Consider the following 144179-nt stretch of genomic DNA (forward strand, 5'->3'; position numbering starts at 1 on the left):
ACCGTGGTGCTATCAGGAATTAATACAAAGAATCCAAAGAATTAAACACTAACACAATTTTCACTTTAATTAAAGATGTCGTTTATTAACGCATCAACGTTGTAGTCTTCCTTGTAGCATTAGTAAACTACATCTTTCATTAAAGTCTCCTTTACTACTGGAGAGTACTGTGGTCTCGGAACAACATTTGGAACCTCTGGTACATAGCTGGGAAAGTGGACCTTCTTGAGCTGGCGATGATCAGATCGCTATGTTGATCTGATCATTATGACATTTGATGACCCCTTCTCTTCCATCAGTGACAGCTGTCAGGGAAAGATTCAGGACATACATTCAAATGTTTGGAGTCACGGAGATTGCAAAAAGAGTTTTCTAATGATCAGTTGGCTTTTTTATACTTAAACTTAGATTGGCGAACACACCGTGCCATTAGAACACAGGAGCGATGGGAGTTATAAAGGGCCTCTGTATGCCTATGAAGATATTCCATTAGAAATCAACTGTTTTCAGTCATTTACAGCATTAACAACGTCTACACAACAAAATAAAACCACTTTACACTCTCATGACTTGGGGTCTCTTGTGACCATATAACACTGACATATATCTGATATCTATATTCTCAGGGGATTCATTCTTTGTTGGTTTTTTTGTCCCAGGTAGCCCGGTGTGCAGCATCCATCCCAAAACATGGGACAAATCTTGTGTCCTTTGTACACTCGTGATTTGGGGGTTTTCTCATGAATCTGCAATGTTCGTTTACTTTAATGGTATCTATCTGTTTAGATGACATGAGAGGTTCAGTTTTTGTGTTTTCTTCCTTGTTCCAGGTAGGTCAGCATGAAAAAGATTAGAGAAAAAAATCCAAAAATCCTCTGTTATTTTAAGAATCGTGGTTGCTGTGGGCCACCTAGAAAGCGAAGTGAGGTTTTTTTAACTCAATGAGTGTGATTTCAAACGTCATATAGTCTGTCAGGGGTATTTTAATGTTTAGAGGTAGTTATCCACCCAAATCACACTGTGCAAGTTTTTGGTTCAACCATAAAAAATTCTCTGCGTGAAACAGCTCCGTATACTCATGATTAGGGGCATGTGGTGACCCTGTCATTATGTAATATAACACACATGTAGTATTGTTATTCAGGAGACTTTGGAGATTTATCTGTAATATATATTTTTTGGCTAACATTTGAGTAATTTATAATTATAAATACTAATGCTGTATTTGTTGTGTAAGAAAAAATAAAAAACATGGTGTTTGTGACTCTTTGCATTACTAAAAAAAAATGATAAACTTGTGCTTGTGTTTTTGGCCTTAACGTGAGCTTTCAGGAAATACATACTTGTTTGTTCATTATAATACATCAAGTCTACGATTTACAAAAAATGTAAAAGGCAATATTGTGTTACCAATTTTCAGTACATATTCACAGCAAATATATTTAAATCTACACATTTTAAATAAAATATACTCATGGGATATTGTAGTTTTTTCTTAAACAACAATAACATATTTTTTTAAACCAATGTTATGCATTTTGATAAATATTATTATCTTTATTAAGATATTATTTTATCAAAAATTATTTTGTACTTAGGACTTCATATCTTCTCCCACTATGCAAAATTGACCACAAGTATGCCATCACTGAAAAAATGAGCTGCTGGAGGAAAAAAACCTTAAATTTAGCTTTCCATGAGTTAAGCGGAAACCTTTCCCAGGAATCATGGTTAAACGAAGGGGTGCGGAAATTGTTGAAAATGTCCCGGACTCACATGGGGAAAAATTTGACCTGACCTCTGGCAATCAGAGGCTTAAAAATTCTCACCCTCTCTCTTCTTCCCCATTTTCCTGAGATGCCTCCATCAAGGAACGAAGTAGATCCTCCAGGCAATTTAGTTTAGGACTCCTGTAATAGGATAAAGTCTTGAGTCATGTCAATCTTCATATCACCAAGCATGTTTCATGGCTTTAATAAAAGCTAGGCTAAACCTGAACATTTTGCAACTAACCTGATTTCCGTACATCCGTGATTTTCACACTAAGGATGCTTGCTTTATGCAATGTACATGTAGACGTCTTTGGTCCATATGGGGCATTGACTAAAAGGTCTGCATTAAAGCCTCTTTCTGCCTACCCATACTAAGAACTGAAAACTAAATAGGTATTTCACATGTAAAACTAAGAGTATGAAATACTCCACACTTATTTAATCTTTTATATAAACAAGAACAAGGGAGAATGACAGTGGCCTGTTTTGGCCCAGGCAGATTATCCCTAGGTAGCCAGGTTGGGGTTGGTGGATGTGGCAGCCCAACGGCAGCTTCACTAGGAGCTGGTTGTCCTATTGCTGACTGATCTCCCTATCACACTGGAGCTCTTACTTTCCTTTGGAGAAATCAAAGATCTCGTTTGAAACCTTAAAACGGTCAGATTTAAGTAATCATTTTACATGGTTTACCGTAGGAGTATTTCAAGGATTATTTCAATAGCAAATTCTAACATAAAATGATTTTATAAAAGTAGTATATAAGTAGCATGATTTAGAAGGTAGTGCTTGGGTCTAGCCACACTTCCCAGTAAACCCTGCCAGACAGCCATAGAGATTAAGAGCAAAGTGGGGCATGACATTACAGCTCAATCTCCACAACATGAAGGAACCTATTGCTGCACCCCTCTTTTTTGTGAATTCAGCCTCTGTGGACTTCTGTAAAGGGGGTGGAGCCACAAAGACAGCCTATTCCACTTTCCTCCAATCGAGGATGTGCCCAGAAGCTCCATATTTTTGCAGAAGTGTTTTGGGAGGCCAGGTTCATGGTGGGGTGGATGAAGAAAGAAGACAGAATAACAAGAAGAAGCAAGGGAAGAGCAAAGCTGTGGAAAAGGAGGCAAGAATAATTAGTCGTAGAATTAAAGAAGACATTGAGAGATAGTGTGAATGAGTAAGAGCAGGACCACCATCATAAATTTTGGGGCCCCTTATAAAACAAATGGTCTGCCACCACTCCCCAGAAGACACCCCACATCACTAGCATTTTATTAGGCAGGCTGTTTGTGGACACAGACAAGCTGCTTGGGGGCATTTATAAACTGTTTGGGGACAAAGATGTCACAGACAAGCTGTTGGGAAAATTTCCCAAAAAGGTGGCTATGGGGTCTCATCACAAATTGTATTTTCAGAATGCACTCTCTTGCAGCTCCACACATTTATAAGATCACGTCCGGTCCCAGTGTTCAGATAGCCTTGAGGCATTGCGAGAGACTAGCAACGCCTCTGCTAGTCCCAGCTAATTGATGGTCCAGTAGTATGGCTGCCAAAGAAGAGAAACTTTGTCTCCTCAAGCTAGCCCCCAGGACAGCCGGCCCACTCAGGACAGCCGGTCTCCTTAAAACTGAAATAGTTGTACACTCCTGATGTCGGCCCTGAGTAAGGTGTGAGAGAGCATGAGAGAGTGAATTTATTAAGTGTGATAATAGAGGTGAGTCTTGGGCCGGCCTTCATGACTTTTATATGCACTTTTTCATTTTGGGGGATAATTGAATGCCACTGAATTTAGCTATTATTTTGTATTCATTTAACTTGCATACATGTAATGTTTTGCCTAAATCACAGGTTTCTAAAGCCTATCCCCAGGACTTGCTATCAGCCCACCGTTTAAGGGTCACCTCTTACAATGGAAGTGTCAGTGAATGGAAACACTGATTGATCCTGACGACGTGAGGAGATTCTGCACTGTTAGTGAAGCCCGGGGGGCAACTTTGAAAACCTGTGCCCTAAACGGAGAAAACAGGTGTTTCTGAGCGTTCTAGACAGCCTTTGAAACCAATATGCAGCGGAGGAGTTTAAAAAGGTGAAATATTCCATAAAGACTGTTAATCCTGAATGTAGTTACATTCTGTTCCTAATCAGAAAGATGAATCATGAAAGAACAATCTGTTTATATGGTTTTGATCCAAAAGAATTAAGAGCACTTCTTTATTACAATACTTGTTTACTTTGCCCAATACAAACACGGATTGAAAAGGAGTTAATTCCTTGAATTATCAACATGCCACAGCAACATAATTGGGACACTTAGAACATATTCGGCATTCCGCAGCATGTATAGTGGCCTATTAGTCACATCAGTCACAAAGCCCTGGGCTGCTCTGATTTCAAGATTTCTGTGTTTTTGCGTGCAATTCCTCTATCGCCACCGGGTTGTCTTGAAGAATAAGGGGCATCGTTCAATGACCTGTCTAAACCTTAATTGGTCCTAACAGAGGTGAATATTGCATAGTTCAATTCGATGACCTGTCTAAAATTAAATCCTCAAACATAGAAGCCCGGCAACAACCACTATAATTCCACAATCATTTTTTAGATCAAAAACCATATTTAGAAATGTTTACAGGTTTTTTTCCCCATTTAATGCAATGTTAAAAGGTAAAACTATACACAATACACAAAGCCGCAGCACTACTGTGTGCTGTTAACCCCTTTATTGACATTAAGCTAGATACTGGCATTGCAAGGGTTATTAAAAAGCTACTTTATTTACTATGTGCCAGCATTTGCAAGGGCTGTCAGTAAACTCTTTTTTTCTGCCAGCATTGGAATGGTCTTTTATTACTCTATTAGCTAAGAGTGTCTTTCTAAACCGTATTCTGGAGATCAGAATTCTGTCAATCTTGTGAAAACCGCCCCCAATAGATTGTGTTACTTAACTTGCTACAATGTTGCAAAGTTAAGTGGGTGAATTAATGCTACTGACAATCTAATTGGTGAAACAATTACGTCCATTATTACTTATTGTACAGCGCTAGAAAATCTGCTGGAAGTATAAATAAAATGTACTACATAATGCCTAATGCAATTTTAACCCTTAGATTACTGGGCTACCATTCTTGATTAAGTCCATCCCACATAAATCACATGCACCTTTTATGTAAATATACAAAATCTCTTTTGAAAACTACGTTACCTGTGTGCCAACACTGGATCTGTGTAATATATATATATATATATATAATGTCAAAAAATTTGGGTGGAAAAGGGTGGATAACTCTCGAAAGCTTGTCTTTTAAATGTTATGTTAGTCCAATAAAAAAAGGTATCACCGCATCCTCTGCAATACAATGTTTTTTGACATCGTGTCTACTGGACTAATACGGCTTCACCCATTTACATTATATATATATATCTGTGTAATAGCTGTGTGTATATTTCTTCACTGGGTCTAAAGCACTTCCTTACATGAAAGGTTTATGCATATCTTTATAATATCACGTTGCATGACACTGAAACACATTATTGTCAGAGGAGACTCATAAACATATATAGAATTGTATATATTAATCTACAATTAAGTATTGTTCTTTTACTGACTATGTGACTATAGTGAAGACTATGTGTCCAGGAAATACATGTTTCTAGTTGACTTAAATGAGAAATTGCACCAGAATAAAATACGTTTTCAAGAATATTGTGGTGTTTCCTTTTGTAAGACGGTTCTTGTCTTTACATCATATAATTTTTTAAGAAAGCTGCATATTAACTATTTGTATCTATTCCAGATCTACCAATCTAACTAGATAAACACCTTGACTCCTTATACTGCCTGTGGTGCATAATAGAACGGTTCAGTCTGAATCACCCGGCCAGACTATCTGACTAATAAAAGTCTATGGAGAAACAGACGTCGTCAGCATTGCTGGCATTAACACTGCCCACTGTGGTGTTTGAGCACGGAAGGTAACCTAAATTATCACATGAATTGCAACAACGACAGCCTCCAGTTCTGCAGATAAAGGTTTTATGGAACAAAACAAGAGAAGGTTTTTGTCAATGCTAACCTACATTTCTATATGCAGAACTGTATTTTATGCTAAAAGAGAAAAAATATATATTTTTCATTGGGGTTTCCCCTTTGATGACTCTTCTCATAAAGGCTTAGTAAGGAGAAAGGCTGCTTTTTTTTGTTTTTATGGAGAAGACTCTTAGCAGTTTCGGTGATGGCTCCTCTATGCATGATATGCACTTAACAAAGGATTGTCTTACAAATTGAATTAATGTTGAAAGAGTGCAGACAATGTTCTGCCTCATGAAATGCTGAGTGCTGTAAAACTGTGCAAGTACACCGAATCATTACAGCGCACCTATACGAGATGAAACCTCTTCAGAACTATTTGATTACATCCGATGGCTGACATGAGTCATTTAGCAAGAAAGGTTTCAAAGGGGCATCCGTATTATCTAACATTACTCTGCATCAATGTTTTTCTAAGAAAGAACAGAACATGATGTGCCATCGGATGTATTTGGACATTATTAAGCTTTACATTGAGATTTTTTTTCTGCACAGATCTAGCCCGGGGCATTTAGGAAAGTCTTATTTACATACAGTGTGTAGAACTCTGTGTCTCACGCATGGCTCCTTTTCTCTGATGTCACAGATTTCACATAGGATGTATCATCTAGTTTTTACATGTGGGGAAACATTAAATAATCATGGTGGGCATCATATAACAATCAAATCGGCATGAGCCACTTATAATTTCAATTGTACTTTAAAAGAACGGTTTACTGTCCCTGACAGTCCCACTAAAGAAAAATGCATATAAAGGTATTTTGTGAGTAATTTAAAATGCATTTTTAAAAAGAAAATCACTTACCTTATGGAGAAGCTGGAGCTCCTCACCTTCAGGGCCAGACTGGGAATGAAAAGCAGCCCTGGAAACATTTGGAGACCAGCCCCATATAGTTTATCTCGCGGTCGAGCTCTTATACCCACACGCACCCCTTATACATACCCGAGTCACACGATTTGCCATACAAATAACTATAAAACATTCTTTTTATCACAATATTTGTATTAAAATGCCAGTAAGCACAAGTGTTAAAAGGCCCTAATAAATTAAATAGATTAGAAATGGAATCAAAACATTTACTACTGCAAACATTTTTAGATGAAAAAGTTCCATTTTATTCAGTGGAACAAAACACTGATCACATTATTCTTCACGATATTCTGGTAAGAAACTTGTATTTCTTTATTAATTCATGTAAACTATTTTTTCATATTTAATAAAAGCTGTGATTGAGAAATTTTTTTTTATATTTTTTATTTCCTTTTATTTGCCAACCTGCCCCCAGTTATGCACATCTAGGCTTGCCACTCTGCCCCCAGAAATGCCTTATACCCCCCTATATGCCATTCTGCCTCCCTGATATGCCTTATACCCTCCTATATGCCACTCTGCCCCTTGATATCCCTTTTAACACCCTTTATGCCACTCTACCTCCAGAAATGCATTTTAACCCCCTATATGCCACTCTGCCTCCTTGTGGCCCACTTGTGATGGCTTCAATTCCACTCGCAGCAGCTCAGCGGCTGTTTTAAATGTTGATCTGCTGGTCGACCTGCCCACTGGTAAATTTCCTGGTATCCCCCTGGGCCAGTCAGGCCCTGCTCACCTCCTCAGTGAAGTTCATATTCACAGTATAGTTATACATGTTGTCAGGTGCCAGACTAATCTGGGAAGCAGGTGGCCAGATACCCTCTGCTCGAAGAGCCGTCCGGCCACTTGGCTCTTAGGAGCATCACATGCATTGCGCTGGAGACCATAGGCTGGCAGATTGGCCACAGCAACTCTATTTTAATGCCCATGGTTTTGAAATGAGTTGTTGAACAAGCTCATATAGGTGTGGTGATCGTGTTTCTACATACTTTTGGTCATAATGTATAATTATTGTGAATTGCCTGCACCTTATATTGGATGAAGGCATTACATTTGCATCATAAGGTTTGCAAACCCTCATTTGTCAATGCAAAGCAAGAGTAGGCGCTTGGAACAAGTGTGTATGGAAATGATTTCAGTAATTTAATTTTAGAAAATCTGTAGAGAGATTACAGATCTACTTCAAATAGATCACATCTTGATATTAGCAACATTTTGATAATAGCAAATTACTCCAAATTATTTAATGTCATTAAATCATTTGTTATCATCATTTTGTTTAAACTATAAAGATTTCCAGATTGAGCTTCAACTTCGGCTAAAACAAGCATGCTAATTATACATTGAATAGCTCTTTATTGGTGAAATCCTCTTTGAAGAAGGATCTGGGATTATCTGATAAAGGACTTTCTAGTAGTTTACAATCTCATGTAACTGCTGCAAAAACAAGCATGCTATTCGATGAAACATGATATTATTGCTACTCTCTATATATCACATGTTGAATATATAGTAGAGTTTTGGGTTCCATTTATTAAAAAGACAGCAAAACAGGCAGCAATAAGGAATTGCAGTGTCATGTCCCAGAGTTTGACACATGAGCATCATGAAGCGCAAGTACTACTACTTTCAGCAAGGGGCTACTTTCTCAAAATGCAAGGGTGGAGCCGTAGAGAGAGGTAGCAAGGTTTCAGCAGGAGAAGCTAGAGATCGGAGAGATGGGTGGTAGTAGATCAGATGAGAATTAGTGCAGACTGACAGAGAGAAGGTCTCTGGTTGGTTGAGGTTGTTGGGAGGTGCTAGAATGAGTAGGAGTGAGAGAGTGGGATAAAAAAGTCAGAGATTTAGCACAAATGAGGTCCAGTGCATGCCCATCATTGTTTGTGTGTAATAGTATCCTACTCCTACATGTGCTTGCTTGCTAACTCAGAACCTAACGGCATTGATCCCTGATAGTTCAGTGCCCTAAACAGCTGCCTGCTTCATCCTGTACTTTTGAGCAAATTTGTTTTGAATGGATGTGACTCACATACGGTACTTGTAATGTCCTGTTTACCCATTATACAGCACTGCATCTGTATGATGGCCCTATATAAATCAATAAATTATATATATACATAACATGTATGTAGCTGTAAAATATATACTTTGTGTCTAGCAGAAGGAGCAGTGTTCATAACTATTGAGCAAAGCCCTAACTTCCCTAACTTTCATGGGGGAAGAGGGGCAGTTCTCCTGTGGGCCGCAAACTAGATTGTTAATCTTAGGATGAAACATCGATCTTGGCCAAGCTTCTAAACAATGGTGCCACCATTCTTTGGCAATAACACTAACCTAACACAAACCCTGCAGATTGCACACTGTACTTATGTCACAATAATCTTTACATTTCTACCGCACTATATATTGCATAGCTTCATTTTTGGAAAATACAACTTTTAGCTCTAAAGTTGTTGGTTTTGTAGTCCTAACGATCTAAGTTATGTGGAATGTTCCGTGAGGATGTCGCAGTCTTAATGACACTATGAGATATTTTCCCTGGGGCTGGCAAGTAGTAAGTCCATATAATGGGCCAAATAGAATTTTCTTTGATGATACATTTATATCACACACAGATGCACGTTGTTAGTTTATGTTTCATCATTTCTGTAATGTTTATCAGCACACATTAATGTGCTACGCCTGAAGCGCTAAAAGAATGCATAGTTAAATCATTCAAAAAGTCTTGCTTAGGGGGACCATTATTCAAGGATTCCTGGTATTTCCCTTCAGGTCTTTACCTAGTATCCCTCTTGTCAGAGAAAGACAATCTGGAATGTGACCGCATTGTTTTCACTGGGAAAAGATGACTATGCTGTGCATATTTTAAGAAACCTTTGCACCAAATCACTTAAAACAGGAACAGGACTTTGTCAAATGTTCTAAATAAATCATGTTAGTGTTTTCCCTCGGACTTGTCATTACAAATGAGCTTTGCAGCCACTCTGGAGTACTTGATGAGTGATATGAATAGGGTTCTTACTTGTGCACAGGACACGGCTGACATAATGAAATGTGTCATCCATCCGAGACGGACCTAAATGACACCACTCTTACCCGGCACTGGACAAGCCTGCAGACAAATATTTTGTTTTGGCAAGCATTTCTAAAGCAAGATATTCACATACTGATGTTCATTAAAAAAAGGAGATGGCGGCTTATTAGAAACATGGTGTTTTTAGTATCGATGTAAAAGATTGTGACTGGCATGTGAAAGGATTTACATTACTTATATGTGCACAATGTTTGATACAATTCCGCAAATGGCAGAAAGGAATTAATCACTAGGCAACCTATTGCCTGGGGGCCAGTAGCCTTCCGCTGCTATGCCTCAGTAAAAGCAATGATGACTCTTTTTGTGAGTTTGTTGGTTTGTATTTAAGGGTTTTTACTTCAGAGTTTTTACCTATGAAGGCCCACTGGGCATTCGGACACCAAGGTTTTAAGTTTTCAAGCATATCTACTAATGGGATGGGCTTTGACTTATTAATTATCCTTTGCTATCCTTGGCATATTTTCCTCTCTCAGAATGCACATTACTCCCAAAAATATATGCAATTAGAGCAACACCCTTATTACTTTTGGGTATCAAAGGTGCACCCCTCAATATACAACACTTCCTGGGCTGCCAGTAGAGTGCAAAGGCCCAACTGAGCATTTATATTACATTTCACTTCACGGAGCACTCAAAGGCGGATCATAAGAAAATGGTGGGGGTGAAAGGGTTACATTTTTCCCTAGTGGAAAGGTTATGGGTCAGGATATACTGGTCTAGGAGGGGGGATGAAGCTTGACCAGGGGCAAACTAGTAACTCAAGCACGTGGTTGAATTAATACAGAAGACTACAGACTACCGTAACAATCGTGAAATACACTGCATGCTTCTGTCGAACATATACTTTTACAGACCCAGACTGGATCCAATAATGATGGCTAAATACCGGACTGTGTGTTACTATAGGTGCCCTTGTGGCTATATTGCAAATAAGGAAAAATGAAAGTTGCTTCTTTAAAGCTAGACAACAGCTGTACCTATAACCAGCCCTTCCGTGAACTTGGGCTGAAAATGATGACCACCATTCTTGTGTTTTTGTACCGACAATGCGTCCTCTCTCCTTCAAGCATATTTTATAATTCGAGTATTACGGAAACACTGTGGACCGTTTTGTAAAGCTTTGCAAGACGGACACTGGGTAACCACGCTACAGGCATTTATTTACTCTTAACAAGCCGTCCTAAAACATTTGCTAAGCAATCGTAATAAATACAGTGTTCGGTTTCCATACAGTCCCAGTTTTCACACGAGTGAATTGTGTGTAATTAAGAGTCATTCGGGTGATCTTCTGGTGTCACCGGTACTTGTTGTTTTGTCATGTGGCATTCACAGCTACATTGTAAAGTTTAAAGAGGAAGGGCTTACTGCTTTTTCACCACCTTTAACCAGATGAGGGTCATCAGATTAGCCAGGGAGCCGCCTTGTCAAACAATTTGCCCCGCAGCAGTAAATTTGGAGGAAGTGCAATTCACAGAAGAGAGACAAAGGGATAAAGGAAGAAGGATTTTTACTGTTTTCTAAATATACTGTTTAACAAAATCATGAACTGCCCTTTTACTGACCTGACCCCTGTTTGGACTCGTGTGTATGTGTGTGATATCGCATCACCTCCAGGCCCAACTTTAAAAAAGGCTAGCTATTTAATATATGGAAACTAAGGCCATTTTCTTAGATCAATTGTAATGGTTAATCTGCACTATAGGTAAATGATCTAACCTAAGAAGTAGTAACCTGTAGAGTTCTTTTGAGCAAAATACTCATTAACACAAAACGGGGTGGAGAGGATAATCCATCTGTAGCTAAACTAAATTTATGGAAAAATATTAATTAATAAATAATATTACCATATTTTTTACAAAATAATATTGAATAATATAAATATTTTAAGCAGATCTTTAACGTTCTTCAAATATTACATTTTGCAGTTTGGCATACTTATATAAATATGTTTATAAAAAAAATAAAAAAATAAAAATACATGTAGTAGTTACCCACTTTAAGTGTATAAAAGGAGGACAACTATTTAAACTGTGTGTTCTTTTGATCTAGGTGATTATTTGTCCCCAGTAAGTTATTTCTCCCCTTTTATTAGGTCAGTGTCTGCCTTTTGGGTGTCAGCCTTTGGAAACACGTGGAAGGAAAAGTAGAGGTAACTTAAGTACTTTTAAACCAAATATCTCTCAAACAATTATTCTCTTTGGCAGACTTAATTTTGAATAAATTAATCATCATTGTCAGTTTAGTTTATGGTCAAAGATTTGATACATTTGCCTTTTAAATTACGCAATGGTAATTTTTAGAAAGCACTATGCCCTACAAACTTAAAGGTGTGTGATAATGCAGGCACTGGCATGTGAAGTTTTTCCTGGGGTCAACACACATGCATTGATACTTAACTCTACTCTACTCTGTTCTCCTCCACATTCCCTTCCCCTTATAATTTCTCTCATGTCTCTTTCCTTCATTCTTTTAGTTGTATTCACTTGTTTCATCTTAGCTCGTGTCATTTCTTATATTTCCTTCATTTTATTTAGTTCCCTTTTAAAAGTTTTGCAGTCATTTACCCTCTACATTAAAGGCCCTAAATTATGTGAGCATCACTCTTCTTAAAGTTTAAAGTAGTTAGAGCCAAGTGCAGGCCATACCTCAATGAGTACCAAAGAGTGGTATGAGCAAGAAGGGCTTGGCAACAGTTAGTTCAGCGGTTAAGCCAAGCTAATAAGTCATTTAGACATTTGGTAGATGGTCTTATAGAGTGTAAGATCATAAGAGCAGGACCATCTTTTTCTTCTATACCAGTATGTTTTCACATGTGTTTATACCAGGGCCACCTTCAATATTAATTGGACCCTACCAAATATACTAATCAACTGACAAACCACAAGTAAACTCAGCACTGAAGGTATAGACCAAAAGAATAATGCATGGAAACCCTAAATAGAACACAGGTCACACACTCCAAAGGCCAGCCCTGGCACCTAGATTGCATGCATATGACTTGTCCCAGCACCCAGATTGCATCCACAGGACCTGCCTAACACCCAGATTGTGCCATATTTGCCCCCCACACACATACATGCTATCACACACATAGTCATTCATTCACACATATTCATTCACAAATACTTATTCATTCACTCATTCACACATACTCATTCATAGTTACATTTACAGAATTGCATGTAACAAATGTTATAAATCTTGGGGCACAGACCTTCATGATATCTTAGCAAATACAGGATCAACTGTCCCTGAGTCTCCAAATCCCCCCCCCCCCGATTGAAGCTCTAAGGAAGTATCAAGAGTCCTTGGTTTTACAATAAGTTGGATAATAAATGCAAATGTTGGCATTTATAACTTTTTTAAAGACTTCAGCACTCTGGGAAATAACTGAAAAATATTTTCTAATACAAAGAATATATATTTGTGAAAAAAATCAAAACATGCAACCCCCCCCAAAAAAAACAAAAAACAGCATGACTTGTGAGAATTCAGGCTGCATACTTTTTTCAGTGCAAAATCACAAAAGAGAAAAATCCAATTTTTTTGCAATCAGCAGCGCCTCCCTCCATATCTCTCAGTGGTTTTATGTGGTTTGATCTCTCACACAAGACTTCCTTTATCGACATATGCCTTGCCTTTGAAATCAAATGATGTGGAAAATATAGAACTCAAAACAAAAAAAAAATCCAAACTCTTCCTATCTGTAGGCTGGTATATAGAACTGGCAGCTTGGATAACAGTTCTATTGTTACTTTCAAATAAATAAACAGGAGTTCTCCAACGCATTTGAAGGAAGCATGTGTCTACTTCCTTCTTCGGTGGAAGCATGGAAGGCGAGGAGGAAAGTGGGTTCTATTTTAGGGAGTGTTGTCAGGAGAGTTAGCAGGAGAGTTGTGCTTTCACATCCTTGGTTTCACTATACATGAAGATCCATCCCGGTCACTTGTGCTGCTGGAAGAGCTCGACTGGCCTTGTATGATGTATAGATAAACCAGTTAGATATTCTCACTCATTGAATTATGCATTATACAGAGCCAGCTCAGCCCTTCTTGAAAGTGTTCCAGTGTTGGCCCTTCTTGTTTAAAAGTGAAGTGAGGTAGCTGAAACCATAACAAACAGAAGTCTAATTTCTTGACTAAGCCAGCACTCACATATATTATATATCATTGTTATGAAGAGTGGTTATAGACTGTAAGGGCTGGTGAAATTATGCTATATAGAAACTCACCAGTGCCCTCTCAGTCATGGACCCTCTAAGAAATACCTTCTTTGGTGCATAAACTTGTATAATTCTTTAAACTGTTAAGACTTTTAATGAAGTATTATTATTATTATTATTACTCATCATCAGCATCATTCTTTTTAAACTAGTATAATATAGCTTTAGTTCTCTGTTTTATATGAAGCTCATCAATTGTAATTCTTTGATTCCAAAATATGAAGTCACAAATTAATTTCTAAAGCGTATGAATTAATTTTACTATCTGTTGCAATTATTCCATGTTTCCTTCCAGACTGTGGGCATTAGAAAGATAAGAGCCCAAAACAAATGTGGTTTCTAAAAGCACAACATGATTTAACCATGTAAAATAATATGCATTGATTCAATAACTAAGCATTGACGACTGTAACATTTTTATTTAACCCCCAATGCGCCTACTACATATAAAGTGTACTAAACAGACACTAAACAGAGAGTATTTGATTTGACTTCTAGAAAACATATACATTTTCTCCAGAAAATATGTTTAAATCAGTTTAAGAGTATATCTTAAGAGTCCCTGCTAGGGACAAAGAAGTACAATGAGATTTCTGAAAAACAAATTAACCCATAAAGTACTTAATAACATCTAGTGTTGTGTTGGAGGTTGGTTTACTGCTCTACTCTTATGGTCGAAAGTGTTAATGCAACTTAAAGATAACAAGTCAAAAAAATAGAGAGCACTCCTGGTCTGACAAGTGAGTTTTAGTCCTTGACTTTTATCTTAATTTGATGAGCTCAACATATCTGATGTAGTTTAAAGAAACATTTTGAGAGTGAATAGAATCTCTTAACTTTACAGATTAGGATCATTTTCCACAGTTGTGCAAAATACCCTTGACCTGTCCTGTTGGAAGTTATCACATGGACAATCACTCTGCCAGCCAGTACCGGTTTCGCACCATAGCACAATATCTTGCTACTAGGCATGAGTATAGATCAAAGAGATGGGAAACCTTTTGGATTCCTACCTTAGGGTTATGCTATCCATCACAGATCAATCAAGACTTAGTTGAACATTTTTTGTCATTTCCCTTTCTGCCTGTCTAGGACTGATATTTTGTAATGGGGAGATTTCTGCATTATTTACAGAGAGGTACAAATCTGGAGATATCACTCTAAGAAGACATATGTATCGTATTCCTTACTGCATATGCTGTCTCTAGCACATATTATCAGCAAGCAGGAACCTGAAGAGAGTTAATGTTTGGCTCTGACACTTTGATCTACATCTGCATTAGCCACAACATCTGGTGTAATAACAGCATCGCAAAGAGAAAGACCCTTAACCTTGCATGACTTGCAATAATGGTATTGGGAAAAATACTTTGGAAACTGCTTGCCAAACATTATATATATATATATATATATATATATATATATATATAAACGGTGAACATTAATTACAAGAAATAATTTTTAACCTTTTATGCCAAATAATTAGGTATGGATATCAGGGACAGGAAATAACATAGTACCAAAGTAATGAGAAGTATTTCCTGCAGTTGGGCTGTTGCAGAATATTTTATCTAAGGCAGAGGATTGTTGGAAGTTCACCCAACTGTATGTCTGAGATAACAGAGTTCTTACAAGTTCCCTTTTCATCTTGGTCAGACTGAGCTGTGTTTTTCCATTTGTAGATTTCTTTTCTATCTATGGGAGGCTGTTCTAGAGCATTTACCGAGCACCGTTTTCTATTTCCAGGGCAGCTTTTAAATCCTGTTGGGTATTTTAAGTAAACCTCCAATTAAGATCACATGAATTATTATTATTATTAATATGAGTTTCCATCAAGTGATAACCATAGTGTTTGTGCGCTCACAGTAAATTATACTGTAAACATTGTATATCCTTCCGTTATAATAAGACAATGCCTAATAAAATAGTAAAATGTTCAAGAATGTCTAGACCTCAAAATGGGATTTTTATTTTTGGATGCGTGTCCATTTTCTATGGACTCCAAAACATTTTTATATGCAAACCGGTGCATGCATTCCTCAGTTATCAGAGTTACAAAAGGAGCCACTTCCAAGACACCAATAAAGTAAACTGTTTAATGAGTAACATGGATCTGTGAGCATGCTTATTTCTCGTTGCTATGTTTATACCCTTTCAGAAAGTTCTGCAAAGCATATCACCTGATTCTAAAAGCCTTAAAAATATGTTTTAAAAACTAATAATGCAGATTAGTATTGATAAAAACCTAATTTTATCTTCTTTTGTTCCAATCAATTTCCGTTATCTGCAGAACAGGAGGCCGCCATTGTTGTCAGTCATGTGATCTGTTGGATGACTCTCCCTGCACAATCACCACACCGAGTTGACTCTTTATGGCAATACTATGAAGTTTCTTCCCACATAGAATTTTATTAGTCAGAGTGTCCTGCTGGGTGGTTAACAATGAGCCATTGTATTGTTTACCGAAGGCAGTAGGGTAAGGGTAGGATAAGGGCGGTCAGCGTGTTTGTTAAGTAGATCGGGCTGAGATAACACAGCTATAACACATACAGATGGTTAATATGCAGCTACCTAAAAACATTAATCAAAAACTAAAAAAAAAGAAAGCAGCACAAAATGTTTACAAACATAATGTAAACTAACAATAGTAATGAAGAGAATGGGTAGGTCTGATACTTGTTTAAATATTTAAAGCAGGAGGATCTGGACTGTGCCCATTATCTGTTTACTACACATCATGTGCTGTAGCTGTAACTTACTCTGTGGAGTGTGGATATAATCATTAATGCTCCAGGAAAGCTAAATCAACACAATAAACACGATCCAACTGAAACAAATAATTACAACCAGATGTTTTCTGTAAATACATAAGAATGTTTGGCTACCTGGACAAAAAAGCTTTTTCAGATGCCATTTAAAATAATCAGAGAGGTCCTTGTTGCAGAAACAAAGTAATAAAATATTATTAAAATATTATTATTATTCTTGTTATTATTATTATCTTTTATTTATATAGTGCCAGCTATTTATGCAGCGCTTCTTACAATACATAAATTCAAGGGGTATGACAACACTAGAATTAACAGACTAAGACAAACTGATGCATTAGGTGGAGAGAGATTTTCTTGCCACTAATACCTCTTTTAACATGAATGAGATTTAATTAGCACACAAATCTAAAAGATTAAAAATGTTACAGAGCTCTATTAAAACAAGTCAGTCATTGAAGCACCATACCCCAGCTCAGTTACCTGGGTTAGACTGGGAACTAAAATCACACACGGCGCTGCTATTTAGAATTTTAGGAATTTTATTTAGGAACAGAATTTAGAATTGTTGAATGCAGAGCTTTGTGGAATTTAGCCCAAACCCCAATAACACAATCTAATTACTGAAATCTGGATTAGTTGTGGTGTCTGTAAATATCAGGAATAACACGAACATTAAAAATGTAAGAACAACATGAAAAAAGTTATACGTAAAAGAGTGCAGTAAGAATGGCGATGATGCATTGTATACCATTTTGCAGGTACTTGTAGTATTTTATAGACCACATATTTTTTCCCACATCAATCCATGGTCTTTTTTTCTTCTACGTGGAATGATGTGGTCAAGATTGTATGGTTAAAGATGCCTTAGGAAAGCATTGTGTCTCTGTGGATTATTGTCTCTTCCCGTTTTCTAGAGCTTGAAGTTATAATGTAATAGGATAATAGTTGCAAGCCGACCCCAACTGAAGTCTGTTGTGAAACTCATATTTCATCTGGTCAAATAGAAAAGAATTGCTTCATGCTTGAGCTTGTATAATTACCGTATTCTGATCCGCTAAGCCATGCATTACACATGTATATTATAATTATTTCCTAGAAACCAGAACTTCCATTAAAAGTATGAGAGAATTTTTTTCTCACAATTAGAGTCTCTTCTGTATAAATTCCAGACTCATTACATTAAGCATACTGACAACTTAACCATTTGAAACCATCAGTGTTCCATTAACTTGCTTTAGCAAACTAGGTATTGGATCTCTCATTTGAAATGATTGGAAGAGATGAACCGCTGTATTATGTAACTGCATTCAGCCGTTTTAAAGCTACAAATTTTGTGTTTATAATGATAATTACTAATAAGTTGACTTATATGAACAAACATTAGAAAGAGTAGTGGAGGCTTCGACCAGAAGAAGCAGATGGAGTTTCATTCTTTCGAATTCACCAAAGTCTTTCACTGAAAACACGAAGCAATTCACTGACTCCCAGTTCCTAACTCGGACATACATGGTCATCCAGAAGCAACGGGCGAAGGTTTTCCTAACTCTAGTAAGCTACAGGGCATGGTTTGGTAAAGGAAGGTTTGACACCTGGCGGGTCAGGCAGGCTAGCTTTAAAAAGATCTACTTCTGCAGTCATGGTGGCTCCTTAGAACCCTGTGACCCCTCTTTGCTGCATTTTCCTAAGCACTGATTACATGCTTGAGATGCATGATCCATTGTCTATTATCTTGACTGCTAATTGGATTTTAGAATTTTTGTATAATGATTACTGTCCACGCTGGTTATCAAATATGTTGAGCTTTGCGCAAGTATGTAACTAGGGTGACCATGGGAAGAAACATTTTATTACATCAACATACATTATGAAGGCCCAAGCTGTTCCTCTGCAAGATTGAATCAGTTGACCCTACATAATTAATTGTTAAAATGGTGAAAGGTAAAGTCATGCATAAATACATAGCTCTTTGAGTGCAAAAAAGCCTTTCTAATCGCCTTCATAGAATGGTCAGCAGCTTTTCCCCAGTGTGTCCGTACCAAAAATATTGGAACAGTACTGCCCTCCAGGACTCTGTCAGCTAGTGTGATGGATAGTGTAATATCTCTCAGGATACTATTTAATATGTTAAATATGTACATTACACATTTATTCCAGATCACATCAGAAATAACTTTAAATTTTCGCATGCCAAGGTTTACGTTGAAATCCTTCCAAGTCGACTGTTAAATCCATTTTCAGGCAGGTGCCTCAGGAACTAATAAAACGCAGTTGCGTACAGATTTATGTCATATGGTTCTTTGCCATTTGGAAAAAAGAAATGTAAACTGGAGTTGCCAGTAATATCTGTGACCTTCATTTACCAAACGCAAACTCTTCTAAATGTGTTTATTTCCTCGTAGAGTCACTTAACATTATGGACCCCATTTCCTGAAACTGGCTATTTGTTGATGTGTTGGCAATAATTAGTATATCAATCCACTATTCAAAATTGTGTTATCATTTGGATGAGTTTTTGTTTAACTAAAACTTTGGTAGACCTTAATAGATCTCTGGCTGTCATCTAAGTCCCCAGAAAGACAGAATGCTAATAAATTATAGTTTCTCAAAAACATACACAACAAAAAAAGTATTGCGTTATCTTGAGTTTCTGAACTAAAAAGCTTAAATTATATTTACATTGGATTTTATTAGATGCCAGTTTGAATGTATGATAGTTCACCTACTGAGTTGTGATGACTATTTAGTATGTAATAAAAAGGATTTTTTTTCTTAGGTTTGTACTAGTGCCACCTCAGCACTAAACCTCCCGGATCCGCAGTCTAGGCTGGAAAATCCTTTTATGTGGTACAAAACTGTAGCAAAATAAAATTTGTATTTTTTAGTATTATACAGTATATATTTTTGCATAAATGTGTATTCATTTCTAGACTCACGTAGCCTGTAAAATAACTCCATAGCAATAAAGAGATGACATCAGAGAGTAATGGTGATATATTAAAATTAAATTGTCATTAAAAATCTGTGCTACTGGATGCATGTTGGTTTTATGGGAATATTGGATATTATTACATTTCAGATGTATTTAAAGTGCTGGTATGCGATGCGGATACCTTTTTTCAAGGAAATGGCTAAAATGGTAGTCTGCTCTGCCAGTTCCATCAAACTTGCCAAATTCCATACATGTCTGTTCTGTAGATTAGGAGAACTGGGGATATAAATCCATATTTCAATCCAATTCTACTTCTGCTTTCTACTGTGGATATGAGTATATATATATATATATATGTGTGTACTGTGTATATATATATATATATATATATATATATATATATTGTTCCCTTGAAAATTGTTTATCATGTGATTTTTAAAACAAAATGACATGCTCCCACAGTTTTTTTCTTTAATGTATACACAGTACAGTAAAAGCGTATCATATGCTATGCCCAAGCGCCATTTCATTATTCCAGAATGCCCCTGTAACTCTACTTTATCTAATCTTGTTATTTTACACTTCATGCCACATGTCATTTTCTCATTTTTTCCCCAGCTTTGATTCCGAGTTCTCTTACTGGCTTAGTTGAAGAGTATGAGGATGAGTATGAGCATATTTAACACCCCCTGTCTCCACTTATGCAAGAATAACTCCCTTTGCAACGGGGGCAGCGATGGAGTCAGTGTGAAGACTGACCATGGGTGGGGTTAGAATGTCCTAGTAGATGTACTCGTTCATTCTACAACTACACATTGTCTTTGTTAAACTTGACCACTTTAGGAAACTAAAGACATTTAAAACATAGAAATAGTTGATATTGGCCCTAACATCCCAATCATTGGCTACTCTTGCATTTTGCTTACTTATAACAAATGTATTAATAATGGAAAGGTACTATGGACACAGAAAGACAAGTTTTTCCTGTGGCCATAATAGTGTCAATCAGAATTAGCATTCCATGGGTGGCAGCTTATATGTTTGAACTGTTTGCATTCCAAATAGTATTCTATGATTATCCACAACTAATTTATCTTAAAGCAGGCCTGCCACTTAATATAAACGTGGCTATAATCAACCAAGCATAAACAAGATGCCTATATGTTGTGTTAACTAATTCAAATATACTATAGCTGTTTTGAGGTATTTGTAATGAAAGAGTTCAGATTTATCCTTCAAAATCCTCTCCTGTATCTGCATCAGTTACCAAACAAGCGAGGAGCTTTCCTTTTTAATTAAGAAAAAACTAAATTATTTTTGTGTGTTTCTTTCGAGTTAAGGGAGTTCTGAGTTCCAGTTATGTGACTGGTGGAACGGCTAACTAGAAAAATATAAGGGTGTCTCAATAGAAACCAATAGTTAACGCTTCTTCCATGTCTAACAAGAGCACAACACAAAGAGGCAGCAAAGTTAGAAATAAAACTTACATTTTAATATCGTTGTGGATTTTTAAAAACAGAGAACTGTCAGTGGCATGTGAAGTACACTTACATAGAGTCTGTATTTGCTTTATGGCATTCATTTCTCACGTCGAGCCTCTAGTGTAAAATCAACATTCCAGAAGGCGTTATAATGTAAATTATCCCAATGTCAAACATACTCACCCACTTTCTTTTTTTCCCACCAATACCCCCATGCTCCAAGTATGTCAAACTGTTTGCCCTGTCGACGTATTAATCCACACATTATAGTTGCAGTGGGTTCGCTCTGTAAGGGGATATGTTTCACCCTTACATTGTGGTAGCCAGTTGGAAATTAATTTAAAAGTTTAAGCTTTCTCCTTATCGCTCCATTTCTTAGCTGAGCTAGTCTAATTTTTTATTGTACGCAGCATAACCCTTTGGGAATCTGTAGAAAAAGCAGGGTCTGGATGTGAACCTACTAGGTCATTGTGGTCAGAACTCACCACACTGTACAGTTCTTGGGACCCCATCTCCAGAACCATATTGAGATTCTAAAGATAGTTCATAGAAGAGATACTAAAAAAGAGAAATGGGGACACGATTCAAACATTTAAATACATTAAATAATGTAAAATGCATTTAACAAAGTACAGGAGACAATAGAGCATAATCTAAAACTAAAGGGTCATAGGCTTAGCCTCCCATTAGAGGTGGTAGATATTTACATAGTAAGGTCAATTTGAACATGCATGGGATTAACATAGGGCTATCGTGAATCTAAAGACCAGACTAAGGACTGATTCAGGTTTGAGTCTTTAAAGCAGAACAAACCGCTAGAATGGCTGAATTCTGTATCCTTTGATAGAAATTGCACAATTGCATTTTAATCAGGAATCAGGATCAGTTGTGTCTACTTTAAAACTAAACTATACCATCAGTTGCCTTACGGAAAGGGTATAATAGGATCTAACCATTAAGTGTCTACCCATCACATTCTTAATTCTCAATTTTCTAGGTCCAGCTACCGATGTCCACACTGGCCATTATGCATAATAAGCAAGCTATCAGCTGTTCTTTGGGAGGAACATGAGCTGGTGTGGCTCTAGGTTTTTAACAGATCTAAAAACTTTTTGTAAGTTATATTGTGTTTACTCTATATATCAATATACCTTGTGGGAGATTTATAGGGAAATTTTGAGTATAGACTTAAGAAAAAAAGGAGTCGTGCCTTCTGCAACCTTGAGTAGTCTTATGTCTAAGGTTATTTATACAGCTCTAATTGGGCTGTGAAAAGTGTGTCTTATACTTTGTGTCCTGTGAGGTGAAAAGCCATAAAGCTTTAAGAGTGTGATGGACCATTTTATAGATTGCATTACATCCTGGCTATGCTTAAAGGAATGTGCTGTTTTGGCTAAAGCACCAGAACAAGCCCAATCATGCATTTAATATAGGTTAACCTTATGCCTAGGCATCTCTAACATATGATCTAAAGCACAAGTGTTAGCACAGTGACTATTTTTATGAGCTGAGTGTTTCCACCCAACTGAAGAAAGGACATTTGAGGTCTTGAAAACCTATGAGTTGTATTCTGAAAACATAAGTCATCTTAAAGATCCACGGCTTTATAAGTTTGCTTGATCAGGGTCCTCCTTACTTTCTGTCCAAATTGATATGTTAGCACCACTTGTTTTATCCGGTTTATGCCTCAATGGGATATGATGGCGCTATATAAATCACCAAAGTAATAATAATATCACGCGTGCAGCATATTGGAACTAGCCAAAAAGAATGTTGACTATTGTTTTATGAGTTCTATTTTTTTCTCTTCACATCATACCTCTTAAGTGTCCCTCTTTAGGAAGTACAGTCTCTCTCTTTAGAATCTAAATCCCCCTGTCCCTGTTTCTTCCTTTGATGTCTCTCTTCTAGAATCTCAGAATGTTGGCTGGGTATGAGTGTATCACAGTGTTCTACAGCCCTGGAAGTCACAATAATGTATACAGAATAAAGTGAAAATGCTTGTAAAGTAAAATGTGTACGTATACACTATTCTAAAATAACTGAAAGATTCAGTTACATAGATAGCTATCAATAAGTTACAAAGCAACATAAAAAGTCTTGGTAAAAAAAGCCAATCTTTGGTCATATAAATTGTAGGGAAATTTGCCGCATATTAAACATATATTTAAGTTTCAGGATAATATTTTACCATTTGTAATGTAGATTAGAGTTATTTAGGGGAAACAAGTATGTGCGGAAATATCTGATAAAACACAACAGAGCAGTCTGTTGTTCAAGCATTTCCTTCTTTTCATGGTTTATTGCAATACAAGCTTCTAGGAAATTAGCAGACAATTTACTGGCTCTGGGTAATTTATGAACATGTAAAATGAGATGATATTTCCGTGTTGACTCAAAAACTTCATAGCGTTCTAGAATTAGAAGTAGTTTCTGCAACTCCAGAACCCGGGTATGATTATGGCATTTGATCAGAGATTGAATGTTCGCATCAAAGGCTGGATGTTACTCTCTCTCACAATATGTAGAGCAAATCTATATCTAAATGACTTTTACCTATTTATTAAGCATTTTTTGTTTTTATGTTAGTTTATTTATATTGTGAGACACACTTAGCTTCAAAGCAAGATACTACGTTACCTCTGTGAGTTGTCTGGACTCTAAGCAACTGTGGTCTCTTTTCCTTAACAAAGCCCTTACATAGGTTACCGGAAGAGGAGACATATATTGACGGAGAGGAATAATCATTAAAATCCTGAGAAACTGATGAATACTATTATGCACATAAGGTGAGGTTCTAATATAGTTATTGTATGTTTTTCTTTTACTAAGACAATCCATTGTGTAATACCAGGTTAAGAAAATAAATTTCATATATTATTATTTTGCTCAATAACTCTTCTTCTTCTGGGGTAGCATCCTCGAATGGGGCAGGGCCAGCCTTGTGGGGGGGGGGGTAGTCATGCTAACACATACTCACGAGCACACATATACTCATTCTAACACACATGCTCTCTCTCTCACACACAAATACAACACATACACATCCATGCTAATACACAAAAACTTCCACATTCATGCTCGCATACACTTGTTCATAGACATGCATCTTCACATACACTTATACATAGACATTCATGTTCACATGTATATAAACATAAATACCCCCTCCCTTTAAATCAAACCATGAAAGTTTAGGACCACTCAGGTATAGTGTTTATGAAACAAAACAAGCACATAAGGCGTAACTTGAGAAAAAAGCATGACTGACACAATATAATTAAGAAAACACCATTGTAGGCTGTTCCAAGTTTTTGATGTAAGATAGTGATTTGTATTTGTAGTCAGCATGAAATAGTTCTTTGGATTCTCTTGTTACTTGTTTTGGCTTTAATCCAAGGTGTCACTTATGCTCCAATTTTCTGCAGATTCCCCAATTTGTTATGTTGCTTCTAAAGAATTTACACGTTTCCTGAGCTGTCATCATTGCTTCCTGATAAGTTGTAAAGTTGCACACTAACCTGTTTGGACCTGTCCTTCCATCGTGAAAAGCCATCTCATAGAGCATTTTATTTTATGTGGATATAATGAAACAGCGTGATGTAAAACTGAGTAGTCTAATGCCCCATGGACCCCTTCCATTGAAGAATGCATATTAAGTTACTTGGCAAGTACTTCAATATGTATTCTTTACTTGTAAACATAAATAAGTAGATAATGTATCTGGTAAAACCCCTGCAGCTCCATACCTGCAGTGTATCGCCCTATCCGTTGTCCTTGCAGGAGGTCAAACTCATCTCCTGCGATGCAAAAAGCTGAGGGGGGGGGGAGGAGTACTCTATAAAAAGTAGCAGTACTTATTTATAAATTTGTCTTAAAATATAATATGATTTTCATATTAACTACACAAATTACTGCATTGTTCTTGTCCATATTGAATACATCAATATGCTATTCTCAAGAAGCATCTGCTTATGTGAACCGCGCCTCACACAAAAGGATATCTCGGAAGGCCTACATTCAAGAATTGTTGACTTGCCTAAAGCTGAGAATGGTTACAAAGTAATCTCACAGAGTTTACATATTCATCAGTCCACAGTGGAGACAATTTAGTACTGTGGCAACTCTTTATTATTATTATTATACTTTATTTATAAAGCGCCGACAGATTCCGCAGCGCTGTACGAGGTAAAAATTTTACAGATAACGACAAGTACAAAATGACAAGCAATTGACATACGGATACAAGAGGAATGGAGGGCCCTGTTGCCGCAGGAACTTACATTCCTAGAAGTGGGTGCCCAGCCAAGATGAACCATCGAGTAATTTCTAAAGGCTTGAAGGAATCGTTGGAATTGGTTAACATCTCTGTTCATGAGTCTACCATACGCAAAACACTGAACAGGCCTGGAGTCCAAGGCAGGACACCACAGAGAAAGCAGCTGCTCTCCAGAGTAACATTGCTGCGTGCCTGACGTTTGCCAAAGAGCACCTTGACACTCCACAATGCTACAGAGAAAATGTTTTGTAGCCTGATGAAACTAAGGTTGAATTGTTCAGGAAGAGCATGCAGCACTACATTTGACATAAAAAGGCCACTGCATACCAACATGAAATCATCATCCGAATGGTAAATTATGGTGGACATGGTAACATTATGATTTGGGTCTGCTTTGCAGTTTCAGGGCCTGGATAGCTTGCCATCATCGAGAGAACAATTCCCAAGTTTATCAGTGTGTAATACAGGATAATGACAGGGTAGATGTCCACCAGCTGAAGCTCAGTAGAAGCAGCAGGACAATGACACTAAACATCAAAGTAAATCTATTACAGAATGGTTTCAAAAAAACAAAATCCGCCTTTTGGAGTGACCCAGTCAAAGTCCAGACCTTAACCCACTAGAATTACTGTAGAATGAGGTCAAGAGAGAACATTGTGTTTGTCTATACTTGTGTCTTAGATTACAATTAGTTAAAACAGATTGCTTTTGTTCATTATTGTAACTCAGATGAAGATCATATCATATTTTAAGACAAATGCATACATAAATACTGGTAATTCTAAAGAGTTCCCAGGTTTACTTACTTTTTCTTGCCACTATATGAATAGAGAACATAAATGGATTTAACCCTTCTATTATATTTCACAAGTAGTGATGGTGCAAGGACCTTTTCTTCCCATGTGTTCTCCTGCATCTTGTGAAAGGTATTTGTTCTGCTAATCGTGTGTATCTGTTAACCTGTTTACCTCAGCACCTCTGCATATTTTAATTAATCCTGTAACTTTACCTTGGGCATGTGGTCAATGGACCGTGAACATTGTTTTAATTCTAACCTTTTAACACCTGTGGCTTATGCCTATGTCTTCTATGATGACCGTAGGTCATGCTCTTTCACATAAGCAATAATTATTGTTCAGTATTTAATCTGAAAATTTAACCTATACAGTAATGAGGCTAAACCAAGATTAGTAAAATAATTATAGATGTCGTGTAAAATAGAGTAGGTATTTAAATACATGATGGCCAGCGATCAGCTGCTATTGTTATTTTCTTTACTTCACCATTTTTGCATCTTATGCTCTGCTAAACACATCTGCCGTGTTCAATTAAAAGGGCTGTCATCAATACAGTGGTGTATTTAGACATAGGACTGGACTAGCCCTGTGGCTCTGATCCCTGTGACTTCTCAGTCCCAACCCAGAAGCATTTCATGGCCTAGGTCAACTACATTTAGGGCAGTAGAGCTGGCAGCCACTCTGCTGCAAAACCGGTGGTTTAACTATGTTGCCATTCACTGCTCTGCACATTGTAGAGTACCTAGATGGAACCTCATAGGTTGGTGCTATGCATAGTGAAGCTATACCACAGCCCAGTCCTGTTAGTCAGGCATAGAACGTTGTCCGTTATTATAACATCATTGTCAGAGAGGACCTAAACTTGTCCTAGTGTGGATCCACCATATAACAATTTATTGCACAATTGTTAATTAGTTGTACATTTGGATTTGTAGAATTTTAACTTTAGCAACATTTTTAATATACAAAAACAAGGAGGGCACCCCTACAAAACAAACAAAGCTGAAAGCTCCAAATTTTGAATTTAATTTTCTTCAGGCTCTCTCATACTCCCTCGCACAATGTCTCCCTACCGTCTTCATCTACTCACAGCTTCACTTCTTGTTCTTAGCTTCTTCTCTTTCTTGGTGTTCTCCAAGTCTTCTTTCATCTTTCCTCTCCAGTGATCCTCTTCTCCCGGTGATCCGCCTGGTTACACCGAGAGCACTTCTGCATCAGGGCGGAGCCTTGGTGCGCACCACTGGGACAACCTCTCCTGCGATTGGAGGAATGGGAAGAGGTTGTTCCTGTGATGTGCGCCGATGCTCCGCCCTGTTGCGGAAGTGCTCCAGGAGAAAAAGAGGCTTTTCTGCTGCGGAGAGAGAGTGTGACAGAGAGTGAGTGAGAGTGGTGAGTGACAACGATTTTTTTTTTTCAAAATTGAATAGATAAAAAAAAGAAACTAAAGAAGAATAACAAAATATTTGTCCGAATAGTTTTTTGGTCCATGTGCAAAGGTTTATTGCTAAGTAGCTTGTGAGCAAATGACATGCTCTGTGTCCATAGGTGATGTATTGGTGAGTAAATGTAAGGTTAAATGGTTAACACCAAAGATGAAATTAAACAGATCTGTCAATGAACATATGTCTACACTCCTCTACTGCAGCTCTCTATCTAAAGATCCTTAAAACTGTGGGAATAAAGCTCTTGTGCTCTTCCTAAAAGCTCTGTGCAGTAGACACACTAATATCTATGTCTCCATACAGGACACTTTGGAGGCAATGGATCTTGTCTGGTTGACTAATGAGAATAATAACATCAACAAGAATAAAAAGCTAACTTGAAAATGTCCTTTAATAATAGTACAAGATACTTAAGCAAGAAAAAGGACCTAACCTGCATGGCAAATGTATTTATGGGAAATGCCCTGTTACAAATATTATGAGGTAATGGAAAATGGAATCTTTAGTAGAAGTGTATACCTTTTATTGGGTCAACATTTGATAAAATATAAAGTTGTATAAGCTTTTAGGACTTAAGAGATGTTTTCTTCATTCCATCCGACGAAACGCTTTATTTTCTCTTGGACTAATACATTTTTCTTTTGGGAAATACAGCGAAAGAAACATATAAACAATATCTGTCATGGATCACAGCTTCCACTAGATACATGTTAATATCTTTAAAACAATTACAGCGACTAATAGTAATAGAGTTGTGCATTCAGATTCGTACAAATTGCAAATTTCAAAAATTTTGGCAAATTTGGCAATTCTTATGAAGCCACAAAAATGGGGCCAGAAGAAAAGAAAGCCATAAGCTCCAAATTTTTGTTCGAAGGTTGCAGGCTCTTTCATTCACACTCTCACTAACTCTCTCACACTCTCTAAATGTTTCCCTATTTTCTTTGCCAACCACTTCCGCTTCTGGCGACCACTTTCTCTTCCGCATTGTCTTGTTCTTCGTTTTCTCTCTTCTGCCTTCTGTCTTCCATCTGTCTATCTTCTATCTACGTCCGCATCTCTGCAGACATCACTTCCGCCAAAATGACGGCGCTCCTGGGAACATCTTTTCCCCTGATTGGGGGGGGGACTGTTTTCTGTGTCCCACAGCTTGAGAAACTATACCCTACCTATAGCTATTTGCAGCCAACCATCTAAACAGTATATGAGGCAGCTCTGATGGCAACCATATGAACCCTATTTCCTGTATTTAAAAGGTAAAGGAAAACATATAATTATAAAAATATAATTTAAGCCTGTAAATACTGTAAAGCTATTCTTCCTCGTTGCTGTTATCTTCTGTAGAAACATTTTCTTATCCCACAAGGATGTCCCATGCTCCTCTCAGGATATTGTCCTCTTAGGAGATCATGCCTGACATAGAGAGGAAGCTTATTAATCAGTTTGTGCAGGTCCTGTGACAACAAGGTTTAGATTGACTCACATTTAGTTTTCTGGAATGTTTTCCTTTCCTGTGTCAATAGAGTAAAACACACAGGGAGTAGGACTGGAATCTGCTATTTATTATGCACAATACTACCATTCATTTTGAATGTGTTGAGCCTCTTGGAAACATACCTAGCGTTTCATTGAAATACAACTACGACAGCATATCGTACGATAGACCAAATCGACCAATCAACTTATATGACCAAAACCATGTATCATTTTTGGTGCTTGATTTTACAAAGATCAGTGGATTTTATTTATTAGAAATATTTCATTTTAAAACAGCTGGTATTGTGTTTTACACTTGAAAACCTTTAAGAGTACATGCGGTCAGGACAGAGTTTTCTCCTAGAAATGGTTTTGCTATAGAAATATACAAACATAGAATTTGAATAGAATAGATGGCAGATAAGAACCATTCGGCCCTGTACTATATAGTTATAGCAAGTTGACAACTGTTTGTGCAATTTACCCAGGGAAACATTTATATTATTTATAGAGGAAATGGTTCATAGACATAGGCTTATTGAGAATCCCAGCACATGATATAGTGATACAAAAAAGGCTATTTTTCAACATTGTTTCCCCATATATGCGAAACCAATTAGCAAAAGTAACAAAAACGTAATAACTTACTTCCACAAGTATGACGCTCTTTTTGCACCCAATTTGAGTGATACAAGGCCCATTACCCTCATAATTATTGTGTGTTAGGGTAATGTAGTCCACAAAATCTCATTTATATAAATATGTTTCCTATAAATGTGTTTATTTTTATTTTGTCATAATGTTTAATTTTGTTTAAACCTGTGATGTCATAGCTACTGATTCCTGCATGTTAGCTGGGATCAGATTTTTTTTCCTGCATACTGCCCAGCTGAGTGTTTTTGTGCGCTCTTTAGACAGGGCATGGGTTACTTCTAACTTTTAGGTTACTTACAGAGAAGCTGCCAGTGGGTCACTGAATGATTGGCAGTATTTTTTCCTCCCCAGAGTAAGTCTCATTGTCTCATGCAAGACTTCCACCAGACAAGGTAAGATCATCATCACTAGTACTGTTAAGTGCTCAAGGCTTTCCCAGAAATAATTATTTAATCATGTCAAATGTCACCTCATTCATAATTTTTACTAGGAACACCTGTCACGTAATACAAAAATAGACAATGTTAAGTTGTTGCCTAAAAGGTTTGTATTTTATGTGATGAAACCTTCAAATAATAAAAATAACAGCTCTAAGCTTTATTTGCTTAACATACTAAAGAGTGCAATTGTTGTCCTGGTGGAACAGCACCTTCAATTAAAGAAAAACAACATGTTCTTAGTGATCATTGAGAAATATTAAGGTGACCATTGTATAGTAAATCTTTTGTAAAGCACCTTATATAGACAATCTTCGGCATTGGAAAGAACGGTCTAAAGCAGTAGATTAAGTAGTTATGAGAGTCAGATGAAAAAAAAAGATTTTTGTAAATTTAGACATGCAGTGAGTAGAAAGGTGTGATTGAAGTTAGAATAGAAATTACACAAAGAGTTAAGACCATTTCAGTTAATTATAATTTACTTCATTTTTGATATTTCAAATGTCCAAGGTAACATGGGCCACATGTTGTACCCCCCTGATGGCACCCCTGCCTTGGTAGAAGTATTGTGCAACGGGCAGGTATATTACCTGCGGGCATCAACTTCAACTAAGTAGATTAGGAGCCAGGTATGAGTTGATTTGCATGGAGGCTCATTAACACGAGATATAAACCCTGCCATAGTTAGATACAGCCAGTGGCGGAACTACCGGGGTCGCAGGGGTCGCGACTGCGACCGGGCCCTGGAGTTCTGCCAGTCAGGGGGGGCCCAAGGGGTGCCGAGCGGTCGTTTTCAGCTCTTGGACCCCCCTGACTGACAGAAATCCAGGATGCCTCTGCTCCCCGCCGCTGCCGCTGCTGCCGCCGTCGCCGCTGCTGCCGCCGCCGCGCTGCCCAGAGTGCAGTGTTGGGAGCATGAGGCGTTTGTCTCGGGTGCCGGCGCTTCACGCTGAACGCCGGCATATGACGTCATATGCCGGCGCTCAGCAGTGAAGCGCCGGCACCCGAGACAAACGCCTCACGCTCCCAACACAGGAGTTGACGGTAAGTGACCTACAAAGGGGGGGGGGGGTAGGGAGGGAGTGGGTAGATCGTGAGAAGGGGGTGGGTAGGGAGGGAGAGGGTAGATCGTGAGAAGGGGGGGTAGGGAGGGAGAGGGTAGATCTTGAGAAGGGGGGTAGGGAGGGAGAGGGTAGATCGTGAGAAGAGGGGGGTAGGGAGGGGGAGGGTAGATCTTGAGAAGGGGGGTAGGGAGGGAGAGGGTAGATCTTGAGAAGGGGGGTAGGGAGGGAGAGGGGAGATAGTGAAAAAGGGATAGATAGGTTGGGGGTTGGGGGTTGGGGCGGGCCCTTATCAGATTCTCGCACCGGGGCCCTGAGGTTTCTAGTTACGCCCCTGGGTACAGCCTAGGACTAACCTAGCATGCGGCATTAGTCTTAGGAGCGCGTACAAACAGCCAGTAGCAGGTCCAGATGCATACTGACCCGGTGTCCCTTTTGACTTCAGATATTCATCCAATCAATTGCTAACCTGTAAATCCATCTTGGAGCTGCCAGTTGAAGTTCCTATATGATCCCGTAAAAAAAATTCCCAGTTAGGTCCCCTATAGCACTGGGCCTTCACCCATACTGTGTTGCCCTAGTGGTCTGTATTCCTTCCTGGGTCATCTATAATGTACCATCTTATTAACCTTTTGAGAGCTGGGACTCATTATGTGTAGCTATTTTCTTTTTCCTTTCCATAGTTTTGTTCAATGTGGAATGCTTGGTCCTCTCCTGTGCAATGTTTTTGTTTAAAATCTCTCCGCTGACCAAGTTCTATAAAGAAAACCTTCACTAGTCAACGTGTGGCCAGATTAATGGGTGGGATAAGTTCTAGGTGCTCTTATTATCCACATTACTCTTGTAAATACACTACTAGGTATGCCTTTTGACAGCATAATTTTGTTACAACATTTTAGGCATACCTCATGTTGTCTCATAATTAATAGATGTCATCACAAAGGGCTGTTCAATCAATCATTGTCAATTTGTGAGGAGAATTGTTATGATGTCATACACCTGATATTTTAGCCCTTTGGAATGTTTTCTTAAGCATTAGTTGTAAGGGTATTCCTAATCTCAAATGGTAGTATGAAATGTAAGATTTCATGTACTGTCATTTATGGACTAAGCAAAAGAAAACATACATATAAAAAGACTTTGGTCGGATCATATTTTCATGCGCAACAGGGTGAATGCAGCTGCACAGCAAACATTTTTCTTTTAAAAAAAATAATTTGTGTGTTAAGTCATATAAGTAACTGCTGTTCCCATGTGCAGCAGAATGTGCATCATATGTTAACATATTACTGTCAAGCAGTTCAATTTTAGATAGGTAAAGCAGACCTAGACAGTAGGGACTCATTAAACAAGAAATATTAAGCTAAGTTATAAAGGAGGGCATATTTTCCATCTGGCAACGCAGCTTGATGTATGATCAATCACTGGGGGGGTTGGGGGGGTCAATGAGACTTATACTTACACTTTTATGAGAATAATATTTATCGTATTTTGTGTGCAGCCTATCTTTAGAGTTTAATATGGTACTTATGCTGACATTGGGTGTTAGCATACCTAGGAAGACTCCCTTGAGCTCTCCCTCTTCTGGGGGATTGGCTTCACCTAGGGGTGAGCCCTGTATGGGTAGGGCTAGCCACACATAAGAGCCTAGCTAGCCTTAACAGTATTGAGTAAGAGGGCAATGGCAACACTCCTTCTTATTTAAAAGAGAAGTGACCTGGGGACTCTGTGTCAAACTCGGAGGGATCTAAGTCTAGGTTAACAAGACATGAGCAGTCAGGGGAGTGCAACAAGAGAGCTTTTATTTAATTCTGTACACCCGCTGCTGTCTTGACTCTGGCTTGGTCTGTTCTCTTCCTCTCCCTCTGGCTGGTCTCCTCTGCTTCACTCTGGCAGCTGCTCCTTCACAGGCACAGAGTCCCTGCAGAAACACAGTGTTCATGCTGGAGACACAAGATAGTTTATTTCAAACGTATCATAGCCAGGTTTAGTTAAGACTTCAGCAGTTGAGACTACATTTCCTATGACTCTCAGTCAGTCTGGTATATTAAGCATCATTACAGTGACTACACAATAACTGCAGTGCAAAAGGTTAGCTTTACTATCATTATGGAGTAGTCTTGCAGGAGCTGTGGGATGCACATCGCATGACATCCACCACAGACATCTGGGTTAACGTCTATGCAGGCTCTGGGGTCTATTCACTTAAAAAAAAAAATTAGTACATTGTCTGGAGAGTTTGCAGGTGAGTTGTGGCTTCAACTGCTTAATTTCACTATACATTACGAAGGCCGATCCCCAATAACCTTGTGCTGTAGCTTAGCTGGCCATGTATGATGCATAGTTAATTCAGTGTGTTTTGGATTATACAGGGTCAGTTCAGCCCTTATTTTTGGGGAAACTTGCCAGTGGTGGCCCTTTATAATGAATAGTGAAGTGGGGGGGTGTTAAAACCACAACTCATCGTTTAGTAAATAAACCCTGTCTCTCCTGTTCTTGATGCGTTGAACTCTAGGTTAGCAGTGACATGTTAATTTTCCTGTTTCATCAACATGGCACAGCAAGACCGCCTGTTTCAGAGTACATGAAGCAGGACTCTTCCTATAGAAGGTGAACATGTATCTGCCCCACTACCTGCCCAGTAGCACAGTGCGGCAAGGCGTGGACATCACTGCATCAGGTGACTTGCTCTAATTTTTCCTTTAGTTTTCTATGCCTAAACATAGTATAAAGCAGAATGCCAGGTCAGTAACCTGGTTAGTACCAAATTGCCCATAAAGGTGTTTAAATTCAAGTCCATAACCGGGCATTGACAAATATGCTGGTATACTGGAGACTGATTTTGATTTAAATTGTGCTTCTGCGTAAATGGCATCATCAGCATGATTATATAGCATTGGCACTGCCAACATAATTGATCGTCTTGGTTGATGCTGTTGAAGTCATATCTGTCAGTACATAGACACAATTGCCTATTTTATTATCCTAGCCCGGGCTTCTCTTGTGCACAAACCCAGCACCACTCTATGGTGATCTTCTGGAGATCTGGAGAGGTGAGCACAGCCATGCAGTGCGGTTGCGCAATGGCGCCGCATCAAGTGACATCTAGGTTCACACTACGGCTCCTCACTGATATTCAACCAATTTCTAAGATTCTGTCAGTGTAGCCACGCAGTGGCGGACCTGGTTTTTAAAGGATAGACAAGGTTGTTATCTTTTCTTTAAGTATCGACTGCATGTTTGCTGTTCTTGGATAAACATCCTAAACTACTAGAAAATAAGGAAATCGTGAAAGAGGGGCCTGGCTATTAATCATATGGACCACAAGCTGATAGAACAAGCCTTTTAATAAGTTTCCTGTGCTGACATCTTCTAATCTCCATCCCGCAGAAGCCTGAACTAGCCAGCAGAAAAAAAAAAAGTGCCGCACTAGCCCAAATGGGAGAAATAATTTAATGAGGAGAAATACAAATTATGAGACCAAAAAGCCAAGATGGCATCAGTTACCATGGTGACATCAGCCATACTGCCTGCCCCATGGACCAATCTTATTTTTTTTTTCTTCAGTTTGAATACGGGTCTGATTAGCCGCTGATTAGCCACATTCTCCATTGTTCATAGTAACCTACACATATAACTGTGAATGCAAGGCTTACGTGTACAGTTAACTCACATGCCTACTACTGCAGGTAACGAATAGCTTACAATATACATGTAAATGTATAGAAAAAATATAATTTTGGATGAAGAGACAGAAACACATATGTTTGAAACATTTAATAGTGCATTTGGCTATATTTTAAAGACATATGCATCAGGATATAAATCTATGTACTATGCTCATTTTACTTTAATGTATAGATCGAGGGAATGCATCCAGACAGAGAATGAGAATGATCTGAGATATAAATACATACATGTACATTTTAAATAATTAATTACTTTCATCATGCATTATAAGTTTACATTAATGTGGTATGTACAACAATGCATTTGTACAGTCAACAACAAAAGATTACACGGAATATACAAGGTATATATTTAGATACACATATATATATATATGTAAAACACTGATCATGAAAATGCTATTATTTTGACAGATACGAAAAGAAATTCTTCATTGAAAAGCATTTTAATTAATACTCACAACGGTAACAATAAAATACATCTTTAAGCTTCCACTCACAAATGTGTCTTTCAGCCTACATACAGTTAATTTACTTCTATAACATCCCGCGCTTCTCCTTGCAGCAATAAAGATCTGACCAGAGGTTCTGCCACTTAACGCCAAGTGTCAGTGGGGCGAGCAATTAGTTACAGGTGTCATACCAGTCAAGCTGCCCCAACGTTGTCCTTCACCCTCTTCACTATACGGAGGTTTTCCTCGAGGTTTCAGAGTCAAAAGAATTTCTTTAAATACAAAGACGAGCATTTCATTTCTACTAGCATCTTGAAAACCTGGCCTTACCTTTTAGAGATGTGCGTATTACATCCCTTCCCTTACACCACTGTCATTCAAATGGATTTCCTACGTTGAAGCAGAACGCTGTCACTAATACAATTTGCAAACTACCTAAGATAATGGTAACTATATTAAAAACAAGGGTACTTCAGATATGTATTTAAAATTAGAATGCTGCCTCAAGAGGCACCTAGTCTGCTGTAATTCCTATACTATATAATATCATGACAGTAAATATATAGCGTTGACATGGTTTGCTCCAAAATAGGGAGCATTTATAAAAAAAAAATATATAAAAAAAAATGAAGTAAGTATACATTGAGCGCTAGATGGGAGCGTCACATCAGTTGCACTCAATTTGCTTTGTCCCCGGTAAGCTTCACATGGTTGGTACCTAGGGGCAGAACTATTGAATACTGACTAGTATATGCTGAGTAGATGACTGAGGTGGCTTTGCAGCATAGTGAAAAGGGAAACATAATTACTTAAACTAAAAGTAAAAGTCTGGGACTGCCAGGTCAGCCGATAAAGATGCAATATGAAAAGGTCTACAAAAACCTGAGATTTAAAACCAGTACAATTGCATATTAGTGTACCAGACACCAAAACCGATTCCATTCATAAGGGCGACACACAATCACTCATTTTCTCTGTGCAAATATCTCTTGTCTGGGTGGGGGGGGGGATAAGGAAGAGTACCAATTATTCCAGTGGATACATTAATCCCTCAATACACTCAAAAATAAAATGGCATGGAATATAACAAAAAAACATAGGAATGTGGCATTTTCATAACGTTGCACAATATATAATTTCCAATACAGTTGTGTTGCTTCCCAGAAGCAATGTCAATTAATATGTCATAAAACATACATTAACAGGCCTATGAGTTCCAGTCCAGAGCATCAAAATAGGCACCATATGAAGAATGAAGCAGCTTTAAAATCAAGGACAGAGTCATTTGATAAAGATTTTTTTTCCAAAATCTGGAATCCGTTTCCCAAGTCCATCAGGGTGTCAAAGTTCTTTAATAACCTATTATAATCACTTTCTGTGAGCGAGCGTCAGTTGCTGGATTGTCACCTCGACTTTCCATCTTTGCCTTGCGGTTGTTGGCCGATAAAAGAGTCTCTAATCCTGACCACTTCTGCGGCACACAGGTGTCCAAAAACCTTGCTGTACCATTCTGGCATGTGGCCCCTAAAACACATAAAGAAATATAGTTGTTACAAAGTGAATATAAATAATTAAATCCATAATAAAACGTTAATATGCTCATTAGCAACATTTGAGACATATTATAAATATAATAATGCTATCTTTGTATAAAAGGTATGTTTTCCAATAAGGAAATATCTGATGGGTAGTGTGGGTGTTGCTCCGTGCCCCATCATGCAAAAGTATTTAGCAGTTTAGGTATAAACTAAGATACTAGTAAAGGATAGTATTTACATTTTAAGTAAACATTAGGCTTTTTTCCCCCCAAAAGATCTGTAAAATCTTTTGTTTTTCACAATCCTCCAAAAGAAGGCACTGTTTTGCTGTTCAATGGTCTCCTCTTCATGAATCCAATATAACCTAAGTGTTTTGAAGTCTGTCTAATTTCCACATCACAAACATTTAGAAGTTTCCTTAGTATTTGGGACAATATATGCAATACATAATAGTAAAACACAGTTTTAAATGGATTTTTGAACATGATCTTATAGCTCATGGAACAGAAATCACAAAACAAGCCTTATTTCATTAACTCCTCCACACGCTTACCTCATGTCAGCTCTGCACAGATATGTGAGCTTGGACTTTCCTGTGCCAGACGGTTCAATCAGATACTTGGATAACAGTACATTGACCCGGACTCCAAGTAGAGGAGCATCGTCATGATCCACTGATGTGCATGAAAGAACACAAGCGCCCTTTGGCAGATTACTCCTCCATGTTCTGTTCAAGGAAAATATAATGAAAGAAATGTCATAATCATAATAACATTTATACTATGACGTAAATGAGCTAAATGGTTTTCCAACATGGAAACATTGCAGGATGAGGAACCCACCTTAAAACAACAAAATCTCTAGCTGGGTGTGGTGCCATATTATTCTGCACATATTGATAAATATCAGTCTGGTCATCCAGGCGCTCAATAACTTTGGAATCCAGTAGGTCTTCATCCCATAGGTGTTGCTCTTTCAGCAAACGCTGTAAAATGTCTTCAGGCTGTGCTGGAATTTCAATGGTGGACTTCCAGAGTCGAAGAGGAGGGCCTTCACACACCTGAAATAGAAAGACCTGTTATAGTTCTGTACTTCGTGACTGCACTTGTTTTAGAACTATAAAATATAGATATAGAATGTCTTTGTGTCTTGAATTTTAACCAATCAGGGTTTAATTTTTATTTTTTTTTAGAAACCCCACTAACACAACGGTGAGTCAGAGTTAAAAAAAAATAAAAAAAATCTGTAGTATAAGCCCAAGGACTGTGACATTGTTCATAAAATAAAAATAAAAAAATAAAAAAAACAATGAAATAGCTCTAATCTCACAAGTTAGTGTGGGTCCATTTACCAACACCATTGTACTTTGACATTTATGTCATTGTTAGCACTGAATTTGAGAAGTATGTGATTTCTAGTGAATGTGTTTCTTGAAAGCAACAACTTACTTTCTTGTAGGAGAGGTCAGCTGGCTCTGAAGTGGAACAGCTAACCCAGCCTTTGAACTTGTCCTTGGCTTCCTTCAATAGGCTGTCAATTCCTTCTTGCAGATACGACTGATAGTCACAAGATTCTTCTGGTCTCCCATTTACAAGTTCCTCCAAGCACACCGGCCTCAGGTCTTGCTCCATGTACGAATTACGACATTTGCTCATTTCGTCCGGTATCTATTAAAAGAAAGTCAGAAACAAGCTAAAGTTTTAATCTAGCCAATAATACACTGTTGTGCAGGATTAACCGGGGGGGGGGGGGCAAACTGTTAAATCACTTACACTTATTATTAGCATAAATCCACATTTAAACCATTGTGTAAGAGCTGGTGCTGAGCTATGCAACACTCTTAATCCCGGAATTTGAAATCATTATATAATTGGCATGGGTGTAACCCGTGGATCAAGAATTAAACCATGAAAATTAAATCCATTTATAGGTCAGTCATATTTTGAGATTTATTAAAATGCTCAAAGCTTGGAATAAAATGGACTTGCGTTTATGTAATGTGCTGAACAAACCACGGTATACTCAGAAATGTGATGGAAATGTACCTGGAAAAGACTCTTGCATTCAGCAATCATGTGTGCCAGTCCTTGGGTGGCAGCAAGGTTTTCATTTAAGTCTTTCTGATCAGGTTTCCCCAAGCTTTGTTTTCTCTGCATTACCCTAAAATAACAGAGATGCACATAAAATGATCAGTTAAAGCAACGCTTACGTTTTAATCTTCAACCCCAAATTATTGGGCTTAATTATTAATTGCTAGATGACTTGCACCGTTCTTGGTACGATGAGTTTGCAATTTAACTACCCAGCTAAATGCTGTGTTATTTCCTATCACAAATTACCTTGAATTGTGTATTCTTAGGAGAGAGCAGCCAAAAATACTTGTCGGGGAAAGGCTGGGCTTATGGCGAATTAGTTTCTATGATCTGAAATTGCAGATGTAATCTAGAAAAAGGTGATTTCAGTAGTACAGGGAACTCACAAGTGGTTTTGTGATTGGAACGGTGCCATCACCAATATTAAACTAAAGTGTGTCTCTATTGTGGGGTAGTTTATGTCGGGGAGAAGAAGATAAGAAAAAAAGGAGCTGCTCTTTAAGGGTTAATTTTGGTAGCTAAGAGTATTATATTATGTAACCGCGGTAAAGCCCTCCAAGGACTATGATGTTACTCACTAGGTTCTACTAAAGGAAGATGAAGTACCTGGGAGAAGAGTTCTCTCTCTTTAGAGTATTGAGGTGGAAGAGAGAAGGTGCCAGGCAGACAGCAAGGTTGGTAGGAGTCATCTGGTTTTCTTCTACAGCTGCAGCAACATCACTTAGAAAGTACAGTAGTGTCTGCAGAACTTCCCGGTTTTCATCTGGCAAAAGCATGATGGCTGCCTTAATTGCCTGGAGCCGTTGGTCTTTTGGAACATCTAGAAAGAACAATGGAGGTCAGTTAATACACTGAGTGAAAATACATTTTTTATCCTCATGTTTTAGTATTTTTCCTGCCATTTTTTTCATACAGTATTGATAAAAGCGAGAATTGCCATTACCAAAGTTTACTGCTACCCGAGTAACACCTGAATTAGGAGCTGGAGATGGGCTAACTTTCTCATCCAGCTCTACCCCCTCTGCTTCTACCAACTGTAGATGTGTTTTTAATCTTAACAAGCCAAATCTTTATTCAATAATCAATCAAACTGGAGATTATTCAGTAGGAGTGGACAGTAAAAGAAGTAATCAGTGATGGTTTTCAAAAACTGTAATTACCTAAACTGCACTGTAAAACGAGTAGTGATGGCACAACATCTAATCAAGTACAAGTGGCACATCCATGTGTCAAATTTCCAAAATAAAGTCCATATTCAGAAAGATTTTCCTTATTGTGTTAGTACATGGACTTACTGAATTGCAAATTATATTGACATTATTACAGATATGCTGCAGTCACGAACCTTGGCTCAATGCAATAATGTAGCAATATAGTAATGCACTTTCCCCACTTCATTATATTTTTCAATAAAAATGGCATTATTAAAAAAAATATATACAGCAAATTATATTTTTATAAGATGGTAACTGGCCAACAGAATACATTATATTCATCTAGTACCAGAGCTGGACATGGTCTATGTATAATACAGAATAGAACAAAACCTTACATTGATAGATCTGCAAGAAGGTCTCGGAGAGTTTGCTGGTCAGAAGCGGCTCTGGCAGATCTCGGAAGTATTGCTTTAGCATGTCAGCAACATCGTAGGCGGACTGTGCTTCAAAAGTCAAGCTGTCGGAATTGCTTTCACTCATCTCCCTAAGAGCTTGAATCCTGGACTTCACCCCAGATTTCCTAAACAAGCCCACCTTTAAAAAATAATAATAAAAAAAATAATAAAAAAAAAATCCAAATCTATGAGCATAAAAAAATAAAGAAAGAATAATTCTGCGTTCAGCAGGGTGACAAAAGGTGACAAACCTGATCTAAGCATTGACTCCGCAGGTAACGCATAGCCAACTGAATGCTCTGGGGCAGCGGCTGACCGGAGCGTTGTACGTTAACAGTCAAGGGAACACCAAACACATTTCTGTCTTTGTAGTCAGGAACTTTAACCCTTTTCATAAATTTTGGCACAGCCCTTAAAAGAAAAAACATGGTTTTAGCAAAAAAATAAGAAAAAACACAAGCATATTACATTTGTCAAAATAAATTAAAATTTTTATTATATATATATATATATATATATATATATATATATATATATATATATATACACAATTTTTTTTTCTTATTTCATGTAAAATGTGTATTTATATTCCTAATTTCCAGTGTAACCACCACAGGGGTCTATTTCTAATCATCTATCATTGTAACTAGAAGATACAATTCTATTAACAAACTTACACAGTGGAATAATTACGGTCATTCGGAAACAGAATTACAAGTCAATAAATCCTACTACGTACGACCTCTAATAATGTGACTTCTTTACGCCGTCCTCTTTATCTAGAGGAAAATGGTCTCGTTAACAAAGAGGTTTTTGTTCATCTACTTTGGCTTTGAACAAATCCCCAGAGCAGGCCATGCCACCCAGCAGTTTGCAAAACAGCAGGGATGTGATGTTAGGGCATTAAAGGCTGCCAGCCAGAAACATCAGCTCTACAAATGACTAAGCTCCCCAAAGAAAAAGCGTTTGAAAGAGAAACAAGCTCAGCTCTAAAGAAGCTCAGAGAAAGTCACACAAAAAAACAATGCCCTATTTTTCACTTTTATTTAGCAAAACTATTTAAATGCATTTAGTAGCTGGGCTCTCAACCGGGCGCCCACACTTATACACAAATCACTTTTCACATACTCCATTCTGCAGATTCAGATCAGCTTTGTATGTCAAGGAGCGCAAGCAAGGCATACTTACAAAATTATATATGTAAGAAACGCATCAAATAAACCTAAGGAAGCCATACGGTTAACAGGATTAAAACAATAGCTGCTGGACACGTGAAAGCTTTGGCTAACATGAATTACACATTCTTGTGGTATGAGAGCCAGGCGCATATACTTTTATACAGATATACAGGCAAATGTAACTAGATTTCATGAGGTTTAAGGTCTGTACTCACCAGCTAAATCCATGCTTGTTAGATGGTGTGTATCTCTCTAGAAGAGCAGTTAACTTAAGAAGAGAGAACTTCTGCAGCAAGTTGATCTGAGTCACAGACTGACAGTTTATCTGCAGGGAAGCGGAGCTCAAACTGGGTCGATGTGAACTCTGGAAGCTGTGCCATCTGAATCGATGCCTAAACAAGAAGAAGGAAATTAACTGTAACCGGCATGGTTCTTAAAAGAAGCAGAAACAGTAGCAAGCCATTAAGAGTTTTGTGATGTACTAATATGAACCAAAAGGATTCTTCACCTCCTTCTTCTGATGCACTGACGATGTAGGCATAGAACACACAATTTAGCCGACACTAAAAATGATTAAGCCCAAATGTGTCAATTTACTGCATAAACATGACTAACACTGCTTTTATTCACCAGACGCTCAAAAAGAAACCCCTAAAACGTAGTATTTTTAAACATTTTTGGTTTTACAGAGTTGGCAAAAATGGAGGCTTAAGGCCTATTCACAAAATACAAATCCCATTACTATGTCCTTTAGGAACAATATGCAATATAATTGACAGTATGCATTCTACTGCACCATAACAAAATAGTTGTAAAATTAAATGTATAACGAAATAATTTAGGTACAACTGATGCATTTTTACTTTCAGCCTGCTATTAACAACCCACTTGCTTTTCTAGCAGACCACATCAGCCCACAGTTCTACCAATACATCAAAACATAAGTGATAAAAAAATAAATACAGACCTATTACTTCTAGTCAGTGATGCACCAACGCCAGAGTCTCTTCTTCCCTGAATTACAGTTTCCTCACACTCGTTCAATGAGTTCCCTGTGCTATCTAGATCACTAAGAGCATTGCAGTCATTGTCAATATCCAGATGGATTTGTTTTGGGGATGATGGGCATGGAGAGACAGAATCTAGAGCCGAATCAGAATCCCCTTCGTCGTAAAATTTCTCTGACCACTGATTTACTATTCTCTGCATTCCTTTAACATGGTACAAAATATCATCAAGTTCTGGGAAAATATCTTCATTTTCCAGGTCAACCAGGTCACTGTTACTTGAATACAGGAGTGTGCCCGGTACATTGTCATAAATACTCAAACGGCTTCCTTCAGAACAAAATGAATTTCGTCTTCTGCTACTAATGGAACTTTGGCAGCTGTTGACACTATTTTCCCTTGTAAAGTTGAGTAATTCATGTCCATTAAAGCTTCCTGTTCTCCAGTTCATGGAAACCGTGCTGTCAGTTGGAGAAAGACTGCCATTTGAAAGTGCTTTGGGAAAGGTACCGGGCTTGTGGTCTTCAGGGATAAAGAACACAGCATCATCACCGAAACTCTGCTGGTTCCTATAGTTTTGCTCTAGGACATCACCGAACGTTGACTGGTTGAATGGGTCAAAGCCTTCCAAGTACATGCCTGCTCTCTTGTGGCAGGTACTTAGGCTACGCGTTCTTGTTATAGGACTTGGTGTGCTAACTGCACTGCTTGTCTCTGACTGACTACTGCTACTACTGGTCAGTGTGGAGTTTGAGGTGCTTCTCCTGCGTACTTTGGGCACATTTATGTGGTTGCCATTGACAGAAGATATTTCCACACAGTTAAGTTGCTTTAGCTTATCGTCGTCCATATCTTCCCGTAGAATAGGCTCACTTATAATCAGACCAAGCTTGGACTTCTTTTTACTGCCTGAGCTTTTAATTTTAAGACTTTCCATTCTCTTTAGAAGACTCTTAGTTCGGGACTTGGAGGTTCTCTCGGTAGCTTTCAGGTTGAAATTGAAACTTGAAAGTTCTTTTGGCGACGGAAGGCTACCAAATGAGTCATCATTCGCAATAAAATTTCCAGACGAACAAACACTGATGACGGAATTTGTTCTTGTAGTGCTTGCCTCGCTAGTAGGATGTGCCCGGAGACTATCGCTGTTGTTACTGTGTATGGACGTTACTTCCTGCTGCTCGCTTAGATCTGTAAGAACGCTGTCTTGGCTGGCAGCACTGGCCAGCTGGTGTGCATCGGGCAATACTGGTTTTGGCCCATGGCTTAGGTGAAAAACATCAAATTCTTCCAACCTTGACCACCTTTTGCTATCTCTCTGAAATGTCCATTTACCACTAATTGCACAAGGCTCATCTTCATCAGAATCTTCACTCTATATATAAAGGTAAATTCACATTAATAATATGTAACCATATACTCCGGGGTCATAATATTTGCAAACCAAAAAATTAACACATCAATTACATTTTAAAAGTAATAGCCAACAGCTATGAAAAAAATAACATGAATTGCTTTTATATCTCTTGTAATTTGTTGGGAAATTGTTGTGGCAGGTATGTAAAGAGATTTATTTATTCCACAAATACATATAATAATGTATAATAAGAGGGGTTACAAGGAAATGAAGTCATCTAAAATGCTAATCATCAACACGGGCACTTAATCATCATGATACTCAATGTAGTAATTATGAATAACAACTTTCTCCAGTTACCAACTGGTTATAACACTGGTATGGCACTTGGAAGCGACTTAGAGCATAACAAGAGCATATTTTTTTTTTTTATTTTTTTTTTTACAACTAACAAAAGTTGAGAAATATATAACTGCAACATCCGTTTCATTGTTTTGGGGAAAGCAGTGCTTTCTAGTATGTAATACAGTATTTCCCCTAACACCCCAATTAATAATTTCACTACAGAGTGAAGGTAATGCGATCCAGGTAAGAGCTGTAGAGACAACTCCACCCTTCCCCTAGCCATGATGACGCATTATTACACGAACACTGCTAGAGGGTACAAGAGCCGCTCGATCACCATTTCAAACAGCATTGTATGAAAGGTGTGCGTTTGATTGATGATGATGACCTCTGAAAAAGACCGGTAGCTGACAGCTAAAGTCAAAATGCAGCAATATTCTAAAACATAATCACAGGCTTAAAACAACTGATTTTGAGCCTTAAGAGAAAATGCATCATATAACCAGAAATGTATTTGATACATTCAAATAAGTACTTTTTTATATAAATGTATAGACTAAAGTTTTCCAGTATATTGCTGGTCCTGTTAAAGCTGGCCATTCATATCATCCCGGTTCTAGAATGATAGCCATTACCTAATCTACATTCGGGTTCATTAAAATTCCTTTAAAACCACTAAGCAATTTAAAAGTGATATATTCTGTTACCTTTTCATTAGATTATCAGTTGCAAATGGAAAGTTCAATTACCCAGTTAGCAGAGATAAGTTAAGGCTGCATAGCTTATGGAAATTGGCGTCAAAAATGAGCAAAAGCATCACTGGAGTCACTTACCCTTTTTCGGTTTGGGCTGATCTCTAGCTTCATAACAGCGCACTTATTTAAGGTATTTAAACGCCTGTGGAAAGGAAACCAGGGGATGCGTTACATGAGATGCAGGAATTGTTAAGGTTACAATACTTTTGGCACATTGCTTCCACGCTAATCTACATACAAAAAGACACCAACAGACATTTCCAATTAGCATCTGGCTGCAAGCGAAAAGCAGACAATGCATTAACTATGCATTTGTACTTATCACTTAATCCATTACGGTTCACCCGATGTAGCATATAATGTGTGTCAGTAGAAGGTAATGAAGAAACAGAACCAAAAGCTTACATTTTAAGATCTGCCTTCTCTCATGTTGCACATGTACATAAAGCAAAACATTTGTACAAAATATATTAAAATAGAAAAAAGTCTATTCTTCATCTGTCTGAAATAGAAACTTTCTTTGGCCCAGGATCACATTGTGATTAAGAGAAGAATTCACAATTCACTGCAACATTTGTATTTCCATATAATTAGGAGTGGGTTTTTAAAGTATGGGTGAGATTATTGGGGTCAGATGTATGGTTCCTGCCAAGATGATCTGTATTCTGGTTGGCCATCCATACACTGAGCCAGTTTGCAATAAATTCTATGGTGTAGTAAAAAAAAAAAAAAAAAAAAAAACAACAACAAAATAGCAGAAATTAGGTATAAGTAAAAATAGAGGCTTAAAGGCACTATTTGAAGATTGTACCCAAACACACGTATCTCTTTACACTATACAGAAAATGTATTTTTTAATGTAAGATGCCACTGGTTTGCTCAATAATCAAGATTTCCTCAAATGTAATTCGTAAAAATTCTACATACAGAAAACTGACCGATTCCTAGATGTATGAGTATATTGTATTAAACAGCACAGACTCCCTTTCTACTACATTTACACATCCAACGAAATCTTCAACAAGCGGTTTGCTCGAGATTTTTTCCTGCCAAATATATACTTTACAAACTATGCAAGAAATGCATTTGATACGCGCAACAGCTACAAGGGCTCAAATATTAGCTTTCTGCTGCTTTAAGTAACTATTCCTGACTAAACAGTACTACTGTGTGCAGAATTAGAGGCTGGGAGGTACATTTGTGTGTGTAGTGTGTCATTCGCAGCCTCTCTTTGTATGGATCTCAGTCAATCAAGAGGAGGAACATAAAAAAAGTTTAAAAAAAAAAAAAGTTTAAAAAAGAAATAAGATCTGTTGTATTGCTGACCTGTAACCATCTGATAACCTCAGCTCAGCTGTAAAAGTTAATAAATTCCCAGCATTTAGTTGTTGCTTTCGGAGGGTCCGATTACACACAACAGTATTTAAATACTGCTTTTATTTTCTTTGACACAAAGACAAGATCAATTTACAGCGTTTGCTTAACTATGCGGATCTGTCTGGGCCTAATAAAAACATTGTGACATTGTCGGGGTCACTATAAATTTGGACTTCTGGTGACATTAAGGAGCCATCACCACTGAGTCACAACCGGGGTCAAACCATGTTTATTTTATTTGACATATCCAGCTATGTAACTAGATGGTCTTTGGTTATTCAAAATCATTGAGAGGTAGGGCTGAATCGTATTAATTTTAGGAACTGCAAGCGTACCAGGAGAGCTGATAAACATCAGAAACCTTGAGAGCCACACTTAACTTCTTCTACCTGGTATCTCCGTACCGTAAGAACCTGCATTCAAGCCTCATGCAAGGTCAACATTGTGCTAACTATATGAGGTCATGGTTTCAAAAAAATGCAATAATCTAATTATTTCAAGATGTGTCTATCTAGAATTTGCAACATTCACTTATTTGATGGACATAAAGCGAACTCTGACATTTCATCTATTCTGTAAACCGAACAGGGCCAAATACAGCCTAACTGTGGCATTTCAATAACTGGTATTATCCGCTCCCATCCAGATGCACCCAACTTTCTCCAACTTGGGTGATGACTTTGATCTGCACAAGAGAATCTCATGTTTTACTGATAAGGCCTAATCTCACAGATTTTATTTTACATAGTCTACACAAAACTGCACAGACAGCTAGGGAAAAAAAAAAGATATGGCAGAGTCTGTTTTCAGACAGATAAACCTTCACTGGGGTAATGTGAAAGAATCATTCTTCATACTCGAGGTAAAAAAAAATACAAAAAACCCCCACCAACAATAAAGTTCTAGTTTGACATTTTTATGAGTACCAAGAAATAAAATCTGTTGGGTTTCTGTGACCTTGCCCTGTGACATTGCATAGTCATCTACAGTGCAATACCATGGGTATTAAACACCTGGTCTTTAAAGCTACCAAAGCATTACTTTCCTATTCAAACAAAGGGATATAAAACTTAATATGACACCAACATTGACGCAAAGTGATTATGGGAATGTGCTAAAACAAGAAAACCGAGATGGGTAATTAAAGGGACACTGAATCTTCATGAAATCAAAGAAACTGGCTTATCGTGCACATTAAAGTTGTAATGGGGAGGAAGAAAACGTTTGGGGTCCAATCTACTTAGTTTTAAGTGGCCGGTCCCTAATAGTTGTTTGACGACTGAGGGCCACTAGCATCATGTGATAAAGCCTTCATTTTCTTTGAGCAAGCTTAAGACACTGAGACCCAAACAGATACTTGTTGTCGGTGAATGACAAAGGTCAACAGTTTTCAATACGGGACACGTAAAATCACCCCCAAGTATTCTTATAGAGTTTGCACACAAATTAGGATACATTGCTAAATGTAGCTTTGCAGCAATTGGTTAACTAACTTTGGCTAGTTTAAGAACATTCAGCTATTAAGACTTTTAACATTCCTGGTTAACAATGCATATCCGCCTAAAAGGTTTTTGCACATATATAGTTTATTATTCATTTAGCACCCATTTGGGTATACATTACCATTTTTACTTGGGAAAAAGTAAACTTTTAATGTTAATGTTACCATTTAATTCACCAATGGATCTAGGGGAAGTAAATGAGTTTAAACAGAAGTATACATTTGTCAAAAAACAACAACAAAAAAAAAGAATTATTAAGCTACCAACCGGCACAAGGCTTCGATCGCATCTCTGTCCAAGAAGTCGTGGTCTGTCTTTACCGAGGAGATGTCAATAGGAAATAGGAGATCTGTTTAAGAAGAAAACACAAGATTATTTAGTCAAAAGAAAGTTATTTGACATGAACAATGCTAAGGGTTGTTACATGGCGGGAAAAAAAAGCATCTTTATATGCATGTTCGGTAATAAAAACGCTCCACTATCTAAATATAAACAAAACCTAAAACATGTGCGTTATTTATTCACAGATACGGTTACTGATGTTTTTTCTCCTTTAAACCAGAAAAGCAGACGACAATAATTTAACCAAATCACACTTTGACTGCGCAGACCCATTCTCGTTATCCTCAGACAGCCGTCTGCGAAGGAGGCGACTACAATATAAGAATTGGTGAAGGGTTAAAAGGAACCAGATGCTTCCTAGACTGGGCTATGAAAAAAAAAAGCTGAAAAATCCTCCAAGATAAATGACTCCTGGTGCCATCTCAAATACCACAGCGATGCTCTCTTTGCTTGTTGGAGTCCTGACGTTTGGCCTTGATAAAAGTCACATGGGACAGGCACAAAAGGTCAGGGAAGCAGGAGAAAGATAAAAGCACATATGCAAAGAGTAAACCCTGTTGAATATAAACCATCTGTGCGAGATCAAAGCCGAAAATGATTTGGAATATCCGATTTGAAGATAAATATTTGCCCTTTCGGGACACATGTTTGTATAGACTTTTGGACCTAAAAATATTCGTAGTAGATTAACCATGTCATTTAGACTATTTTGAAAATCATTCTACGCTCGCGGAAGAAGCGGGGAGCTAGAATACCAACCATATCATTACGCGGACAAAAGACAGAGAATGGCAGGGCTATCATTATGGAAAAATAAGTCATAAGTCCCAAAGAGGGCATTGATCACGAGTGGCAATCGTTTACAGAGCTTCCTTTATTACAAGTCATCTGGCTTCCACAGTGAAAGCTGATATCAGGTGATCAAGCCAGTGGCTAGAAGACAATACATACAAAGAATGAGTACTGGCCAAAAGCTCATGAGTACTGGCCAAAAGCTCTCCGGGGAAAACACATGCTTCATATACGTGCCTTAAAGACATAGTGCTGCTCTAACTTAAATAGGAACTGTTGCTTGTAACCACTTTTAAAATAATATTACATTCAAATTTGTGGTGTTTAATAATAAAAACTAGCATCAATATTCATACATTTATGTTTTTTCTCCTCATTCTAGCATTGTAAAGTTGGCCCGAGCCATTCAAATCAGAAATTTAGGAGCTAGAAAGAAAACCTAAGAAACGGTGAGGAACAATGTTGCACGGAAAGTAAAGATGGCTGCTCCCATGGTATAAACAAAGTGGATTTCCTAAACCTATATATTGCTCAGTATAATATGTAAACTTTATTTCAAAGGTTTATTAGGTGGGATCTGGAAACAGGGAATCCCTACGTGAGAATTTAGCATTTTTAGTTGTGTCGTTTTTTTTTTTCTGCTCCAGGGGTGTATACCTAAAAATACCATTTTTTGAGGCATCATTAACCAATTTCATTTTAAGTTGACCGAGCACTGTGCCATTTTTTAAATTGTCTTAAAATGTTTACAAAGCATTATCCGAACTGAAGCAACATAAATATTATTAGATTTCGAACAGCTTTGCTCCCACCGCCGAGGTCCCTCTGTTATTTTATGTGTGTGTGTGTGTGTGTGTGTACGTTCTTTGTACATTTTGCACATCTGCCACGGGATGATTAGAGGGCCTCCCAACCAAACAAGTTTTAAAGAGTGTATCTTGGCAGTAACTAAACCTTTGAACAGCTGCTTTGAGCATCTGTCAAAAATATAGGTTACAAATACCAGCTTTCCTCCCCTGGAAAAACTACTCCCTATTCACACATTTTTAAGAAGTTTTTTTTTCAATTTTGTTAACACTTTGGTTTTTTTTTCAATTTTGTTAACGCTTTGGTGATTAAGTAAATTTTTTGTGTGGTAAAATAATGCATTTTACGGATTACGGAGAGTTTGTATTTTTGCAATCTACGATCAATACATATATACATTTCTAATTAGTGTAACTTTGCTTTGTATCTGTTATTTTGATAAACACAATGGGTCATTGACATATCTATAATGAAGAAATGTAGCCAGCCCAATTATCAGCAATATAATGGAAGGGATTTCATTTGAACAATGGGGGGGCGAATGAAAAGAACTCCAGCTAAGCCTCGTTCAGGAAATGGCTTTTTTTGATCTACATCCTCAAGTTCAAATCTCTTTTTTTGAGTGTTCTTGCTTAACAATTAGTTGTTAAAATCTTCCCAGCATGAAAGATCCTTCAAGTTATCATGGCCTTAAGGCCCCTTTACATAAAAATGGCTCAGTCATCACTATTAAAATAACAAAAATGATAATTGATTTGATACTATTCTTACTGAAAACTGGCATTTAGAATATGATGAAGATGTCATCCCATGACGTCATTTTCTCTTAATTGATAAACTATTTGCACATATGTATGTCTTGTTAGGGAGTACGCTAAGTTGGTTGAAGCCTTGTTGCAGTTAGATTGTTATGCGGGATAAACAGAGACAAACCAAACATAATATCGGAGCATCCACAAATCCATGGCTCACCACTCTCTGGTGCTTCCTTTACAGAAGATCATCATTAATAGGTTGGAGTCTGTTTCTTGTAACCAACAATGGATCAAACTCAGCAAATTTCCAGGTATGTTATGACTAGTAGCATGCTTAGAATACAAGTCCATGGGGGGGGGGGGGAATCGAATCCGGTTCGGAAGCACTCAGGTTTTTTTGTCATGCACATTGCGGAACTTTGTCCCTTAAAAATTATGATGTTTTTCCTTTAACCACCTAGAATAATTGTAGGAAACTTTGCACCCGCTGAGAAATCATGGGCTCGCGACCGTCGATGCACAATGAGGATACAGAGCAGACAATACATGGTAGACAAAACAGACATAAGAACGGAAATAACTACCTGCACGGCCGCTAACCTAGTTTCAGAGAAAGCAGAGTTTTCAATGTGCGTTAACTTTTTTAAAAAAATGGTTCTTTCGTACGATAACTTACGTTTTAATATTGGTTTGACTCAAACTAAAACATCTGTGTTTGATTGTTTTTCAGTGGGTTTAATGTTTAACAGAGCTTCGCTAACAAATCTACATACAGAAATGACTCCAAGCGGCAGCAAATTTGCTTTACAAAAGGTTCTTACTCACCTTCATAGAGCTGAGCATACTGAGGGAATCCTGCAGCCCGTAGCCAATCACATGCTTCCTTTGCCTCTATTTCTAGAAAAGAAAAGGCAGACAACCCACGGCTAAGTAATGTGCAGAGGAAAAAGTTCTTTGACACAACCCAACTCTTCGCTATGGAAACAGAATTAGCATCTAAATATCCTACAAGGGATATATATCCTTGTCGCTTGTCATTCAAGCAGTCTATTTTCGTTGTTCTTATGCTTTCTTGTTTTCTTAAATAGGCAATTGGATTTCTTCCATTTCCTCTTGATTAACATTTAACCCACCCACTGCCCTTTGAATGCCAAACGCATTGCACACTCCCCCCCCCGCTTAAATGCCTTACACACGTGTCTTAACAATGAGTGTGTGGGTAGAGTTGGCACGTTGCCGGTATTTTACTGGCAAGCAAAAGCATGGCCGCATACTGAAAAGGTAGAGCTTTTCAACCTCTGGAATACTTTATTTTGTCTTATAGATAGGTTTGACACACACACACACACACACACACACTTTAAAAGATGCAGAGGAAATCAAATATATACACATTTTATTTCAAGCTTCAAGTTCTATTCAGGAAGTCAAACCTTAACTTGGTTAAATTCACTCAGAACGCAGCTCTCCATACTTAATTTATTTTTTTAGCATCATTAAATATACAGGCACCCCCCACACGTATATCAAATTAGGTTAAAGGAATAAGTGATGTCAACTAAAATTGATACAAACCATATTTTTTTTGCAATATATAAAAAATATAAAAAGAGTTACGTTTGTGAACTGAGGTCTCATATTGTTATTCCTCTTGCAGTGATTACTTATACAAAGTCATCAAATATATATAAAAAACATAATTGTGTATAGCTGGTAGTATATAGTTACCTAAACTGCTGCACAATTGCATCTTTACAGAAAACATAAAAAACATTGCTTTTACGCGTCCGATAAATATGAGGGAAAACAATGTAAGTCTGAACCCATTATGATGTAACTTTAGATTAGATCCAAAATGGTAGTATGTAAGTGTCAATCCAGGTAAAATGAGTGGGTGGCTATATTCATGCTTCTTTTTTCTCATTTCAATTTGAGTCTTGAAGGAATTCTTCAAGAATAGAGTTTAGTGGCAGTTGGTGCTAAATTGCTCATCATGTCCTGGATTTATGTTCACTCCTCTATGTAAATATTGTTAAGCAGAGTCCTAACAAGCAAGGGATCTTGACAATCCAGTCACCGAATCCAGAAAAGATTTTCAAACAATTAATTTGCGTTGAAAAACTATATTCTTTTTCCTCCATAAAGTTTTAGAAGTGCACAGAAAAACATGATTTACTCCTTAGCAGCACATCAACAAGTAGGATGGAACGGATTCTGCTACAAACCTGTGGCCGCAACAACTAGAGAAACCTTCCCCGTATGTTAATGCACAAAAAATCCACGTAGCTTGTGTTTAACCAACATATAGGCGGCCGTAACCAGCTAAGGAACCATGGGAGGTGCAGTTTAGCTACCTCTATAGTGGATCCAACTTGTGTGCAGAGCTCTGTTACTCATCATGTATCTGTAACGAATCCCTGGAAATCTTTTGAAAGACTACAGCCTTCGGTGCAATGTAAAAGGCAGTCTATTAAATGAAATGTGCGCTGACTCCTTCACATTTTGCTTAATCAAGCAAACAGGTGGTGAGCAATCAAATTCTCAATGTTTATCCAGCCTTGACTGCATTCAGCCTTCTTGATGGGCCAGAACAAAAAGGCTTAATTAGACATAATCGACTAGACAATTTTACCACCTACTTAGACTGGATACCATTGCTACCCATTTTACAAGGCACAACAGACTTCTTAGAACCCTGAACAGGCATGCTGAGGCAGAAAAGAACTCTCTCTAACAATTGACCTTGTGATCGTAACACTTAAAATATTTAATAATGGTCAGGTCAAGGTCACCAAACTTGGAGATCCATAAAATCCCACAAAAGATTCGGCGGAGAACGCCGTCACCCATCGCCCCGTAGGCCTAATTAGTGAAATGGATTTTGTAAGTGTAGAAAGCACTGTAATACAATTCACATAATCCCAGCACTGGGACTAGTTATGTGGCGATAACGATTTACACATTGATCAAGTCCTTAGATGAACAAGGAAGAAAAGGAGAGGGGGAAGGGTCTCAATGACAGACAAGTATTTACAGAACTGGCCTTCTGCTGTTTTCTTCAGCCTAGGGTCACAAAAATCACATGAGGATCAGCACGTACAACTCGCACATGCACACACCGCTCAGAGAAAGCTTATTCTCGCTCGCGAACTCTCAGAAAAGCATTCTCGGGAATTTAATTAAAGTCATTTTCAGCAGGACATGAAAGAGAAAGACAAGGAATCCGGAGAAAGTTTTCATGGACATCGGCCAAATATCATACAAGCAAAACTGATAAAGAAGAAAGACTGTCTCGTTCCAACAGTCCAACAAGTGGGAAACCTTCAACCGTTTGGATTAAAACAAACCAGACGCGGTGTCTTAAACTCCCACAATTAAAGAAAAAAAAATGCAAATGCGTCCAGTTTGGGATAACGTTTACATTTTAAAATAGTAGAAGATATTAGGTAAGATTGACACCCTTTTACACAAAATCGCTACCCAGCCGTTTGCTTTTGGGACATGCGCGGGGAAAGAGGAAGGTAAACGCAATGCATTTTATCTGCATATAATATTCTGGAATATTGGGAATATCTGGCCTTGGTTTTTCCCAGAGAATATCCTGGCAGATAGGCAGAGTATGCGGCAGGAAATCTTTATTGTGATGCATTACCGGAACAGGCATGTAACACGCGCAGGAGGGGGAGGAAGCAGGAAGTTTGGACTGGAAACAGCTTTATTTCTTAAACGTATCCATTTAACCCTCTAAGTGGATAAGCGTTGACCATTGCGCCCCTCACCCGGAAATTCAAAGGGTTGATCTGTGGAATATTTTTTTCAGACTACCCTAAAATTGTGATAAATCTTGCGGATTAGTAAATATATGATGTTTGTACCAAATAAAATTTTTAAACCACGCAAGCCCTCGCTATTTTTTATTTTACATTTTTTTCCATAGCTTATCAATTAATGCAGACAGCAGCCGTTTAGCATTAAGCATGACGTAAAACGTATACAACACAAAACATTATTACCATTTTATTTATAGAGCGGTAGATTCCATAGCACTATTACAATGGAATACAAATTTAATAAACACAGAGGTTTCAGTTAATCACATTATGTGAAATATATACAGTTCACATATGTACCATATTGCTGCATGTTGTTAACTATAGTAAAAGCCCATTTGGCATGGCTAGAGTTAAACATTTTTGGCAAGAACAAATCGGGCCAAGCAGATGGCCTTCCACCCTTGCAATTCAGACATCCTTATTGTCACGTTGGCTCCCTGAAACAGCAGGAGGAGCTCTGCTTATCAGGACTCCTGGCTCTGTCAAGGATGCTAGTTGTCCCAGCTGCTGTGAAGATGAACAGAACCACCGCTGGCGAATATCAGCAAATCTCACCAGGTGTTAAAGCTTTAATGTCATAATATACATCCAGAATCACATGGGAACTCCTCAACGCATGCACAAATTCAGATGCTTCTTGAAACGGAAGGAATTAAACTCCAATGTTTCGTAGCCTTGGGCTAGAGAATACACAGGCTGTGAGACTAACCATGTATTTTTCTTAGGATTTTTTTAAAATCTCGCTGTGTGTGTATATTATAGGATTTGAGCAATATATATTATATGCACACATACACGGTTGTAAGATTACCCTAGTTTGTTTCTGTAATTCCAAATTGTTAGATTATGCACTACTTGTGATATTTTATTATTTACTATTTTATATAGCACCATCATATTTGCCAACAATTTATGCAGCGCGTGTACAGCACTGTACAATGTAACAGCATAATCTGATCATGAAAATGATCTTTTAGCACATATATTAGCAATATTGGCATATCATTAACCTGATTAATGGTGGAGCATTTAGAGTTGCGCTCAATTACATTACGTACATTTTACCAATTGTTTTCTATTGCAGGGGATGGGCCAATTAGTATTTAATTACTCAAGGCACATTTATCTCGGAGGATTACACTTGGGACTGGTATAGGAATCCAAAGGGCAGCTGTTGTGAATATAGTATCCAGTGTCTAACCAGGATACTTGAACCTGACACTTCGATCATCCAAGCTCCATTTGTTACCACCAAAGAAGTATAGGGGCGGAATTAACATTTACATAACAAGTCACATTGTACTCAGGGCACTGGTCCATATGGCTACCTGTTTGGTGTGACATTTTTGGACAAGTAGCCTGTGTTACCCAGACTAACAGCTCAGTAGGAAGCTACACTAATAGGTGATAAACATCTCAACTTCCTATCTTATTTGTTTTGTCCTCCTTTCGAGACATCAGGGACCTTACAAACTTTTAATCTGCTAGATCCTGCAGGTAGGAACTGGGAACATTTCATCGCTACTTATATTTCTAAACATTCTTAAATCTTGTCTAGTCAAGAAGTATGGAAAAATCCATTACTTTTGCTTCACAAATGGGTTCTTAATGCTAAACTCAGAACGGTTCCTGTGTAGCTGTATGATCACTTTGTGATACAGCCAGCATAGTTTTCCTGCCACTTCCTATGCGTTTCCTTCGGAGCCTTTGTACTTGAGCATTCTTATGATGAGATTAGCCATTTCAATGAAGGGAGCCTTTGTACACGTTTTAGAGTCAGATGTGCAAAGCCCGCTACCGCAGAAGGAAGGTGCTCTCTAATAACAAGATCCCTAGAAGGCGAAAGCATGCACGCCGTTTCACAGAAACGTGATGACAGTTTAAGAATTGCTTCATCTGCCTCAGTGAGTAGAGCTTTGTATGCATGGTTGACATTTTCAAAAGCTACATAGGCATTTAAAGCTCTCCAGCAAGACTGTACGTGTACAGTGGAAAGCAAGCAGAGAGAGGTATGCTACATACCAAGATGTGCCACAAAACTCTACATCAATTAACGTGTTAAACATCCACGAAAGCCACCCAGTCCACCTTGCCTCACATCACCTGAGGGAATCCAGAGGCTACTTTCCTCAATGCTAAACACCAGGCTGTGAACTCATACCCCCAACCCCATGCGCCACATTTTAAGGAGGCATGGCAAAGAGTGTATACGGGGCCATAGTGTATACGGGGGCCCATGGAGAATTTGAGCCGAACTGACCAATAGGGCGATCTGTCCCTTTCCAAGCATGAGGCAGCCTTTTTTCCACATATCTGCCACCCTTGACCTAGACCAGAATACACCACTGTACTCTGTATATCATATAGTCAGGATGCGCAGAAACGGAACATTACAAACTAGAACCATAGGACGCAGCGGTTTTAATAAATTTGGCCATTCTACTCAGTGAAAGCCTGATTATATACCCTTTTCAGCCTTGCATGTTCTCAGATCATGGGATTACTTCTCATTCCGACATTAACCAATTACGGCTGTAAGGAATACCTAAACACAGGTAAACAAGAATATCATGATTGTATTCGCTCTACAGACCACAGCCGCTCACCTTGTCATTTCCAAGCAATGATTGCCCACTGTACCATTCATTAGAGAAGGATGCCAACCAGAATAACATGCATCACAACATAACCATCCTGAATGGCTTTAAATTCACAACTCTGAGAACTGCCAACAAACTAGGTCTTGGTACTTTGCAAAAAAAAAAGATTTAACAACCTAAAATCTGTTATACGATTATGCGACAAATTAAAACAACCTCTTACTGTAATGAACCTCGCATTCCAGATTCTCTCTGGTCTTGTATACAACAAATAAACTGATCCCATGAGTTCCGTATCCTAATAATTTACTAAGCTTTTTCAGGGATCATATGTCTCTAGCCCCCCAAAAAACTGCTTAGGCTGGTTCTGATCTTATCTTTATTTTCGTGCACGTCTGCGTCATTTATGGAAAGCATGCACTCAAAAGCAATTACTGATTATTAGTGAAAGCAGGAAGCCATTAATTTGTAACAGATACAGGCCCTTACTCTAAATCACACAGAAGTTAAAAAATAAACAAACAATCAGGATCAGTTATGCGACCTGATCTACCCATTTAGCCTGCATCCAGAGGCAGGTCAGTCCCTGTTAAATGGAAGTGCCTATCCAGACTGAGAGGAGCCAGGTGTTTAGAATTACATGCTTCCTGATAAGGGGGAAGGTGATCTACAATGGACCGAGTTCACCACGAATGAATGAGCATGATACAAACCAAAAGCAACTAGGTCAATGAAACAGGCTGTGCTGCCAAACATAAAAATAGATTACCGTTAACACTGCAAAACGTCGACCTTTTAGTTGTCAGACATTTTCCACAAAAAAAACTTTCAAAAAGTTCCAGGGAACTTTAAAATATGGTAGCCTACGTACTCATTAACTGGAAAGTGATAGCACTAGAAGAGTAAACTATTTTTTAAAAAATTACAAGCAATAAATGGAGTAATGCTGCCTTTTCTTAATTAAAAATGTCATGATTCGGTTTATACACCTATATGACAAAACAGAAGTCTGTGGCATCCCTTTCTCTTAAAAGAAAGAAAAAAAGATAAAACTAGCAACAGTTCTTTTTTTATTAGAAACCCTGCCGTTTGTTGTAAGTGAATGCATACGTCAAGAGAAGAGTTCCCATTCCCACCAAATAACATTAGTCACACTGCTTACTCAAACAGTCAGACTACGGCCTTAAAATACTTCCACGTTCCTCAACCTTGTGGTCAAACATAATAAACAGTAAGACAATCCTGACAGACGGGGAGCAGGAGCGAAGTGTAAATAACCATGTGTGTGGTGCGGAAAATTAAGGTTTAAGGGCAAAAGACCTCTGTGCGATGGCCACACTGAAGGCCAGGTTGCATTAAGTCATTAACCCCTTAATGACAAAGCCCGTACATGTACGGGCTCAAAATGCATTGTTTTCAATGGGTTTAGGGACCGCCCATTGTCCTTAAGGGGTTAATTATTCCAGTGCTTCATTTTTGTTTAATCCACGTGTATGTTTTATAATGGTCTTTAAACCACATGTATATGTATATTTTCAGCTTGAAACCTAAAGGGGAGCACAATTGAGGCTGTTTATTAAAAAAATATTCTGGTGCAAAATCTGAGAAGTAGTCTTATCACCATGGCAAACAGTGGAATGATCCAATGAGTACTGGTTACTATGGAGATAAAACCATATTGAAATCTATAAAATAACAATTAAAGTAAACAAGTCATAGCAGAAAGAAATCGACAATAGACATTTAAGTTGAAGTTGTATGTTCATTTTGAACGTACAACTACAAGTGTGTGGCGTGTAGCTCGCTACCATTGGAACCATCATGTTTTCTTGCCCACGTCTTAATAAAAGCATCAGACCACACGCAGTTCTCAAAGGGTTAAACAAAACTAATGTATTCCTATACTCAGGGCCACTGCATTTCATCCAATGTAATCAACTCGTTAACATTGTGTATCGCTGAGAAATGTCCGTATGCTTGAAGCCGAGCGTGTCTGTATACCTCGAAGACTCACACCCACGGGCTAAATGTTTACACTTCTGTGAACATATCAGTCAATGTTTCACAGTGCTGAACAAACATTTCCACAAAACTGATTATAAAGCTGTCATGCAACTGAAAATTTTAATTATACCAATCTGTGAAGTCCTTCTGCTGCCTGAAGATGGTGAGAAATCTACTGCTCTAACCACCTGTGGCTTGTCAAAGATATCAATTTTTGATGAAAAGTCACGGGTCATTAACCTGTTCGACTTCCATGTGGAGTATGACCACCATGTTCTGCAAAAAGTTTAAGCGTATGGAACATGTTGGCACTGCTTAGGTCTGGAAAGCGTCTTAAAATCTTCTGTATGACAATTGTTGATGGATAAAGGCCTTTGACACACGTGGGCAACGAACTGAACTTGAAAATTTGTTTTTTCAATTTAGAATTTTCTAACTTGTTCTTTTAGACAAGATGGGTCTTCTAATCTGGCAGGATCTCATACTATGCAGAGAGAGGAAGAGGAAACATCTGAAGGTATTATGTTTAGAATGCTTTTTTGAAATATACATTGCACGGCAGGGTGGGTCGAGCATTGTCTGGAGCCTCTAGGAGTCCAAAAGGCATTGCCTCATTTCCTTCTTCCTGTTACGCGGAAGACATAAGCATGAGGGATGTTGTTTACCTTTGTTGACCATCCTGTTGAGAGCAACATCCAAAGCTTGGAGCCAAAATAGAGCAACGATCCAGAAAGCAGTGATAATCTAAGCCAAACAAAACAGCCAACCATTTCAGTAGCAGGACACCTATCGGTAAACTGGTAATAGTCACTCCCATAGAGTTTTCAGAATTAATACAACATGAACTCGTGGCCTCAGAAGGTTGGTAGCAAGCAGGACCTTAATATCTTCTACGGACATGATAACACAGATGCTCCAATAAAGTTGCAACAAACATTAAAGATGCACAAACATTAAATTGCTTAAAAAGTCATGGAACACAATGTGTTATGCCAACACCACGTAGTAACATCACATCAATATGTTCCTTTTTGTGTTGGATCTGTCATTTAGATCTTTGGAGAATCTGGCCAGGTGACATGACAGACAATGCTACCATATGCCACAAAGCCTAAGACAGCACGGTGGAACAGAGAGGGTAAATTGAAGACATCACCTAACACCTATTAGCTACGGTTTGGATGAGCAATAGCCTGTGGGCCAGATGGATGTAGAATTATATAACCTTTCCTGAGCCGCTGACAGATTTATACTCTGAAGTTGTTCTGCAATCTGCTACGCTATTATTTTTTCCCTTGGTTCAGCTGAAGCGCACAGAAACGATCTGACAAGCTTCTGCCTAAATCTTCAGCTTGAATAAGGCACTTAGCAAATCCACTGCCCCGCTAAGATATAACGGCCCTAATGCTAAACAGTTCACACCAGTTCGCAAAGCTGTCAAACCGTTTATTCTTGGACTTTAAAGGGAGTGAATATCTTATCGACAACTACACAAACCAGGACCTTATCATAAGTGTCTCGTTTCTAAAACTCAAGGGCAATTCTACCAAAATCCAAATAAAATAGACAAATATAAATTTATATGCAAAAAAAAAAAACGACCAACACATAAAATTGATCCTTATGCATCAAATCTAAACCTCAGATGAACTCTGATCAGTCCTCTAACTACAGTAAAACACAGGTACTGATTAGTGATCTGATTCATGTTATGGTCATTCAGGTAACATCTTCACCTCTATTTGCTATCATAGCTAATTGATAGAAGAAGGGAATTTAAGTGATATCAAAATAAAATGAGACGTTCCCATAGTAAGAAACCTAGTGGACTTAGATATAGAATAACTAATAATATTTGAAATGTGGCGGGGAGATCAACATATTGCTATTGCTGTGCTGGCACACAAAGCGTTAACACTCTTGAACACCATTAAATATTTGTCACTTGGTGTAGTCAGATGCGTCAAAACAATTCAATCCTGTGCCTTCCTTTGCATATTTTAGCACCAGCAGACCATGATGTTTTCTCTTAGAGGAAGGCAAACAAGCATTGCGGTTTGACAACACAAGTGGAATTTGTTTAGTGTTTGTGTTAGATGTATATGGGATTTTACTTGCTCCTAGGAAGGGATCAAAAGCCCAATGCATGTTATCATGGGCACCACAGCACAGGAGGGGGTCCTTGGTTTGTAAAAGGCAGCAGACTAATTACCAAGGACTTCAAAAGAGGCCATGTCTCAAGACCCAGCTTTTAAAAATTACACCAGGCTGTTCATATTAAAGACAATTCTCCAATATAAAGTTGGGAAACACTGTTGCAAGTTTTGTTACATAAAAAGCCATACAATTAGAAACATTATGGTAGGATAACCTCATGTGGACACCAAACCTTTTATATTAAAAAAATCACAATGGAAAATAATAATAATAAAAAAAAAAATAATAATTAAAAAAATATATAAAAATTATATATATATATATATATATATATATATATATATATATATATATATATATATATATATTATATATATATACACACGCAGCACAATTAAACTTCTATACAGATTACACATTAAATTGTACTATTTCATGCATATAATCGTGTGTTAAAATATGTATATATATATATATGTATATATATATATATATATATATATATATATATATATTATTTTAAATGCTTGATCAATGTAATATTTAGCATCTAAAGAAATCATACCATAGGCTGCTTAAACTGATTGGGAACTATGTGATTTCCATTAGGTTTAAGGAATATTAAGGATCTGTGCTAATTATCAGCAGAGTCCAGAGTCCTGACAACAGTTTAGGGATGGGGAGCCTATAAGAGTGCGTGCAGGGGGCTCCCACACAGCAGCCACGGACCCCACTGGTGACACACAATGCCCCCTTTCACCCACTGATCAACATCACACAAAACCAGCAGTCAGTCAGCCCCTCACTTAGATCACAGAAAAAGAATGAAAAAGCAGCGGAAGGTGGTTTTTTCTCCGGAGGACTAATGAAAAGCCCCAGTATACCTGAATCCCAGAGCTTCCAGCAGCTTTCTTAATGAAGCGCTGCTCCCTCTCTAAGCCCGGGGACCACACGCCACATTTCCATTCCCACGCTCGGGATCCCGGCACACGCGCACAGCTAACTAGTAACAAGACTAATCCACATCTATGAAAAGGGAGAGGGTTCTTACGTGTCAGGATCATAATGTCCAGCTTTTCTTTACACATATGTGGATCCAGGTCTGTGCTAGCTGTAAGAGAAATCGGGTTAACCCCTGCTTTGCTCCCTTGGTAATGCGAAGGTTAGGAGCACACAGGGACCAGTCATTGCAAGGAATGGGACTTCAGCAGCTGAGGACTCGAACTTCTTACATCCAAACTCAGTGACTCCAAGAATCCACCACTTAGAGTAAAATCCAGTGAGTGTCCTCCATAGAAAGTGCCATGTTTTGTATCCTTTTTCCCCAAACGCTAGGACTTTTGGTAGGACTGCTCAGTGAAGGCTCTCAAGCTGTATCCCATACAGCCCCAGCTCCTCTCCGGCACGGGGTAATAGATCCCTGCCTCTCCCCCACTAGGCGTGACGCGAAAAGCCCTTCCCTATTCTCATTCGGGACTGAATGACGCCAATTTCTTCGCACACAACTAGCGCCACCTACAGGCTGCTATCTGAATTTCACCCTGAGTGAATGGAGAATGTGTGTAGAACAGAATCTGATGGAGAGACTGCATGTCAGAGAATGATCTGCTCCTCGGGTTTGAGAACCTGATACTAAGCGCACGATTATGTTTAAAAAGAAAATACATTATTTTTTTTACAAATGGTACACACTATTCAAAGTGGGGATAGTCTCACAGGCCTGTTTTTGCTATATCATATATACATTTCATATCTTGCTGACCAGCACCTGTTAAGCGATGCCCTGTAATATGTAGGAGGCATGTACTCCTAGAAAGAAACCATTAGTTACACATCTAACACATTCATCGAGAGTTTCATGTGCACTGGCCGCCAACATGTGAAATGTATGTGTGCTGTTAAACATGGCTGATGTGGCCACCCTATAAAGATTATATATCCTTTACTATAATGCGCAGGCATAGGTGCATACATAGATCACACATATTGTGGTGTTATGGGCAATGTGCAAAGCCTCTACAAGTATGTATAAGATGATTATTGGCAGAAAAAAATACACATTTTCGATAAATATACAAAAGTAGAAAAGTTATTTTATTATTATTATAAATAATCAATGCATTCTTAATTCTTTTCCACTCATGACGTTCTAATGTTCTGTTTTGTAATTAGTACAGCACATATTTAGAAATGTGTACAATGGAATGAAAAGCAAATGCAGACTTATTGGACTTTTAGCAGCTCATTGAAAATACATGATTCTTTCCCCAAACTGGCAGGCTGGGATGAATTTTACATAAGGTAAGGTTGGAATGTACCTGTTGGTTTTTAGTGTCACCAAGTTGCCATCCACATCTTAATATTTCAACAATGGTCATTCTTTAGAATGAGAAATACCGCTGTGAAGATCTAAATATGGAGCCAAAGCCATAACAACCGCTGGAATATTACCAATGTTTACCCCAGAACTAGACTTTATAAATATGTTCCAAAGCTTTGCCCATTTTGGTCATGGTGTTAATGTATCTGCAGCAGTGAAATCTGAAAGTCTGCAATGAAGAGAATGCTGGAGAACCCCAAGTATCAAATGCCACCATGCAAGAGAAGAGGTTCAGAACATCCCATGGCTAGACACACACAATGAAATCCTTTCCCAGTTCTATGGGGCAAAATTATAATTTACGCATTCTGTGTCAACAAACTAGTTTTCCTAAGGTGAAGTAATCTATTTGCGTTTCCATTGCTTGCCTCATTAACTAAGCCACAGTGGCACACATCATGTTTCCAGATGTTCTCTTTGATTCTTGGAGTTTGTGCATATCTCAGGGTAGGATCAGCTGCTGATGTCCTTCTTTGCTCTATCCTTCTTTGTAAGGAGTTCTCCTGTATGGTAAACTCTTCAAGACAATAGTTTTTTATACCCTCCCCCCACATCTGAGGGTAACTACATCTTAGCTACAGACAACAGTGCTGGTGTATTTATTCTAAAGGACATAAAATATAATGGAATTTTGTTCAATCTTAAATGATACTTCAACAAATATATAAGAAAACACTTGGTCACAAATAGAATCATAAAAATCAAGACATGTAGAGCTGGTACTATCTAGTAAATAGCTAATGAAATGCCTCCCACCGATTTAACAATGCATCATCCATTTTACAGTAGAAGGTAACTTGGGTAAACTCTTAAAAAAAAATCCCTGGGTTAGTGAATATACTCCTTTTTTGACTGTACCATTTCCTAAGTTTGGCCTGCATGTAGTGAACCTTAACAATTAACACGCTGGCTATAGGAAGGTTTGATGGCTACACAATATCAACATGATCTGTGATCTGTGACATCCCAGGTCACTTCCAATAAGGTGTCTTCAGAGATGCAATGTTGATAAGTATAACAACCAGCCCTCATACCAATGGCTAGTGTGCTATTTGTGAAGTATATTATGGACTTATGACACAAATGAGATTGATTTAATTGCAGTATTATCAAAGCCTTGTTATTTAAATTGAAAAAAATAAAAAATACTGTCCTTATCACCATGCGCTTAGACCCTATAGATAGCTAAACCTGTATGAGCCGTTATCTTTCAGACTTATCTGCAATGCCGTCATTAATGCAATATAACCCCATTATTCTATAATGAGCAATTATTACTGTATTTTAGAGAAAGAAGGGTGTTGACTATCATCCAGCGTTATATTTATATCTAATTTGAGTAATATAATTGGGCCCAAATTCAACCAGAAATGCGAGTATAAAACCATCAAGTTTAACTCTGGGTCATGTGAGTCTGAAAGTCAACTGCAACTAACACTTTTTTGACAAAATTAATATTTTAAATGGTGGCATAAACATGTTCTCATACAAACTATAACACTATACTATACTTGTTAGATATACATTATCTGGAATTATAAGAAGGTAGGGAACATTCAATGGAAGCAAGATACGGGGAGTTGTTGTCCACAGCTGCTAATGTTCCAGAAGTTGTCTATTGCCTGGAGTGTAAGATCTTTGAACTCTGTCTCTGTACACTTTATAGTGTAATCTAAGATTTTCCAGAGGAAAGTAGATGAATGCTTTAAACTCGTGAACATGTAAATTACATCCCAGCTAGCCCGAGGGCACAGATACAACAACATGGAATCTGCAGGAACAGTGTGATTCAATTCCCCAAACAATGAGCAAGCAAGCAGGAACTCTCCGTACCCTTGAATCACAACAGAAAATATGTTAGATTTTATTGGCGAAGTTTAAAGGATCATTAATAATTTCAAGCAAATACAATTTTTTTTTTCACGAGTGTCGTAATACTCCTAAAAGAGTGTTTGTCAAAGTGTTTAACAGAAGCTGTGATTACATTTAATGGTTAGATTACCCAGGTTTTCTTAAAATACAGATTTAAAAATTATGGACGTTTCATACCCCCTCAACATTTTAAATGGCCGGATTTTAGCAAGGAGAGTAGCTGGGCTATACAGAGACTTTATAATGTATCTCGGACCAACAATTTAAATAATGTATTTATGTGCTTATACGCACATTGTTACTTTTAGGGCTGTGGAACACTTTGCTGCCAACAGTCCTGAATTTTCTTGGGACTGTTCTGACAGCCATCTCTATGTCCCAGGTATCAGGACTGCAAACAGCTCTGCAGCACCCGATATGTGGAGTGGCAGAGACAGAGTGTTTCATGGACAAACATGAAAGAGAAGCCTAGACTTGGTGTTCCATGGTCAAACAACCTCATGATGTTGCACCTTTGCCCATGTCTTATTTGTAGACGCGTACATAACACAATACACCCCTGATTAACACCATACGCTCCTGGAAGGGATACCTGAAAGTTGGTACACACTAGACACTCATACACTGATATCTACTAAACATACATAAGCACTTATAAAAAGTATGTAGTTTGCAACCCCGTCCTTAAATCCAAAAGTCTAACTTTATAGCAAGAGGAAAAACTATTTATTCAGGAACTAATCAGAGGTGACTTCTTGTGTAGCAACATGATATTAACAACGATACATAATGGGGACGTTTATGAACCTTTAAAGAAAAAAGACTTCCACTTGAATGGTAAATCTCCAACACTATGTGCTGCCCTAAATGGCATTGCAATGCTTTTCTTTTTAATCATTGAAATTGGTTTCACCTTGGTAGGTCGTAGACTGATTTACTGACCTGTGCCAAATAGCTCTGTTTTGGATATTGGATAACATTATTAGCAAAAGGCCCTCTTTACCTGTAAGATTAGTCAAATATGAGGGAAAAAAGAAAACTAGTTATTTGATTAAGGATGACAGATGTTCTCCCGGTTCCCACTTACAACAATATTATCCTAGCAGTTCAAACAACAACTTTACAAAGTAAATGAAAAATACAATTTATGGTAGAAAAAAAACAAGAACGTAATTAAATCACCCAGACAGATTAAGGCCTTGGGTAGATGAGCTGCTGTGTCTCCATTAAGTCTTTAAATAAACATCATAGTTAACTGTAAAGGTCATGAAAAGGATCTAAAGGTTTAACTGGGGGATAATCTAGTGCGTAAATATAGACTTAATTTTACCAATGTGTTCCATTCACAGCGTTTTTTTTCTCATAGGGCATAGTAGTTCTTGAAAAATGTATATAAAGTTGGCCTTCTACCGCATCTACAGCATCCATTTAATAAAAATAGCTATAGATTGACCACGTAAAACAGGAAATCTATGAATTCTGCAGCCCGCTACATTCTTAAAGCTATTGATTTATGCCAGAATTGACGTCACAGTAGGGGGTAGCTAGAAAGGGAGAAATAGTCCCCTATTTATTTTTTTCCTGCATGTCTACCTGCAATTCCACATTTCACCACTGGGCTGCATATCCAGGGAAATATGTGTGGAACAGCACAGCACCCCCCAGACTGAAAGCTGTCAATTCTCCACTATTCCAGAGGGAAAGAAAAATACATATTTATGTCAGGAATGGATATAAATCTAAAATATTTGAACATTTAATTCAGTGTCCTCAAGCCCACACTAATGGGGCCCACAGTATCTTTTAACTGAAGTAGTATTTCACTGGATCTCAAAATGTTTGTCAAGCATGCTAACATGTACAATACTCTTAGATATATTAGATTTTTTTTGCAGATCTTAGTGCTTTAGGTTTATGCATATCTGCAACTTATATGGCAATCACCGAACACAAAAAAGAGACCCCTGAATGGAGATATTTGCCTAAAGTGAGCTAATTATGGGGGTAATGTCAGGTTAGCAGAGGGCAGATAGACAGTAAATGCATCTTTTACATCTTCCACAAAAGACATCGTGCCAAGAAAATGCATTCATGTTTTTTTCCATCCACCATTTAGCACTAAGGCACAGTCCCATTCACATTCACATATGTATGGGAAATAATAAACTACATGCTATGAAATTGTCCAACTTATATTCTTATGACTCCCAATTCTATCTGGGTAAAATTCATCCAATTGTTCTCAGAGAACAAAAGGTGGAATTCAGAGGGGTCTTATGTGTTCTGTTTGTTGACTTTGAGAAAATAAAAGAGTATAAATGGGTTAACAATTAAACTTTAAGTGGGCACTAAGTATTGTATTTTTGCCCTAAAACCTCTATTCTTCTTAGCAACGTGTGTGGTCTATTAGATGCAGCTAATTAATTCAATAACTCCTGTTTATTTATGTTTCCCTTAGGGTGTATTTTTCTCTGTTAAGGAAATAGTTTCAGGTACTAAAGTAATCTGACCTATATTTGGTGTTAGAAGTATTCTGTAAGAATGAAAATGAATTTACAATTGAATTTGCACTGGGCACACTGTATTTGGGAGCTGATATAGTGGACCAGTAGCCCCCACCAGATCGGAATTCAGTCCAGTTAGCATCATGGGAACTCTCGGGGTAAAGTGCAGCTTACCTGGGTCTCAATGTTACTCTCCCCTTTCTCCGTTGTGGGGGAGGGGTGCTTAGCCACACCCACTACCAGCCTAATTCACTCTCATTTACAAGCCCTGCCTGGAAGAAGGAAAGCTCTGGGTAGCATACCACGGCAAATTTCCTGGGTATGGTCATCGAAATATATTTCAGCGATAGTGGTGGGCTTCATATACCTATTCATTAAACCCCTTCCAACTAATTACCTTTCTGGATTTTCCACTCCCTTACTTCTACATATGAGAAAGGGCCAACAAGAGCAAGAAGGGACAAATTGTCCTGTACATATGTCCCAACATTTTAAATGGCCTCTTGTTTTAGGAGGGTTTAGCTACAGCCTACAGGTGTGGCCAGGAGTTTTACTGAGACTTTTTATTTGACACTGACCTGTTGATAGCTAATTATGTAGCGAAGACACTTAAAATAAAAATGACATTTTTTTTACACAATTTCATTTCTAAACACACTTTCTTGTTTCTGTGCAGAATTATTACATTTTTGGGGATTTTAGGGTTGCAGAAAACTGTGATGTACCATCTATACCCAGTAGACTTATGCAAATGGACCGTAGATTTCCACAGGGTAAAACTGTTTTTTAGCCTCTTAGATAGAAATCCTATTATATGGTGCATGCAAAGTTATATATCCTAGCTCTACCTCAGGGTGAGAGGTTAGGCAGGCCAGCGACCCCCATCCCCCATAGGAATGTACTGTAATGTGTTTTTGTTTCCACTGATTCTACTGCTTGGAGCATTTGATTTCTCCAGCAAGAGAGAGGTTTAAATGCAATTAGGATAGGGTCAGTAAATGTATATCGAGGACGCATTATACAGACCTGCAGCAGCGACCTGTACAATTGCTGCACTGAAGACATCAAGTTAATGATAACAAAATTTTCTATAGATGCAAATTTCAGGCTCATGCACTTCCATTCTGTGCAATAGAATGTAAAAGCGTATTGCGTTGAAAACATTTTTAAACAGATATGAAGATATCCATTGGCTTTATAAAATAGTCATAAAAATAATCCCAAGTACACCATTTCCATACACACATGGAACATTTTTTGTTTGCTATGGAACCATGTAGTCATTGCCGAGTTATGATAATCCAGTTTTCCTGAAGTTGAAAATGTTATGCAGTGCATTAAAGTAACACTGAAGAGAATATTGGCAGGATACTTTGCTGGACAACTGTGGTTTGCACTCATTGGCTTTGCTATACATTATGAAGGTCCATCCCTAGTGAGCCTCTTGTACAGTAAGAGCTTGGTTGGACCTATATAATTCATAGGACAATTAGCCTCCTCACCTATTAAAATTTCTATTACACAAGTCCATTTCAGCCCTTCTTGCTGGATAAACCTGCCAGTGTTAGTCCATAATAATGCAGAACTCCATATGTCCCTCTTTAGGGACAATCCCCTTGTTGGACCCAACTTCCTTGCACATCTTTTCTAGGAGGTCAGCATGTTTGACAAAGTCCATCATAGTGTTCTACCTGGGAGGTATGAACATTTATAGTAAAGTGAGGGGGTTGAAACCACAACTCTCATGCAAACTCTCCTACCAACTATTCCTTTAGGGAGTAAATCCCACTTTGAGCAGGGCCCTCTTTACCTTATGATGGCGCTATATAAATCAATGAATAATAATAATGGAACACATTAGTATAACACATGAGTTTAACTCTATTTCACAACCAACCAAGTTGTGCTTTTATATAATTTATTGCACATCATTATACACCAATTAACAATAAAACATAGTAAAAAAAAACAAAATAATTTGCTAATCGTTTGATATGTTACTAAAACTTGTTTCAGTGTTGGAAGTGAGCCTGGTATCCCAAGCTATCACTTTCATAACAGACCAGATGGTAGTCAATATGTCCATGTGCACAATGCAGCAAAAGACAGTCGGCATCAGCTACAGATAAGTAACCAGAATTCTATTAATCTATCAGTTCAGATGTCAGATCTCCGAGAAGTCTGGCAGTTTAGTACAAAAACATGCCCAAAAGGTAAGACGTCTCTTCTATAACAGCTACACATAAATTGAGAAAGGATCAGAAGTAACAGTGCTGAAAGGTATGTGAATGCCCCTTCTAGATAGCAGCCAGACCCTCTATAGCCTTTAGAATGAAAGATCAAAGCAATTTTGGAGAAAGCTGAAAAGTGTAAAATTTTGTCAAAAATACAAAATATAAGTACCATAGTCTCTCGTAGAAATCATTTTAAGGGAAATTTCACTTATCACCACTCGGGTAAAACTATGAGAACGTTCAGCAAACTCAACACCACTGTGAGAGTGTGAGCAGTCAGTGAGTTCAATGAAGAGTAACAGTAAAGACTGTTACTCACTATAAGAGCCAACAGACACTTTGACAAAATGGATTTCACATTTAAAGCACCAGTGACGTCCTGTTAATAGAAGCTGGGGCACACTGGCAGCTGGTTAAGGGGGTCTGCGGTTGGAGAAAAAGCAGCTAAAAACATTGTGTGCACCTAAAAAAACCTCCACTGCCCACTAGACAAGATAGTCCTGCCCTTAGCAGACACTAATGCGATAAGGAACGATTCCCCGTGTCATATCTGTCTGCAACATCTATGGTTTACTGCTTTCACAATATCAACCAATATGGGGAGCTCCACTATGTAGCCTAATTCACAACCATTGTCAAACTTACTACTTTTAAACAATCGCAAATTCTACAAAGGAAATGTTTTCAAAGTTTTTCTTACACAAACACATATATATATATATATATATATATATATATATATATATATATATATATATATATATATATGTATACACAATTAGAAGGAAGTATATATATATATAATTTCCTATTTAGTTTATCATTCTGTAAGATATCCATCATGGTATCTGCAGCCTGAATTTATTTAGCTCCTAAATCTATTTGAAAATGTCAGATCATTATTTTTCTTTAACATTGTAAAATAACTTAACAATATATTTGTACAATTTTAGATTTCATCAGTCTGGGGAAAAGTTCATCTGTGGCTTTTTTTCTGCTTTTGTCAGCTTTTCTGAACTACAAGGCTAAAATAACAAAATAATCTCCAGTATCTATTAATCATTAATTACCCGACCTCCTTTACTTAAAAAGTAAAATATTACAAATTAGGTTTAAGGCAACAGTTTTAATAGTTTTGTCCATTGCTACCAACAACCACATTATATAAATCAAGAGACAATTATTTGTATTACACATAAAATTCCATCATATAGTCTGTTAGGGCTTCTCATAATTACAACATACATACATATTGTTTTGAGTATTTTTTTAATTTAAAAAACACTTTTTTAAAAAAAAAAAAAAAAAACTACAGCTCTTACATCCACCAATCCACCAATATTCTCCAACACTCCCTAAAAATATATATGGGGAGACTTATAGACTTTGAATTCATTCCTAACCATAATACTGTTACCATTTTTCTTCTATGTACCCAATGTTTGAGTTGGGACACTTTCTGTATTGTTTGTCTGTTTGTTAAGAGGCAGTCAGACCCAGTCTCCTTTTCTCAGTGAATATCCCAGCATTGGGAGGACATTCTCAAGTGGGCTGAACTGGGTAAGAAACATGTGGGAATAAACTCCTCTCACCTACTTAAAGATGGCCCAGGGCAATTTGTAAAGAGAATATTTCAGCCATTCTGTGCTGCTAATTTCCTCCTTGATCACTTCTTGGCATTGCTTCTGTAGTTCCTCTACCTCTGAAGTCCTCTCTCTCATCCTTGTGAATTCCAACATATCCAAAGACACCCCCATAAGCTCTGAATCCTCCAAATTCTCTTTACTTAGTCAATTCTCAGTTTATTGAAAACAATACAAGGTATTAAGTGTACAATGCAGTAGGGCAAAACAGACTACATAATATATGGTGTATTGTTAAGTTAAGGCACAATTAAACAGCATTTTTACCTTCTGGACCTGTCTGCCACATTTGACACTTTGGTCCACCTTCTTCTTCTTCAAACCTTTTTAATTTTTGGTATTCATCCTGCCTCTCTGATTGCACTCCTTTGTCTCTTTTTCCAGGAAATCTTTCTCTTAGCACCCCCTTTCAGTTGGTACATACAAGGTATAGGACTCCCTGATCTCTCTTTCCTTCTATCTTTACTAGTGTCAATAATGAATTTGTTTGTTATTCTAATTAGACACACAATTCGTAAAATTCAGTCTCTCTAGAAGTGAATTGTTTTTTATCTCCCCTCCCTCCAGCGTAATCATTCGCTTGGCAGTCCATTGCTTCCGACCTCTCATTCGCAACTCATATTCAGTCTCCAAAAACTATTACCTGCATCTTAAAATTGGTTGTATTTGCCACTTCCTAGCACGAGATGCAACTGAAGCTCTTGCTTATGCACTCATTATCTTGTTTTGACTACTGCAATTCAGTCATAACTGATCTCTCCCATACTCATCTTCCCCCTGACAATCCAACATGAATACTGTCACCGGGCTTTTCTGTATGCTTCAGGATTTAATGTAAAATCCTGGCTCTCTTTATAGCTGTTCCCTTACCTCGATCTCCTCATTTCCTCCATATACACATCTACCGGCCCCTCTGCTCATATTGATTTACATAGGCCTTCATATTGATCATCACCTATCATCTACTCTAATTTCTACCACCCATGCATGTAAACTTGACTTTTCAAGGGCTACCTCATCACAGTTTAACAGACTATTCTCTTGTCTCCAGTACTTTAGAAAATCCCATAAGACTCACTTCTCCGGGGAAGCCAACAGGTTACCTATCCTTCTTCCATTTACTTCTATACTTCCTAGCCTCATTCCTTCTATTGGGTGACTCCCACCATACCCTCTCTGTACCTATATCTAGTAATATTATTAATTTAAACAATGTTTACATTATATATATATAAATATATATACATATACACATTCTTACTTGTAGAGGTTAGTAAGCGATGTAGTTGTAAGCTGGTAACAAAGTTAAATTGTTCTGTTATATAATACGTGTGATGTCCTGTCTACCCATCGTACAGCGCTACTGAATATGACAGGACTATATAAAACAATAAATAATATTAATAATGGTTTGAAACAAATGGAACTGATTTCATGTTGCAGAAATAAGAATTTCTACCCACATGGGTGGTTGATCAAACACATTCAAGGTTTTGCGCAGATTTAACCTTGGGGGGCACCTAAGGAAAGCTGGAAATCCTTTTAGGCTAATTGTGCAATAAACCATGATATCCCTACTACTTAGAGCACGGCACACGGCCTATAATTGATCTGGTCAGATTTAACCCTCCGCGTGATGAAAGGGTGTCTTTAGTTTGTCTGCTTATCTTAACCCCTTTGGGGTTAAAGTTCTAGAACTTTAAGGTTATTTTTGAAAAACATACCACAATAGACCCAAATGTTGATCATTTTTGGGTCCTTCAATCCTTAGAATGTTCTCCTTCCCAACCATTTATGTATGTGCATGTACATGAGGTTTAAACGTAAGACACATATATTTCATCAAAATAAATGCTTCTTCTATTTTGTTTTCTATGCTCTTGTATGCTTTCTCAGAATCCAAATGGATGGTAAGGTATCAGTGAAATTCCAAGAAAATGGAAGTATTTGTCAAATTTGGAGGCTTGTCACATTTCTGAAACTGATGCTTCAGGCTACTAATGTTTCAAACAGTTGAGACAGACTAAAAAACACTATTTTAAATATATATTTATCTTCTCAGTTAAGACTAGGTTTGCCAAGTGTCCGGTATTTGACCGACTTACCATTTTTTTTTATTGTTGCAGACCCTGACAGTTTTTGCAGGGGGGGGAGGCTGTATTCTAACAGACAGTCTCGCAGAAACAGCCTTGCCTCTATTGTGATAGTGGGATAGATACCCTGTTGCAGTTCTTGCAAAGAGGACTGTTACATTTAAAGGGAAGGCAGTGAGCAGTCCAGTTTCTTCTGTTAATAAGATACAATGTAAAGATAATTACTAATAAGTAATGAAATACCAATGGCCCTAACCGTTGCCTCTTCAGTATTCCAGTGTCTGTGTGCTGGGCATAATCCTGGAGAGCAAACATCTGTGTCAATAGTTAACCTCTACACGGCTGAAGCACACATTTAACGTTTAATATTCCATTGAAATCCTTTTCTTAGTGTAACGGTATAATGTAAGCAATGTAGCATAGTAATGGGTGTGTGTGCCACGATGGATTCTGTATGTTAGCCTATACCATTTTTCCTCCATTTTGAACTTGGCCACCCTAGTTAAAACAGGCAGATTGTAATGTCAGCTAAATGAAACAGGGCAAGTTTAAACATCACAGGAAATCAGCAATTTTTCATAACTTATCCGACAGTAAAATATGGAGATAAAAATGTACTATCATGAATGAAATCTCATACTATGTGTTGAGATTGACATCTCAGTTAAGGTTTAGGAGGCTGCTGCAGAATTTGCTTTCCATTCCATGAAACTGCTGACTACATGCAGTTTTGGCATAAAACATACCCGAGCTGGGGTTCGTCAAGTTGGATTAAGGTATCGTAAAATGTCATTTATTGATGAGAGTGTATCTCTAAGCCAGAGTACAGGTGGCTGTTAGTTTGATTGATGTACTTGAGCTTCAGCGAAGTAGATCCCATAATCTAGCACTTCTAGTTTTATTTAAAACGGAATGCTGTAAAGCTACAATTCACTAAAAATAAAGTTGTAGTAAAGGTTATTTTTTAAAAAAAAATAAGATAATCATTATTATTTTTTTATTTTATCTAATTTATAAAAGCCTATACTGTGCAATATTTAAAAGAGACAAAACTACCCTACACACTGAAATCATTTATACAATGTGGCAACCAGGATGATCAGGGAAAAGCACTTGGCAGATATAAGTATACTTGACTTAATTAATGCAAATTTTAGCTTATTATATACAAATGAGAAATGTCTGCCACTCTTACTTGCCATGAAATAGAACTCATATCATGCCTAGCCAGAAAGATAAGGGTATAGGTAATGGCTACTAAAGTGTCACTGGTGATTGTTCCATGATTCCACCAAAGCGTGTATCAGGAAAGCATATTGTATTCTGTTTTCGCCATGTAAAGGAACAAAGAACAGCAGTTGTATCATTAGATCCTAATACATGCTAGTAGCACAGTGCCGCCAGGATTGATTCACAGGAGTCTTAAAGTAATCTGCTCGCAGTCGGCAGTTTCTGAACCGTACAGTCACAAAGAGACACATTCACACCATATTCCTACATCTAATTTCTGTCTAGACAAAGCCCTTCTTGGTCTCTGGACAGAAGCAGAACACAATCAAGATTCTCCTTTTTCCTTACAAGCATGTTCCTGATTACAGACACAAATACAGGAAGGGTGGATGAAACAGCTTGCTTTCTCCGTGCAACTTGCTCTGCGTTTTATAAACGTCACTGGAAGTTAAAATGTAATTGCATTGTAAACTAGGACCTACTTGACACTGAAACAATCTACGACAGCGCTGGTTTTATGCCACAGTTCATACCACTACGTGAATCGTGTCACCGCTAATAGTCCAATTAAGTAGGTATTGTTAAAATCCCTTTGACAAAGTGTGTAAATAGCGTTGCGGGTACCTACCTGGGAACCTATGTATCAAAGACTAGGTATATGCATGCAAACACACACACACACACACACACACACACACACACACACACACACACACACACACACACACATATATACTGTATATAGAAACTCATTCATAGGTCTTTTTTTGGTAAAGTGAAAAACTTTTTTTTTACGACAGATTAAAATATTTTTTATAAAATTTTAGAATCTGGCATAATACAAAGTTTTTTTTTAAATTTTACCTATGAGTGTACTTGTTTTGTGGCACATATACACAAGCACCTTGACGTCTTGGGTAGGGATGAAGGTCCCATCATATCCACTTACAGAAGAGGAAGGAGGTACAGGAGAATTGCTGCCAGGTGGCTTAAGCGTGCCCCTCACCTTGCAGCGCCTGGGGCAACTGCCTCTCTCGCCCCATGGAAGGTGATATGCGCTCTCACGTACACCTCACTGTGGGGGGCAGGGCAGCTTGGTTCACATTGCACCAGCCAAAGAGGCTGCACAGTACAGCCTGTTTCATTTATTTCATCCTAGGTTTAACGAACGAGCGTGAGGTTGCGTAGGGCTTTGGATAAATATAAATACTCTAGAACTGGCAATCTGAGACAAAGGAAAACCTTAATATCAGACTCCCATGAAACATCATCAAACACCACAAATAATATCTTATAAAATCTTCATTTAATGATGAAAGCCGCTCCTCTCCAAGTGTCCCTGTGTGGACTCCAACTCTCTCTACTCATCTTACTTCCAAATCCCTCTTTAAGCAAAATAGTTGTCTGCATATCAGTAGATCCTAAAGACAGAACCAGGTAAAGATTTAGAATAATACAATAACAAAAGCAGTAGTGTGTTACTTACAGGTAGAAGGCTTAACATGGACATCGGTTAACCAACAACGGCCTGACTTGTGAGTTATCTTATGCCTAGGCTTAAAACACACATACTCTATATATTTTTTTGTCACGTTTATTTTATTAGTGTGGATTTTCCAAGGGTGAGTGACCATCATAACATAGGTTTAAACATTGTTAGAGTACAATAGTACCTCTAGATTGTAAGCTCGTTTGAGCCGGGCCCTCCTCAACTGTTGTCTCTGTTAGTCAATTTGTTATGTTACATACTACTTGTTATGTCCTGTCCACCCATTGTACAGCGCTACGGAATTTGATGGCGATATATAAAACAATAAATAATAATAATACAGCTCAAAAAGATACATGTATATCTGTGATCGAATACAAAGTTTTACATACGTTTTCACATGTGGATATCAATTAATAACAAATATCTATTCCGATATAGTAAGATCTCAGCTTTGCAATATGAACATTTTAACTGGTTTATCACATTTAAAAACAGTACAGGTAAATATGTTTAATTCTGGCAAACAATATTGTTTCAAAAGGACTGTTAGAAGTATTTTGGGTTCCCTGTTACTACAACGGAACCACCAAATCAATACAAAAGAAGTTCACAAATAAAAAATGTCTATTGCAATGTGCTTTATAAGCAGGAATACATTACAACGTGCTACACAAGCTATAAATTATTATGGTTGTCTCTGACTTTTGACCTAATAATGCTTATTGAAGACAGAATTGGACATTACTGACCTAGGGTGTCCAAAACAATCACGGCGTTAATGAGGGCAGTTTCATTCTTACCAACCTACAAACCAAAGTATGGATATGTTGTGTTATTAGATACTTCTCTTACCATGACCCTGTGAACAATAACATAACATTGGCATTGACGGAGAAGCACAGCTCAAATTTCTGTCAACAGTATCATGTATAAAATGACCAAAACAAAAAACACAAATATCATAATTACATAAGGTCAACAAGAGTTAAGGTTTGACACTGAGGGTCCCCTGCCCCCAAATCCAAGCTTAGATTTGGACAAGCTGAACTTTAAATCAAAACAGCTGCATAAAAATGGTCTAGTGTCTATCACTAATTATAAGAAAGGGAGATCAAAAGGAGAGCTTATCATCAGAACTGGAGACAGTTATTTCCAACTTGGAAGCAAAAACAAAAGGCACAGTGTCTTGAATCTTCCTTTGAGGTTCCGTAGTCTCTGTTTCTTCATTCCCACCCCCTTGAAAAAGCCTTCGCCTCTCCCTTCCTTTATTGGCCGAAAGTCTCGGACATACATAGTTTAATATCATGTATTAATTGTTCAAATTGTGTCAATGCTTCACTTACATAACAGGAACAATTAAAATAGAACCGCATTGTTGTAAGAAGCAAAAGATTGAAAATAAAAGAGCAAGCCTTCCTCTTCAGAGCGGTTTAACAATGACCTGGCACTTCTCCCACACAAATACCGCATTATTCCCTATGGATCTGACCATAGAGCATGTTCTCTTATTAAGTCTGAAGAAGTAGTGTTATCCAAAATACTGATAAGTCTATTTATAGATACAATTAACATACAATATGGTATAAAGAATCCTAGTGTGATAACAACACCATCATACCATAACAAGTTGGATTAGTGAATACTTTTCTGTATTTACACAGTTTAGAAAACATACAAATGTTTAACATCCATGGGGCACGGTCAGCCATAGAGTCCATCGGCAAGGTCTTTTTTTTTACTACGGCTTGCTTGTATACACATACTGAGTCTGTTCTGCTTGTATTGGCAATGCCTTGCTGAACCCTCTGACAGTCGAAGGGTCAAATGTTTTGTGTACATTTGAAGTTTAATCTCATGTAAACTTTGTTACGCTACTTTGACTCTGGTTTGTTGGGGTCCCTTGAATAAATGCCAAGTTTTATTAGAAATCCTTTTTTTTAGCTGACATGGAGGCTTAACTTGCTGGAGTCCATTACAAATAGCCTTGTGTTCCCAAGATCTGGGCTCTGATATGTTCTTGGTAGTATTGTCAGCAAAGTCAGAAATAGCTAATGAAAATAAGTGAGGGGGCCTTCTTTACTTTGGAGCACTTTCCAACATTAATTTAAGGACTTTGAAAGCATTAGAGAGGTCACAGCTGAACACAGGTGAAGAGTGAATATTTAATGTGTGGATTGCAATCACAATCCTACATGAAGAATGTTTGTGTCCAGGACAGCTTTTTCCTACAACCTTGGGTCTAAACTATGCATACGTGTTGTAATACATTATTATATTTACATTATGTCTTTGTACATGGGGGAAAAGGAAATTAACGATTGTTAATTCAAAATATTGGAGAATAATGCTTGGGAAGAACTAAAAGCAACAATGCCAAACACGTGTGTTTACTTTGAAACCATCCACATCTCAAGCACAGCCAGTCAACGTTAAACCATAGATACTGCATGTCTTACCGCTTTCTGTCAACTTTTTATTATTAATAATAAAAATACTGCACTTTATCGCAAAATATGGTCCCCTTGGCAAAAACAATTAAACAAAGATGATAGAAAGCATTAATATGAGCTGATTAATAATTACCCACATATCCTGCTCCACTAAAAATGGATTAAACAAAGATGGTATAAGGCCCTAATGTGAGTTGATTAATAACTACTCATATGTCCTGCTTCAATCAAAATGGATTGGAAACGGAAAGATATTGACGCTTTAACAGTTGTGTGTATAACATCATAGTTAATTACCAACACGACTAACCAGGGTACAACTTTTATTGAAGGCTCTCTTTTATCTGTTTATTTTTTATATCAAAATTATAACTTCTAACAGTTTGAAGCTTTGTTATTATTAATCAATGGGATTGTACTGATTGTTTGTCCTGTCTGGGTTTGTCAGGTGGTTACTCTGCATGCAGTTAAAATGGCTGTTTTATTTTTAAATGCCTACATAACTTTTCCCCACTAGTAGTGTTAAGGTGTTGGCGGTTGTAATGGCTTCTTCATAGCCTGGTCTCAACGGATAGACCTGGACCATTACTTACTGGATACTGTTCCGTCACTTGGAGTGGTGGTTGGATTGGAAGAACTTTAGGTACAGACAGACTGCAGCAACCATTTCATTCACTCAGCTACACTATCAGTCCTTACACCTCTTTGTTGGATGTCTTGGCACTGCCTTTAATTGTGGTTTCGATGGCCTACTTCTGCTCTTTTGTCAAGCAGCCCCTTGACACACCCAATAACTTATTGATTACATTTAATAAATAAGTAACATATGTATCAACAAAAACATCTTCGGCATAATAAAGCATAGAATGTTTTAACAGTCAATAACAGAAACAGTTGCACGTTCTATATTATTAAGCAGTGACAGCAATCCGTACCTTGCCAAAAAAAAAAGAGCAAAAGAAGAAACTGTATTCATGGTGAAAGCCACAAAACTGTTAAATAGTTTCAGGGATGTAAATCAAAAAGTGGGATTGCAGCAGAAATAACAGCAGGGGATAAAAAGGTCAGGGGATAATTCTTCCTCTTTGAGAGTTTCAATGAAAATATAGTTTTTATCTAAGCTGAGGTTGAGATGACAGTCTAGGAAAATAATCTGTTCCATGCTCAGGATCAGCCATTTCCTAGCGAAGCATGAAACATCATTACCATGACACATTAGGCGCTAAACTTCTTCAAAGGTATCCTCTGCAAGGGTTCATGCAAAACAAAATGGAATGGAATGGAGGAGTCTTTGAGGGAATTTTCCAGGCTTCACAATGAGGCCTGTGCAACAGGACACTGCCATAACAAGTTAAACCTTTCCACCATGATGCACCATGGACAATGTCCTTATCTGCTCAGTCCCCTAAGTGTACTTTGGATGAGGTGGCCCTTAATGGCCATCCATGTCATGTCCTTGTATCTACTGAAGCTCACCCCTAATAGTAAAGCCTAAAGAAACATTGTAAGTTTATTATATACAATGTCTGGTGTTTTACAGGCATGACTGGTTTCTGGACCTCTAGACTTTTCTTTATGACCCACTTTATTCAAATAGAGACTGAGGGTTTTTACTGAGTGCAAATGAAAAAAACAAGCAACTTAATACAAATGTAAGTTTTAACAAAAAATGTGGTTTTAACAGAGAAGGGTATTCTTAACAGTGAAAGCCACAAAGCTCCTCTGTCTATAGAGGTGGTGAGATACAGTGAATACTTTTTGGTAAAAAAAAACGGCAAGGGTTCAAGAATAATTTTTATTTATTTATTAGATTAACGTAATTAGGCATAACTTGGAAAGTTTGATCTTCATGTATCTTTTCAACCTTATAGTGTAATTATGTCAAACACTTACAGCATTTACAACACACACGTTCTCCTTTAAGACCTATGCAGTATTTTCATATATGAATATCAATCATGACTGCTGTGTTTAAATTTGGCACTGAGTGAGAGGTTTAGTAGATTGCTGGAGGCATTGGAGCATGTGTTCAGGGTTACTGCTTGAAATGGCCTATACGCATCTGGTTACTTCCCACCACATTACATGCATGGTAAACACAACAGTCTGGATGAGCCACATGGCAAGACAGGGTTAATACAATGCAGTATGTTCCAATTTCTTCTGTAACCACATAGGTTCTGTAATCTGTAAGTAGTAAGGATTTGGAGTCATGAAGAGTGTATCAAATGTATACTTTGATCCTGTAGGTCACATACTGTATATTTAACTAACACACAAACATTAAGTGAGTTACTTAGTATTTTGTGCTGGCTTCATATTATTCTAAAGGCGCATTCACACTATATGCTCATATAGTATTATTATTCATATATACACAGATATGAATTGCTTTCTTTTTTTTGTAAACACAATGTGATCAGTGATGTATGTACTTTAAGGCCAGTGGCTGATAAATGATATGTGTATATCCATAGGTACATGTATATCCATACTAAGGTATATTATTATAGAATTTCAGTATTAATTATGTGTTACTAAATCTAGGCAAAGTAACGGTCAGGTGTCCACATACGTTTGGTCATGAGAAACAATATGAGGTTATAAGCTCGCCCCTTGATTCTGTGCTCAGGTGAGGAGAGGGCACTGCCAGGTCCATTGTTGAAGCTGACTGCAAATGCTAAGAGCTCTATAATTAAGGAACAACTTATTATTATGTATTGTTTTATATAGTGCCATCATATTCGGCAGGTCTGCATGATTGGGTTTCTTGCCCCTATGCAAATTATGTCTCTGTGGACCTTCTCCTGCATCTCCTAGTTGGCTCCTAAGCTGCCTTCTTTGCCTATATGATAAGGCTTGCCCTGTATTGAAGGATTCTGAATGGTGAAAGACCAAGCAGAGAACTTAGTCTTTTCCAGAGTTCAGTAAGTGAAGCAAGGCAGCACACGGCAGAACATTTCCAGATCTCATTAGGTTTTGAGCATCCCTGTCACAGAAGGAAAAACTGAAATAGGCATCAGTACCATTCAGTAAGGCAACGGTGGATTTTATTATGTGGTTTACTGAGTGGCTACAGGACTATGATTTGATATTCGGTTTGCATAGTATTAATGAATTTTATGGTTTCTTCAAAATCTTACACTACAATATGTAATGCTGTGAAAGATGAATCACAAACTACCTATCGTTTGTACTTTTTGTTTTTCAATAATTATATATTTTGGGAGATATTTAATAGAAGTTTAGATCTGCATCAAAATAACAATATGTAATGATTTTTTAATTTTAATGCATAAACACCAATGCATAGGTTTATTTAGTGTACTGATGTAGGATTTGGGAAAAAGTCGCTGATTATTATTAATTGGTTATTGTAGCTTTTATAAAGGTTTGGTGAGGGGTAGCGAGGTAAAAACATAACTAAATATCTCCAAAACAAGGCAAAGGTAGTTGTAATTTAGCTAAAAGCTGTGCCGGTGACTGTTCCCTTTTAACGCTATTGATATACTGAAAAATTATGACTGACCATTCTTAAATGGTGTCATCCACAAAAGCAGTAAGTCATTAGCTAATCCACACTCCTTATCTGGGATTTCTGACATGGGGTATGGAGAGTGAACTAATAAGCCCATGAGTGATGCTTTTACAGCTGATAAGTGTCTCTTAAAGTTCATTTGTATTGAAAGGTTAGCTGAAGTAAAATAGGATGTTAATTTAATGTTTTTAAAGAAACCGGAGGGTCCAGGTAGAAGTTGATTGGATTATGTCCGTGTCCATCTGTTAAGTATAGAGCCACCTGCCAGAGAAAGTTTAGCTTTAGGCAACGATTATAGCAGAGGTGAGTGGGATGAGGGAGTGTAACCGGAATTAATATCATGTCATAAATCCAGAGACCATACACAATATCTTACTATTGGCTTTTGACTTCTACCACTGCCATTAAGTAGGTTTGTTACTGTACTGTATGTTTAAGACTTTATTATTATTCTAATGCTGTGGGATAAATATTATAAAATATGATGTCATAAGGCTATAACATGGCTAAAAGTAGCGCCGTCTCAAACCATAACAGAACATAAACTAACAGATCCAAAGAGCAACAGGATTGTAAAACCCAGTGCTTTACAACAACATCCAACAACAACATCCATACACTATAAGTCGATAGCATGCGCTATACTGAAGTCTTTCCGTTAACAAACAGGAGGCACCAAAATGACAACTTCTAAATACCTTTAAAGACCCATAAAATACAGTACATTTGACTAATGCTATTGGAATGCACAGGGAAGTCACTTTCAGAGCCCCCGACTAACTGTACATACGTCAGAAATATTTCGAAGGTGCTGTGGGGCTTTGAGTAGCAGAATTAAATGCTTTCTTTGTGATGATTGGCATGGATACAGATGTCGCTTAAGGGAGAACCTGTTCTCCTTGTGAATAGTCTAAAGAAAAGCATATTCAACATTTACAGTTACGGAATTTTTTCCACATATTTTTCGACTCCCTGATTATTTTATTTGACTATCCACCTACTGAAAACATAATAAAGTTTGCTTCCCATAATGACTATCCACCTTTTACCTGGCATTAAAAGACATATTTAAAATTTATTGGACGTTTATTTAAAACGGTGTTTAGGCCGCTGTATTGATTTTTTTTTTTTTTTGCATGAAACCATAAAAAGAACCCTAGGAACAGTAAAGTCTTATGTAATCTTACAGCTATTTTCATTCCATCTACCAGAATTATCGTGAACACTAAATTGGATTGGGTACAAATCCTTGTCTGGGGTGAACAATTTCAGACATGAAAACAAATAAAGGGAAAAAAGACTGTAGCTTAAATATTTAGAACAATGAGGAATTCAGTCTAATTTTTTACCACCAAAGTATTTTTTTAATATACCGTAATTACTATTGCCCCCCGTCCTGCTTTATTTGTCATGTATCTTGACCAATATATATTTGCAGATTGTGAGCCAGTAGGTGTTTGCTCTCCCGAAAAACTCCCTTTTAAGTGATTAGACCCATTTGAGTTGGGGCACTATACAATGGAGGCAAGTGTCAAATGTAGTATGGCTCAGAAATGTCAAGGCCAGTATGACTTGGTCAGAGGTGGCCTTACAATTCTTTAACGTGCAGTGCCTGTCTTCTAGTAAAAGCACTATGTCATACAACAGGGAAAGTGGATGACACACCACTAGCAGTCAAAGAGGTCAACTGTTAGAACCATCCTGGTGGCCTTCATTTATTCCTTGAATGTCAATCAGCTGTTATCCACATATCTGCTTTCTACACATGCTTTCTTCTGCCTGTGGTACACATATAGTTATATATGGAAGCACAGGTGGACACATGTATAGACAGCAACAGCAGAACATATTTTTGAATTTTCATGGCTAGGGACCAAAGAAGAACCAACAGGACAGGAGACCAAGTTGCTGTCAAAGATTTTAAGTCACTGCCTGATTTTGTTTTTTTGTTAATTTTATCTGAAATTCCACATATAGCCAGCAGGATGCCAAGAGTATCAAGAACATAACCTCAGTATTTACATGATAACTGGATACTATGTTTCTTTTAAGGACGTGCTATTTATCCCCATTTCTTAAATGTGTTTTATTCAGGACTTTTCACTGTTGTTTTAATTTTATAAGAAATTTGGGAATGAAGAACCACTGTGTGATGTGGTAAACATATTAAATATAATAATAGAAAAATAATACAATTAGTTTAATAAAAAATCAAGACTAGACAAAAGACATCAGATAACAATACTATTCCAACAATTAGAAGCCTTTATTTGTAAGGTATTCTTGGGCCACTTACAAAAATTGTCTCTGCAGTTCTATATGTAAGCAATTGGTGGAAAAAGTGGTAGCGGGGTGTTTGGCTACACTTGTAAGTAATGTCAAAGGAGTGTTGCCATAGCGACCAACCTAAAAGACTGATCTTATGTTACACGCATGATTATGTGAACCATTTCATTTAGAAAATAACAGGTGCTTGGAATGATGAGCAATTTGATACACTATGTAAAACGGAGCTGCCAGACTAGTTATGTCATTTTCCAATCTTGTTATTCTACAAAAATATGGTGCTTAAGTAATGTAATTCCATCCAGTCATGTAAATATTATGGACAAAGGAATATACGTAAAGTAGTGAAACCACAAACAGCTGTTTTATGGCAATGCTATTTTGTTTCAGACCCTTTGTTTAGTATGTAACAAAAATCAGTCCAGGGTTGGAGATGTGCCATACCGATAGGGCTGGCACATACCGTAAATTTTACACATGTGCATATTTTCTCATGGCAAAGTCGTCTATGCCCTTCAATTGGGGGCGATAGCCCACCGGTGTTTCAGAAATTAATTTATTAACACATGGCATTAGCATTTTAAAGGGGTTGTTCCATCAATGCTGTTCCATATACTTGACTGCCCAAACCTCTCCTAGAAATAAATCTTTAATCATGTAAAATTTTGGCACATTCATATTTTTTTCAGGGAATTCCTAATTGAAGTGACAAAAACAAGTGATTAAACCTTCAGAGGAGATATATTTTAACGTCTTTAGAAGACGTGGACTGAAGATGACTATAGCATCAAATTCTGTTTACATTTGCGTAAAGTAAGCCATATAATCACATATAAATAGCTGAGGATATGAAGGTGTTGGCTTACCATGTCATACACTGCACCCTACCAAATTAACCCCGTTTTGTTAAAACAAGCCTCTCCAGCCTCCATGTGTCTAAAGTTGTTCTGGTAATGAATTGACACTGAATTCTCAATCCAGGAAATCCACGAAAGTGAAAAGCCCTAGGAATTTATGAATTTATGCATCAATTTTTCTATGTATATTTATTTGGCAATAACCGAGTTAGTACTTTACAAATAGACCTTGTGAACAGGGTACAATATTGAATACATTAGAAAAGTGTCTTGAAGAGATTACAGTCTAAGTATTAGCGCTCTTATTTCAACAGACCCCCCCAAAGGCTTCTCAATACAACACTACCCGGATATCTGAGCGACAGACTAACTGGGGACACCATACATTATGAAGGGTTGACCATGGTAGGCTCGGTATGACTTATTTAACTATGCATTATAAGGACCAATCTAGCTGTTTTTGCAGGGAAAAACTCATTGGGGTTTGCCCTTCGAAGTGCTTGAGAAAGTTGATGTGTTAAAACTGTGTCTCTCTTGCAAACCTCCTCCTTAGTAAACACCGGGGGAGTTTGCTTCGATGATCCCTTGCAAAAGAATCCAGGCATGGATGATATTCAAATCCCAGCCAAGACACTGCAATTACATTTTTCGCAGAAATTAGCCTTTCCTGCCTTTTGGGCTGTAAGACAATAAAAGTGATAGCTGATATGTTGGATTCATGTTTCAGTAATTAGATTTAAGGCGTGGACCTCAGTGGTTTGTTCAATGATCATTCATTACGCTTGTGTAATACAGGTATCATAGGCATTTTCTTTCACTTCTTATTATCAGATACTGAAGGAAATTTAGAATATCAATATACAGCACGTGCCATGACCTTACTTGGAAGAGAAAAAACTATTCTGATGTTCAGGAAAAATAACTAATAATAATAATATCTATACATTTGGATCCTAAGTAGTTGATAAACTGCTTTTCCTAAATTTTCCAGTTCTATGCTCTAATTAAACCTATGTAATTCTACAGATTAAAATAAGAAACATACTGTATGCATTAGAACCCACCTAATGTTTATACCACTGGAATTGCCAGTTTAATGTCCAGTTCTCAGGATCTGCTGAATTATTCCTTCCAATTAAATTATCTCTTCCTCATGCTAACAAGAAACATATTGTTATTTTTGTTAAATCTCAAAACTAAAAAAAAACCCAAGATAAATAGGTTGAATCAATAAATTAATTTAGTTATGATGTGGTGTCAATGTCATCATATATTTGACGCTATATAAAACAATAAATAATAATAATAATATATATCATCATATATTCACATTAGTGAGCTACACTTCTCAAATATCCTAGTCGCATACCGTGTTATAGTCTAGCACCCTCATCAAATGCTGAGCTAATCCAATCTTGCAACATTTAAATTGGTGGAAAGTTTGGTTCGATTTTTATTTACGAAGGAATCTAGCCGTGCATTGGCTGGCGTTTTACCCGTAGAGGCTGACACTGAACGAGAAAGGTGTTGTATTTTACAATCCAAGCTCATCGCACATCTGGAGAAGGGTGGGAGCCCAAAACAGAAATGATGTCACTTGTGGAAGAATTCCATTTGAAAAGGCTTATTATTTCTGTTTTGAGTTTTTTCTTTCCCAGTCATTAAAAGTAATTTTCAGATTCAATTTCAGCAGCTTTTTTATGGTCTTTGTTTTTCCATTTCTTTTTTTTTTCAGTTCTTAAAGTTTAGAAAATACTGTGAAAGGATTAATAGCCCAACAATCTAGCCACAGATGTAGGATATTTTATGTTTAACAATGCATTCTTCATTTCTGACTATATGTACAGTGGCGCAAAATAGAATCACTGTTACTAATAAATAAAATGCGTGGAGAGTTGACATATGACTGGATTTGTGAAGCTATAATTGCTATGGTTCATTTGTAGGGATTACTACACCGTGGTCCTCCAAATAGTTATGCTACAAAGAGGGTGATGGATGTCCTAGAACAATTTGCAACATATGTCAGAGCAAAGAGGGAGCTTACCTGCAATGAGAGACCAATCAGGCAACAAATTTGGGAATAACCCTAAGAGTAATTGTAAACAATCCAGAGATCAACATTGCAGAAATCGAAGGGCAAATGCATATTGAGACAAGCCATAGGTCAAGGAAGGCTGTAGACAAGGCAGGAAAAAAATCAGACAGCGAGTCTGTATACTGAGGCAAACGCATAGTCAGGCAGGCCATAGGTCAGGGCAGGCTGTAGACAAGGCAGGTTAGAATCAAGACAGCGAGTCTGCATACTGAGGCAAACGCATAGTCAGGCAGGCCATAGGTCAGGGCAGGCTAGAATCAGACAGAAGGTCTGTATACTAAAGGATCAATCATAGGAACAACGGGAATCAGTGGAACAAATCTGGTTATATACATAGAACAGCAGAACACTGGGTCGGGGAAGGAGAACTTACCGATAGGTAACGCGCCCTAATGGAAAAGAGGAAGGTCACATCTCAAAGGGGTGTTTCTGGAGCTTCTCCATATTTCATGTGTGTGTGCTATGTAGTATATGCAAGGCCAGGAGGCATATTTAATATCATTAGTGCCAACACAGAGTTAATGGGATTGAGGATTTATGATTAAACATAATTATACCACATTCATGGGCAATCCAATTAGCTAACACAATGGCTTAGTGAAAAGTTACCTTCTACAAAAAGACACCTGCCATTTTTCATGACAGGTGCACTTTAATTTAGCCTAATATGCTAGGCAATCACACTAACTCCCCATCATACCGCCGTGTGGAAAACAAGTTGTAATCACACACATGGACAGTTTAAATCGTGAAAGCATAAGGAGGGAGGAATTTGATGCATAAGCAATACTTAGCATTGCATCGTGACCTCAGTGTGGTATTTGAGCAGGGAACATTTCCCAAAATATCATATTACTACAATGGCAGCCACCAGGACTGCAGATAACAAATGTAGCAAAGCTACTGTATACAGTACTGTATTTGATTTTTTTTCCTATGGGACACTGGGTAGTATGGGCCTTTGAAACACTCATTGGGCTAGGAAAAACCACAGATCATGGGGCAAAATGTGCACAAAATGATGAATTACCACAAATTGTGGCATGTGCGGTAAGGGGAAATGGAATTGCAGACACCATGTATGTGGTGAAGCTCTAAGAACACTTCACATGCAGTATATATATCATTATATAATCTTTGTATATTGAATGCTTCAGTCTCATCATCTTATCAATCTATTTATGCTATAGCAAAAGAAGAGCTAACTTTAGTACATGTACATAGATATATCATCTGAAAAAGATATGTATGGTCTAATCCTCTAGTTTGTAAACTCGTCTGAGCAGGGCCCTCCTCACCTGCTGCCTCTGTAAGTCACATTTTTATGTTACATACTATTTGTTATGTCCTGTCTACCCATTGTACAGTGCTACGGAATTTGATGGGGCTATTTAAAACAATAAATAATAATAATAATCCACTTAAAAAGTCAAATCAGACCATTCTATAAAGCATTCATTACGTTTGACAGCCCAATAGCTTAGAATATGTAGTGCTTGCTTATTATGAAGAAATTTTATCACTACAGAGGTAGCCACATGACTTGGAACACCAGGGCGTATTTTGAATTTTAAGAAATATCTGACAATGATACGGTTCAGATTCTTAGATTCAGGTTCTTAGTTCTTACAATTGCTCTTTATACTTCATATTACAAAGCCTGCCATAAAGTAAGAAGGCCTTGTGAAGGCCTATGTGGCTCATAACATAGGTCAAGTGAGTACATAAACTCTGTAGGCTCCTTAGGACTTGCTTTAGAATATGGTATTCTGGTTCAGGCAGGGAAACCTTTTCTCTTGTTTTTGGAAAGTTGACTTGAAGTTTTATATCCAAATCCTAAATATGCAACTCTTGTTTGTTTGGTTCTTAGTGTTTGGCTCGTGATAATATGACACAGGTGAAGATTACTGGGTAAAAGCAAGTGGAATGTTATCTGATGAAAAAAACATGTATTGGGGTTAGTGCATTTGGAAATTTCCCATTACATCTTTTTTTAACCTAATTATCATCTGAAAAAATCTTAATGATTTGTTTTGTCATTTTAAGCACCTCATTAGCGAACTAAAATGTTTGGATATGAATCATATCTTAATCCAATAAAATCCAATGCAAGCAATGTTACAATCTCCAAAGCAATCCACTCCATTCCAGGAAATTATATTTTGACAAGAAGACTGGACTTTTCCCGTGCACTGTACCAGGGGTCAATAGAGATTCTGTCAATTAACTACACTGGGGAAATAAATATAAAGAAATAAATATATATACACACTGAAAGGGGTTTATTCACTAGAGGGAGAGATGTGGTTTTCATTTCCTCACTTTACTGTATGAAGCAAAATTTCCATTTCATCATAGAAACAAGATTTTCCTGCCTTTTCCCGAGTTATTCCAAATGTTACCATAGACTCTTATATACAGCAGTAAAAATATACAAATAGGGAAGCACACAACCCAAAAAACATAAAAGGCCTTCAAATTCAGATTCCAGGTTGCTGCTAAAACTTGTGTACTTATTGGTCATAATTTATAACATAAAGCAGTATATATGCATAAGCTTGGAAAATATGAAAAGAATGTTATTTTGGGGGGTTGTTATGGGAAATAGCAGCATTGTGTAATGAAGATGTCTCCGAGACACACAATAGACAATCCTTCTTTTGAGCGTGTTTACGGTATGGACACCCTCATACAGTGCAAAAAGGACATGATGTCCCAAACATGTAGAGTACACGTCGTTACAGCTCTAGCCTTGGGACACTGAAATGACCAGTGCTGTATTGCAGGAACCTCCATTACATGTTTTCAAAGAGCCTTTGTAACTCATTCCCAAGGCTGCTATAAGGACGCATTCCAAGCAATATTTTCAGATTGTGGATGGAAAAACACATGTGATTCCTCCCTTGAAAGCAGATTTGTTATACATCTGAAATTAGTACGCCATGTGTCAGGGTAAACCAAGCATTTAGTAAAACTTTGCAAACAACTTCATGCATATAAAATGTAAAAGCATCACTGGGAAAGCTTTGGTAATACCATAGCGGTGGCTGGTGAGATGTAAGCAATTCATATAATTATTTTTTTTCCATATGAGCCATAGCTTTGGCTGGTAAGAAGTAAGCAATCAATATCATTGTTTTTTTTTCTATTAAAATATAAAATATTTGGCCCCAATGCATGCATTTTAATGGAACTTTGATTTTTTGTAGTCTGTTAGTTGGCTGGGGGAAGGAAATGCCCTATGCATTTGCACTTCCTGTCCAATTCTGGCCAATATGGGACATAAATATATATTTCTTGCTTAAAGTCTGTCATAGAAGTTTTGGCTTACATCCTTGTATATGTTTGGAAATTTTCCATTTTACATAAAAGGCATATACACGTGGGTAGAAGGAAATTTAGTAGGTAAAATTGACACCAAAGTAGGCAAAATTACTGTGTGAAAGAATACTTTATAATGGAAGACCCAGTCATGCTAGAGATGTGGCCTAAAAAAGAAAAAAGGTGGTCTTAATGTACTTAATATTAGAAACCCAGATGACAATAGTGCTCCTGTCCTAGCGTATGTCTGCTCCTGTACATTATATAATATAGAAGGCAATATATATATAACATTTGATATGCTACAATGTAGACATATGCATATATTTGTGTCATCATTTTTCTTTTACAAAAACAATTGTCCTTAACTATTAATTTAGTATCATTGTAATAAGAAACAAGTGCTAGGGAACTAGTACTAGTATCAGATTAAAATGAGTTTTCAGAAAATATTGTGCTGGGGTTTTTTCCCCAAACAATTCTGAGTTACATAATCTAATGTTTTCAGGCAGCTGTTGACTAGCCATTTATATGTGTTCTAGGTCTTGCATCTTTGCCTAGTCTACTAAATGCTGACTACCCATTTAGTGTACTGAATCCGGCATCGCCTGACCTTACCTGTGCTGTATACCTCACCTGGGCATCTACCTCTGGCATTACTTGTATACAGGTTTCTGGCACCTCCGGCAAGTGCTTTGCTACCCTCTACTCAGTATATATATATATATATATATATATATATATATATATATATATATATATATATATATATATATACATATATATAAACAATGGCAGCCTCAGATACAAAAAATGTGTATTGAACAAAAAGAGATAAAAACAGAGTTTTGTCAATCCTAACCCACATTAGTGTATACAGCCCTATATTCTATGCTTAAGAAATCTTCAAAGTGCATTTTAATTGTATTTATTTGTATAGTTTGTGTTCTTTTGAGTTGGGTTAGCACATTCCACTTAATGTAATATAACTCTCATCCATCAGCAGGATTTGGAAAAAATTAAACTGATTTCTGTCTTTTCCTCAGTTACTTAGAAACTGAGTAGAAAAACAGAAATGGCCAGAATGTGCTTTTCAAGATTACAGCAGAACATTGGGAATAAATTTGAAATAGAAAGGTAAACAAGGCTTGTGATTATCCGTTCTTTCCAAGATATATACTTTTTTTGTAATGACTGATGTGATAATACCCATAATAACCCCCTTACCATCTGATATTTATTTTCATGGACAATGTATTTCCACACTCTAAGTAGCGTTTTGTATGGCAGACAAATTTGCAGTCAGAGAGAAATGTTCCCATATGTAGTAAAACCTCAAGCCAGGTCTGATTTTTTTTATCCTCTTGTAAATCTATAAGCATACTTGGTGAAGAAATAATCCTACTTATTGTATATATGTCACCATTCCACTATGAGGTTATAACACAAATCACATGCCGCTGTCTTCAAGCCAAGGCACAACAACTGTGCAGTTTGTGTGTCTGGTTTTAATGTGCAGAACAAAAACAGCTATGGACAGCTGGAGCTGAGAAGCACTGACTTTGTCCTTAAAAAAGTTTATATTTAGGAATATATTAGGAAAAATATATTTGTAAATGTACCAAATGTTACTAATCTGTGATGTATGGAAGTCTTCAGAGTGTATAATATTAGCTTGGCTTCTTATTTTCTGTAGTATATTAAATATTGTAAGCTCCCAAGACCAGAACCTCTGTACCAATAAGTCTTACATGTTAATCTTACTGTCAAATTGTATATAGTCAATTTTAATGTTAATGTTCGCTGTCCCTCAACAGACTCTGCTGGTGCTCTTTAAATAAGTGTAACGTAATGCTGTAATTGCCGTAGTACCAAATGGCAGAACATATCAAATATTACTTTTTTTTGCTCTTTATCGAACCAATCACAGCTGGCCGATAATTACAGTGAAATCAGACATGTTTTAGGAGGGTATCTAGTCTTGCCAAGAGTTGCTAGTATAATTATACCATGAAAATCCCAAACAGGTTTTCTTCGTGTGTACAGGACTACTGGGTTTTCCAGCTGGCATTTAGCAAGTATGTACTTAACATTTAAAAAACACAAGCATCTTGGTTTAACTCCATAGTTCCACATACAAATACAACATTATGCTAAACAGAGCATTGAAAGAGCTGTACCTGCCTAGACAAATAAGTGTTGTCAAAGCAAAGCTCTACGCATAATCTTAAATTTCTTCGTTGTGGATGAAAGTCTGGTTTGACTCGAGCTACCACAAACACCAAGGGGACATTTTTTACTTGATGCACACCAGGGCCTGAGCTTATGTTTACAATGGCAACTGCTCTTTAGTAACCCTTGGTCTTTAACACTTCCATATCTTTTTTGCAAGCTAATAATATATTATAATAATAATAATATACTATATTATATAATAATAATATATATATATTTGTATATACTCTAATATAATATAATATACACTTTATTACAACTATGGCATACCTCAAGTTGAAAAACATCTCTCTACAACATTTGTTTTCAGTGTTGGTACACAGGGAAGGGCTGACACATTTTGACCCAAAGGGCATGTAAAGCCTGGTGCCCCCCAAGCCCCTTGTCCCCCTAAAACATATACACTCACTTTAACTCACTCACTAACACACACTTTCACATTATATACACTAAAGCCTTTCTTTATAGCTGCTCGCACACTATCATGTTCTGTGACCCCATTGAGCACCAAGTTGGACCAGCCCTGTTTAAAGAATTTGGACCAGCCTGGAGGCACCATTCCCCTTGGGCTAGCCCGCACCTGTTGGTATGGGGAAACATGGAATATGTTTTTTATTCTTTTATCTTTCTGATCTAATATACATATATAGAAACCTTAAATGAATTTCCAAGCCATTAGGTGGTCACCTAACTCTACTGGTATTGAAGAACTGGTTTCAATGGGTCAATCTGACAAACAGTATAAAAGTGCTGACTATGAAGTCATTGCAACTAACACTGAGTTAGTACATTTCCTGTTGCAAACAGAGGGAGAAGTTCATTGTCATCTCAGGTGAGTGCCTCCTGATGCAGTAGGGACTCCATTATGTAAATATGTGAGACGGATGCTGCCAGTTCTGTTCTGAATTTTGGCTAACCAATCCATTTTAAAAGACCATTGGTGATATAGCACCCTACAGGGCCCTGCCAGGGATGGAGGGCAGTGAGGAGATACAAGAACTGTTAAGGTTAAGGAACGAAACACCACAGGTGCACAGTTTTATTTGGACATATAGACATTATTTCAAAACATTATTTTGAAATAGGTAAAAGTTGTCTCTGAAACAGGAAGCTGTACGTTTTGTGTCAGGACCTGTTTTATATTAAATAATTCTGCCATTATAATTACAGGCAGAAAAAAATACCTGTAACTTCAGAATTGGCAGGCATAAGCTGCTTTGGGCATTTCATATTTCTTACATTCTGGTATCATCTGATTTTTTTTGTGTCTCAGAGACATCTGAAAACATTTTACATCCCTGGTGGGGCCATTCCATGGATATTTCAATACAGCACAAAGCATGTTATTCAATAAAGAGTCTGAAAATGGACAGCCAAACTACTAAAACACATGTCGGTATAAAATTCTCAAATGCCTTGTGTGTGTCTTTTTTTGAGGTTACTGTAAAGCTTTTCTCATATATTACCATTTATGGAAAAAGCGTCTACATTTTTAGAAATTCTTTTAAGCAAACCCTAAAGCTCAGCCCGAAATATGTTGGCACTGAGCCACATAAATTTTAATAAATAAATAAAACCTTGTTTCATTTGTTGTTAAAAAATGTTTCTCCCTAATTACTACAGCCACTAAGTACTACACTTTACATGAACAACTGTCTGCTTTCCCCCCTTTACCCCCTTTGCACACATACACACAATATATATATATATATATATATATATATATATATATATATATATATATATATATATATATATGTTAAATATTTTTACTTAACCTTGCCTTGGGAATCTCACTTTCTGTCACAAGCTACTACCCCCGATTTACTGACTAACCACTACCAGTTTGTGAGCGACCTCAGCTCACCGATATATTTTGCCAAAATACGTTATCAGCTGATATTCAAGGAGTATTAACAAGGAATCCCAGGGATCCCATAATGCTTGGGGTGTTTATAGGTGTCACAGAACTAGGCTTAGCCTATGATTACTGTGACATTGGCTGCACCTACCAAGTTGACAAAAGTTGGGATAAGCAGGAACGTTACCATAGGTGGTTCTTGAAGGAATAAAAACTCTCCCTGCTCTCCAGTTACTTTGTATAAATACAGTGTGAGTAACCTGTTTGACCTGGTGTCTGTCTGAATGCTGTCATGTAGCTCTTCTGTCTAACCTGTGTTGGTTCTTTGAAGCTGTCATTAATTAGTAATGGTGAATGCTCAGTCCATTGACAATATTGATGGCACCTACCATATACATATCTTGATTTTGTTCCACACTAGTATGAATTACTAGAGATCTTCTTAACATATCTTCATAATTACTGTAATCTTCTAGATTTCACACTACTGCCCAATGGCATGGGAATTCCTCAGAAAGCCAGCTGACAGCACTTCTCTCAGCTACAAGGAGAACTGAACAAACATGGCTCTGACCTCATGCTTATTGCAATGCAGCTTGCCAACATCCACACAACACCTGTCACGCGCAAAGACGAATCACCAGTATTAGGCATAGTTTGAAAGTATCTGGCTCTTTAATTTCGGCATCATTTTTGACAAAAGAATGAATAAATATGCCTCTTACTGTAATAAACTTGAAACTGATATTTTTTTGGAAAGCCAGGGCCCCTACAAAGTTTCATTATCAGAGTGAGTAAATTTACTTTGACCCCACACCATGCGAGAAACGAGTGAATCTGACTCTGGAATGGCAAAGTTCCAGAAGGTCATTCACAAATGTATTCGTCATTACATACAGTTAACTGCTCTGAATCTCAGCATCTGCTGGTGGGGATAGCGACTCGGTGTACCTCAACTGGGCATGGTTCAGAGACTCCAATCCCAACCATAAGAAGAAAAAAAAGTAGTACTGACAAAACTGATTCAACATGTCAAGACATCCCTGGTGTTTAGAATTTTAGACTTTTTTTCTAATACTTACGATAAATGATGTAATTGAAATACTGCGTAATTAGGTAAGAGCCACCCAGGTGATCTAAAGAATACCCTGCCAATACTGTGCAAAGAGGTATTTATATCGGGATACATTTGTTTGTACAGGACACACAAAGGATTGACTTAACCCATTCAGTACTACAGAGTGTACCTAAATACCTGTTTGCCAAACAGAGTACCAAAAGGTAGCATTAGCAAACAATTTACTTTAAAATGCTGTAAATTTCAGAAAACTTCAAGAGTAATCAGTTTTGGTCCAAAGCTTTCTTTGGAAATACTGAAACACCTACTGCACACCCCATAGTCCTAAATTCTTATAAAAGGTAATAGTCTACAGACTGATCTAGTTAGAGTAAGGTAAGTCTAGGGATAAATAGGTGTACACAAGGTGGTAATGGTGCAATATAAAAAATATTTGGTGACATCTGTTTCATGGAGAATGAGTTATTTGTGACACCTCTGTCTTTCTTTCTTAACACTATATTTTCTAAAGAATACATAATAGTCCCATTATACCTGTAAATTACCAATGGTATCCTGAGGCCAGAAGAAGAGGGTGATTTATGGCAACTTAATCTATGGATCCAATTTATGTTGTCTATGATATAGACAACAGACATGCTATGCAAAAATGGTCTATAAGGGAACAGTTCATTGTAATGCGCATACCCTAAAACTGTTAAGATGAATTGTGACTCCGTTGCACGTCCACAATTAACACACACTTTAAAGTGTATTTTTCCAAAAAAACTCAAATCAACAATTTTAACCCTGCAAAGCATACCTTAGGTGAGAGTATTACCCCATAGTTTGCTAATCTAAAGTGTCTTATAGTCCATGCATACTTACTGAACATGCACAGTATCTTCATCTATATGAAGAACTGATCCTTGATCTGAGATGTCTTTCGGCCCGGGTACTGCCCCAATCCTGCCCCCTCTGAGCCTGTTATAATTATTTTGGGAGCTAGCCGTGCCCCTACAAGTGACTAGACTCATCTTCTTAAGGTCTTTTGTGTGCTTGGTGGTACATGATACAGTACCTACATTGCTCACCTCTCTCAGATATGATGAGACATATTTGGCATGAAATTCCATTTCCATTCTTCTTCAATTAAACCAGTGACAGCCATGAAATACTTCAATATTATCTAGGGCTTTAATACAGTATAAGCCAGAACACTTAAATACACTAGGACTAAAACAAAGTACGCAACTCACAAAATGTGCAGATCTGATTAATTTCTGTATAACAATTAAAATACCTTTACAGGCATTTCTTCAAACATCTTATTAAAAGTGCTGTTCCCTCTAGACAACCCAGTAATTCACTCTCCAGCATGTTATACAAAAAACTTAATTTTATTATTTTTTCTGAAGGTTTATTCATATAAAAACAACACAAACATTTACTATTTTTTTTTATTTTTGTGTCACATGCATATCCTGAAGAATTATTTTTGTGAAAGGTTTGGAAATTCAATGGTAATAGGAATGTTTCTAAAGATGTATTTTGTTATAAAAAAAATATAATCTCACCAGTGCAAGAAGCAAAGCGCCTTTAATTGATCAATATGTATCATCACTTATGGTTGTACTGATTAACAGACAATAGTAATTTACATTTTACCATAATTAAATATCATAACAACGCCACTTGAGTAAAATACAATCGCATTACATAGTGTTACATAGTAATAGTAACAAGCACAACCAAAGCTCGTTTTCTAATGTGGTCTGACCAGAGTCCTAATTAACAATGTGTTATTATTTAAACATTGATTATATGCTCACAGTGGCCATTACTGACCAATATTCTGTTTGGAGCAACACAAAAAGGCAAGGTAAAGGAACTATTGGATAACTCTTTGATGTTCTCAAAAAGCTAGTTAAATACCATGTTAGATGAAAAAACAAACAGATGTACAGGGTTCATCCGCAGTTAAAACCTTTGATCCTTCTTGCTGCGGTCAAGATCTTCTTACTCCTTAATTTTAGGACACAAGTGACTAAGTTGTGTCTGCTAATGAGGTTATTTGGGTTATTGTGTTCACTGAAACAGGGTCAGAAGAAAAATAGGTTACAAATGCTGCCATCTAAGAACTCTCTTTGATCCTATCACTTATTGAGCAATAAAGCTGTTCTTTCACTCCTTGCCAGTAAGTAGTCATTATGGGATAAGGTCCCGGGGCTTCATTTACCGAAACCATTACTGATACGCTATGTTCTAAATGTAAATGATGACCGGTACAGAAAATGAGGATACCTGTTCACGCGGGATCACGAGCATTTGCCAGTAATAGGAAAGCACTACAGAACAAACATGTACTCAATGGTTCTTTATTTTATATATGTGTTTTCTGGCTGTTTCTTTTTATCATTTCTAATGACTCTCTGGATTTGAGTCTTTTAATGTATCTGCTGTTTACTGTCTATTAAACTTCTTAGTTTGGTGTCGAAGGACGACTATGATAAAGAAACATGGAATTTTACAAAAGACATGACTGTGTTGTTTATCTGACTTTTCTATTACCTACACGGCAATATATTACTTTTTATGAATATTCATAATTTTTAGAGGCTAGCCATCTCTGCTGGATGGCTGCTCTATGCATCTGTTGGAATATATTTCTTACTGGCATCTCCAATTTTCCCATAAAGTAGTAAATATGGGAGACCAGGTGCAGATGCAGTGGGGCATACATAGCATGCCTGTTAGGAACAGCCACAAATAACTTTTGGGACAATGTGCCTTCACTTCACCAAGTATCAACCATTAAAAAAACATTAGCAATAATTGCCAGTGTTACCGCATACACCTCTAGTGTTATGTCTCCGGAAGGAGGAAAGAAAAATAATTAAAGGGGAAAAAAAAGTTGTGTTTTTATATATCCCTTTTAGGTATTTCTAAATCTGTCATATGACCCCAAGACATCTTGTGCAGCAGTAATACAGCAATGATTGAACCCATCCTGGTGGCACATATTGCTGACAAGAAATAGCAACTTGAGCTAAAACAGTCACATCCAGCATGTTCAAAGAAAACGGAGACAAGTAAATGTTACACTTATCGAAGTAAAAGGAAAAAAAAATGATGTGGCTTTTATGTTATTAACAATAAAAAAAACCCAGAGAAGTATACTTGCTTTTCAATCGATAACCAATTAGATCATAGATGAATTGCTCTAATGTTATATCAGACACTATGATTTCAATACACTGTGTTAATCTTTGTTGACTCAGATACATGGAATGGATTAAAAGATTTATGTACTTTTTAATTTGTAAATTACATTTAAATTAACCTTTTATCTTTTTAGTACCTATAGTTATGTACATTGTGTATACGGTATTGACAACTATAAAGTGTTGAGTACAAAGATCCATGTTACGATTTGCTTATTTATCCTGTAATATTTATCATGGTCTTGCTTATCACGACACATTGGGATTAGGCATAAAAAGTGATCCCCATGCTAAATTTGAAAAAGTGCTCATATCACAACCAATATACGGTATTATATTTTTGCTGATTGGCCCATGGTATTGGAAGATTAAACACAACAGCATGGCCCTCTTGGGCTTTGTACCAGTACGCATACATGTTGTTCATTTTATTTTTAATATTGGTTATTGTTAACTTTCATGTCATTGTGAACTATTTATCCCCCACCACTATCATAGCGCTACAGAATCTGCTGACACTCTATACATAAAAATAATAATAATAATTGCACCAGAATACATTTAATATTAATGTTTTAGTGCAGAATTTCACAGAAAATGTTTTTCAAGGGAAATACAGGACAAATACATAGCCATATAATTGATCTTGTGAACTACAGGGCATCTGCCAAAAAGTGGAGCATTACAAGAGTTTATTGCTTGTTTGACAAATTATGGGGCATTTTCTAAAATTGATCTTAAATACAAGTTTCTGGACCAGTTCCACATAATAAAGAGAAGGAGGTTATGTTACTGGAAAGATGAGCAATCTATTAAATTGGCCAGGCTCAATGCCAGCTGTACATGTCTACTCAAAGCCTATTTCATGGTTCTTAGAATTCCAGGTCATTTCGAAATTGAGGTGGCCAGCTGAGTACAAAAATCCTATCACAGCCAGGATGTTTCCTGTCATCAGTTATTGTTGTCAATGATGTTAAAATTGTAGGTTTAATAAAAGAACAGGACAGAATGAGAGGTGTGTATTTATCCGCCATACACTTTATCTGTCCAAGGAAACATCAAGATGTCAACTAACTATTAACATCTATTATGTTAATAGTTTGTCAAGAGAGCTGTAGTATAACACAACTTGGATAGAAACTGATGCTCAGTACCACTAAAAACATAGGTTAATATACCTTAAAAGAAATGAACAAGTCCAATTGAGTATAAACTGAAACATTTTAGTATACATATTCCATTAGCGTAGTGTCATACCAGATATAGGGTACACAGGGTACAGATCCACAATGGAGAGCTCGTTGTCCCCAAAGAGGGTACAATGTTCACCTAGACAACCACAGTCCCCAAGATACAAGAAGGCCACCTAGATTTAGCTGCAAACCAGCTATCCCTATCTGCTGAGCGAAATCCCCTGATGGGCAAAACATGGAAAAAGAACAGCAGGAAGACAGACAGGAGTTAACAACTGGACTGGGACTCCAGGGCTCAGACGGGCCAAGAACAGTACACAGATCTGGAATGTAGTGCAGAAAGAAATAACTGAATCCTAGTCACTAGTAATGCCACTAGTACTAGCATGATATGCATAATAGTCTGTTTAGGGAGCTTTGAGTACATCAAGAGGTCATCAATGAGTCAGAACTGAGGCTAGAATGCTACCAAAAAGTTATTAGTTGATTTTGGCAACTACTAATAAGTCCATGGCCAGTGGCCCACCAGACATGTGCCCTGTTTTGCACACTGCAGCCAGTCCAGCCATTGGCAATCCCAAATAATTGGGAGAAATACAAGGTTTCCTAGAAAGTCATGGGAATTTTTGCTTCTGAATACATTTTTTAATGTTCAAGTAGAAGTAATGTCCACTTTTTCTTATATTGACCTCTACTGGAATGATATGCTACCCATTCATCTATTGGAGGTTCTGTCTGTTGGCATCACTGGGTCTTTTGCATTCTTAGGCTATTGGAGCATACTTTTACAATCTCCCAATTCATTATTTCCTATCAATTGGGTGCTGGATCAAACCCAGCACCCAATCTGTGCCATTAGTCTGCTGGGTAAGAAAATGTGCCAAGTCAATTCAATAAACATTGTTTGGGTACATAGAAACACTCTGCAGGGTGTATAGAAGCTGTGGGTACTTCAGTGTTTTAAAAATGATATATGCTGCATTAAATACCTCTTTAATTTACTTTTTTTATGTGAGCTTTAAAGCAGAAGGCATTTAATTTGCATATAACAATTGTTTCAGAAAATATTTAAAAAATTAAATTACATATTATAGATCTGACACATCACGAAAATTACTGTAGATTTCAATGTACAAATCTTGAAATCCCAAGCATTTTCAATACATTTTTGCTTGTATACTACAATAAAAGCAAATGGAGGAAGAACATAAAAAAAATGCTAGCCACACTTAACAAGCCATTTGCAAATAAACCCGATTAGTATGGAATGTTTAATCCAGGACTTACAGCTGTGTCAAAAAATGAAATCATCGCTTCTATTTTACCATATGCCAAATGGCCTTTTCCTACGCAAACTGTTTTGGGTCTCTGTTTCTCATTATGGAGGCACACAACAATTTTTAACAAGCACACATCTTGCGTACTTTAAAGAAACTCCCGTTTGGTAATAATTACAGAAAGTACCTTCACATACTTTTCGAAATCTGCAGTTCTGCTTCTGTTCTCTTTGATGTACACAGTTGTAATATTCTGGTATCAACATTTACGAACAGAAGCTTTAGGATTTCCTAGAAGGCACGTATTTTTTCATGCCATTGCTTGTAAAAAAAAGATCTAAGTGATCCAAAATAGTCAACTGTGCAATTTATAACTAGCATTGTGAAAAAAACCCACAAATGCCTTGTTTCTTTGTAACTTACATTTCTGGGTCACATTTAATCAAGTTTTGTGTTTGATGCTGCTGGCTCAGTACAAGAGACTGGTTCATGACGAAGGTAGTCCTGGTGGAACCAATAGCTTGATCCCCTTTCAAGTGATAACCGTGACTATCAAATAACCGCATGCGCTGTGATCTCAGTGATCACAAACCAAAGAGATTATTACCTTTTATTTATGGAGTGCTATGTGATTCCATAGAACTATTAAAATAGGGTAGAATTTAAATTGACAATATGCAAAACTGACAACATCGTTAACATGTTAAGACACACTGGTACAGAAGAAGTAGAAGACCCTGCTCTTGTGAACTGCCCCCCCCTCCATGGCTTACCAATATTGAAGGGAGAGAGTAAGATCTTTTTTCTCTTTTGTATTTTTTTTAGTTATAGGTCATTAGAGAATGGGGGATGGGTAGAGTGGAGTGATTTAGGGATCCATTTTTAAAACAAAATACCTACCCCCTACCCTTTCTGTACTAATTTTTAGTTTTTTCCCTTTATTGCTCTTTACGGGGTTAGTTTTAGGTTAGTGGGGTGAATGAATTTACGGGTCTTCAGTTACAAGGGGTGTGTGTGCAGTTTATTTTTTTTTATTTAAAAAAGCTTCTTCACACATTAATTTATTTTCAACATACAGATTGGTCAAATAAGGAAATCCCGTGCCTGAAGAAAGCTTGCATGACAATGAAAAATCAACCTTTCACCAAACTGTACAAAATCAGTATGAAATAAAGATTTATTTGACCATATGAATATTCTGTTTCATGCATTAATAAGATGACAATGAAATTTAAGAACATCAAGACATGTTTGTTGAAGCCAATTAGTGGTTTAAGGACATCTGCTCTCCAAACTCACATTACAGCATCAGCTTTCCTCCTGCCAGCTGGATCTGGCCCATAAGGAGTAAATGCTGAAAAAAATAACACATAACCTTAGATTTATTTAAAAAGATACATATTCTGTGTAATTCTTAAGTATTGGAAATTATATTTAACAGAAGATCAGTCTATATTCGACAGAGATATCTGATTCCTATGTCCTTGCATATGGAGAGATCGGGGTCCAAATTTGGGATGTCACCACTAGGATAACCACGTCATTTTTCCAGGACACATCTACAGTCCATATACTGAGAAGCACATGCAAGGTTCTGACTTGTATTAAAATCATGGCGTGCAATAACAAACTTTTGTTATTGTTTTTCATAGTGTGCATCTTTCATTTTGTCCTGTGATACAATGTAATAATTCTCTCAAAGCAAGTGAAATTGACTGCATACCATATAGTATTTGCAACATGTAAATCAATAAAACATGGCACGCCTTTTAAACGTGGTAAGTAAGGAGACGGCAGCTGGGGTGCTGCTCTGGGTTGGTCGTAAATAAATACATAAATCTTTGCTCATGTGAGAAAGCATTATGCCTATGTAAAATGTATGTGTGCCCTGGGAAAAAAGGCCAGATGTGGTAAAGCTACCTAGGACTGTCATTTTCAGAGCAGCAGAATGTATGTGCCAATGGAAGGTGCAATGCTTTCATGTCTCTGTACTGTTGATAATTATAAGCAAGGGAGGATAAGATGCACATTGGCTACAAAGAAGTTGCAGATTCATTCAACCTGCGTGACCATATAATGTATCGGCTACTAGTATGTCTAAGTACCCGAATATTGTACTACAGCCCTTCTTAAAGGTTGTTATTTGCAATATATTTAAAATGGATCTGTCATATTTACCAAGTCCTATATTAAATAATTCTTTACCCTAAATAAACCTATATATTTTTATTTACAGAATACACGTATATACATATATATATGTATAATTACACTTGTGCATTTGGATTCATGTGAATTTTGAATTTGCCAATTTAGTCAATTTGTACGAATCTCCAAAAACGAGGAGGGAACCCCAATGAAACCTTCTACGCCAACCACTTGTCGTTGTCTCCTTGGCCTGCAGCTCCCCTACTTCTCTTGCATGTTCTTGTTCTTTTGTCTTCTCATCTCTTTGCTCCTGCTTCTCCTCATGTCTTCTTTCTTCATCTGCTTCTCCATGGACATGGCCTCTCATTGAATGTCCTCAAAAGTGTGGAGCCTCTGGGCACACACTTTACCCAATTGATGGAAAGGCAGAGGCTGTCCCTGTGGAGATGCACAGAGATGCCATAACAATCCATATAGATTTATGGAGAAAAAGAGGTACAGAAATTTCTTAGAAAATCTGTCTTCATTATTCTGGCCGGTGAACTTCTGCAAAATGGCAGAATTAAACAACTGAAGGAACGAGGGGAAGGGTGTACCTGGAAGCGCCACCCTTAGTATAGGCCAGAGAGGGGTGAAATTCGGAGCTAGACTGTTATTTTATAATTTTGTTTTGAGGATATTTGTTGTGTTCACATGCAAAGTTCACCAGAATATAATGTTCCTGGGCACTAACTCTAACATAACATTTATGGAATCATCTATTGGATACAGTTAAATATTCTACACAGTTATTGTATACTTCTATACTGTTGTTCCTCATGGAGCTCTAGAGCTACACAGTGCATTTGATTTATATATGTTGCCTTTCTGTTCCTTTCTGTAACAGTGTTGCAAGATTTTTTTTACATTTACTTGATAGTTTGCAAGAGATAAGAATATTTTGCATACTATGGTGACCTTGTATTGGAGTCAGTGACCTCTTGTAAAATAGAGCAGACCCCACATATTGCAAATGTCAAGGTTGTGTTCTGTCGTATTGATCAGTTAAATATTTTGGGCCGTATAATGTTTTGGCTGACAGATAAAAATCAAAAAAAGTATTATTAGGTTAGATACACAGCACTAATTATATTCCACAAAATAAGTGGTCATAGCAATGGTTTGGAAAAGGACTTATGAAGATGGTGCAAAGGGAACCATTTAACCTTGTGTGTACCAGCGGGGTAAAAAACTAATGGTTTACTTTGTTGGGATTTACATGTATGCTATTCTCGTGTATTCTAATGAAATGGGTACAGTAAAATGGAATTTGACTCAATTGAGTCTACAGGTCATTTCAGACACCAGCCAATACAATTTTCAGTTGAGGTTAGTGTTTTCCAGTTGTAATATAAGGCTGATATGATTCTCTATCTCTACCAGTATGTCTTAATGTGTGTTAGTCTTATTGTCAGTTTTGTATACTGTTATTGTTAATTTTCACTTCACCTTTTTAACATTGCTACGGAATCTGCTGGCACTCTATAAATAAAAGTAATCTAAAGGGAAAGCTTAGAGGTACTGACAAATTGCAAATAAAAATGTGAATTGTTTTACAAAGAATAAGAACAACATAATCTGGATTGTTCTGACCTGAACACTCTAACACTACAATCTTGGACAAAAGCCAGACAGATAGTGGATTTCTGTTGCTTATCCAAGTACCTTACAGACCATTACTGTTCTCAATAACCATATGCATTTTTAGTATTATTAAACATTTAACACAGATGAAGGATACCAAGTATGGCAGAGCTCCAGTACTCGACCAAGTATCTCCACTAAAGTCTCTCCCTTTTCCCCAGAGTCTTCAGTTATATATAGCTCCCCGCCCAAACATCAGTCGAGACTTCATGAAGGGTGCAAACAAAAGACACTTTATCGAGCTACAGGACACATATTTATACGCACAGCCCTCATTGAAATGCAATACCCTCCACTCCCCTATCCTGCGCAAGGTAAACACTCCAGCCGTCTGGCTAGTGCCTTTCTTCCCAGCTCCCTGCTGTGAAATGTCCTGGTGTATGGAAAACTGGGTCATCCAGGTCATCCTAATGAAGGGACCCTGAACCTCATACATACTGGTATGCCTCCTACAATTGCCTCCCTTGCCCCCTAATATCTTACTGATCAGAGGTTTTATATGGGAGCGGCAACTGTTTGGTTCAGGATCCACCGGAGGGCTTCAGGGGAATCTTGCTGTTCTCCTGTCAGGAGTGGCGGTGTTCCTCGATTCCAGATGCCGCCACCAGGTAGAGTATTGCAGGCAGCTGGATATAGGAATAGGGACAGTGTCGTAACACCAAGATATATGCCTTAAATCTGATTTAATCTGTAACCGTTATAAAGCCCTGCAGGGGCATCCTAGGATGGGCATGCAGCACCATGACACCCAGGTGCCCTGTTGACTAAGCAGTCCTGCAGGAAAATACAATTTGCATTAAGTGACTGTGGTAGTAGGGCAGAAGCAGCATGGCAGCTCACACGGGGAGTACAAGCTGCAGAAATGACAGGGCTACACTCTGTGTAAAAGGTGAGGATAGTTGTGCGAGCCGCAATGATGATAGGAGAGTGAGACAAAGTGTGTATGTATATTTATGTTTAAGTGTATGGTGTCAGAGTGAGGGTGTGTGTAAGTTCATGGTATTGGAGAGTAAATGTCTATAGTGTTAAAGTGTGCGTTACTATACTGTGTTAGCGTGTGTGAGCATATATGCTTAATAAGACTGTGTATTGCTTACTAGCTTTTGAGTGTACATGTTTCAACATATGTTGCTAGCATGTGTGTGTCACCTTATGGTATAAGAGTGTTAGGGGCGAGCCAAGCTTAGTGGTTCCAATTCATCCCAAAAGGTGTTCAATGGGGTTAAATTAAGGGCTCTTAGGAGGCCACTAGAGTTCCTCCACACCAAACTTGGCTTTCTGGGCTTTGCTTTGTTCACGGGGGCACTGTCACACTGGTACACGAAAGGGCTTTCCTCAAACTGGTGGAAAAAGTTGGAAATATACAATTGTGTAAAATGTTTTTGTATACTGTGGCATTAACAGTACCCTTTACTGGAATTAATGGGCTCAGCCCAAACGTTAAAAAAAACTGCCACAAACCATTGTCCCTCTTCCTCCAAACCCTACAGTAGGCACTACGCTTTCTCATAGGTAGCATTCTCATGACCTCTGCCAAACGTAGATTTGTTCATCAAATTTCACAAACTGACTTTTGGCATCCTATGACAGTCTTGTTTAAAGTCATTGGGCGACTCAGTATGACCGATTCTACAGCCAATGTTTGTCTATGAAGATGGCTGCCTTTGTGCTTGATTTTATACATCAGTTAGCAATGGGTGTGGCTGAAACACCTAAACTCAATAATTACATCATATAATGTATGTAACTGTGCTTTGTAATTGAAATCATTATTAACAATGAGCTATATACTGTATGCATTACATAATGTCAACATTTTTGCAGCACTTAATATAGTAGTTCACAGTGGCAACGTATTACAATAAGTAGTGCATGTAAATAAAATGTTACAGTCACGCGAAGTTGAAGTCGTTTAGCTATATTTTCCCCAATACATTTGCTAGTACAATATAAAGATACACATTTGTCTCCAGTGACAATCTATTTTAACGATAGGTCCTTTTAAACTGATTGACTGATGGCAGTCTCCAACCCAACATGGGAGCATGACAGGGAAAGCAAGTTGTCAATGTCACATGACTATGTTGAGACCCCAACTCCTCATTTCCCAGGAAAAAGAGTGTGAAGTGCTTTTCAGAACTTGTCTCTTTATTCCAAGGTTGTCCTTCTAAAGTCAGGGCCAGAGGCAACCTTAGGCCTGGTGCCCCTCTGATTTAGTTACATGGGACATTTGTTACTAAGACCAGCCCTATATAAAAATATAGAATAAAATGAACAAATAGGATTCACCCTCCCATGTCAAATGCATTAATGAAAAAAAATACTTTGACCCAAGGTAGCATGAAATTAAATCCTATAAGTAAATTTGTCATGTCCTTCTGGAGCTGTGTACGCAACCATTTTGGTTGAAAGCTAATTGACATTGAAAATAATATGCCCAGAGGGTCTTACATTGTGTCAGCAGCCAGATGTATTCTGTAAAAGCAAATCATTACCCTAATCAAAATGTATCAAATATAATGAGTATAATGAGAAAAAATAATTGAAGGGAAACAGATGGAGTGAGTGAAAAACACAAATGTGGTGGATGTTTCTCTTTTGAGGACATTCTTCTCTTCATTCCAAGCAAATGAAGATTACATTGTTCCGTCTGCAGGGAAATGAAATTGAAGCTTATCTTCCTTTCACGGGCTTATTTATACTCCAGTGTACTCAAACAGGACTATCTCTAATCTTTATAAATCATAAAAGGAACAGTGTGTTCATTTTTTTTTCTAACAATAGCTAAAATAACTTTCCAGCAGAATTGTTAAACTTATTCTTGAAGACAGAGCACAAACTGAACATTTGTCAACCAGATCATGATAAGATATTTGAAGCCAAAGGCAACATTTGACATGACAGATTGTTTCTGTGGTTGCTGGGATGCTAAAGGGAAGGCTGCCAAAACCTGAGAGTTTGCCTTGGACCTCAATTTCAGGTGTCGCTGTTATGATTTTATATTTTTTTCTTTTCAAGTTGATTTAAAGTAAAAAAACAAAAAATCCCCCTGCAGGAAGGCCTTGTTTAAGAAGACATGAACAAGTCCTGATTTACAAATATTGTATGAACTCCATTAAGTGTTTAACTTCATTAGTGCTAGGTGAGTTGGCCATAGAAGGAATGTTCGGGGAGATCGCCACATACAGGGAAAATTAGGGTTTGGGACATATGAAGTGGGCAAACTACTGGTTATTTTGGTGGAACACTCTCAGCATTTGGATTAGAAACCAGATGAGAAACATGTGCCCATAGAGTAACATTTGTAGTTTTGTAGTGCTCAAGCCCTGCATGGTTTTAGGTTATGTGACACCAACATACCCTTTAAATATGTATGTTTAAGGGTAGTGGGGAGTACCCAAAGAATGTTGGGCTATGTGTACCTAGGGCTCCAGACAAATATGAGAAGAAACATGCTATATCACGTGGGATTTAAAACAGGAAAATCTATTGAAAATTACATTTTATTGGAGAAGATAACTATAATATTATGTTTGTGTATGTGATTTTTCATACATACTGTGACAGTGTAAACCCCAGGGAGATGATTAGCATGGCATCTGGGTACAGCTGCTATGCAGATTATACATATGGGTCCAGAGCCGGCCTTAAGTGTTCTGGCACTGGCTACTCCTCTGGTGCCCCCCCCATCCCCTTCTCACTGAGGGTAGGCCAATGCTCCATTCCCCCATTCTGTGGAAAATCCATGCCGGCTTTTCCAGGAGGCTAGAAGTCTGCAGGATCCAGTACGGGATTTCTATGAGGCCGGCATCAGGCACAGGTGCTGGGCATTAAAAACCCCTGGAGCTTGATACTCAGGGAGACTGTTGGGGGAAGAGGAAGTTTCCCTGAGCTCCCAGGGCAAGGAGAGGCCCTGAACAAGAAGACCATCCCTGAGCCAAGTGAGGCAATACCTGTCTGGACCTGTGTGTGCTGTCTGGGGAGGTTTTCCAGAGCCTGGCGTAGCTGGGTCTGGCTGGGAGGTTGAGTTAGTGGGTGATTAGGCTGGTCAGTCTGGACCAGCATAGTTCAGTTATAGAGGGCTCCAATTGGGAGCTAGGTTTTCTTTTTATGATTTGTTTTGTTTTTGGGTTTCAGCGATTAAAATAAAGCGCTGTTTTGTTACAACTTGGTGTTCCTGACTGTGATTTTCCTAGAGGACTGTGCTTAGGACCCCTAAATGTGACATGTATGGCCCTCATGCTACAGGGTTTGTCACAATACAGATATAGAAATCTTTACTCAACTAAGTAAAAAAAGATCCAGTTTGCATCTCTATTTGTAAAGGTTTTAGAACTAATTTCAATTATGCATTATGCTAAGAAAGCATTCCATCTAGTGCAGATAAAGCACAATAGTATCTATCCACTCACTCCCTCACATGTTTTGGTTTGAGTATAGAAGATGAACAGAACAGCCACTCTGGAAAATGAAAGGGCAGAAATCAACACACATTCCTTTTCCCCTGAAAATGTTTCACCATTTCACTAATTGCTCTTGAAATAGTGCAGGCTGGTGGAAATATTTCAGATGATGAATAATAATATTGTTGATGATTTATACAGTTTTTAACAGGTGCTTTCCATAACTGTAGAAGAGAAATGGTTATCTTACACTACTTGTCTTGATTTATATAAATTGGTTTGCTTGAACATATATTTCAATGATAACAAAATGCCCCTAAACTTTTTTTTATATGCATTTTTTCTACATTTTTGAATTTATATTCCCAGCACATAATCCCTGTGTACCCATTTCTTCTTTCCTGCATCAAAGGTTTTGTGTTATGTGTAGATTGGTTTCAAATTAATAGTATTGGCATAAGTTACATATTTCATATTAAAATAGTTAGGCAGTGTGTAGTAGACTAAAATATAGACATAAGATACCAGACAAAGCCAGCTAATGTTTGTTATCATTTACCTTGGCCAGTCAACCCCTTCCTTGCCGCCATGTTACTTTCACAGTGGTTGATATATGCATTATCATTTAATGGTGGCAATGTCCATGATGTAATTGGCTAGAGATCTTATAATTTTTGCATCTCTAGACATTCCAGAGGTCCTGGAAATGTATGTGATGGCACATGTTTTTCTATCTTGGCGCAATAAAAGGCCAACTTTGTCTACTTTAGGGTTACTCCAGTAAGAACTTGCAAGCAAAAACACTTGCCAGGTTTTCTTCTTGCGCTAACATGGCACCTCACCAAATTTATACTACTGTCAAAGGACAATTTTTTATACGTTTCAATCATGTGATTTACAGAACCTGTTACACGCACATTAAACAAAAAGATGATTCAGCAGGTTTTATGCATACTGGGAAGGCTGCCAGAAATGATTAATGCATGGTAAGGTAAGTTTTAGATACAACAAGATCGATATACAACATTTTATGGTGCATCAAGCAATCCTCGGCTTCCCTGATTGAGTCTTATTGTATAAATGTAAGCTTGACACATTCATCTTTAACATGGATGGTAGGTGATGCAGGCTGATTAGCTCAGCAACTGGGAGGCAAGTAACATCGATTGGTCCCCATTTACAGGATGTTTAGGTATATACACCTTTCCTCCCCCACTCTTACCTGCAGGTCAACTTGAACACATGGTGCGAGAGCAGCGCTATTAGTGCAGCATCATGTATAATCACGATATTTGACCCAACTGAGCACCTGCCTCTCATAGCCGGAGCAGAATTGTTTAAATAATTTAGATCAGCCTCCTGTGTCAACATTACTGTTCAAAGAGTTAAAGAAACAGACAAGCATATGTAATGTGAAATTAGCCAAACACATACATTTATACATTTTCCATTATTATTATGAGAAATGCTACACAGATTCCTGATGTTGGTAAACCATTGGTATATTTACTGCTCACTAGGGTCCATGCAGAACCTGTGTGTATATTAAAAGGTATTGAAAACGTCACCTTTTGAAACTCACGTATAAGTGGCACCATGGTCTCCCTTGTTTTTCTGACAGACCAGATTAATTCATTAAACCTATGACTTCAGGAAGGAATAAGAGGGCAACACAGAAGGCATTTTTCCGAGGATGTGAAGTAGTACATCTTTCCCCCAACTCTCATACACATCTTCTTCTAATTGCATCTTTTCATTTAATTCCCTAAACTGTCTGATGGCTTTACCATCAGTGTTTGATTAAGTATGAGGCACAGTAGACCCATGGCGAGGGGCCATTGGAGCACCTGGTGCCTTAATGGATAATCTGTCTATAGTTGAATGTCTCCGGGGTTAGGAGGCAGGTGCTCAGTGTGCTACATGCAATGCAGCTCCTGCACAAGATTTGTTTTGTCTTTGAATGTTAAGTGTTCATGTATGTGTGCGTGTGTGTGCATGGAGCCATAAATGTGCATGGTTTTCCACCAAAGAAACACTGAAGAAATACAATGATGATGTACTGCTCACTACTGTCCTGCCAGTGAACACTAATGCATGGTAGTAAAAAGGTGCATGGAATACAAAATACAAAAAACATAGCGCCATTTTGATTTTGCAAGAATCATATACATAAAAATAAAGCGGACACCCCTTCTGCCATTTGTACTTTCATGTCCATTTGAGTTTTCATGCTATTATTTAACATGTAGTATATGTGTTCTCTAGAACATATCATTTGGGAAATGCTGCACCCATCACAGTCCACTCAAGCACTGGAGGTGGGCGCTACAGATGTGAAACTGCAGCTTCTACTAAAGGTAAATGATTATTTTTCGGCCAATGGTAAAGAAAGTATTTACAAAGTGCTATAATATGCATTATTTGCTTAAAAGGCTGCCTGGGCACTGGAGTGTGCATTTCAGCACATTCAAGAAGGATAAAAGTATAAAAAATGTCTCTATCGGAAAACGTCTGTTTTACCTCTATTTAGCCAAAGAAGCACCAAATCACTCAATTACAAAACCTTCACACCAGTCCGTGCCAAAGAGATAAGCCAATCACTAAGTCAACAATATTTTATCTATTTTTAATCCTGTGTTCTTGGACCATTTTGAAAGCAGTTTCCTGACTATACTTCCTGTCCTTATTGTGGCTGAATTTCCTGATCCAGATTTAATTCATGATATCGTTCAAGTTCCTTTTGGTTTTCTGGAGCTGCTGAGGTAACAGCTTTAAATATGAAACCACTCTCTCGTAAAAAAAAAAATTGCTTCTGGCAAATCTAATACAACCTTGGAATTTAAATCAAAGGGAAGCTGCCAAAGGAAATGCCAGCCATTTCTCACTGCATAGCTCATATATGCCAACCGACACCTTCTCTGGCAATAAAACACAGCAGGCTTATTGCAAGTTGTAAATCACTAGAGTGTAGTAACCCGTTCTACACTAAACCACTTCCAGATCTGATAGATAACTTTATCTGTGTAATTACCTCACTCGCGATAAAATAAAAGTATGAATCCTGTAACTGAACAACACCATTCCTTCAAAGGAGAATAATAATAACAACAACAGTGATAATACAAAGTCGAATTTCAGTAAATAACAAAAAAATAACAACAATATGCATTTCTTATAGTTAACCTTTTAGATGCCGATTATCAGAGCATAGTGCTCAAAGAGATTTTAGGAAGTCTCTCACCTGCCAAGCGTTTTTCTCTTGCGTTTTTCCAGATAGCATCCAGAGCCCTGGCAGTGGAGTCTCTGATATGATCACTGAATGATCTCCTTAAAGGAGCTTTCGGCATCCTTTCCATTGTAAAGAATGGCACCCACTTCCACCAAGCTACAACAATTGGCTTCTATACAGCGTTTCTTCCTTCTCGGACCTTAGTTACATCTGTAAATAAATGCATTTACAGAATGTCTTAATCCTGCAGTCTTCATGGAGAGGTAAAGGCTTACCCTTCAGCAATCAGGCATTGCAGTGCTCACTGCAGAGAGAGGATGATAGCTCATACTGCAGGCAAAATGTTGATAAGCTGCCAAGTACACTACTATTAGTACATCTGGAATACTTTACAAAAGGCTGAAGATACACTCGTTTAATTAGGGTTCGCTTTTCACTTAAAAAATAAAATATTTTTCCCCCTGTACAATAACATTTTGCAGGAGTATAGTAATAATAAAACATTTTTGGTTACTGACAAATCGTTGATTTTATATATATTATTGCTGAAATCAGAATTTAATATGTATGCACACATTCTGGGTTTTTTCTCTGCAAAAAGGAAGGGGGGCAGGAATGCTACTTTGGGAAGGGGTCATCTGGTGAACATTCTGTGGGTTACCCAGTTACTTTAAAGTTACACTTGAAGGGTCACATTTTTTAAATACTGCTCAAAACACCCATTATGTATTACACGACTGAAAAAATGTGTTTATCTGAATAACTGAACCAGTATCCAATTATTCCGTAAGGAATGCTCTTACCTTACAAAATACAAGAACAAAGAATTGGATCATTATGGAAGAAATTATAGTTGTCATTTTGTAGTTTAGATAAATGAATTGTTATAGAGGACGGGTTGGCCATTTTTAAATAAAAGCAAATACCTATAAGACTTATCTTTGCTGGGAAATGGTATAGCAACAATCAAATTCAAGCCTCCACTGTAAATTTCAAGGCACACATCAGGTTCAAGGACATGTTTTAATTAGATGACCAATTGGATTGGTGTCAAAAGTATTACCGTATTTGCTCAATTATAAGACGAGGTTTTTTCCAGAGCAAATGCTCTGAAAAATACCCCTCGTCTTATAATCGGGGTCGTCTTCTAATCAGACCCAAAAAAAATGGCTGGGGCCACGCTGCTTACCGGTCGCGAGCAGCGTCTCTTCCGTTAGAAGCAGGAGGACAGGAAGCTTGTAGCTTCCTCACAGAACTCTATCTCCCCCTCCCTCCTCTGGGGGCGGGGCCAGAGAAGTTGCTGGTACAGCCGGTCCCCTGCAGAAGTCTTCGAGTGAGAGATCTGCAGTTCAGGTAAGGGGGTGGGGGAGGGTTTTTGGGTAAGTATGTGTGATTAATGTGTGAAGTATGTGTGATTAATGGAATGAATGAGTATTTAAATGTTTGTGAATGTGTGTTTGTGTGTGATAGCATGGATGTGTAAGGGGGGTGGGGGTTGTAGCATGGCATAGGGAGGCTGTAATCCCACTACTATCATCCCCAGGTTCCAGCATGTACTGGCTGCATTGGCTTGATAGGAGTGTGATTGCTGTTAGCAGCAATCACACTCCTATCAAGCCAAGGCAGCCAGTACATGCTGGGTTAAAAGGCATATCATGGGGCTGAGTGGCAAATAGGGGGTTAAAATGCATTTCTGGACCTCCAGAAATGCATTTTAACCCCCTATATGCCACTCAGCCCCATGATATGCATATATACCTCCAGAAATGCATTTTAACCCCCTATATGCCACTCAGCCCCATGATATGCCTTTTAACCCCCTATATGCCAGAGTGGCATATAGGGGTATAAGGCATATCATGGGGCAGAGTGGCAAATAGGGGGGGTATAAAGCATTTCTGGGGGCAGAGTGGCATAACTGGGGGGGGGCAGGTTGGCAAATAAAAGGAAATTTAAAAAATATATTTACATGAATTAATATTTACTGGTAAAACTTTTTTTCCTATAGGGTCGTCTTATATTCAGGCTTTTTGTTTTTTTCCTAAATTAATATTTTGATTTTGGGGGGTCGTCTTATAATCGGGGTCGTCTTATAATCGAGCAAATACGGTAATTCCACAATAAAGTCAAAATCCAACAGAGTAAGAACAGAAAAACAAAAAATGAAGACATCCCATATGCTTATGTCCCTATTACTCAATATTTTTCACATATATTTTTCATATATATATATATATATATATATATATACACACTGTATATCTTTATGATAAATGTATAGTTTGCATGTTCTCCAGTGTATTTTACCACATGTGAATTGGAGCAGACATTCTTTAGTAACTGGAATTGGAAATTGAGAATTTAAACTTAACTCTTCCCCCTGCTGCCTCTGCTGAAAGCAGGATGTATACCTGGGTATGCATCTGGCACATGCTAACTAGAACTCCCACTTTAGTTAATGGGAGCAGAACCCGCCACTGAAATCAAAGGGAATAACAGCAAAAGAACAGCGATGTTTTGCTAAAATAAATGCAATTGGCTGCTTCTTTAGTGACAGTGCTACTGAGCATGTACTTACTTTTGGTTCACTCTACACTTTGCACGCAATATAATGCATGCAAAACTTACTCCAACAAAAAGTTTCAAAACAACTTCCAGTATATACTGGATATACTGAATATACTTGGTTCTGAATGAACTTCTGCCTCCAGATGCATCATGTCCTACGCCCCCAGAGCATTCATTTTCATGGACACGTTCAGCATAGAAGTGGTTAGAGTGCTGACATCGACATGGAGCTGTGTTTTCATAGAAGCAATGCAAAGCCAGGACATTTTTTCGTTTTCGGTCTTCTATCTAATGGCCATGACTGTTCATTTAGTTCGAGAATTGTAGTCACAGCCGAGCATCTTATGTACTAAGAAAAATAAAACCCTACTGTATGCTGACTATGAAAAGATTTATGATTGCAGCTGTTTTGTCCTTTTTGTATATAGCCAACACACTTGAACACATGCAAGTCCAAGGCCTATGTCTAATACATACAGAATGTGTACAGATACATTTATGTACACAAAGATGTCACAATAAGGTGGTTTATAATACATTTTGGAAGACCATGTTTTATAAAAGCCAAGACCTCTTACCATAAATATATTATGCCCAAGGAGGATACATGAGGATCTACTAGGATTTAATTTTAAAACCACTCATCTCAAGAATTGCAAGGAAGTTACTATTCTAAAGACAACAATCACACAGCAATAGTATTAAGAAGTAAGTTTGTTGAAGCTTTCCTTTATGCTCTCTAATTTGAAGGCTTTCTGTCTGACATATTTCTTTTGGAAAGCTCAATTGCTGGGGTGAGTGCTTTGTCCTTTTTGAAGGGCTTCTTGAGAGTTCATTCAATCTTCATGTCAGTTTCACGTGGTCCATTTATAGAATGTCACGTGCCCAAGACTTCCTTTTCACCCACACCTACATCAACAAATCAAGGGCATGATCTTTCAAACAAAATATCTCAATGCTGAGATTCATGATCCAATTCTTAATTCTTCTTTAGCTTTAAATATATTTACCCACAAGCAACTTATTTAAATAGTAAATTAAAGGACTTTGCAAATCTCAGTAACATATGTGTACTGGAAAGCTTTAGTGCAAATGTGCTACACACCTGGACACTCAAACCATCTGTCATGAGTTGAAGCAGAAGCTCTAAAAGGGAGGTATCTGTTTCCATTTAATCAGGTTAAGGGATCACCTCTAAGGTCAAATAATAAAACTGAAAACAATGCTAGGACAATTTTAGTAGTGCTGCGCACAGCACTGGAAGCTGGTAAGTTTAGAGTAACTATTTTTTTTAATAAATACATGAAAGTTGAATGGCGTTTTGCATTAGTTGGGAAAAGATATGATATTTTTGTACAGATTATATTTCTGGCTAAGTGTATTATATAATAGTCAATAACTTGCATTGTAGTCCAGACAGTTAGCACATAAAAGGTTAATAATTCTTGCAATTAAAGGGGAACGCCAACAAATTGTTTTTTTTTTCTAATAGGATCAGTTATAAGGTTTCAAAAATCAGTTTATTTGTCATTAAGTTTTCATAAAATTATTTTTTTGATGTTTGTCTCTTTTATCTTACCACTTTTATCATACTGCCTTATGGTAAACAAAAGAATGTCTCAGTTTAAATGACCTAGAGGGATCCTCTGACTAATGAATGTTTATTAGAATTACATTAAAGAATCAGTTTTACTTTGGAATGTAACCAAGACATCACAGGACACATCCAGATCTGCACAGTAGGAAATAGCCCAAGTTTGTTCTAGTAAGGGGATGCAGGCGTGTGAGAATAGAGAAATCTATGGTTCAAATAATGCTTAAAATTGACAGAACAACTCTGGGATAGTGGAGATGATATGGAGTAGAGTTATTTATAATGGGAAGTCAAAATCAAAGTGATGGAAATTTCTGCTTGTGACACAATGTAATATTAAACTCTAGTAGAATTAGCAGCTTTACGATATATGAACTAACCCGATAAATCTCTCATACTTTTGAACTGGCACGTGCCGTGAAGCGTATTTATGAAAAAAATGTTGGAAAACTCAGACACTTTTTGACACAAAACACCACCAATTCTCACTTGGTATTGCAACTCAATCCCAAATTTTAAAAAGCTAAGGTTGAGCTAAAAGGCAGCACTGTGGGCAATGTGACTGCCTTTGTTTTCTGCATCTCACCTAGTGTCCTGACTTCTCTCTGCTCCCTCCCAAGCAGAGGCACCCTAGATTTTCTAGCCCTATAGGCAAACCATGTTTCTGACACCCTACTTTCCATGCACTTAGTTGAAAACATAGAAAAGGATGTCACAACAGCACCCTCTGCCAGCTTAGCACCATAGGCAGTACATAATTTGCCTAGATGCAAGGTCAACTTGCTCCCAAGGACTAGAAATAGTTCAGACTAATGTAAAATCAATGTGTGTCCCGATTCCCCAGCCATGGTGCGACTGTTTTTTATTTGTGGGCTCAGGAAAGCAGGTGCAGCTATAAATGACCACTGGCCATACAGGTGCGGTGTCTCTGGATAGTTAAGTGCCTTTAAGGCCAGTACTCATTAAGGCCAATAAAGTAACATAACATTTCATAATGTTTTGGGATAAACTAGGTTTAGAGAGCAGCTACAAAGTATGTTGATCAAGCTGGTGGGTTTACATGGTAATTCTATATTTTGCACACAAAAAGCTAGTAGCCAGATCATATATTATATATGCCATCTTATACTTGAAATTAACTATTGCAAAACAAATCCATGTGAAAAATATAGCTCTTCAGGTCCATAGAATCTACATCTGGAAAGTCTTTATTACAAACATGATTGAGTTTTCTGCTGGAATTGAGCAGTTCCCATGACTGTAGTTTACTTCTGTCCTATTTTTTTTTTCTAAAGGAAATGTATTTGCCGTTCCAAGTGCACATTAGTTCATCTAAAAATAGGACTATTGTTATATATTTTACTGGATCAGCATCCTTATCCCTCCTGAATATGTAAAACATATTTCAGCCAAGGATGCTCTCCTGTGTTCAGCACAGAATGCACCGAATTTTAAGTGTATGCTTCTTTCTATGATTTTCACAATATAAGATAGCACTGGATGAGGATCCCATGCGCTCTAGAGCATAGTTCTTGATATCCTTTAACAAAAATAAGCTCTGATGATCCCAAGGACTTTCATAATCCTAACCACATACATCACTCTGTAATGAAAAGTGTTACTATTATAAAATGTAGGCAGCATGTGTTATATGGCTTTCAAAGTAGGCAACACACACAGGTACTCAGTGAGAGTAAATATATACGGTATATTGATTGTATTCTGTAGGAAAACCAAAGGAAAAGACACACAGAGAAAGATGCTTCTAGCGCCCCATGTAGCTCAACTCTAGGATTCAAACTTCTGTTCTCCCCTCACCCCACTACAGCCCAATATGTAAATCCAGAACTCACAACTCACCGCAGTCCCTCAAAGGGTTAAAATGTATACTGCATTTAATATACTGAAAATTTCAGAATAAATAAAAGATGGAAAAGGATTTCAAATTCAAAGATAAAGAGGGAGGCGGATACCAAATGCAAGCTTTATCACCTCATGTCTGTCATTGGATGTCACATTTATTAATATGTTTGGTAAGTTATTATTCTGAATCAAAGGTATTCATAAATCCAAATATGTATTCTAGGAGTATGCTCGGGGCCATGCAAAATCCCTTGTGTTTGTATATTTTATACACACGTTTTATTGTATGAGCTAAAGGCAATTGGGGACAAAATGTTGATGTGCCTATCGGGGGGGGGGTGAGTTGCTCTGTTGAATGTTGAAATGAATTTTGATTGAGTGTTTTCCAGAAATAAATGTTTTATAACACAATCCTGCAAAAAAGTGATTCTAACACTACTTACATCAATGAACGAAACATCGCAAGCCTATTTTACTTCCATTTTGACTTAGTTGACTGTATTTATGACTGTGAATTGCTGTTAACACTATATCACTGGAGAAAACCAAATTAAGCTAGCATTACTCTTCATTGCAGCAATTAAGAGAACATATAGGAGAAAACTTTTTCAACTTGTTCCCCTCAAATTGAAGACTACCACAATCCCAACATCTTGAAAAATTAACTTGTATTCTAATATTTATACAATATAATTTATTGTCTTACGTTTCCACTAATGGTCCATTTGCCCAAGTTCTCTGTAAGCAGCAACATGCACATGCATGTCATATCATGACAAATACAACCATTTCCCTAGATAAACACAGAACTGCCTCCACTTTATGCACAGGTGAGACATTTTATGTAATTCTTCCTTCACTTCCCGTGACCCACGTTGAAGGTTGCACTGGAATTTGTCAACCCATGAAGGATATTGTAACACCCCCACCTGCATTGGTGTACTACACCGTGAATGATCCTCCAGCATTAGTATTTGCTTAGATCAGTCCTTCTTTAAAGTTATTGTGTGAGTGGGGCAGCAGCAGAATGGCAGCTCTCACAGAACCATAACAACAAAAAAGCTACTATTGTATTAATATTTTATTGAAAAATGAAAAAAAAAAAACATGATAAATATGCATACTTGGATCTGACCCAGCATCTCAGAATTTTTATAATACTCTCTGTGGAAAAGTGAAAATTTTCACTGTATAGGCGATAGCGGATTGCTTCAGTTTTTACTCCACTTTAATGATATATAAGCAAAACTGATGGCTCATCATTATAAACATAATATATAACAACAATTTGAATGTCACAATTAACTAGTCACTCTTTGTGATTGGCTATCCAAGTGGAATACTTGGAATAGTCTTAGAGGTAGTTTATTTATAAACAGACATAAACTTTGGGTAGAATATTTAATATTTGAGTATATGGATCAGAAATAAAAAAAACTACTTCATGAAAAACGTGAGTGCACGTGTTCCTTGGATTGTATATATATATATATATATACAAACCAAAGGGAGCGGCTGCACACTCAGAGAATTTATTAATATACACAGGCTTTTATTTGCCCAGGTGCTCCAAAAATAGCCAGATATATGAAACCAAAGAAAAAATGGGCACTCACGGGTCTTTGCAGTAAAGTGCATTAAGCACAATTTTATTTCAACCAGCACAGCCAACGTTTCGGACCACCTCCGGTCCTTTCTCAAGGCCATGAGAAAGGACCGGAGGTGGTCCGAAACGTTGGCTGTGCTGGTTGAAATAAAATTGTGCTTAATGCACTTTACTGCAAAGACCCGTGAGTGCCCATTTTTTCTTTGGTTTCATATATATATATATATATATATATTATAAACATGGTAGAATATTAACAATATTTCATAACACAGTAATAATCAACCAGGCAATCACAAACAAGAGCTAATAAAAAATAGTTATATGGTAGCGAGAAAGTGTTTTCCCAGGTAGATCTGCGTGTTGTAACTAGGGCTTTCATGGCATCTGTCAATGGGGTCTGTGTAAGGACTTCAGGAATTTAAATGGGCATGAAGAAAACACAGACTTCAAAGCACTCCTTTCCTCCTTCAAGTATTCGGTGAAAGAGAATTTTATACTCGCGGAGTGGGACTTTGAAGGTACCTAGACAAATACTTAAGGAAATTAGAACTATTGGAGGCTGCAAAAACATTTTAGAAAACATTCTGAATGAGTTTTTTTAGGAAAGGAAAACTTTATTGTATTAATTTAGTGTAGCACATTCATACAACAAACAGAAATCAGACACAGGAAAAAGGGAACTGTTTTTGCTCCTTTTAAAATTCTACAGATAGGGTGTCAATGTACACATTCTCCTCCTATATAGGCCCCCATCATATATATGATGATCACAGATGCCTGTGATGCAGACCAATGACAATTGTACGAAATACACTCATGGGTATGGTAGGGTGCAGTACTGAATATAGGAGTAACAATAATGCTTGTTCTTTGCAGAACTGGACCATTTTAAATGCAAGTGCACTCATTCTAATAGATGCTTTAGCTTGAATTGTTATCTTGAATCTGTTCTTAACCACTAGTCGACATATTGAATGTAAAAACAACATGAATAGTCTGAGGATCAGCTTGAAGACAAACAAATAAATACAGATATATTAATTAGTTTATATTTACAAACCAGTGAAAAGTTGGAGAAACAAAGTGTGAGCTTCTTTATCTGGTTTAGGCCAACCATTATATCACGTCTAATCTAATAGTTTAGTACTTTCTTTATGCCAATATCACAGAGAGCACACTACTATAGAAAGGTCTTCTATTTTTATAATTTACTTGGCCCACGGGATTTGTTTCTTTTTCACTAAAAACTTAGTCGACAGGAGGGTTGCAGTTAAAATCAGTTCTTCAAAATCACCTCACTGATTTAACTATGCACTATTCAGGGCCAAATTAGCCCTTCCAATTAGCAAGGGATGTCCCTTTTTAATACATAGAGAATTTAAGAAGATGAACCCATAGCTCTCCTGTCAACACCCACTTTAGTGCATTTAGCCACTTATGTGCCCAGCCTCAAGGGTTAAAAATATTCATGTTTTCTCCTATCCAAATATGACATTTTAATGATAGACCTTTCCTTCAATTAAAACGTCGGGGAACAGCAATTTTTATTGCCTGTGGTTTCCCTATAGAATGTAATCGATATACAGTATATATTTTTTATCAGCATTTGATAGAGTGCTTACAAGACTATATATCAAATTTCACATTTCCGCACATAACTCTAATTTTATCAGTTGGCTTGTTAAGGCATTATTTCTTCTTAAAAACATTATTACAGTTGTTTAAATATTTAATTCACTTAAGGGATGCATACAAATAAGGCATAAGTACACCCAGCCAATTTTTCTCTGTGAGAGATCCAAGCTTTCAACATACAAGCCTTGTTTGAATTCCAATTAAAAAAGAATTAAAAGAAGTTGGCCTTTGAAGTGTCTTATTTGCAGAGGTAAGGGAACGGAGAACGTGTTGTCACTGACTTTTTAAAGGTCTCCCTGCTGTGATGTCTTACATAGATGCCTGCCCTGCGCTGTCATCACAAAATGAATTTATGTTCTAAAGAACAAGCCATCCCGTGAGCGGAATGGGCCCTCCTTCAGACATGGAGTTTACAATGAATCATAGGGAAATATCCAGCAGTACAACTGCCTCTTATCATCTAAACATTAAAGTCCTTTGGGATAAGAGACAATCACAGAGCATAAAACCATAGACAGAAAGTCTAACTACGGACACAGTTGCTTTGCAGGAATCCAGTAAAGTAAAAACACAAGGAGCTTTCCCAAATGAGTAATGCTATGGTCATTGTTAGCCACCAAAGAATACAAATGCATTCCACATTACATATTCCATTGCTCCTTTCATCAGGCAGTATACTAGTGCTAGAGAATCCCAAAAAAGGGAAATCATATTTTTGTGTACCTGTAACAAAATCGTAGCACAAGCACACTATATTGTAATTTCTAATGATAATGCAAAGGTGGAAATCAGGATAAAATTAGACTAATATTTAGGTAATCTCTGCAAATGCTTGGAAGAACAATGCCAGACAGTGCCTCCAATGCATTTTTATTGCCGCTTGAACAGCTGATTTAATGTGGACATGTTCGGCCTTCTGGCATGTATCCAACAAGTGGGTACATGCCCTACATTTATTGACCAGCTAGAATTAAAACACCAATGCCAATTTTTAGTCCCAGTTTGTTCCTGGTATAAGCAATTTTGACAAAACAAAATTTGTGGATGAAAGGTTGACCAAACAAGCCTTAGAAAGTCATACCTCTCAACCATCCGGCAACCACATGGCCTCCTTGTGACGCCTTGATGTGTTTGCCAGGCACATTGAGGTTGATTCAGTGCTTCTGACAAAATTTGGTTGAAGTCAGAAAATACCCAAAAGTTTTTTTATGTATTTAAATGTGCAGAGCAATTTAATGCTCCAAACTGCATGCACAACAATGAACATAATTCACATCAAGCCATGAATGACTGTATCACGTAATCACACCACAACACGTGCAGTGAGAACAGCAAAACCACTTAACCACCATTGATAACAAAGGAAAGATATAAAACAGTGATCCGCTCCCATGACACAGTAAATACTTATTACAGCAATTGGCTAAGTTATTTTTTGGAGAATTTAGGCAACTCAATAATTGGGGTCTCTTCAGTTATAATTAAGTTGGCTGAGATCCCAGCATAAGTATGGGAACTTAGCCAACTCAGATTTCTGATTAATGATCATTGAAGGCTACTATTCACAGAAATTGAAACAGTGTCATCATCAAGAATGTTAAACATCCTTTCTACATGTCCAGTGTGTTTTATAAATGTATCATTTTTCAGTGTCTATAGTCAGGTCTAGTGGTGGTTAGACATGCAAACATTTATCAATTCTATGCAGTTTAGTCAGGTCGCTGAATAGCTTACTGCATTTTTTATTTGATTTTATATGTTGCAAATTAGACATCATTCAGGTCATTAAATTGACCTCATTGTGAGGAATGCATGTGTGGCACTTCACAGGGCTAAATGGTGGTATTGAGATTGGTAACACATGAGATCATGGTACTTTGTTGGCACATATGCCTGTTTGGTCTATATTGAAGAACTATGGCACCATGTGACATGAAACAACAGGTCATCTGGTACATGGGGTTGCCTAGCAGGTATAGAACTGTGTTTTTCCATGTGGAAATGGTAAAAGTAAATGATGGCACATAGGGATTGCTTGGGCATGTAAAGTTAGCTTGGGTATGTAAGAAGAGGGATGACACTCACATGTCCACACCAAGATAGGTGAGCAGCACCCTTGCCTCGTCACTAAGTAGAGTTGTAATTTAGTTTTGTACAAGATAGACCAGTTTTAGGCTGACTGAGTGAACAGTCATCATCAGAATGATTTGTAGGGTTAGCACTGCCGTCGTTGATCATCACGTTGATGCTGTCATAGCCTCACCTGTACAGTAGACAGACACTCTTGTCTATTTTATTTATTATTCCTGCCTGGGCTAACCTTTTGCTGAAATCCTCAGCTCTGGTTCTGTATTAAAAGAAATGTTGGCATCAATGCACCGCTCTGAGATCCGGCTGGATTCAGGTGTAGTCTCCCCTGAAACTTCTAACAGACCCGGATTCCAGCTGATCTGCTCCTGCAGTTTTTGGCTAATCTATCCTTCCATTTCCCACGAGAAGGGAAATTAAACCTTTCATTACCGCTTCAAATGATGTCTCGTTAAAATTCACAGTCCAGACAGCCCAGAGAATTACCCCCACCTCCTTAAGAGTATAGTATCCAAAACTTATACTAGAAGCACCAAAATCAATATTGTTTTAAATGTCCATGGTCTTAAAATAGCACTGGATTTCCTGGCAACATACATACATAGCAACTGCAGTGGTCACATCAGTCTACATCAGTGGCAATGGAGTGAATGATTTGGGGGGGGGTGCGTAGCTGGCCATTAAGTAAGGTCATAAACACTTTTTGTTTTTTAGGTGGAGTCAGAATTCAAAGTACAAAGAAGAAAGTGGCTAGAGTAGCAACATTTATTATATATATTATATACATTTATTATATATGGCTGTAATTGCTACTAGTGCATCAGTTTGGCCTGTCTGAACTAGTCAACAACAATTAGCAGCTTAACAATAAGGGACTTACAACAAAACAGTAATTAATGATGCAGATTTAGTTATGGGTATCCAAATTATCCCATTTTAAAAAATGGGAACAAAGTAGCTCTTTCTGCCCTGGGAAAATCCTTGCGAAAAAACTCTCCAAGTCCGAATTTTTGTCACCATTCACATTACCAGCATTGCGATACATAATGTCATATGGTCACTTGTGATGTCACAACGCAAAACACATTTCATGAAACGTGCGCCATGGTAAAAAGAATTCAACTTCCACATAGCTCTAATGTAACTCCTAAAAACAATACGTTAAAGTGACTGATCCCAGGGGTATTTACAGATACATTACAGATGACTTCATTTCATTAGTAAACATCACTACATAGGTGTATTTAGGGTACTGAACTATAAAATTAGCAAAAGTGACAGATCTGCAGTATTTTGTCAACCAATTAATGATGCGTATCAGACATGGAATCATTAAAAAAAAACAAGATGTACAGGGATTACATCTACTAATACTATAGACATGACTCAAGTTCTCACAAGCAGATTAAATATTTTTGTGTGCATTTCTGCATATTTACTAAGAAGTCTAGACCATGTTTTTTCAAAGGACATTTATTTTTAACTTGCACTTTTAGGTGTGACATAACTCGTAGCAATAAACATTATTAGTTTTAGGCCTGTATGAATAGACCATTCACAGCATATAAAAGCAGGCTGGTCGTGAAACACTTGTTTCTAGCGCCGAGCACTATACCCTTCTTCTTCAAGTGTTTCTAATTAAGCTTTTAATTTAACTCTATCATAACTGAACTCAGAGCGCTAATAATTAGGAGTGAAATATGTAAGTCACACAACGAGCAAATTAGCAATAATTTTACAAAAAATGCCAAAATATACTAGACATTTTAATTGAAATGTGAGCATACAGTCACTGTAGAAAACCTTTTAGCGATCATGTCACAATTTTCTACAAACTGCAAAGCCGAACCTTAAAGCATACTAAGTTAGTTTTGCTTACTTGAAACAAAAGAGAAGGAAAACGTACATAAGGTTTGGCATGGGTGTTCCTTAATTTCGGTTTTCCCAAATTACCAGCAGTAAATCTATTGTTCACTACATTGCCATTCCTAGCCAGACCTTGGACATTAAGGGGTAACAACAGTCAGAGCACTATATAATCAGGGCCGGCCCTACCATGGAGCAGAGTGGGGCAATTGCCCCAAGCGCTTTTTTTTTTCTTAAAGCAGAGGAGAGAGAGGGCGCTGAGTGGTTTTCGCTTACCAAGTTGTCAGTACCCGCTCGGCGCCCCTCTCTCTCCTCTAGCTCGGTGTCGGTGTCGGTTCCGGCTTGTAATGCTGAGCGCCGGAATATGATGTCATTTCCAGTGCTCAGCAGTAAAGCAGCGCGCACCACGGCAGAGCAGGGAGACTTGCCGCAGCATTTTAAAATTCTCCCCAGGCGGCATTATGTCTTGGGCCAGCCCTGTATATAACATATATATTATTATATAATATAATATATAATATATAACAGTCAGGCGCACGATATGGGAAGCCAGGCTATTGTTGCAAATAAAGACATGTTTTGCTGTTTTTTACAATTATGTACATATGTACAGACGTTAGACATCATTTGCAAAATAAATATGTAAGCTGTCACGTGTGATGTAATCTGTGCTTTACAAATAGCAGTGGGTCACTGGTAGGTGGGTACCCGTGTAAAACATAGCAATAATATAATATATTATAACGATTGCTTTCTATTGTTGAAGTTACAAACGTATATTTCTTACGACCATAGGATAATGGATACAAAGGCAAGGTGGAACGTCCCCTTTAAAGACCTTTTTCTGTTGGTCTACGCTCAATATCAAAATGCATGAATTCTTGTATTTACACTCTGTAAACATTGTTTTAGTTTACAACCATTTAAGGATTTGAAAGTATTTTGACTATAAACACCCTAAAGGAAAATTAGAAGACAGAAAATAAATATATTTAATAGATGTGTTTATGTGACAGAACAAAATGATGTAGAACGCTGAAGTCAGACAACAGGCTCTTCCTGCCAATCACACCAGTTACACAATGTTTACATTAGAAATAGCCCTGAGAATAACTACAGGCCTAACACTTTGTATAATAAGTGACATATTGACATGGAGCAGCTGCTTCTGCTGGAGATGTTTCAGTTTGTAAATTAATTTTGTGCCCTGAGGTGACACTTTCCATTCTGCAAATGAAAGCAAGTATAGTCTCACACCAATGATCCTGTTTATAATAAAGGCTCCAGTCAGACACTTCATAATGGGTACTGGATCATGGCTAAACAGAATCCGTGTTAGACTTTTGCTAGTACAACTAACTGTGCATTCCTTTTGCAGAAAAAGTCTTTAATTGTAAAAATTTGTCTCATTTGGAATATTAAATGTTAGCTTGAAAATGATTAATTTGGAATAATGCCATCTTTAAAATGGCTTCTTTCCTTTTTCCTCATCCCCTCTGTTTCTCTTCTTCCCCTATCGCTCTCTCTTCACCACTTACTTTCTTCAGTCTATTTTTCTGACCACCCCACAACACTATCCAGCAGCACCTCACCCCTTACTCGTTCACATAACAATATCCAGCAACCCCAACCTCTCACACACAATACTATATGTCAGACAGCCTTACTCACCCCCCCCCCCGCAACACTAACCTCCAGACGCTTATCTGCATGCAACTTTGCTATCATGCTGGGTGGGGCATATAGCAAACTTGCTATCATGCTGGGTGGGGTATATAGCAAAGGTCCAATCATTGCACACCTTCCTTTAAACCCACCCAGCATGATTGACAATTACCACAGTGGCAATGCTTTCATCCTTAGAGATTATTGTGGGGGATTGGGTCCCAAAGACAGACAGTAAAAAGATGAGTCCAAATGTTACGACTGGTTGATAACATTAAGGGTTTGCAGGGGCTGTTCTTATACAACAAGGAAGACATGTGAAAAAGAGTAAGGTGTGTTTGGTATAGTTTTGCTCAGTTGTTGCAGTTCATTTTTTTAGGTTATGTTTCCAAGATTATCTTTACGGTTCAAATGTTTATAGAAAAATACAATTTTACCACAGGCTGTTATAAGTTATCCTTATGGGATATTAATATATCATATTAGAGAACTTTCCCAGGTTTCATTTAGAGTCTCTGGGGCCCAGGCTTAGAATCTTTAGGTTCAAATAATGTGCAGTGATACATTAAAGTTCTGCTAATACCCTTATCTTGTTCACTAATTATTAAATCCCTAGAATATGAGGCTGCTTTTAGATGAGGGTAGGACATGGGTGAAGCTGGACAGGACATTGGAACATCTAAAAGTCATTCTTCCCATCAAACCCTCAAAGAAAATGATCTGTCATTCAGACAGTGCCTCTATGGCATATGTCTATTAGTCACCTTAACAAATGATGATTTGGGTCTGGGTTGTTTAGGGATTGGTCTGTAGGCAATAATTGGCTATACTCTTTTACCAAAAAAGTTGTTGTTTGCACTTGATCTCAATTCTTAGCGTGAGATGTAATTTGGTCATTGCTTTGGAATTTGGAAGTAGGAGTAGTAAAATAACACCATAGTCAACAGTGTCGGAAACATTGAGACTGCCAAACCAGATTAGGATTTTGCAACCAGCTCAAAAATGTTATGAGAAGCATTGGCACCTCCAATACATATTGGACTATACAGGTAGGGGCAGAGGTCAGGATTCAGACCATTGTTCCCTCATTGTATTATCCAATTCATTTTTTCCCTGGTGCTAAGAACTCAAAGGATTTAGGTAAGCCCGTGAAAGGATGTAGAAGTAAACTACCTAACCACCCACATTTTAGCTGAGGTTTTCACACTGCAGCTCTGTTACCTAGGGCGTCTAAAAGAATGTTACACAATAAATATATGTGAGGACCACAGTCAACGAGATTCTAGAAGCTCTGCTCTGTGTGGTTTATTTGCATGCACATACATATAACAGGAAGAATCAGGCAGGTATTTGCACCATTACACATCAGTACATCAACACCGGTAGATTTCATATTTTTGAGGGAAGTGATGTGAAAAATTATTAAAGACAACAAAAATCAATCATTAAAGACAACAAAAATCAATGTTATCCTTAGAAGAATAGCAGCATCTTTTACATCAAAACATACAACCAAGTTCCACAGAAATCAACAGTCATTTTGACACCTTAATCTGTCCCACAAGATCTTTGGTAAATAAAATGAAATGAGGTATAAACGAACCTACCAAAGTACTGTTAAGTGGAAAATCTACATTTTCTATCACAGAATTGATTATTCAATGTGGCTTAATTTGCTTTACCACATCTGATCTGAAGTGATTGTCATGCCTTTCTCACAAACAGAAATACACACAAAAATAATATACTACTGGTTTTCTTGACATCAATTAAAGGCCGTGCTCTCTCTATAATTAAGAAAAAGCATCAATGTAATGTCAGAACTACCAAAAAGATTACTTATTAGACTTGTGCACATGGACAAAAAAATACGGAAAAATTGGTTTAATTTTCAGACGAATTTTGTTTCCTGTTTTTTCAGTTGGGAACGAAATTTGGAGGGCTTTTTTTGACTTAGAAACAAAATTTGTTATCGCTCTCCCTCTGTTATTGTGACACTCTCTCACACTCTCTCATGTCTCCTTACCTTCTCTGTGTCTCCACAGCTTCTTCTTCTCTTCTGCATCTTCTTTTTCTTCGTGTTCTCTGCTTCATTCTTCATCATTCTTTCTTCTCTGGTGATCCACAGAAACACTTATCTTTCTCCACAGATCCTTCGGTGTTATTCGGGCCTCCTGGAGCACTTCTACTTGGAAGGAAGGGGGAGGCTGGGTGCGCACCGCCGAGAGAACACCTGCTCAATCCTTCAACCGAGGAGAGGTTGTCCTAGTGGCGCCCATCGAGGCGCCACCCTGATGCGGAAGTGCTCAAGGAGGCCAGAGCAATGCAGTGGTTTGCTGGGAGAAGCAGATCATCAGAGAAGAAGGAAGAATGAAGACCGCAAAGAAAACACGAAAAAGGAGAAGAATCTGAAAATAAAAAACTGATCTGTGGTAAAGGAGACAGATTAGGTAGGGAGACATTGAGAGAGAGTGAGAGAGTGTGACAGTGGAAAAGAAAGTCAAATGAAAATTCTGAGTTTTCAGCCTTGTTTTTGTTTGTTTTGGTGGGGTCTAGTTGGTGGGGATAGTTTTTACGAATTAACAAAATTTGCAAATTTTGGTAAAATACAAATTGCATTGAATCCGAATGCACAAGTCTATTACTTATCCAAGATACCATTTTCAAAATAATGTCATCTGTAAAAATGTCATAGGACAGGATACGTATATCTTGCTGGAACTGTCTGCATACACTGTAACTGCATAAATATATCTGGGAATTTCCCGGGTTTAGCCAGAGCTCTCACTATTCTGGGGGAGTGTCTTTGTGAAATGGGTGGGGTTAACCACAGACATGGGCAGAATTAGCCCCAGAAACCCTTTAGTGGGCATGGATAAATATTGCTCCCCTGGTTTAAGAAATAATCAACTGACCGAGAGACTTGGTAAGTGTTTCAGCATGCATGAAAAGTTGTCTAAAAAGCTTGCAATATAACACAATCCAAGTGAAAGTATTTCCCAAACACTGTAACAATCCATGTTCACTCCAACAAAGGAATATCGAATACTACCGATCGACCATGGAGAATCCACTATCCCTCTGATCACCCAACTAATCTTTAGTATGTGTCCTCTAAATTCAATTTCATTAAAGAATGGAGAAGTGAAACAAAAAACAAAATCCTGGTACTTACCAGCCTTCTCTTTTTCAGAAATAACCGGCATAGCCTACAAAAAAATATAAAGTAGGGAGAGACAAAGCTATTAGAATACAATATTACAAATATAACAGACCAGAATGTACAGTATATTATGGGCGCCAAACAATCTTCTAACTATGCTAAAGGAGTTGGGGGTGTTCATCAATTAACTTGATATTATGCAATGTAACAGTATGCTAGAGGTGTATACGCCTGATGGTGTTTAATGCCTGGTGTGTTACCTGATTTAGGGCCAATCCATTCTAATATGCCAGCATCGCAAAGGGGAAGGAATAATCATACAAATCATCTGATAAGTACTCAAGATAACAGTTCTCACTAGTATACAGATAAGGTGTGTTTCTTAAAAAGGACTGGATCGGACATAGCTCAAGCTGATCCTTTGACAAACCAGACCCTGGACTTTTGTTGTGTTGTGTGAGAGCTGAGTCAGACTCATTTACTGAATACCAGACATGTCTGAGCTCACACTGGCTGGCCTAGCTATAGTTTGTGATATATAGATACAAGAAAATGTAAAGCATGCCAAAGTTACAGGTCTACTTAGACCCTTCATTGCTGCTAATAATTCACATAGTTTCTCTGATAACTATTATACATACTAAAAATATTTGTATTTATTGACTGCCTGTGTACCTGGTCCAGGGGAAGTTCGCCCCCCCCCCTTAAAAATTATCCACATTGTGTGAAAGTAGCACAATATGATTACCAAACTAACCAGGATGCATGCAGTCTGGGTTAATAGGACCCACTCGTCATCCTTCCATACAAAGAGCCTCTGATGCACATACCTGGGAACTCCCCGGATTTGACCCGGAGATTGTCGGGTGAGCGCTGCTCCTCCGGTTCTCCGGGTCATGATCCAAATCCCCCGGGTCGCGGGAGCGGGGTCTTGAACGCCCCGCTCCCCGCCCATTTTTCCTTTAAATGGGGGTGCTTCCTGCTGCCGACATCTGCCCCCGACATCAGTGGGAACACCGCCGACATCAGCGGGGACTGTCTGCCGACGTCAGTGTGCAGTCCTGGCCGCGTCCCGCACGGGAAGGCTCCGGGTAGCCGGAGCCCAGAAGTTCCCGGGTATGCTGATGCACCATTGTAAAATCAGAACATGGTGTATAAAACTCATTGCATTAAAAAAATATTTTTAAATGTACTGCTTTTTGGTCTTCCTGCTACATACATAGAGGATTCCATTCAACATTTACCTAATGAGACTCCAAAGGAGATGCATACAGAGAACATAGAACGTTTCTAGTCAGGGGTAAATGCTGCATTTACTCCCTGTAATTTTAGAAACCCAGTATAAAAGAAAGACAGTATAAAGTTATAAGAATCTAGGAGCCATCTCCATCTTGTTCCTGAGACTTGTAAAGCCCTGGATTAAGCAGTTAAAAATAATAAATGATCTGAGAGATATTTAAAGGAAAATTTACTTTTCTTTGTGTTTTGAGGCAATCAGTTAAAATTAAAAAGTGATGAAAGATAGAATATATTTGGAGTCGCCTGACAGTTCAGGCATTCTGTTTCTAGTGACTTTAACACAAATTCCTTGGCTTTTTTCAAACTCTGTCCTCAACTCCCACCCACATCTAAATAGTTTCTATATGTGGCACTAGAGAACTGAAGATCTGGATGGAAAAATATAAAGATGTAAAGACAAGCATCTAGAAGGCATGGAAACATATTTCAGAACCTACATATATTTAGACATTTCTCATTGCCACACAAATTGCTAAGCATTTCTCAGGAATTTAATAAGGATTTTAGTTCATGGTTTACCGCGGTGGAACATCCTATGTTGTTTTAACTGAAAATAGTTCAGATACAGCTTTCAGGTCTTCTTTTTCATTCTTTCTTTATTGTTGATTATTCGGTCTTAAGTATCCATTATCATGACTGCTTAGACTTTGCCAGGAGCAGTTTTATCCTTATTTAATATATTGATTCGCGTTAGTCTCTTAATTCTAGATTTGTCATACTCTTTGAATGTATGTACTGTAAGAAGTGCAGAGAATAGTAAATGCTATACAAAAAATATAATACATGCATCCTACGATTATACAGGTACGGAAAACCATTCCACTTTTGCAAATTAAACTGAAATACTATGGTAAAGGGATAAATAATAGGAAAAGTGTCTAATTGTCTCTTAAAAACTGTACTTTTATAAACTGTAAGTTTATTGAAATACTACAGTTGACTAAAAACATAGTCTTGCCATTTCTCCAAAGCCCTTCCCTATGTATCACATCAAAGCAGACTGACCACCTATAGCCTCTGCCACCTGTCCTTTCATGGTCATGCATGTAAAAAAAAAAGACTTTACAGATCCACATTAAGACGGTGATGACCAGTTACTGTGATTGAGTGAGGTGCTCTGTGGAATAGGTGTGATGAGAGTAATTAGAAGAGCTTAAAAGTAAAACCCCTTCTGTGATGAGCAGGCTGAGCAGTGAAGACACTTAAGGAATAAGCTTAAGATACATTCCATATTAATACATAGTAATATAAAAAATTGGAAATTGTAGGAAAGAAACATCTATGTGGAACAACACCTTTAAAGTCTCTCATTAATATTCACTATTCACAGCATTTAGTTACATAGTTACATAGGCTGAAAAAAGACATGCGTCCATCAAGTTCAGCCATTACATTGCCAAATACAGTATACATTTTTTGAAAAAATATTTTGATTAATTTTTTATTTTGCGTTTGGTCCATTCGTTTTCGGACAGCAAATTTATTTTCAAGCTCTTTTGGTTCTGATGAAATTCAGAGGGGCTTTTCCATTTGGAAACAAAATTTGTTCTCACTTGTACTCTCTCTTTCTCCGTGAATCTATCTGCATTATACTGGCCTCATGGAATACTTCCTCAACAGGGACGGAGCCACAGGGACAGCCTCTCCCCCATTCCTCCAATCTTTTGCGGAAGTGCTGTGGGAGGCCTGTTTAAGGTCAGCGGAGAAGGTAGCGAGAAGGTCAGCGGAGAAGGTAGCAAGACATTGAGAGAGAGAGCGTGAGAGGGTGTTAGAGAGGGCGTGAGAAAGCATGAGTGAGAGTATGAGAGAGTGAAAAAACAACTAAATACAAACAAGAATTGAGAGCTCCCCTAGTTTTCGGACATTGTACGAATTAACCAAATAGGTCTTTTGGGCACCTCAACCCATTACTTAAATTTACCTGACTCCACTTTTTTTCCGGACATACTTCAACTTAATCATCCCAATATACAATATTATTAGTATTGTATTACTTTGTTAGGCCTTGTGGAGGCACCCATAATATTGGTGGTAAATTGTACCAGAGATGTAAACAGTATCTCAAGATTAGTAAATGTGCATATCTACAAGGTGTGTAAGAAATATCCTTGGAACTATATAAATTCTAAAATCACAACCATGGACTTTAATACCTCCAGCTCACATCTCAGTTTCCACAAACCTACAGTTTGTGCTTTATTGAATTAGTCTGAAGCTCCAACGTGTCTGGAGGTGATTTTTCTGCTAGGCTTGACTGAAATGAATCATAGCATGGAATTTACAGCATACAGAGTGGTCTTCTGTCATCATGCAGTGTTGGTCTCAGAGGCAAGAATTAACAAAAACATTAGCTCTAGCACAATATTAAGCAAGAAGAAACTGAGGAAAACTGGAACTACTGAGACTAGCGTATTGAAGAGTTTTAAATACGTCAAGAAAAAGAATCTTGATAGAACTGTCATATGATGTAATGTGCTAAAAAAAAAAAAGTTGACTACTGTTTAAATGATACAGTGAACCATTGTTTATCACACCACAATGTAAACAACAATAAATGCAAAGCTAAGCAAATTCTAAAAGGTTTCTCCCAAGTAAACAGATGGGCAGTTTGGTCAATTTACTGTGTAAGTCTATGCTAAATATACTCAAGATGTAAAATGTGCGACGTCAAAATTGTTCCCATGAGAAATGCTTGAAACATTTTCAGTTGTTGTGACAAGGAATCATCTGATATACATTAAACGGATCAAGACAACAATATTTTGCAACCATTTGGGGTTTTTGTGTCCCAGAGGAGAACATAATTGAAAGAATGGAATGTGAGTAACACTGTGAGTAGCCAGGGTGAGAATAACATTTTGTTTGCTTTGGTTTATTCAAATAAATTAGCTGGGGAATAACAGAATGATTCCTAAATATTTAGTGTTAGCTCTATTAAATAAATTCCAACAACAAATTCCAACAAATAATAATATTTTCAAAATACAGTTACGAAGAGAAAGATGATTTTTTGAATCAGCAGTATAGTAACCCCAAAAATATCACAAGGTATTGTGCAGTTACAATTCCAAATATATAAATATATTTTAATTATCTAACATACAGTATATTCTAGTTTGAACTTTTCCGAAAAAACTAACTTTATAAATATGCATCTACATCATCTTTGTTTATTACCACGGGCTGATCTGTAAGAGATTGAATCAGTGGCTTTAATAACACTACCAATTCACACATCTGAAGTGTCCTGAGGATCTGAAAATATAAGCCATTGATTGACATTATCCAACATATAATGAGTTGCCACTTGCTTTAAGACTATGACATTAATTGAAAACAATGTTCAAGGGAAGTTTACTAAGTCAGTAGTAGGTGTAACTTCAAGAAGAAAACCAGCAGCTTGGTAGGTCATGTACATTAGATCAGTACAGAAAACAAAAGCTGGCAACTTTATACTATTTTGCTCACCACCCCCTCCACCATATGTAAAGTCTGTAAAGGAATCCACCAGCATTAAGTATACTAATCTTTTCTAGAACTTTATTAAGCCCCTTTTTTGCAACAGTTTCATAGTAAATAAGTTTAGCTTTTGGAATTAAAATAGCTTTTGAAGTACATGACAGGCGCATCATCCAGAGAGGATTTAAAGGAACAATATAACCCCCCCCCCCCAAACATTGACCCAATAATTGAGACCAATGTGTTGGAAAAATATTGTCCACAGCTTTATTACAACCACAGAATTAAATATAAAATATATGTGATATAAACATATCAAAACATATCAACAATAAGTCATTGTCCAAACAACAAACATCATAACAATGTAAACCCCTTACACATTATAAACATGTCAAAACACATAGACAATGACCCCCCAAGATAACAGATATAACAATAAACATCACCATACCTGTAAGGTACAATACCTTACCAAACCAACAGTAGGGGCATACCGTGACACCCCTACACCCCCAGGTTCTGAGCCACAGACCAGCTCGAAACCTACCATACCAACCAACAACACCAACCAAAATTAACCAAAACATCCCAATTCTACCCCCACCTAACCAATCCGGCCCGCCGCTGTGACAAAGCGAAGCCAAAGGAAAAAACTAAATATAGGGAGGGAGGGTGGGACAAAAGCAGGTAAGAGGCTCAAATTAAAAGTGACTGTTATCTAAAATGTCCGCCCATTTATAGCACTCAAAAGACCCCACCTACTGAACCATGTGACCAACCCCAGACCTAGAGACATAACAGAGCCCTCCTCCTAGATCTGTCAAGGCCTGCTCTGCTAAGCTGCGCTGCTCCTCTGGCTACATTCTGAATCCATCAGATGTACTGAGCTTCCAGAAGACTGAGGAAAAACTAAAGTATATAAATATAAGAAGCATATTTCTACAGCAGCATGACCACTAACGTGGAAAGCGATGTGAAGCAACGGATGGACACTTACACAGTGATATTTAATTTAATGACATTTTCATTTAACATAGTAGGGACTACACAACTTGCCAGATGAGCCTGCAGCATTTTTGAGATATTCCATTACACCTAAATAATCTAGTAGCAAGGCTATTTTTCCAGAAAAGGTAAAAAAATAAAAATGTTAGACTCTAGCCCCGCCATTACTTGCTTCTTTCTGAATGCAGTCACACATATCAAGTACGATATAAAATGAAAGCATTACTCTGTGTAATGGCATGTCCATGTCACTTTGCTATGCATAAGTGCGTCATTCAGAAACAGTAATAGAGTAGTATGGCTGGCTGAAGTGTGAGCTCACATTTGGCAGCGCTATACGCATTACACAATATGTTGTCACTATGGAAACAAAACTTTAAAAGGACTGGAGAAAAAAAACTTCAATAAGTCTGTTTGGTTGAACTTTAACAGCGCTTGATTCAGATACCTACTGTAATGAAAAATCAAGAGCAAACTAACCATATAAACGCAAATTTATAGGTACTGATTGCTTAGCAGCCTGAGCCCTAGGATTTGTAGAACAGAGGTACACTGACAATTTGCTCTTGAGTAGGCAGGGTGATTTTCTAAAGCAAAATGCTGCCAAGTCATCTTATTTTCAGTCATCAGCTTTGAGTAGATGCGGGTTTTGTGCGTACTCACTGATGGCCCATGTCATTGCAGTCAAGTGCATGCTGATTATTGGATGTGAACGTCTACTGTGGGTTGCAGAAGTAGTGGAAATATGTACAGTATTTATAGGTTGACCATAAACTGGGTTTTTTACCCCAGGCAAAATCCCAGCAGCCCCAAAGAAACTTATGAATCACCTCCATATTGTAAGCTTGTTTTTTGTTATGTTTTATACTTGTTATGTCCTGTCTACCTATTGTACAGTGCTACGGAATATGATGGCACGATACAAAACAATAATAATAATACCTGGGAATTAACCAGGGTACGCACTCCCTTATCTGGTGAGGGGCTAGCCCAAAAAGCCTTAAATGGGTGGGGCTTTGGGGAGGATGTGGACAGAGAGTGGACAGGTATGGGAAGATAATCACATATACTGTAAAGCCAATAGGCTGATCTTGTGGTATACACATAGTATACATATACTGTAGGATATTCTTTACGGGTAACAGTTATAGGAAAATATGTACATAATCCACCAGCTGTTTCATATTTTACTCCCCCTAACAGGCACGCTGTTTGGACAAAGTATAGGTAATCCCATTTTACATATGTCTTTATGTGGAGTACATTGGGTCAAATAACTCTTTGATAATACAAAATTATGTTTTAATAGTCTTAGGCTTCTGTACTTTGCAGCAAAGTAAATACATATGTTTACGATTCAAGCGCTGTTTGTCCAGGCTCAGTCTCATTTATTTTAATAATGCGGTCATCGGATGACTATTCTTTAGTGTTTGGCTCAAATGATGTAATACAGTAAAAACTAGGTCAGACTGGGGGCCATGCAAATATATTTGTAGGCTGCACCTGGCCCCCTTCCGGACTGCTGTGTTCTAGCATTTGGTGCCAGATGTCACGTAAATCACAGATGTGTAATTATGCCGCATGACTTTTCATGGCACTGCCCTTGTAGCGATGCTTCAGCCTCACTTTCTATGCCCCTTCCCCATTAAACTTAGGCCTCCTGTCAATGATTTACAATTATATCAACAGTGAACGATCAACTAGACTATAATATGTTTGTTAATTAACATTACATTGTATTAAATACGCCACTATTTTGATCAAATAAAATACGTATGCACTCTATTTAGTCCAATTAAATACTCACACAACAAAAAGAACACAATAAAAACCTTACACTGAGCACAAACATATTTTAAAAATTCCCTTTGTAAGCAGAGATCAATAGACGGGAGTGCAGACAAATATTTCTGTGTTCAACTGGAACCTTGCTGCTACATAAAACAAATACCACCAATGGCCAAAAAAAAACTCAAAATATACACTGTTAGATTAAAATATACATTAGAGTATACACTAATATTATCATAGTCCACAGAGTATTGGATAAAATCCATAACTACCATAAATTTACTTAACCTATATATTATACTTTCTTGTGTGCCAAATGTAATGGACATAATCACACTTTATATATTATAAGTATATTATAAATATAAATATTGCTCACATAATGGATTTAAAAGAGCTCTTAATAAAAGCCCTGAACAGAGTCTAAAGCATTGAGCATACGGTATGTATTCTTACCATGTTAATATAATACAATAATTTTGGCAAATCCCTAAGATAGCAAATTGAAAAAAAAATTACAGATCTTTCCTTATCAGCATTAGAAAAAAACATCTTGTTTACAATTATCTGAGAAATTTGGTCAGGATTACAATTGGGTTTAAGCATTAGTTTTTAGGAACGCAGAATATTACATACCGGTGCAATGCACCAGGGGTAGGCAGGGCCCCCAACAGAAACCTTGGGACCCAGTACAAACCTACAGACAGCCCCCCTGCCCCATCCACCCCATGTTCCTGCCACCATCACACCCCATACTTGCAATGGGGCCACCAGGCCCCAAAGTCCTGAAGGGGGTTACCAGATCTGAATCCCCAGAAAGCAACCAAAGGCCCCAAAGCCCACTAAAGCTCAGACATGGGTAGTGGACCACAGGGGCCCAGTGCTGTGTAGCCATACCTGGGAACTCTCCAGGTTTGGCCCAGCCAACACCTGAATTTTTCAGGTCATGGGAGCAGGGTCTTGACACACCCCACTCTCTGCCCATTTCCTCTTTAAATTGGGGTGTTTCCCACAATGTCAGCGGGAATACCCACTGACATCTGCGAAAACACCCACTGACGTCAGTGGCAGTCCTGCCCATGTCCCACAAGGGAAGCTCTGGGTAGCTGCATCCCACAAGTTCCCAGGTATGTGCATAGCAAGCTGCAAAGGGGGGGGGTGACAAGCCCCTTTTGGACCCCTTGATGGCTGCCCTGTGAATAAACTTGGCTAATGGAATCAGGATGCAGGATGCAGAACAAAGACTCATTATGCAGAACATTGCCCATTATAAACTGCCCTTCAGTCTTAAATTTCAAAGTTTAAAAGACTGTAAAAAATCTTAGTTTCACAATAGAAAAACCACAAACTTTTTCACCATCTATTGTCTCCTTCAGAGCCGTCGTTGTCTAGTAAGACACATATTTTAAGTGACAAGGTACGTGGACCTGTATTACTATCACACTGTAGCACTCTATACAAAACTCTTGTATTCCGTCCCGCAATCCATACACTCATAGGTTTGGCAGTTTTTTTATGTGTGAACTGGTGAAAACTTACTGGGTCTGCTTATCACTCCATATAAAATATAACAGATTCTTTTTTAGTTGGATTTGCTATCACGGTGTATTTGGGGAATGTGAGAAAACATGCTTCTGCTTTCATTAATACAAATGTCACTCTCTGGCCTTTTCATATGTTCGGATAAATGCCAGAGGTTTCCTGACTCACTAAACCAAAATAAAAAATTATGTGAACAAAGGGTTAGCAAGGTGGAGGTGACAGGATGTTTGCCGTCTTCTTAAATCAACTGTCGCCTCTTAGGAAGAAGCACGGAAAGGACTCAAGTTGGCTTTAACTTAACATTAAAATACCACAAACAATTCATATTTTGGGAAGACGCCTCAGAGCAGTTCCTGGTTTACTAAGAAGAGTATTAGAATCATCGCTTTTGAAAAATAATAATAATAATAAAAAAAAAAATATATATATATATATATATATATACACATAATGTAATTGGTTCAAAATTGTAAACGGATTAATTCCAACTCCTTCTAAGAGTGTATCAGGGTATTTTGAAGTCTAAAAAAATCACAATGACTCAAAAAAAACAAAACAAAAGAGAACAAAATATTTAAATATATTAAACAGAAGTTAATATCATAACAAAGAAACTAAGAACCATTTGGACCATCTAGTCTACCAATTTTTCTTGCTACCAAGAACAGAAAGCGTTTTTGGTCTTGTTTTATATTATTCTATATATTATATTCCAAGTATCTTTCCTCAGTGGCAAGTCTTGCTCATTGTCATGTCAGTAGAGTGTTGCTATCATTGTTTCAGTGTACATGACAATTATATGAAGCATGCCTTCGTCAGTGAGCAGGTGGGGTGTCTAGACAACCCTGAACCTCTGATTAATATACTCCATTGCCAGAAAATACCATTAATGGTATTATAACCTCTAAAGAAAAAAAATTGGTACATAATTTGAACATTTATTCAAATTATATGGTAAAATGTATAAAATGAAGACAAATAGCAAGGTGAAGTCTAGTAGTCATTTTGGTTTGGACACTGTGGAAAATGTGCACAAAAGTACAATGAGGAATCAGTATTGTGTTCCACTTCTACACAAAGTTTACATTTTAAATATCTGTATTAGTGGTTCTAAGATTTGCAGTGGAGGCTTGATGCAGAGGAATTCATTCACTAAATTGTAGGAAGGTTGCAGTTTAAACTTACTAACTTCTGTATGCATTGTTAAGGGGTAACCTCAACAAATTTCTCCTCCTAGATGAGCTGCATTGGCCCTGGATCATACATAATTCATCATTGGAGAATCTCTTGTAATCCAACATTTTAACTAAATACTAGACAGAGCCAGATCAATCTCTTTTGCAGCCTCCGAGGAGGGTCTTATTTAATGCAACAGAATAAACCTCTCAAGAAAGTTTGATGCTCCATAGTCTTTTTTTTCTTAAGTGAATGTTATAGGAAGGTCCTCAATTACCTTTCACCATAGACAACTAGAGTGACAGTGAGGCTATTTAGTATTAAAAAGAGATATTTATGGACTCAAATAAATCCCTTAAATAATCAAAGGAACATATACAAGAACATTTTGTAAAACATTTAGACATGTACAGATGAAATGAAAACGGAATTACTAAACCAAAAATTGAAGAAGAGAAAATATGACCACAGTCATTTGATGACTAAAATATGAGCAAAGTATTCCTGTTCACTGGTCCAATTTTGTTTTTCTTTAGAAATTATGGATGGAAAAGATTGATACATAAAATCTGGTGCTAGGAAGCCCGTAAGCATCTTGAAGGGTTGTTTTTGTATATTTGCTTTGAAATATTGTTGTAATATCTCAGTAAGAAGCATTTATGTTTTCAATCTACAGACTCCAGAAAACGTTGTAAACACGTTACCAGATAGTTTGATCTTTATCTTGTCATGTATAACTGATTACTATACAGTAGCTAGCTCTTTGATTAGCGTCATGCACAGATCTGTTATGGGCTAGTAAGCTGTACCTTGAAACTAAATGATCTTTTGTGAGTGCTTAATTGACTGAAACCTAATTTCCATGTGGTGGTCTAAGACAGAAACAGGACACTGAATCATTGTCCAAAGGGACATGATTTAGTTATTTACAAGGTTCAAGGCTCACGGAGTCCTGTTACTCACCCAATACAATATCTAACAACCAAAACAGAATTGCGATATTTTTTTTATTGCTTTCTCACATAGAGACAGACACACAAACTATCACATCTGTTTTTGCCAGAACAATTATTAATCTATAACTTTATTTTTTAGTATCTTTTGGGATTACAAAACTATGTGAGTAAGTCTTGAAACATCTGTGTCTGAGTATCAAAATAATTTTAGTTGTAACCACAGAGATACATATCATAGATACTAAAATGGTGAATGATTTTTAAGCTAAAAAAAATATCAGGAAATACTGAAGGATCTACTCATGTATAGCTATATACAAATAGGAGAGAAGAGAATGAGTTACAAGAAGGAGAAAAATTAGGACAACTAGGGGGTTTAGGCTTAATGTTAGGAATTTTTACTTCACAGCAAAAGTGGTAGAGGTTTGCACATTGTGGGGGAAAGGTATAAATGTATCATGAATTTCAGACAATACCAAAGACTAAATCAGTTTTGAGTATTTAACATCAGGAAAAAGGGGACACACTAGGGGACATTCTTTGTTTCCCAACCATATGGTCAAAAGTATGTGGGCACCTGACCATCACACCTATATGAACTTATTGAACATTCCACTCCACAAGCATGGGCATTAATATGGAGTTGCCCCCCTCACACACAGACACCACCACCACTACTTTGCAACTATAACAGCCTCCACTCTTCTGGGAAGGCTTTCCACAAGATTTTGGAGTGTGGCAATTCTGGCCAAAAAGCATTTGTGAGATCAGGAGAGAAGGCCTGGCTTTCAAGTGATGTTTCATCCAAAAGGTGTTCAACAGGCTACAAAGGTGCTCTGGGCTACTCCAGCTCCTCCACACCAAGCTTGTCAAACCGTGTCTTTATGGACCTTCTTTTGTGCACAGTCCTCCTGGAGAAAGGAACGGCCTTCCCCAAATTGGAAGCATACAATTGTCTACAATTTCTTTGTGTACTGTAGCATTAACATTACCCTTCACTGGCACTAAGGGGTTAGCCTAAACCCTGAAAACC

The 144179-nt window shown here is 37.6% G+C and overlaps 1 protein-coding gene across 2 annotated transcripts; it reads right to left on the reverse strand.

The window, feature by feature from the left end:
* Positions 1–36334: 36334 nt before the first annotated feature.
* DLC1 (DLC1 Rho GTPase activating protein) lies at positions 36335–114167 on the reverse strand. Of its 2 annotated transcripts, none has more exons than XM_053458727.1 (14): positions 113877–114167; positions 51788–51859; positions 48534–48615; positions 45466–45529; positions 42894–44305; positions 42142–42318; positions 41000–41159; positions 40689–40887; positions 39743–39956; positions 39089–39203; positions 38492–38710; positions 37886–38103; positions 37597–37770; positions 36335–37029 (listed from the first exon to the last, which is right to left on the reverse strand). In XM_053458727.1, the coding sequence occupies exons 1-14, from the start codon at positions 113989–113991 to the stop codon at positions 36909–36911; spliced, it is 3342 nt and encodes a 1113-aa protein (XP_053314702.1). In that variant the 5' UTR covers positions 113992–114167; the 3' UTR covers positions 36335–36908. The 2 variants fall into 2 exon arrangements, with proteins under 2 accessions (XP_053314702.1, XP_053314711.1); XM_053458736.1 differs by lacking the exon at positions 113877–114167 and adding an exon at positions 62608–62998.
* Positions 114168–144179: the final 30012 nt, after the last annotated feature.

This window comes from Spea bombifrons, chromosome 1 (assembly GCF_027358695.1).
Source record: "Spea bombifrons isolate aSpeBom1 chromosome 1, aSpeBom1.2.pri, whole genome shotgun sequence".
NCBI lineage: Eukaryota > Metazoa > Chordata > Amphibia > Anura > Pelobatidae > Spea > Spea bombifrons.

What these genes read in the sequence shown, in the direction of transcription:
- DLC1 (XM_053458727.1), bottom strand. Translation starts at nt 113,991, where the DNA reads ATGGAAAGGATGCCGAAAGCTCCTTTAAGGAGATCATTCAGTGATCAT. An exon ending in AACAAGCATGGATTTAGCTG is followed by an intron (nt 41,160 to 42,141) that starts GTGAGTACAGAC and finishes TTTTCTTTTAAG; the next exon opens with GGCTGTGCCAAAATTTATGA. An exon ending in AGAGAGAACTCTTCTCCCAG is followed by an intron (nt 39,204 to 39,742) that starts GTACTTCATCTT and finishes CTGTTATTTTAG; the next exon opens with GGTAATGCAGAGAAAACAAA.